Consider the following 136,446-nt stretch of genomic DNA (forward strand, 5'->3'; position numbering starts at 1 on the left):
CTATTTCGAAAAAAGTCCAAGGCCAGTACTGGACTGTACCTAACAGAAAGACCCACAACCAGGAACAGGGACAATATGATTAAATTGCATCTTCACGACAAAGGTTGCCCCCATAATGGTGGAGTTGTCTAATTTGATGGCCATCCATTAAAAATGGAAGTGGATATGGGGGCTGCGGTCTCCATTAGCAGGGAGACCTATAATCACCATTGAGCTGGTATTCAGCTTCTGACCTTAGAAAACACAAAGGCCAGGCTGGCCACCTGCATGGGGGAATCATTGTAGATAAACCCTAGTGGCTTACAGGCAGCAGTCAGCTCGACTTTATTCATCATTGTATAGGGACAAGGACTTAGCCTTTCGGGAGAGATTGACTCCAACACATTATACTGAACTGACTGGAGATCTTCAAGCTAGATGTGGCGGGGGGGGGGGGGACTGTACAAAGTCATCAATAAGTACAAGAATGGCTTGGAAAAATAAGGGGAGCCAAAGTTAAGATCTATGTCGACCCTGATGCTACGCCTAAGTATTTTAGAGCGAGACCAGTTCTGTACTCCCTATTGGAAAAAATAGTCGGAACTGGAATGCCTGGAAATGCTGGGCATAATAAGACCTGCACAGTTTGCAGAGTGGGCCGCTCCTGTTGTTCCTGTCCTTAAGCTGGATAAGTCGGTCCGACTTTGTGAAGACTATACATTTACCGGTCAATGGGGTTTCTAAACTTGACAGATATCTCATGCCCTGGATTGACGACCTGTACACCAGGTTAACTGGGGACCAAACATTTTTGAAGTTGGACATGAGCCATGCGTATCTCCAACTTGAATTGGACGGGCCTTTCCGAAGGTATGGGACAATTAAGATGCATAAAGACCTTTATGAGTACACTCACCTGCCCTTTGGGGTCTCGTCTGCATCTGCCATTTTTCAACGGGTCATGGAGAACATACTCCAAGGGTTACCTCAGGAAGGGGTGTACCTGGACAATGTCTTGGTCACAGGAACTTTGGAATGCGAACACCTAGCGAACCTGGAAGAGATCGCAATTTTCAGAGGTCGATGTATGCTTGAAAAGGGAAAAATGTGTACTGCAAGCAAATGTGGTGACCTGTTTGCACTATTGGATGGATGGAAAGGACCTTCATCCGGGGAGGACAAGATGAGGGCCATTAAGGAAGTGCCACCTCCTAGGAACCCGGTGGAACTGAAATTCTTCCTTGGGTTAGTGAATTATTACCGGAAGTTTATTCCTAATTTAACTTCCTAGCTGGCGCCCTTGCATGCCCTACTACGCAAATATCAAAGGTGGTCTGGAGAGGGAGTGCGCCGCAGCTGAAGGCTTTCAACAGTGCTAAATAACAGCTTTTGTCTCTAATTTATCGACCCATTTTGACCCAAAAAGGACCTTATCTTGACATATGATGCCTCCCCTTATGGGATTGAGGCAGTACTGGCACATTGCTGGAGAGATGAAACAGAGTAGCCTATTACCTATGTATCTAGGATCCTCTCGGATGCTGAATGGAGGTATTCCCAGATCGAGAAAAAGGGGTTGGCAGTTGCCTTCAGCATTAAAAAATTTCATCAATACCTCTATGGTAGATGCTTCATCACAGTAACTGATCATAAACCATTGGTGGGACTTTTTAAAGAAGACAAGACAATACTCCCTATTGCCTCTGCCTGGATACAGCATTGGGCCTCGTTACTGGCAGCTTATGAATACCTCCTAGCGCATCGTTCTGGGACCCGGATATTTAATGCTGATGCACTGAGTTGTCTGCCCTTGTCCATAAGCCCAGCTTTGCTACCAGCTGTGGAAGGAGTCATGATGACTCTCAATTTTGTGGACACCTTGCTTGTTTGCAAGACTAATCAAGGCCTGGATGCAAATGGACCCGGTCCTGTCTAAATTTTAAAAACATAATATTACATGGAGGATTCAGAGGAGAACCCTCAGTTAAAATGAAACACCACTGGATGAAGAAAGATGAGCTCAGTATTAAGGATGGCATAATTTGCTAAGGTTCTCGAATAGTCTCTCGTCAAGAGCGACATCCAATACTTACGGAATTACACGATAACCACCCTGGGATTTCGAAGATAAAAATGCTAGCCAGCAGCTACGTATGCTGATCTGGCCTTGACGAAGACATTATCGACTTGGTCAGACAGTGACAATTGTGCCAAGAGAATCAAGATTCTCTGGGCACAACTCAGCCTCCCTACATCCAGGGGAGTGGTCTGGGAGGCCCTGGGTGCAAGAGCATATAGACTTTGCGAAACCTTTTTTGGGCTCCATGTTCTTAATTATGGTCAACACAGACTCCAAATGGTTGAAGATACATTGCATGGGTTCCACCACCTAGTCATAGAGTCACAGTCATAGAGGTTTACAGCATGGAAACAGGCCCTTCGGCCCAACTTGTCCGTGCTGCCCTTTTTTTTAAAACCACTAAGCTAGTCCCAATTGCCTGCATTTGGCCCATATCCCTCTATACCCATCTTACCCATGTAACTGACTAAATGCTTTTTGAAAGACAAAATTGTACCTGCCTCCACTACTACCTCTGGCAGCTTGTTCCAGACACTTCCAGACACTAAATGCTTTTTGAAAGACAAAATTGTACCCACCTCCACTACTACCTCTGGCAGTTTGTTCCAGACACTCACCACCCTCTGTGTGAAAAAATTGCCCCTCTGGACACTTTTGTATCTCTCCCCTTTCATCTTAAACCTATGCCCTCTATTTTAGATTCCCCTACCTTTGGGAAAGGATATTGACTATCTCGCTGATTTATGCCCCTCATTATTTTATAGACACCTATAAGATCACCCCTTAGCCTTCTACGCTCCAGAGAAAAAAGTCCCAGTCTATCCAGCCTCTCCTTATAATTCAAACCATCAAGTCCCAGTAGCATCCTAGTAAATCTTTTCTGCACTCTTTCTAGTTTAATAATATCCTTTCTATAATAGGGTGATCAGAACTGTACACAGTATTCCAAGTGTGGCCTTACCAATGTCTTGTACAACTTCAACAAGACATTCTAACTCCTGTATTCAGTGTTCTGACCAATGAAATCAAGCACGGTAGCACAGTGGTTAGCACTGCTGCTTCACAGCTCCAGGGACCTGGGTTCGATTCCCGGCTTGGGTCACTGTCTGTGTGGAGTTTGCACATTCTCCTCGTGTCTGCGTGGGTTTCCTCCGGGTGCTCCGGTTTCCTCCCACAGTCCAAAGATGTGCGGGTTAGGTTGATTGGCCATGCTAAAATTGCCCCTTAGTGTCCTGGGATGCGTAGATTAGCGGGTTTAGCGGGTAAAATATGTAGGGATATGGGGGTAGGGCCTGGGTGGGATTGTGTTTGGTGCAGACTCGATGGGCCGAATGGCCTCTTTCTGTACTGTAGGATTTCTATTTCTATGCTCAATGCCTTCTTCTCCACTCTGTCCACCTGTGACTCCACTTTCAAGGAGCTTTGAACCTGTACCCCTAGATCTCTGCTCTGTAACTCTCCCCAATGCCCTACCATTAACTGAGTAAGTCCTGCCCTGGTTCAATCTACCAAAACGCATTTATCTAAATTAAACTCCATCTGCCATTCATCAGCTCACTGGCCCAATTGATCAAGATCCCATTGCAGTCTGAGATATCCTTCTTCACTGTACACTATGGCACCAATCTTGGTGTCAGCTGCAAACTTACTAACCATAAATGACAAATGACAGTGGACCCAGCACTGATCCCTGAGGCACACCACTGGTCAGAGGCATCCAGTTTGAAAAACAACCCTCCACAACCACCCTCTGGCTTCTGTCAAGAAGCCAATTTTGTATCCAACTGGCTACCTCACCCTGGATCCCGTGAGATTTAACCTTATGCAACAACCTACCATGCGGTACCTTGTCAAAGACCTTGCTAAAATCCATGTATACAATATCAACTGCATTGCCCTCATCTTCCTATGCTATAATTGAGAAACTATGACAAAGTTTCTGCATGCACGGGACACCTGAACCCTTGGTCTCTGATAATGGCACTGCCTTTACTAGCATCAAATTTCAGACCATCATGCTTTCCAATGGAATGTAATAAATTTGGACAGCACCCTATTCACAAAGGAGAGGGACATATTGACTAGTAGTGTCTCAGAGAGATGTGTTGACCCGTTAGAAAAAATCTCAATTACAAGGGAGGAAGTGTTAGGTTTTTTAGGAAACATTAAGATGGACAAATCCCCAGGGCCAGATGGCATCTATCCTAGACTCCTCAGGGAGGCAAGAGATGAAATTGCTGGGCCTCTAACAGAAATCTTTGTCTCTTCACTGGACACAGGTGAGGTCCCAGAGGATTGGAGGATAGCAAATGTTATTTAAGAAGGCTAGCAAGGATAACCCGGGTAATTATAGGCCGGTGAGCTTGACGTCCGTGGTAGGGAGATTGTTGGAGAAGATTCTTAGAGATAGGATATATGCGCATTTAGAACTGAATAATCTCATTAGTGATAGACAGCATGGTTTTGTACGAGGGAGGTCAGGCCTCACAAATTTGGTTGAGTTTTTTGAGGAGGTGACAAAAACGATTGACGAGGGAAGGGCCGTGGATGTCGTCTATATGGATTTTAGTAAAGCGTTTGACAAGGTCCCTCATGGCAGGCTGGTGCAAAAGGTTAAATCTCACGGGATAAAAGATGAGCTAGCTAGATGGGTGGAGAACTGGCTTAGCCATAGAAGACAGAGGGTAACGTGGAGGGGTCTTTTTCCGGTTGGAGGTCTGTGATTAGTGGTGTTCCGCAAGGCTCTGTACTGGGACCTCTGCTGTTTGTGATATATATAAATGATTTGGAGGAAGATGTAGCTGGTGCGATCAGTAAGTTTGCAGACGACACAAAGATTACTGGAGTTGCGGATAGTGATGAACATTGTCAGAGAATACAGCAGGATATAGATAGGGTGGAACATTGGGTGGAGAAATGGCAGATGGAATTTAATCCAGATAAATGCGAAGTGATGCATTTCGGTAGATCTAATGTAAGGGAGAGCTATACAATAAATGGCAGAACCATCAGGAGTATAGACACACAGAGGGACCTGGGTGTACAAGTCCACAGATCCTTAAAGGTGGCAGCACAGGTGGAGAGAGTGGTGAAGAAGGCATATGGCATGCTTGCCTTTATTGGACGGGGCATAGAATATAAAAGTTGGCATATGATGTTGCAGCTGTATAGAACGTTGGTTAGGCCACATTTGGAATACTGCGTCCAGTTCTGGTCGCCACACTATCAGAAAGACGTGGAGGCTTTGGAGAGAGTACAGAAAAGGTTTACCAGGATGTTGCCTGGTATGGAGGGTCTTAGCTATGAGGAGAGATTGGGTAAACTGGGGTTGTTCTCCCTGGAAAGACGGAGGATGAGGGGCGACCTAATAGAGGTGTATAAAACTATGAAGGGCATAGATAGGGTGAACAGTGGGAAGCTTTTTCCCATGTCGGAGGTGACGAACACAAGGGGTCACGGGTTCAAGGTGAAGGGGGCAAGGTTCAACACAGATGTCAGGGGGACGTATTTTACACAGAGGGTGGTGGGGGCCTGGAATGCACTGCCAGGCAAGGTGATTGAGGCGGACACGCTGGGATCGTTTAAGACTTGTCTAGATAGCCACATGAACAGACTGGGACTAGAGGGATACAAACGAATGGTCTAGTTGGGCACATGAGCGGCGCAGGCTTAGAGGGCCAAAGGGCCTGTTCGTGTGTTGTATTGTTCTTTGTTCTTTATTCTATCATCAGTCATTAAATGGTTTGGCTGAACGGGCAGTGCAGACTTTTAAGCTCAGCATGAAGAAGCAACCTGCAGCGTCCATAGAGACCAAAATGGTGCGATTTGTTATTCAACTACTAGACTACCCCATACACAACAATAGAAATCGCCTCAGTGGAATGGGATGGAGGCTTCAGACAAGATTAAACTTACTGTTCCCAAACCTGGTGGGGTGAGTGGAGTCCCAACAAGAAAACCAGAAGAAGAACTATGATTCTGCAAGGGCAGAAAGAATGTTCAAAATCGGTGACCCAGTCCATGGCCTCAGTTGAGTCCCCAGGATCGTAACAGAGAAAACAGGGACCATGCCTTATAAGGGCAAAATTGTCAGGAAACACCTGGACCATCTCAGGGGTAGGCAGCCCGTGCCAGTGCAGGCCTCATTACCAGCCATGGGGACAACCACTGCCAGCGTCAAGCCACGACTGGAAGTCAACCCCGCGCTTGCCCCTCCAGGTGATGAAGACACAATTTCAAGATGGAAGAGACTGGCGCTCCCACAGAGGCGAGACCTCAAGAAGAACCAGTGTAGATGGCACTCCCGTTGGAATCAAAGGTTTCCTATCCACTTCACACTGCTGATCCGGTCCAGCCTCATATTGACCCTAGGCTGCTGGCTAAGTGGCAGAAAAGAACCCCCCCATGGTGGGGGTGCAGGATAAGAAACAGACTTGACCAGGGAGAGATGTTATGATGGTCATGGGGGATTGTCAATAAGAACGTAAGAACTAGGAGCAGAAGTAGGCCATCTCGTCCCTTGAGCCTGCTCACCCATTAAATAAAATCATGGCTGATCTTTTCGTGCACTCAGTTCCACTTACCCACCTGCTCACCATAACCCTTAATTCCTTCACGGTTCAAAAATCTATCTATGCCTTAAAAACATTCAACAAGGTAGCTTCACTGGGCAGGGAATTCCACAGATTCACAACCCTTTGGGTGAAGAAGTTCCTCCTCAACTCAGCCCTAAATCTGCTCCCCCTTATTTTGAGGCCATGTCCCCTAGTTCTAGCTTCACCCACCAGTGGAAACAGCCTCCCTGCTTCTATCTTATCTATTCCCTTCTTAATTTTATATGTTTCTATACGATCCCTCCTCATTCTTCAAAATTCCAATGAATATAGTCCCAGTCTATTCAATCTCTCCTCATAAGCCAATCCTCTCAACTCCGGTATCAACCTAGTGAATCTCCTCTGCGCCCCCTCCAGTGCCAGTATATCCTTTAGTAAGGTGACCAAAACTGTACACGATACTCAGGTGTGGCCTCACCAGCATCTTATATAGCTGCAACATAACCTCCCTGTTTTTAAACTCCATCCCTCTAGCAATGAAGGAAAAAATTCCATTTGCCTTCTTAATTACCTGCGGCACCTGCAAACCAAATTTTTGCGATTCATAAGGACAACAAGGTTCCTCTGCATAATAGTCCATTTTGCTGTTAGTCCTGCCAAAATTGATGACCTCTCATTTACCAACATTGTGCGCCATCTGCCAGATCCTTGCCCACTCACGTAAACTATCTATATCCCTCTGCAGACTTTCAGCGTCCTCTGCACACTTTGCTCTACCATTCATCTTAGTGTCATCTGCGAACTTGGACACACCACACTTGGTCGCCAACTCCAAATCATTTATGTAAATTGTAAACAATTGCGGTCCCAACACTGATACCTGAGGCACGCCAATAGTCACTGATCGGCAACCAGTAAAACACCTATTTGTTTTCTGTTAGTTAACCAATCCTCTATCCACGCTAATACATTACCCGAAACGCTGTGCACCTTATCTTATGCAGCAGCCTTTTGTGTGACACCTTGTTGAATGCCTTCTGGAAATCCAGATACATCACATCCACCGTTTCCCGTTGTCCACTGTGTCACAATTCCTCAAAGAATTCCACTAAATTAGTTAAACATGATTTGCCTTTCATGAACCTATGCTGTGTCTGCCCAATGGGACAATTTATATCCAGATATTGTGCTACTTTTTCCTTGATGATAGATTCAAGCATTTTCCCCACAACAGAAGTTAAGCTAACCAGTCTATAGTTACCCACCTTTTGTTGACCTCCTTTGTTACACAGTGGCATCACATTTGTTGTTTTTCAATCTGCCGGAACTGCCCCAGAGTCCAGCAAATTTTGGTAAATCACCACGAGCGCATTTGCTATTTCCCTAGCCATCTCTTTCAGTACTCTGGGATGCATTCCATCAGGGCCAGGAGACTTGTCTATCTTTAGCCCCATTAGCTTGCCCAACACTACCTCTTTAGTGATAATGATCTTTTCTAGGTCCTCACCCGCTATAGCCTCCTTGTCATCAATTTTTGGCATGTCATTTGTGTCTTTCACTGTGAAGACCGACACAAAATACCTGTTCAATGCCTCGGCCATTTCCTCATTTCCCATTATCAAATCCCCCTTCTCATCTTCCAAAGGACCAATGTTTACCTCAGCCACTCTTTTTCGTTTTATAAAATTATGGAAACTTTTGCTATCTGTTTTTATATCCTGAGATAGCTAGATCTCCCCATGGGCCTCCCCTATTCAGCAAGTGGGGGCTTGCCCAATAAGGAAGGAGCGGCGGTGGGGGTTTAAAACCAGCTGACTCCACTCAGGCCGACATTCAAAAAACTCAGGCGGACCTGCACTCTAGTCACTGAATGGCAGTTCGAACACACTGTAAATAAATGGCAATTGGTGACTGAAGACTGGCCTCGGCAAGATTATTACACTCTCACAGCTACACTTTAATATCTAACACATTCTCCCTCCCTTCAGTTCTGATGAAGAGCCAAAAGAACTTGAAATGTTAACTCTTCTTTCTCTCCTTGCAGATGCTGCCAGATCTGCTGAGTTTTTCTCATATCCTCTGATCTTGTTTTGGATTCCAGCACCCATAGTATTTTGCTTATTATCCTGGATTTATCTGTTGCGCCAAAATCCCAAAATCTAATGTACTTGAAGTATTTTTCTGAGAAATATAGAACTGGGAAAACAGGGAAGAACTTAGGTTAAAGCCAGAAATGAAGTTCCTTGAATGAACAATTCACAAGCGTGTTCTTTGACTTTTATGCATGAGGTAGAAACATAAAATGGAAAATAGTGAGAATTAAGTTGTCAATGGGAGTTTCTAACACTGAGCCTACCAACCTAACACTTGATTCACTAACCCCAATCCTAACTAATAATCATTAACCCTAAATGGTGCTGATTAATAGCATGATTCGGGGTTGTGTTGTCGATATTCACTCTCAGGATGGGAGATATCCCAAAGAAAACAAGGTCAGAGATAATTTTCTTCAGGCTTGTCCAAGCTGGGTACCGCCTGCAAAGCCCCTCAATGTGACTCCCGAGGCAGTTTTCAAATTTCCTGTCAAAGAGGAATTTCAATGGAAAAACATGCATGGAGTTGGGGAATTGCTTCTCCAATTACAGGATGTTTCTTTCCCGTGATTGCAGCTGATAGACTGACTAGTGAACCTATTGGCGGCAAATGAGGGCGAAAAACAGTCTCTGATTGAAGGAGCAGTGAACACTGGCATTGATGAGTGTGCTGAGGGCTGCAGGGCCAAGGGACTCAAAGTTATGGTTGGGCTAGAGTACGGGGAGCCAAGCAATGGTGGGTCTGGATCCCGGGGAAGGCGAGTTTATGTTGGTTTCGGGAGGGTGGAGTCATGTCTGTCCATGGAGGATGAGGTCATGTCAGACCCAGGGTGGGCGAGGTCGTGTCAGGCCTGGGATAGACAAGGTTGCGTCTGGCCAAAGTGGGCAAAGTCTTGGCTGGTCCAGGGAGGAAATGGTGCCATTGGGAGTATGTGGAACTTAGAGTGTGTGGTGTGGGGAAGTAAGAAACTGATTGGGAGTGTGTGGAGTGAATGCGATTGACTGAGTTTGTGGAAGAGTGAGTGTGAATGAGTGACTGAGTGAGTTTGAGTGACTGACTGGGTGTGTGTGGAGTGAGTGTGAGTGAATAGATGTGTATGGAGTGAGTGAGTGACTGGTTGTGTGTGTGTGTGTGGAGTGAATCTGAGTGATTGAGTGTTGGAATGAGTGTGACTGACTGTGTGGAGTGAGTGTGACGGAGTGTCTGTGTATGGACTGAGTGTAAATGAGTGACTGACTGAGTGTTTGTGTGTGTGGGTGTTATGACGTTAGTATACCTTTAAGAAAGTTTTTTAAAATCATGATCTCTGTAGCTCTCACAGATTCAGTGTTTCTCAGCTCACTGCCTTAGCTAATGTCATTATGGCTTGTCTGGAGATGTCCTTTTATTGCTGCTTAAATGAGTGGGTTTGTTTATTTTTACTGGGATGTTTGTGACTTTGCATTGTTGGGAGAAAAAACAGGTTGGCAGGTCAGGTGACAGGAGTTCTTTTTCAGTTTGAGCTGCTGTTTAGTTGAGTTTTAGAAGGGACTGAAACGTCTCTGTCTCTCTCTCTCTGGTTTTGGAAATTCTGCTGGTTAGCTGAAAGCAAGGTCTTGCCTTTCTGAAGGGGGGGAATCGGCTAGAGTCCCTGGTGTTTTGGGAAGCTATTCTGACTTCAAACTGTTCTGAGTCTGTCCAGGGAATTGCAAACTTTATCCAAAGGACTCAAGTCCAATATCACGTGAGCATTAGGATTTGCTGTGTTAAACCTGTGAAAAGGATCTTTTGTCTACGGGATTGATTTGATTGGAACACATTAGATATGTTTGTTAAGGGTTATACATTATAGTGGTTGTTTTGTTCCTTGTTTGTAATTGATAAAAGTTCTTGCTAATTTTCTTACTATACATGTTAACTATATTCTTAAATAAACTTTGTTTGATAAAAGCTCCCTAGTGGGTCATTTGAATTATACCTGAAGTGAAACATATCATGCTTATCCCAGCAAATTCAAGATGTAGAACTTATGAACCATAAAACACTTTGGAGTTTCTAACCTGAACCATAACAGTGTGGAGTGAATGTGAGTGACTGACTGAGTGCATGAGTGTGTGTGTGTGGGGAGTGAGTGTGACTGACTGAATGTGTGTGTGGAGTCAGTGTGCCTGAGTGTGTGTGGGAGTGAGTGTGTGAGTGGCAGTGAGTGTGAGTGACTGACTGAGTGGGAGTGACTGAATTGAGGGGAGAACAAGAGAATGAGTATGTGGAGTTGAGTGCAAGAAATTGTGAGTGTGTGTATGTGTGGGTGAGTTTGCCTTATGCCCAGTCTCAGGTTTCTTGCTCACTCTCACCACCGCACACCAACACATACACGTGCATCCACTCAGACCACCCACTTTCATTGATCCTCTCACGTTCTGTTTATTTTTATTACTCACTCTTTAACTTAATGTATTGCTGTACTTTTGCTCAGCAATTGTTTCTTTCCTTAAGACCCCATTTAAAAAAAAATCAGTTTATTGTTGTGTCAAACCTTATCTTTCTGAAATTAGTTCATTGGCTCCTTGAGTGGTAAAAATATGGAAATGTGGCCCCCAAGCAAAAAGATTGGACAATCGTTAAAGTTACAGAGTAAAGCATGCAGATTACAATGGGAACGACTCCTCTTTCCCTCTTGAAGTTTTTCTCCCCACTGGGTGAACCCATTGGGTGAACCCAAAGATAGTGCTGAAGGTTATAGCTCATGATCACCAAAGCAGTTATTTGTGGTGATTTTGCATATCAAGAGTACTGGGAGCCAAACAAGACAGGTGAACCCTGACACAACTATTCTGACTTTGTGCTCTTTCTGTTAGAATTCATCCTTTTCAAGGTCAACAAAATATTCAGGGCAATATGATAGAAAGGTTCAAAAGATTTCTGGATAACAACAGAACTGAGAAGTTATAACCAACAGGAAAAATTGAACGGACTGGAACTTTTTTCTCTAGGAAAGAAAGGCTGAGAGGTGACCTGAAAGGTCTTTAAAATGATGAAGGGAGTTGAGAGAGTAGATATGGAAAATAAATTTATATTTGAAGGGGATTCAAAAATTCGGGGCCATAACTATAAAAGAATTTCTAATAAATTTGTTAAGGAATTCCGGAGAAATACCTGTGGAACATAAATGTCAGCACAGATCTATTTGGTTGAATGACCTATTTCTGTGCTGTAGACTCAATATAAGATGCAACAGGGGAGATAGATACAGCAGTTGAAGGGTCAAGATGAACGCCCATATATACAAAGTTAAATTAAAGAGATTTGGAACAATGATCAAGAGAAACTTATTTAAGCAGAGAGAAATTAAATCTAGAGTTCATTTCTAGACTTGTTGGATGAAGCACAAAGTTCTGTAGTGACAAGGAGAAGATGTTTCAGGTACAGGCTAGATATGTTCCAACAAGGGAGAAAAGTAAAAAGAACCAAAACCAGGTTTCTTCTAGTAATGAGGGCAATTGAGAATATGATGAAACAAAAAAATGATGTAAGTCAGGCGAATTCTTCAAGCGAGAACCAAGCCAAATATAACAAGTTGAGAAGACAAGAAATAGGGAAGTAAGACTGGCAAAGAGCGAATATGAGAATAGAATTGCAGTTAACATAAAATAAACCCAAAAATCTTCCACTGGCATGTAAATAGTTATTGGGGAGTAAGACCTGAGGTTGAAGGATATTGGAGACAAAGAGGGTAATTTTGCTTAGGAGTGCTGGACAAGGTGAGAATACTTAATGTGTACTTTGTATCGTGTTTACTAAGGAAGAGGATGCTGGCAAAATATCAATAGAAGAGATGATAAAGGTAATGAATGAGGTGAAAATTGGTAGGAAGGATGCACTGGTTGATTTGTTGCCACGTCATAATGGTTTGTAACCCAGGTTATTAAAGGAGATGGATAGAGATAGTGGAAGGACTTGTGTTATCCAGCTTGAAACTTAAGCAGCTACTTAGTTTAACAAACCAAAGGACAGGAGTCGACTCAAATTTACTTAAACAAACATTTGTTTATTTAACACTTTAGGTACCAAGCTCAAACTTACAACAGTTGCAACACTTTAACTCTTACACTTCAACTCTTAACTTTCAGCTCTTTAACTGGAACTCTATCTCTTTAACTTAAACTCTAACTCTTTAACTGAAAACAAATACTACCAAGTTCAGAACAAAGTGGCCAAGTCCATTCCCGATGTAGATTCATCTTCGTGGTTCTTCTATCTTTGAAGATGTTCCTTTGATGTTCCTTGCGATGGTGGGTCTCGAGTTATCACTGGAGGCAAAAGCCGAAACACATTTCTTTATCTCCAAATTTCCCAATCTTCCAGAAAGTTCTCTGGCACTCAACCAATGATCTAATCAGAACCAATGGAGTTACTCATAAACATCTCCCAAATGTTTATACCAAGCTGCATGTAAATTGGAATGCCTCACCATATATGGTAGCAATGTCAAGCGTAGTTCAAACAACTATCCTTATTTGGTCAACACGGGAAGTGTCAGGTCACAGCTCACAGGCCAGGTCACAACTGCAGCCTTCTAACCAGCACCTATGTATAATTATAACTTGGTAAGAAGTCTCACAACACCAGGTTAAAGTCCAACAGGTGAGACTTCTTACCAGTCCAACGCCGGCATCTCCACATCATAATTATAACTTGACCAAAGTTCCCAACATGCTTGACTCTCACAATTGTTCTTCCAGCTAATATTGCTATTGATGTTATTGCTGTAATTATTGTTACAGTCGGCCCTCCGGCCACACTTCCCATAATCTTCTAATCTTCCTTGGATTCCGGGTAGGTGCCAGAAGATTGGAGAGTGGCAAATGTGAAACCCTTATTCAAGAAAGTGTGTAAGGACATTTCTAGTAACTGCAGGCCTGACAGTTTAACATCAGTGATGGATAAGCTTTTGGAAACAATAATCAGGGAAAAAAGTCAATAAATACATGGAGAAGCTTGAGTTAATTTGATTTGATTTATTATTGTCACATGTTAGCGTTTATTAACAGGGGGTTTGAGTTTAAGCGCCGTGGGGGTTATGCTGCAACTGTACAGGACCTTGGTGAGACCACATTTGGAATATTGTGTGCAGTTCTGGTCACCTCACTATAAGAAGGATGTGGAAGCATTGGAGAGAGTGCAGAGGAGATTTACCAGGATGCTGCCTGGTTTGGAGGGTAGGTCTTATGAGGAAAGGTTGAGGGAGCTAGAGCTTTTCTCTTTAGAGCGGAGGAGGATGAGAGACGACTTAATAGAGGTTTATAAGATGATGAGGGGGATAGATAGAGTGGACGTTCAGAGACTATTTCCTCGGGTGAATGTAGCTGAAACTAGGGGGCATAACTATAAGGTTCATGGTGGGAGATATAGGAGGGATGTCCGAGGTAGGTTCTTTACTCAGAGAGTGGTTGGGGTGTGGAATGGACTGCCTGCTGTGATAGTGGAGTCAGACACTTTAGGAAATTTCAAGCGGTTATTGGATAGGCACATGGAGCACACCAGAATGATAGGGAGTGGGATAGCTTGATCTTGGTTTCGGACAAAGCTCGGCACAACATCGAGGACCGAAGGGCCTGTACTGTGCTGTCCTGTTCTATGTTTTATGTATTAGTATACTGTGAAAAGTATTGTTTCTTGCATGCTATACAGACAAAGCATACCGTACATAGAGAAGGAAAGGAGAGAGTGGAGAATGTCGTGTTACAGTCATAGCTAGGGTGTAGAGAAAGATCACCTTAATGCGAGATAGGTCCATTCAAAGGTCTGATGGCAGCAGAGAAGAAGCTGTTCTTGAGTTGGTTGCCAATATAATTTGTAAAAGGCAGATTTTGCTCGACTGATCTAATTGAATCTTTTGCTGAAGTAACAGAGAAGCTTGATAAAGGGAAAGCAATGGATGTTCTCCAGATGGATTTTAAGAAAATGTTTGGCAAAGATCCTCATTAAAAGGCTGGTTAACACAACTGAAAGTGATAGAATGGGAGGGTCGATGTCAGCTTGGATAAAATGTTGGCTTTAGGACAAAAATAGCAATTTGTGGTTAATGATTGTTTTTCCAGACTGGAGGATGGTGGGCAGTGCATTCCCAGGATTTACTGCTGTGACCACTGCTTTTTGATGACTTTATAATGGAATGTAGAGTAAGATATAAAAATTTACAAATGATATCAAACTTGGGGTGCTGCAAATAGTAAGTATAATACCAATCAACTGCAACAGGATATAGGTAGGCCAACAGAATGGGTAAACAAGTGGAATTTAATACAGAGAAGTGTGAAGTGATACATTTTAGAAACATAGAAAAACTACAGCACAAAACAGGCCCTTCGGCCCCACAAGTTGTGCCGAACATATCCCTACCTTTTAGGCCTACCTAAAAGGTAGGGATATTGGCTGAAGGATAGTGAGAGGCAATATAGACTAAATGGCACAGTTCTAAAGCATGTAGAGGAATATAAGGGCCTGGGGGTTCATGTGCATATATCTTTAAAAGTGGTGTGGCATATTTGATTTGATTTGATTTATTATTTTCACATGTATTAATATACAGTAAAAAGTATTGTTCCTTGCATGCTATACAGACAAAGCATACCGTTCATAGAGAAGGAGAGGAGAGAGTGTAGAATGTAGTGTTACAGTCATAGCTAGGGTGTAGAGAAAGGTCAACTTAGCGCGAGGTAGGTCCATTCAAAATTCTGATGGCAGCAGGGAAGAAGCCGTTTTTGAGTCGGTTGGCATGTGACCTCAGACTTTTGTATCTTTTTGGAAGAAGGTGGAAGAGAGTATGTCTGGGGTGCGTGGGGTCCTTAATTATGCTGGCTGCTTTTCTGAGGCAGGGTAAGTGCAGACGGAATTAATGGATGGGAGGTTGGTTTGCGTGATGGATTGGGCTACACTCACAACCTTTTGTAGTTTCTTGTGGTCTTGGGCAGAGCAGGAGCCACACCAAGCTGTGATACAACCAGAAAGAATGCTTTCTATGGTGCATCTGTAAAAGTTAGCAAGAGTTATAGCTGACATACCAAATTTCCTTAGTCTTATAGACCATAGATCACAGAATCCTACAGTGCAGAAGGAGGCCATTCGACCCATTGAGTCTGCACCGAACACAATTCCGCCCCAGGCCCTACCCCACAATCCTACACATTTACCCTGTTAATCCCTCTAACCTACACATCCCAGGACACGAAGGGGCAATTTAGCATGGCCAATCAACCTAACCCGCACATCTTTGGATTGTGGGAGGAAACCGGAGCACCCAGAGAAAACCCACACAGACACAGGGAGAATGTGCAAACTCCACATAGACAGTGACCCAAGCTGGGAATCGAACACAGGTCCCTGGGGCTGTGAGGCAGCAGTGCTAACCACTGTGCCACCATGCCGCCCAAAGTCTTCTGAGAAAGTAGAGGCATTGGTGGGCTTTCTTAACTATAGTGTCGGCATGGGGGTGGGGGGGGGGGGGGCAGGACAGGTTGTTGGTGATCTGAACACCAAAAACTTGAAGCTGTTGACCATTTCTACTTCGTCCCCATTGATGTAGACAGGTGCATGTTCTCCACTACGCTTCCTGAAGTCGATGACAATCACCTTCGTTTTGTTGCCATTGAGGGAGAGATTATTGTCGCACTAGTTCACCAGATGCTCTATCTCATTCCTGTACTCTGTCTCGTCATTGTTTGAGATCTGACCCACTATGATGGCGTCATCAGCAAACTTGAAAATCGAGTTGGAGGGGAATTTGGCCACACAGTCATAGATGTATAAGGAGTGTAGTAGGGGGCTGAGGACACAGCCTTATGGGGCATCGGTGTTGAGGATGATCATGGAGGAGGTGTTATTGCATATCCTTACTGATTGGGGTCTGTGAATTCGGAAGTTCAGGATCTACTCGCAGAGGGAGGAGCCGAGGCCCAGGCCACGGTGTTTGGAAATTTGTTGCGTAGGAATAATGGTGTTGAAGGCTGAGCTGTCATCAATAAATAGGAGTCTGACAGAGGTGCCTTTGTTATCTAGGTGTTCCAGGGTTGAGTGCAGGGCCAGGGAGATGGCGTCTGCTGTGGACCTGTTGCGGCAGTAGGCAAACTGGGAGGCTGGTATTGATTTGTGCATTTCATAATGATGGATGTCAGAGCCACTGGATGATCGTTATTAAGAACAAAGAACAAAGAAAATTACAGCACAGGAACAGGCCCTTCGGCCCTCCAGGCCTGCACCGACCATGCTGCCCGACTTAACTAAAACCCCCTACCCTTTTGGGGACCATATCCCTCTATTCCCATCCTATTCATGTATTTGTCCAGATGCCCCTTAAAAGTCACTACCGTATCCGCTTCCACTACCTCCCCCAGCAACGAGTTCCAGGCACCCACTACTCTGTGTAAAAAATCTGCCTCGTACATCTCCTTTAAACCTTAAATCTGTGCCCCCTAGTAATTGACTCTTCCACCCTGGGAAAAAGCTTCTGACTATCCACTCTGTCCATGCCTCTCATAATCTTGTAGATTTCTATCAGGTCACCCCTCAACCTCCGTCGTTCCAGTGAGAACAAACCAAGTTTCTCCAACCTCTCCTCATAGCTAATGCCCTCCATACCAGGCAACATCCTGGTAAATCTTTTCTGTACCCTCTCCAAAGCCTCCACACCCTTTTGGTAGTGTGGCGACCAGAATTGAACACTATATTCCAAGTGCGGCCTAACTAAGGTTCTATAAAGCTGCAACATGACTTGTCAATTTTTAAACTCAGTGCCCCGGTCAATGAAGGCAAGCATGCCGTATGCCTTCTTGACTACCTTCTCCACCTGCATTGCCATTTTCAGAGACCTGTGTACCTGTACATCCAATTCCCTTTGCCTATCAATACTCAAGAGTTCTGCCATTTACTGTATTAAGGCATGCTGCTTGACTTTTCTTTGGTACCGGGATGATGGTCATCTTCTTAAAACAGTTAGGGACCTCAGCTTGTTGTAAAGAGAGGTTGAAGATATCTGCGAATACCCCCGACAGCTGATCTGCGCAGGATCTAAGTCCTCATCCGGGTACCCCATCTGGGTCAGTTGCTTTCCGTGTGTTGACCTTTGAGAAGGCTGCTCTGACATCTGCAATGGTGACCTCAGATACAGGTTCATCCAAGGCACCCGGCATGGTCTCACTGACCTCTTGCTCAAAACGGGCATAGAATGCATTGAACTCATCAGGGAGGGGTACATTGGAGGGGTGCATTGGAGGGTCATGTTATGACATATTGGAGAGTAGTTAGCAAACCATATGGGATATTGGGCTTCATTAGTAGAAACATTGAACAAAAACAGGGAAGTCATGCTGAAACTTCATAAAGCTCTGGTTCAGGCACAGCTGGAGTATTGCATCCAATTCTGGTCGCCACATTTTAGGAAGGATCTGAGGGTTCTTGGGAGGGTGCAGAGGAGATTTGCCAGAATGGTTTCTGGGATGAGGGATTTTAGCTACAAAATTAGATTGGAGAAGCTGGGGTAGTTTTCCTTGGATCAAAGAATATTGAGGGGAGATTTGAGAGAGGTGTATAAGATTATATCAGGTTTAGATAAGGTATACAAAGAAAAGCTGTTCCCATTAGCTGATAGTACAAGAACGAGGGAACATAGATTGAAGGCTTTCAGCAAGAGATGTAGGGAGATAGAACATAGAACATAGAAAAACTACAGCACAAACACGCCCTTCGGCCCACAAGTTGTGCCGAACACATCCCTACCTTCTAGACCTACCTATAACCCTCCATCCTATTAAGCTCCATGTACTCATCCAGGAGTCTCTTAAAAGACCCTATTGAGTTCGCCTCCACCACCACTGACGGCAGCCGATTCCACTCGCCCACCACCCTCTGTGTGAAAAACTTACCCCTAACATCTCCCCTGCACGTACCCCCCAGCACCTTAAACCTGTGTCCTCTCGTAGCAGCCATTTCCACCCTGGGAAAAAGCCTCTGAGAGTCCACCCGATCTATGCCTCTCAACATCTTATACACCTCTATTAGGTCTCCTCTCATCCTTCGTCTCTCTAAGGAGAAAAGACCGAGCTCCCTCAGCCTATCCTCATAAGGCATGCCACTCAATCCAGGCAACATCCTTGTAAATATCCTCTGCACCCTTTCAATCTTTTCCACATCCTTCCTACAGTGAGGCGACCAGAACTGAGCACAGTACTCCAAGTGGGGTCTGACGAGGGTCTTATATAGCTGCATCATTATCCCCGGACTCCTAAATTCAATCCCTCGATTGATAAAGGCCAGTACACCATACGCCTTCTTAATCACCTCCTCCACCTGCGGGGCTGATTTTAGAGTCCTATGGACCTGGACCCCAAGGTCCTTCTGATCCTCTACAGTACTAAGAGTCTTTCCCTTTATATTGTACTCCTTCATCCCATTTGACCTACCAAAATGGACCACGAGGCATTTATCTGGGTTGAAGTCCATCTGCCACTTGTCCGCCCAGTCTTGCATCCTATCTATGTCCCTCTGTAACTTCTGACATCCCTCCAGACTATCCACAACCCCACCAACCTTCGTGTCGTCGGCAAACTTACCAACCCATCCCTCCGCTTCCTCATCCAGGTCATTTATGAAAATGACAAACAGCAAGGGTCCCAGAACAGATCCCTGGGGCACACCAGATGTGAAGAATAACTTTTTATATGGTAATGACCTGGAACACATTGCCTACATGGTTGGTGGAAGCAAAAGTGATTAACGATTTGGATGTGTACTTGAGGGAAATTAACTTGCAGAACCTACACAGATAGAATGGAGGAATAGAACTGATTGGATTGCTCCACTGAGGACTGGCATGGCCTCAATGGGCCAAATGGCCTCCGGTGCCATAATGACCAAATTACTCTTCATCTTCAGGTATGGAAGTATCAACGGTGGTGAACAGTACCCTCATAAGGTGTGATGGCACTTACTCAGTTAATGGTAGGGCATTGGAGAGAGTTACAGAACAAAGAGATCTTGGGGTACATGTTCATAGCTCCTTGAAAGTGGAGTCACAGGTGGACAGAGTGGTGAAGAAGGCATTCGGCATGCTTGGTTTCATCGGTCAGAACATTGAATACAGGAGTTGGAATGTCTTGTTGAACTTGTACAAGACATTGGTAAGGCCACACTTGGAATACTGTGTGCAATTCTGGTCACCCTATTATAGAAAGGATATTATTAAACTAGAAAGAGTGCAGAAAAGATTTACTAGGATGCTACCAGGACTTGATGGATTGAGTTATAAGGAGAGGCTGAATAGACTGGGACTTTTTTCTCTGGAGGCTGAGAGGTGATCTTATAGAGGTCTATGAAATAATGAGGGGCACAGATCAGCGAGATAGTCAATATATTTTCCCAAAAGTAGAGGAGTCTAAAACTAGAGGGCATAGGTTTAAGGTGAGAGGGGAGAGATGCACAAGTGTCCAGAGGGGCAATTTTTTCACACAGAGGGTGGTGAGTGTCTGGAACAAGCTGCCAGAGGTAGTAGTAGAGGCGGGTATAATTTTGTCTTTTAAAAAGCATTTAGATAGTTACATGGGTACGATGGGTATAGAGGGATATGGGCCAAATGTGGGCAATTGGGACTAGCTTAGGGGTTTTAATAAAAAAAAGGGCGGCATGGACAAGTTAGGCCGAAGGACCTGTTTCCATGCTGTAAACCTCTATGATTCTATGACTCTATGAGCAAATATTTTAAAAGCAGTTTGTCGCTAGAAAGATTGTAGATGACTATGACTCTATGACTCTATGCTACTTTTTCATTCTGCTTCTTGGGGCCTGCAGAGGCAGAAGTTTTGTCGGTTGGACATTTACACCTCAGAAAGACACAAGAACAGATGATAAGAGTTAGCCTAAGAGAGTAGAAACCACGGCAGTGCTGAGGCTACCCAATGTTACACAGTGCACAACATGCTATTGGACAGTGTGAAGGGTACTGCACCCCCTTAATGACCACCTTTTCCTTTGCAGTCATCAATTCTACCAGAACTCCCCCTTTGCCAGGCCCGACTGTCTCCTTTTCCCTTATCTTGGCTCTCTTCATTGTTGTCTATTCCGTGGGCACAATCAGTAGAAGGCCACCCCTCCTCCTCCTCTCAGCTGTTTCCCTCGCATTGTGCACACATTTCTTCTACAGAAAAGAGTACAAATAAAGCGATGCCGTCCTCTGTGACCAGTGTCATCTGCCCCTATGCATTAAGAGCTGCATATCTCACTGGTGACAATTTCTCAATAGGTCTTTGACTGTAAGTCATTCTGAGGGATTACTACATGCCCAGGGTGCACATATCTCCATGTTCAGGAGCAGCTTGTTCCCTGAGGTCTCTCCTGTGGTGTGTTGGCTGGAGGGTGGCACGGTGGCACAATGGTTAGCACTGCTGCCTCAGGGCCCCAGGTTCAATTCTGGCTTTGGGTCACTGTCCGTGTGGAGTTTGCGCTTTCTCCCCATGTCTGTGTGGGTTTCCTCCAGGTGCTCCAGTTTCCTCCCACAGTCCAAAGATGTGCGGGTTAGGCGGATTGGCCATGCTAAATTGACCCTAGTTTCAGGGGGATTAGCAGGCAAATGTTTGGGGTTACAGGAATAGAGCCTGGGTGGGATTGTGGTCGGTACAGACTCAATGGGCCAATGGCCTCCTTCTATATTGTAGGGATTCTATGGGTGCAAGCCCTGAGCCCTATCGAAAGTTTTGAGAGTTGCACTCGCCCTGCCAGAACATATGTGGTTGTTGAACCTTTTTAGGGCACTCGACTCAGGCTCTTCCCATCTCATTTTTTTCTGCTGGTGATGGCACCAATCTGGGCCCATACCTCTTTTAAATGGTGACCTCCTCCTGCCATACTCCTGGTATATCAGCTCCCTCCTCTCCTTCACGGTTTCTGACATTAGATTTAAGTTCTTGCAAATCAACTGAAGAACTGTTTTGCCCAGGTGCCAGTTGACTCCTGTCCCTCTGATACTGTGGAAGGCTTTAGCACAAGCTGCAGATCTCTTCAGCAGGATAGCTAGCAGCCTCAAGCATGGATGCCGTGGGAGTCTATATCAGTCCAACACTTCATCCAAGTCAGCATCTTCAAGAGAGATGAGAGCCAAACCCCAGTGAGAGTCAGCATCGTTAGGACAGATGGGTCTTGAACCATAGTGAAAGCATCTTCAAGGAGAAGTGAGATTTTGAATCCCAGTGAGAAGCAGTACCTTCAGTGGAGATGGGGATCTGAATATGAGAGAGTGAGTTCCTTCAGGAAAGAAGGGCATCTGAACCCCAGAGAGAGTCAGTGCCTTCACCAATGATGCACAAAGCCTATATGATGCTTGGTAGGGAATGGCTCAGTTGAGCACCCAGTTGAAATTGGGCCTCAATTTACTTGGATGCTTTCCTGAACTCTGCCTTTATAGCTCTGGATAACTAAATTGGGTTTTCCTACTTTGTCAATTAAGGGGCGGAGCTTCTGCCCATCCGTTACAAGGCCAGTTATATGGAAGAAGTTGGACCAGAGAGGACCACCTCCACTGGGAGGCGATGTTTTTCTGGCCCCTATGGAATCTGGCGTATATATGGAGTATGTCTTGTGTGATGAGGTTTATGGATTTATGATATTGTGAGCCACAGGGAGGTAACCCAACCCCAGATAATGAGAATTATGTTTCAGAAAAAGTTTAGTGTCAGCCCCATCCCTTATGTATGGAAGCTACAAATTGTGTCTTGGGGTTGGGGGTACTTGGTGGCAGCGGGGAAAATGAGCAGCGTCAGCCCTGGAGGATGCAATAGGCAGGTTACCAACACAACCGCTGGAATCGTCACATGTATTTTTGGACTCAGCTCTACACTTCCCTTAATATAGCTTCCAGGAACACTGAAGCCAGGTACATTAAGTTTATTTATTAATGTCATAAGTAGGCTTACATTAATACTGCAATGAAGTTACCCTTAAAATCCCCTAGTTGCCGCACTCCAGCGCTTCTTCGGATACACTGAAGGAAAACGTTAGCATGGCCAATGCACCTAACCAGCACATCTTTCAAACTGTGGGAGGAAACCCACACAAACATGGGGAGAACATGCAGACACCACACAATAACCCAAGCCAGGAATTGAACCTAGGTCCCTGGCGTTGTGAGGCAGCAATGCTAACCACTATGCCACCATGTCACCTATATACAAAATAAAGAAAACTCCAGATCAAATGATGATATTTGGTAAGAAAATTAATTAATTGTGAGGAAGACAGGAATATTTTGATTGTGAATTTCTCCATCTAAGCTCTGACATTTAAAGGAAACATGCCACTTGCATTTTTGAGAGAAATAAATCAGGGAACACACAGCAGGTATTTGGAAGCAGAGAGACATCTCAATCTGAAATGTCTCAGATTTCATGTTTAAAGTTGTAAAAACCTCAACTGGTTTATTATTGTCCTTTAGGAAAAGAACTCTGACTATATCTCACACCATGTTAGCTTTGTGAAGTGGCATAGTAGGCTACTAAGTTGTATCAAACTACTGCAGTAGTTCAAGAAGACAACTCGCTTTCTCAGGGCAACTAAAGGACCAATAAAAATTCCCCTTGCAGGTGATGCCAACATCCCAAAAAATTAATAATAAAAGAACATGAGTTTTTGAAAATATATGTCACTAGTGTAAATGTTGATCTGAGCAGTTTTGTCTCAGTATTTAAATGTATCTTTCTTTGCCAAGTGAAATTTGGGTGCTGAGGTTTTACAGGGTTTGTACTTGAATACATATCAAGAGGGCACATTCTGCAAGGGTAGTACAGAAGGGTTCTCACGCTCAGACTGCTGTGTAAATTCTTTGAAAGATTTTGGAAGGTGAGTTTGACACATGTGTAGTTTTTTGTAGGGTCGTTAGTGTAATAACTTCCAGATCAACACAGCTCCCTCAAACAGCCCGCATCTCAGCAGCTGTTTCCCTCCTACCAGAAACTGGCCTGCAGGCTTGATCTGGGCTACCGAGCAAGCATGTTCCACTTCAAAGGGGCACTCAGCAGGTTTCCCTGCTCCTCAGATGTGTTGTGCTGCTGCAGCAGAAATAATACAAAAAAGGTGAGTTCTTCTTGTCTCCCCATGGTACGAGTACCATGAAATGCTAGTGTGTTTTTCGAAGAAACTTTTACAATTACTATGAAGGGATGAGATGGGATCTGTGATAATTTACACAACTGGTGCGTGAATTACTATTTAATCCCATACATAGGATGATTTACACACTGGTGATAAAAATGACCAAACTGCTAGTCATGAATTCTAACTTCTCTCAATTTTCAAGCCAGTGATAATATCAACATAGAATTACTCTTCCCTGCAGTTCTTGTGCCAATCATCAGGCTCAGCATATTTGATCAAAGTGTTCTGAGACCTGGCCACGGTTTTAACACTAATGAGGAATAATAGACCACTGAAAGGTGTGTGAGATATGCAGAGCACATGTGACACCTCAGATGCATTCGGCCCATATCCCAGTATTGTGTGTGACATCAGTGGACTGTGTGTGTGGTCACTATTGTGTTGCAGGATCACTGGAAGGTATTCAAGATCAGAATGATGTGTGTGAGAGACTCATTTTAGCCCATTAATTATAGAGTCATAGAAGTTCACAGCATGGAAACAGGCCCTTGTGCCACAATTATTTGAAACTAGTTTCTAATCAATTTGATGTAACTTTTCTCTTACTGCGAGGAATGTTTAGAAAGTTCTCAAACATGGTTCATCATCAGTCTCTACTGTGGAGGGACATGAGTATATTCCTGACAATACTTCCCTTCACTTATGACCATGGTTTTAGATAGGTTGCAAGCAAAGTGTTGGGATGGGCTAGTAGGTGGGGAGTTAAGTCCTTGTGTTGTAGCCTGGATATTACATACCAGCTAGTCTTTTATGGAAAGATAGCAAGATGCATGGCACAGAAGGTGACTATTCGGCTAAACATGTCTATGCCAATCGAAAAAAGCTCTCCAGTTTCATCCTATCTTCCAGTTCTTGGTCTGTGGCCCTGTAGATTACAGCACTTCAAGTGCATGCTCAGTCTTTTATAAATGCAACAATGGTTTCAGCCACTACCACCCTTTCAAGCGATGAGTTCCTCAACACCCTGTGGGTGAAATAATTACTTCTCAGTTCCCCTCTAATCCTTCCTCCAATTGTTTTAAATCTATGCCCTTGTCTATTGAGCCCAGAAATAGCTTCTTCGTATCCACTCTGTCTTGGCCCTTCTTGTAATCCTGTAACCAGAACTGTTTACAGTATTCCAGCTGTCGTCTATAGAGTTTTATACAGTTCTAACATAACTTCCTTGCTCTTATACTCTTGGCCTCAGCCAATAAAGGAAAGTATCCCACATGCCTTCTTGATCATGTATCTGGAACATCTTCAAATCCTTCTGATGAACGTCTCTTTCAAATGTTTGTAATTGTCCTTTCTTCATCTACAATCTTTCTAACGACAAACGACTTTTTAAAAATTTGCTCATAGAGTCATAGAGGTTTACAGCATGGAAACAGGTCCTTCGGCCTAACTTGTCCATGCTGCCCTTTTTTTTTTAAAACCTCTAAGCTAATCCCAATTGCCCACATTTGGCCCATATCCCTCTATACCCATCATACCCATATAACTATCTAAATGCTTTTTAAAAGACAAAATTGTACCCACCTCTACTACTACCTCTGGCAGCTTGTTCCAGACACTCACCACCCTCTGTGTGAAAAAATTGCCCCTCTGGACACTTTTGTATCTCTCCCCTCTCACCTTAAACCTATGCCCTCTAGTTTTAGACTCCCCTACCTTTGGGAAAAGATATTGACTATCTAGCTGATCTATGCCCCTCATTATTTTATAGACCTCTATAAGATCACCCCTCAGCCTCCTCCGCCCCAGAGAAAAAAGTCCCAGTCTATCCAGCCTCTCCTTACAACTCAATCCATCATGGGATGAGTGTCACTGTCAAGGTCAACATATATTGCCCATGCTAAATTTCTTAGAGAAAATGATGATGGACTAACTACCTTCTGCAGTCCATGTGGGTTAGGTACACCTGCAGACTTTGGAGCTTAAACGTCTTTCATTCTTTGTACTCAGGCACGATGTGACATTATGGAACTTGTGTCAAAATAAACCACTCTATCATTAACTCCAAAGACAAATAGCAAACATGGCTGTCCTCCACCTCAAAGAAATAAATGATTACAAATAATTTCTCAACTATACATTGTCTGTGTTAAGATTAAGTTGCAGGTGACTCATCATTCTGATTGGATTCTAATCCAAAATATGAAAGGATGATGCTTAAGCTGATTCTATCAGAGAGCAATCCCTGACAGCCTTTGTCCAGCACAGAAATACAAGACCATCAATTCCATGTGAAATAGATTTAGAAGGAAATAAATGTGAAAAACCATTGGTGACACATTTCAAAGTGCAACAGTGATGGCAGATCATTGAGAAGCTCTAAGAATTGGAAAACTATAGAGTTAGAAATCGTTGACTGACACACAGGGGAAAGTATTTGTTGGAACAGTGTAGGGGGGTTTTACACTGTATCTAACCTATGCTGTACCTTTAATGGAAATCTTTAATGGGCGGTGAAAGGGAACTTTACTCTGCATCTACTCGATGCTATACCAAGAGGTGTTTAAATTCTGCCCAAAATGAGGCAATTAAAGTTCTCGCTCTGTGCTTTCAATAAGGAATCAATGTGACATGATCTTAACCCAGCTGCACAAGATCAAAGTACAATAGGTTCATCAGACATTGGAAATGTCTAATCAGGAATCTCAAGAGGCGAGCTCCTTAACTCTTTTGGGGTCATAATCGATTTCTTCCATGTAGTCTGTTCAAAACCTAACCCCCTAGGATTCACCTGAGGTTTGCTGCCAGTAAGACAGGTAGCCTGAAATTGAAGTTTTCCATTTGGTGAACTGGTTGTGAAGGTGTGATCAGTGTCTACAGCTTAACCCATGTTTGCAGATGGGGGCAGAGGATCAGTTACCAAATATCCTCAGGAATGTGCTGTCTTTGCAGTGATCTCACACATAGTCCCAGATATGTGACAGGAAATTGAGGTCATTTTAAGTAATTTATGTTTGTTGTTGTGGGTGTTAGAAATAAGGTACAGCTTTAAGTAAGCTTAATTTTAGCTTTCTGTATGTATTGAGGATTAATAACTTCAGTAACCTGCATTTTTAATGTTTTAAGGCATTAAAGCAAACAGGGTTTAAAGAAAACAAGGCTGTTACTTAGCAAGCGAGGTCACAGTAAGAGCATTTGAGTCAGCTGTAAGCTAGTGTCAGGAGGAGCTGGACACAGGACAGGAAACTTCAGAGAGCAGATTTCCCAAAAGAATAAACCAAGTCCCAAAGACCAGAGAATGGGACAAAAGAATATCCCAAGAAAACAGTTAAGTCAAGGAACAAGAACGGGAATCTGAACAAGGTCCTGTTCAGGAAAATTAAAATAAAAAGCAGAGAAAGTGCTCTGAATTAAAGAGAAAGTTGTAGGAACTAAAGTCAGCTTACAAGAAACCAGACATCCAAGCTAATCATAGGCTTATTGCAGGCCTACGAAACAGTGGTGTTCTGTAGGCATGGCTGGGTACCTGTGAGAAGGTGAAGTTTGAATGCGTATAGTGATCCAGGGCAGAGGAATATCGAAATGAGGTTGAAACTTGAGAGGTAGATCCTTGGTGAAGACATCCAAGAGAAAGCATCGTTTGGGAGAAGATTCCAAGGCATGTTCTTGAAAACTCTTGTTTGGAAAAAGAGAGTTCCAGTGAGATTGGTTGGCTCACAGCGTCACAAGCATCTGGGGGGAATTAATGAGAAAGCCATGGAAGTTGTATTGGGTGGCATCTGTCACTTGGTTTCAGAATGTGGGGTGTCTGACCACATTTCACCTATTAGTTTATGTGGACTGCATACTTACTGTGAACATTAGAGTACAAGCTAGTTTTTATAACTTGAGGTATCCTTACAAATCTATATATATATATATATATATATATCTGTAAAGGTAAGGCTGAGGTGTAGAAATAGTGTATTATAGTTAACCTTTTCTTGTTTAATGAATATTTTCTTTTGTTAACAGTTCAGTGGCAGTCCTGTGACTCTCTTCATCCATGTACATAAGAAAAAATTAAGAGTTAGGATGTATCAAGCTGGGTTTCATCCCGGGATCTAACATGTGCAGTAGTAACATCAGTTGGGATTGTAATGTAAGTTCTACCCAAAAAAAATTATATCAGAGGTATTAAGGGACTTTTTATTTTCTCTTGGGATGTAGGTGTTGCTGTTTGAGCCTGCATTTATTGCCCATTCCTAATTACCCTTGTGAGTCACCTTCTTGAACTTCTGCAGTCATTGTGGTCTATCAACCACATTGCTGTGAGGAAGGGAGTTCCAGATTTTGACCCAGTGGGTTGTTCAGCAAGGACAGGCAGGCAGTAACAAGGTGGAAGCAGATGCCGTTTGAGATGGAAAGGCAGTGGGGTCAGTATTTCAACTCAGGGTTAATTGGACACTGCAAACTGTTTGGTTCAGACTATCAAAGTGGCTAAGGTGGGATACAGAACTTGTGGGGTTTAGTATGAGGATTTCTGTCTTCTCAGAGCTTAGGGCTCAGAACCCACGGGCTCTGGGACAAGCAATGATAGTACATTTCATGTAGGGATTTCTCCCAGAATATGCCGTATCTGCAGTGAATCTATTCCTGGAACTCTCACTCTGAGTTAAAGAAAAATGGGCGTGAAGGTGACATGACCAATATAAAATACCCTTTATTAAAAACACTTTAATGTAATGCAAGAAATGTTAGTACATAATAAATTCTTTAATCATTTCCATGTTAGTTAATAAATATTTGAAAATGTCGTAACATTTTGAATTGAAGCCACTTTTCCTACTGTTTGATCCCATTGGGAGGGAGTACTCTTTGTACAAGTCAATTGAATGAGAAAAGACCTGTCAGACAGCCCAAGGAACACTGCCATCCAGGTGCCTTCTTGCATTCTGGTCTGATCATTACTTCATTCTTTTCCTACCTTAATACTCAGTCAAGTAATGGTTCAGTTCTCCTTTGAATCCAGCAGTGCATTTACTGTGACAGGCTATTTTGTAACATATTGATGCTAAAACTTGATCCTTTAAATGTTGTTGAACTTGTGGTATTTTTCTGTCCTATTTGTAGCTTCTCCCTCACGGACCTTCAGCTCCACTAACCCGCTACAATTCATATCTCCTACTTTTTTTAGCCTGGATTTACAGATTTCTCCACTGCCAAAGTCTTGCCATTATATGTGAACATTTACCCAATGATCTGCTAGTCTTTTGAGTTCTTTACCCTAAACTGCATGCTGTAATGATTTAGAGAAAATCACCTTCACTTTTTATATTCATGCCTGGGCAGGAAGTTTAAGAACATCAATACAGCAATAAGAACATAGTAGTTTCAGTATTATCTCATTTATCCCTGCATTTTGAAAGAGGGATATCAAATTTAGCATTCAATACAATATTTTGGGCGGAGTTTTCGCAAAAAATTACTCGGGGGGATTTTCCCAAAAAGGTTCGAAATAAAAATAACAGCATGAAAACTGGAGTCCTCCACACTGGTCTTTTGGGCGAGCTTGGTATTGCAATCTTCCGGCACTCGTCAATTTATTTGACAGCTGGGAATTTGCACCAGTAAACGGGGGTGGGGAGCCTAAGTTCACTGGTGAAGCCAGCTTCAGAGCGCTCAGGGCCATTGCGCAGGGCCTATCATCAGCCATCAGACCACTCCCCACCCCCGCCTTTCATCGGCGATGTTGCTACACCCAACACGAACATGGTCGCCGACATCGGGGCATCAGGACCCTCCCAATAGTCCCCCAGCGCTGTCACAACTACCTCCACAATCCACCCCTGCTTGCCCCCCCCCAGTGCACGAACACCCCACTTGCTGAGACCCCCCCCCCCCTTACAGGATCAACCCCTTGCAGAGCCCCTCTCCTTTCACAATTATCTCCCTTGCAGAGCTCTCCTCCTTAAAGGCGGCACAGTGGCTAACACTGCTGCCTCACAGCGTCAGGGACCCAGGTTCGATTCCCAGTTTGGGTTACTGTCTGTGTGGAGTTTGCACATTCTCCCAGTGTCTGCTTGGATTTCCTCCAGGTGCTCCGATTTCCTCCCACAGTCCAAAGACCTGCGGGTTAGGTTGAATGGCCATGCCAAATTTACTCTAGTTTTGTGGGATTAGCAGAGTAAATATGTGGGGTTATGGGGATAGGGTGGGATTGTTGTCAGATGGGCCAAATGCTCTCCTTCTGTACTGTAGGGATTCTATGATTCTAGCACAACCACTCGCCTTAGAGAACTCCCCCCTTGCACAGCTCCACCCCCACTTAGGCCCCACCCCATTGGCATTGACTGGCACTCTTATGCCTGGCACCCTGGCAGTGCCCACTGGACACAACTATGCTGGGACAGTGCCAAAGAGGTGGGGCGTGGGTACAGAATCGGAATGGGGCTGAGCTATGACGGGTGGAGGGGGGGGGGGGGTGCAGGGAGTCCTCAGGAGTGGGAGTGAGAGAACTCTGCACTCTGCTGAGGTAGTGATCGGGGAGGGAACCCTGCCAGAGTGGTAATCGGAGAGAGAGAATTCTACAGAGGTGGTGATCGGCGGGCAAGGGTGGGGACTCCGTAGATGGGGGCGATGTCGATGGAGCGGCGGTGGCAGGGCGGGGGAAGCAGGAGATTGGGGCGCCTGCACAATAGTGCCCCTAGAACTCAGCAGCTGCCTTCTCCGGCAAGCTCAGACTCTGCCCCCCACACCTGGCGAGGATCTCATCCTGTCCCTTGGAGACTCGCAGCTCGCCCAAAAAAATCAGCACGATTCTCTCCTATTTTCTTGCTCACTCAGCCCTTAGAATTTTTTTCGTAAGATCGTGCCCATAATCTTAAGGAGGATGATCATTTCTGACTGAAATGAGGAAAAACTTCTTCATTAGAATTGTGAACGTTTGTAAATCTTTACTGCAGAAGGCTGTGGAGGCTCTGCCAACAAGCTTATTCAAAGCTGAAATTGATAGATTTGAACTCTTAAGAGAATAAAGGGATTATAGAGATCAGCCATGATTTTAGTGAATGACAGAGATTCTAAATACTGTTGGTCTACTCCAATTAATGCATGCATGAACAGGGTGGGCATAGTACAGATTAGGAAGTTAAAGTTTTTTCTATGCTTTTCCAATCCATAGCACAGTACAATAATTTTGCATTTTTCCCAAAGATTATTTTGTGGCCTCTCTGATTGAGATTCCCAGTTTAATCACAATGTATGGAGAACATGAGGCACAATGGTGCTATGAAGCTAAGCTGAGAGTGCTCACACTCATGTTACATTGAATCCTTACACAAGTCAAGAAGACTTCCATTCCTTCGTTCTGCAAGGCCCATTTTAAATCTATGTTATTATGATATCATAGAATAATACAACGTAAGTGATCGTATGATCCATCATGCCTGTGCCAGTTCTTTGAAATAAGTTTCTAATAGGCCCACTCCCTTGCTATTTTTCCACAGCTTTCCAAATTTTTCCTTTTCAAATATATACCCAAATCCCTTTTGAAAGTTCATTGAACCGGTAGCCACCACTATTTCAGGTGCTGCACTCCAGATCCTAATTTCTGCATAGATTTATTTTTCCATATGTTGCAAATCTTAGGCAATTAACTTACATCAGTGTTCTCTGGTTACCAGCCTGTGTGACACTGAAACAGTTGCATTTCATTTACTCTTATCAAAACCATTTGTAATTTTGAACACCTCTACAAGCTTCTCCCCGCCCTTTTCTGCCAAAAGGCAACCCCAGCATCTCCAGTCTGACCATATACCTGAAATCTTTCATCTCTTATACATAAAATGTAATGTAGTTTTTATATAGAGTGAGCACTTCCTGTCCACAAACCATATTTCCTGTTGATGATCTTTGGTCACACTTTCCGGTCACTATTTCCCATTGTAAATGTCTATGACAAGCTTTTGCTATGTCAACTGTCATGGTAGAGTTGCAAGTTCTAGGGGACTCTTTAAAACAAGTTTCTAAAGTCTCTCCAACTCCATTTTGTACATAAAAATCTTCGAATCATCAGCTTAATTGTGGGCAATGCAACAGATTTATTTACTTATAATATAGCAAAAACTTTGACATAGCATGCATATTTCCTATGTGTGTCACACTTACTTCCTGCAGCAATTTTCCCTATTACACTTAATTGATTTGAAAGAACTGAATTCCTGTTCAGTAACTGTACACCTATGTCCCTGAGGTTAATAATTGTACCGTACCTTGCAACTTCTCATGTTGTAAAACAAATTTGCTGAAATTTCAGATTCAGAAGGGATAATTAGTGTGATACAGAATCACAGAAATGCTCATTGGTGTACATTTCTGTTTATTTTTCAGTCCCCCCACCTCTCTGTCCACCTCTAGGTAATTGAAAATAACTATCTACACAGGAGGGAGGAGGAATATATAAAACAGTATTCATCATATAACCCCACCACACAGAAGGAGATGCAAATAGTCACAGATATCTCACTCAGACGCATGCACACCAACACTCCCACAATTACAGACACATTCCCAGTCACAGACAGACACACATGTACGCCCACATGTACAGTCATGGACAGACATGCACCCCCAAGCAAAAACAGACATACAAACAAACATTCACACAGATGCAGATAGACATACCATAATAACACATGCAACCAGAAATGTGCAGACACACACACGCACACCAGCATATCAGAGGGCCTGTTCTTTGCTGGCTTCCCATAGCTGTCCCTTCCCTGAACACAGCTACTGTCTGTATTCCTTCTGAACACTTGTCCTCATTTCTTTTCCTGGTTTGCTCAATCTGTGTTTTTCTGCAGTTCTTTTTTAGGCCTGCTGCCTTTACATCCTCCTCTCAGATTGCTGCCTTTTGCCTCTATTTTATCCATGTTCCCCAGTTGTTGTTCTTATCTTCTCTCATTGCCAGGTGATGTGAGGAGAATTTAATGCTTTAAGACTTCCATTTTCCTTCACTCCAGTCACAGGTTGATCAGAAGTAACCTCTTTGCATAGGAGCACCACCAAGCTGCAAACACAAAGAGAGGCAGATAGATGACAGAACTGCATGAAAATTGTTTTCTTCCTGAAAAATTCTCAGTTTATAAAACACACAAATGCTGAGGAGAGAAACTATTCAAGGAGGGAAGAAAATACATTTATATTGCACCTTTTATGACCACAAGACATCGCAAAGTATTTTATAGCCACTGAAATATTTTTGAAGCGTAACCACTGTTCTAATGTAGGCAATGCAGCAACCAAGTTGTATGCAACAATCTCCCAAAAGCAACAATGTGATAATTACCAGTTAATTTGTTTTTGTTGTGTTGACTGAGGGATGAATCCAGGAGAGCAGAGTTAACTTCCCTGCTTTTCTTTAAAATAGTGCCATAGAATCTTTTACATCCACCTGAGTGGGTAGACAATCTATCAGAACTGAATTGGGAATGTGAGCCTGGGTTGTGTTCAAGTCTCTGAAGCAAGACTTGAATCCACAATTTTCTGTTTTACAGATATGCTGCACTGCGTCAGCTTTGATTTTTGTACTCAAGTCCTGGACCAACATTAAGAACACTGACTACAAAAGCAGATCAGAGGTCGGAAATTCTGCAGTAACACACCTCTTAACTCTCCAAACCTTGTCCACCATCTACGAGTTGGAATTTCAGGTGTGTGGTAGAATACTTTCTACATGTCTGGATGAATGCTGCCCACTTGATCAGCACCCCACCTTAAACATTCACTCTCTTCATCACTGGCACACAGTGGCAGCAGCCTGTGCCATCTACAAGATACACTGCAGCAACTCACCAATTCTCCTTTGACCGCTTCGAATTTGCAAGCTCTATCACCTACCGAGGGCAGCAGACACAAGGGAGCACCAACACACATGCAAGTTCCCCTCCAAATCACTCATCATCCTGACCAAAATGCTGTTCTTTCACCGTCTCTGGATCCAACTCTTAGAACTCCCTCTCTAATAGCACTGTGGGTGCACCTGCACCACATGGACTGCAACGGTTCAAGAAGGTGGTTCACCACCACCTTTCAAGGACAATATATCCCAGGAATGAACTTAAAAAGTTGTACTTTTAGCAAAATGCTTTCACAGACAATCACAGATTAACAGAGACACATACTTACTCTGATGGAAAATAAGACATGGATAAAAACATATACAGAGAGAGTCTACTGACCCAAATAGAGACTCAGAGACTAATATGTACATACAAAGATTGGTGGAGTTGCTGATTGTAAGAAGATACAACAGGATATAGATAGATTGGAGACGTGGGCACGGAAATGGCAGATGGAGTTTAATCTGGACAAATACAAGGTGATTAAGAAGGCATATGGCATCCTTGGCATTATCGGCCGGGGCATTGAGTACAAGAGATGGGAAATCATGTTGCAGCAATATAAAACCTTCTGGTTGCCATACTACCAGAAGGATTTGGAAGCTTTGGAGAGAGTGCAAAGCAGGTTCACCAGGATGTTGCCCAGTCTTGAGGGTGTTGACTATGAGGAGAGGTTTTTTTTTTAATAAACTAGGATTGTTTTCACTGGGAAGACAGAGGCTGAGGGAAGACATGAATGAGATCTACAAAATTATGAAAGGCATCGACAGGGTGGATAGTCAAGAGGTGTTTTCCAAGGGTGTAAGTGTCAATTACACAGGTTCAATGTGAGAGGGGGAAAGTTTAAGGGAGATGTGCGGGGAAAGTTTCTCACACAGAGCGTGGTGGGTGCCTGGAACATGCTGCCAGAGGAGGTGGTGGAAGCAGGCACATTAGCAACATTTAAGAAGCATCTGGATGGGTATATGAATTTGGAGGAAATAGAGGGATATGGACCAAGTTAGGGCAGAAAGTTTTTTTCGTAGTTTAATTAGGGCATCATTGTCGGCACGGGCTTGGAGGGCTGAAGGGCCTGTTTCTGTGCTGTACTTTTCTTTGTTCTAAAGGAACAAATAGATATACTGGCTCTGGCAAGTATTGACACAATGCAAACACGGACAGAAAGGCAAACACGGATAGAGACTGACACAGATACATTGTCAAGGAGCCTCTCTCCCTTGCTGTCTTCAGGCATCATGATCTAAGGTGTCTGCAACCTCCATGTTAAACTTGCTCTGAAGGCATGGAACATCTTTGCTGATGATATTCAGCCAGATTGTGAGGCTCTTTTAGAAAAATTGTTCTTTGTCTTACTCAATCTCTTTTACCATTGATCATTCACAACAGCATCTGAATTTCTAATTTATGATTTCTTATTATGTGCCCAAGAAATTCCAACTGTCTCTTCCTGATCTTGGTCAGCATAGTTTTTAGTCTGGTATTTTACCAGCATCTTTTCATTGGTAATGACTTGTCGAAGACATCTTCATTATTTGCCTCAGAAACAACAATTCTGTGACCTCAAGTTTTCTCTGCATTGCTTCACCAATCATCCGACATTTACTTCCATATGTCAAAATTGATGTAATGTAGTATTCCAGAATTCTCAGCTTTGTTTTCACGGCTAATTTTGAATTGATCATAATTTTCATTTTTTTGAAATACATCTTTGGCCATTCCAACCCTTTGTCTTATTTCTTGGTTGCAGAGTCCTTGAATATTTGTAAGGCAAAGGTAGATAGATTATTGAGAAGCAAGGGGATGAAAGGTTATTGGGACTAGGTGGGAATATGGAGTTGAGCTGACAATCAAATCAGCCACGATCTTATTGAATGGCAGTGCAGGCTCAATGGGCTGAGTGGCCTAATCCTGTTCCTAATTCATATTTATGTTTGGACATACTTCCTAGGTGACAAAAGTTGTCTACATGTGTGACCTCTACACTCTACAGTGTGATCTTACATTCAGGTATAACTTTTTTCTTGGATACCACTAGACATGTTGTTTTCCTACAATGTATGCTCAGCCCTTTCTTCGCACTTTAACTCACTACCCTATCCAAAATCTTTTGCAGTTTCATTTTCATTTCAAAGTTGGCAATAAGAATGGCATCATCGACATATAATCTGTTAAATAATCCAGGAAGATCTTCAATCTCCAAGAACACTTTCACTGGTCAAATTGAATTTATCTGGGGAGAAAACACACTCCTGTCTGACCCCTCTTTTAATCATCACAAAATAGCTTAGATTGTTCTCAATTTTTATGGCTGCAGTTTGTTCCCAGTAAAGATTTCTGATCACTCTAAGATCCTTACCATCAAGATCAAGAGACTCTAACATACTTATCAATTCTTCATGTTTCACCTTATTAAATGCCTTACTATAATTGCTAAAACATATAAATCTTTGAATCTTGTCAGAGTTTTACAGCACAAAAAATTGCGTTCGGCCCATCATGTCTACACCAGCCATTAAGGACCCATCTATTCATTTCCCATTTTCCAGCACTTTGTCTTTAGCCTTGTCATCATCCAAGTCTATACACCAACAGTGAAGATGAGGGTATTGGGCACTTCTGTGAAGACTTGGTTAAGGCCAAACAAATGAGGTGATTTTAGTGTAAAAGTAAGTTCTGGATGGTGCATAATTGAACCTCATGGCTTGGTTGATCCCAATGAAAGAGGGGAAATGTGAATCAACTGATGGGCAGCAAATGATTAGGTTATAGAAAAGTCCTGGTGACATGCCCAGAAATCAAATTGACAATAAACAGCAGACCAGACTAGAAATAAAATTGACTAAGTGACAATAAACAACAGATTCCGCAATGCAGTTCAACAAACAAAGGCCTACCGAGATGCTGACTGCTGAAGCAATCATGTGCTTGTAATTTACACCATCAAAATAAAGCTAAGGGAATTGAAAAAAAGTCAATACTCAATAGGAGAGCTCAATTAAATAGAAATTTAGAGTGGAAGTTCACAATCTCTTCGAACAGCTTGAAGACCAAGGAAACCATTCAACATGGGAAATGTTCAAAGAATCAGTGTTAAAATCATCATAAAGCACCATTCCAATTCATGAGAAGGAAAAGAAAACAATGAAAAACAGACAAAATATTGGACATGATGAAGCACAGAACATAGAACAGTACAGCACAGAATAGGCCCTTCGGCCCACGATGTTGTGCCGAGCTTTATCTGAAACCAAGATCAAGCTATCCCACTCCCTATCATCCTGATTTGTTCCATATGCCTATCCAATAACCGCTTAAATGTTCCTAAAGTGTCTGACTCCACTATCACTGCAGGCAGTCCATTCCACACCCCAACCACTCTCTGCGTAAAGAACCTACCTCTGATATCCTTCCTATATCTCCCACCACGAACCCTATAGTTATGCCCCCTTGTAATAGCTCCATCCACCTGAGGAAATAGTCTTTGAACGTTCACTCTATCTATCCCCTTCATCATTTTATAAACCTCTATTAAGTCTCCCCTCAGCCTCCTCCGCTCCAGAGAGAATAGCCCTAGCTTCCTCAACCTTTCCTCATAAGACCTACCCTCCAAACCAGGCAGCATCCTGGTAAATCTCCTCTGCACTCTTTCCAGCGCTTCCACATCCTTCTTATAGTGAGGTGACCAGAACTGCACATAATATTCCAAATGAAATTGAATGATCTGTATACAAAAAACGGGTGGAACTTGAATCACAGGGGGACCAATATCCTGGCCGGTAGGTTGGCTAAGGCTACTGGGGAGAATTTAAACTAGATAGGTTGGGGGGAGGGGAGCTAGAAGAGTTGACTAGGATCAAGGAACTAATTGATGGGGGGGAGGATGCAGGGGTAAGGGGAATTACAAAATTAATGGTAGAGGAGAGGGTGCAAGTGATTGAAGGCGGTAATTTAGATAAGGGAGTAGAGGGAGAGGGTGTTCGCGACTCATCAAAGCGGGTCCAGATAAAAGCTGGAATAAGGACACTTTGCCTGAATGCACGAAGCATTCGGAACAAGGTAAATGAGTTGATGGTGCAAATCAGCACAAGTGGGTACGATCTAGTGGCCATTACAGAAACGTGGCTGAAAGGTGACCAGGACTGGGAGATGAATATCCAGGGGTATCAGGCGTTTAGGAAGAATAGACAGGAAGGAAAAGGTGGTGGGGTCGCGCTATTAATAAGAGATAATATCAGGGTAGTACTGAGGGATGACATAGGCTCTGAGGAACAAAACGTGGAATCATTATGGGTAGAGATGAGGAATAGTAGAGGGAGAAAGACACTAGTAGGTGTGGTATATAGGCCCCCAAATAATAATGTTGAGGTAGGGAGGGCTATAAACAAGCAGATAAGGGATGCGTGTAAAAACGGAACGGCAATAATCATGGGGGACTTCAACATGCACATTGACTGGCAGACTCAAGTCGGTAAGGGTGGAATGGAGGAAGAGTTCTTAGAATGCTGTCGGGATAGTTTCCTTGAACAGCATGTTACGGAACCGACGAGGGAACGAGCTATTTTGGATCTGGTATTGTGTAACGAGGTAGGAAGAATTAAGGATCTTATTGTGAAGGACCCTCTTGGGTCGAGTGACCACAATATGGTCGAATTTCTGATTCAGATGGAAGAGGAGAAAGTTTGGTCCCAAACCAGTGTCCTCTGTTTGAACAGAGGGAAATATGATAGGATGAGGGATGAATTGGCTAAGGTAGACTGGGAGAGCAGGCTGGCAGGTAGGATAGCTGAGGAACAGTGGAGGATTTTTAAGGAGATCCTTTTCAGTTCTCAGCAAAAATATATTCCAGCAAAAAACAAGGATTGTAAGAAAAGGGAGAACCAGCCGTGGATAACGAAGGAAATAAAGGAGAGTATTAAAATAAAAACAGCTGCGTACAGAGTGGCCAAAAATAGTGGAGAAACAAGTGACTGGGAAAAATTTAAGAAACAACAAAGAGAGACTAAGAAAGCAATAAAGAAAGGAAGGATAGACTATGAAGGTAGGCTAGCAATTAATATAAAAAATGATAGTAAAAGTTTTTATAAATATATAAAAAGGAATAGAGTGGCTAGAGTGAATGTTGGACCCTTGGAGGACGAGAGGGGGGAGTTAATAGTGGGAAATGAGGATATGGCTGAGTCTTTAAATAAGTTTTTTGTGTCGGTCTTCACGGTGGAGGACACAAATAGTTTGCCAAATATTAACGATAGAGGGTTGGCAGCAGGAGAAATACTTAATACAATTAATGTTACCAGAGAGCCAGTGCTGGGTAGACTAATGGGACTGAAGGTGGACAAGTCCCCGGGTCCGGATGGAATGCATCCCAGGGTATTGAAAGAAATGTCAGAGGTAATAGTGGATGCGTTAATGATTATTTATCAAAACTCGTTGCATTCTGGGGTAGTGCTGGTTGATTGGAAAACGGCTAATGTTACGCCGCTGTTTAAAAAAGGAAGGAGACAAAAGGCGGGTAACTATAGGCCGGTCAGCTTAACGTCTGTAGTAGGGAAAATGCTGGAATCCATTATTAAAGAGGAGATAGCAGGGCATCTGGATAGAAATGGTTCGATCAATCAGACGCAGCATGGATTCATGAGGGGAAAGTCGTGCTTGACGAACATGTTGGATTTTTATGAAGATGTGACTAGGGCGGTTGATGGAGGAGAACCGGTGGATGCGGTGTTTTTGGATTTCCAAAAGGCGTTTGATAAGGTGCCCCATAAAAGGCTGCTGAAGAAGATTAGGGCACACGGAGTTGGGGGTAGTGTGTTAAAGTGGATTGGGGACTAGCTATCCGACAGGAAGCAAAGAGTCGGAATAAATGGGTGTTTTTCCGGTTGGAGGAAGGTAACTAGTGGCGTGCCGCAGGGATCGGTACTCGGGCCGCAACTATTTACCATTTATATAGATGATCTGGAGGAGGGGACGGAGTGTAGGGTAACGAAGTTTGCAGACGACACAAAGATAAGTGGAAAAGTGAATCGTGTGGAGGACGGAGAAGATCTGCAGAGAGATTTGGACAGGCTGAGTGAGTGGGCGAGGATATGGCAAATGGAGTATAACGTTGATAAATGCGAGGTTATACACTTTGGAGGAAATAATAACAAATGGGATTACTATCTCAATGGAAACAAATTAAAACATGCTACCGTGCAAAGGGACCTGGGGGTCCTTGTGCATGAGACGCAAAAGCCCAGTCTGCAGGTACAACAGGTGATCAAGAAGGCAAATGGGATGTTGGCCTATATCGCGAGGGGGATAGAATATAAAAGCAGGGATGTCTTGATGCACCTGTACAGGGCATTGGTGAGGCCGCAGCTGGAATACTGTGTGCAGTATTGGTCCCCTTATATGAGGAAGGATATATTGGCATTGGAGGGAGTGCAGAGAAGGTTCACCGGGTTGATACCGGAGATGAGGGGTTTGGATTATGAGGAGAGGCTGAGGAGATTGGGTTTGTACTCGTTGGAGTTTAGAAGGATGAGGGGGGATCTTATGGAGACATAAGATAATGCGGGGGCTGGATAGGGTGGAGGCGGAGAGATTCTTTCCACTTAGTAAGGAAGTTAAAACTAGAGGACACAGCCTCAAAATAAAGGGGGGTCGGTTTAAGACAGAGTTGAGGAGGAACTTCTTCTCCCAGAGGGTGGTGAATCTCTGGAATTCTCTGCCCACTGAGGTGGTGGAGTCTACCTCGCTGAATATGTTTAAAGCGCGGATGGATGGATTCCTGATCGGTAAGGGAATTAAGGGTTATGGGGATCAGGCGGGTAAGTGGTACTGATCCACATCAGATCAGCCATGATCTTATTGAATGGCGGGGCAGGCTCGAGGGGCTAGATGGCCTACTCCTGCTCCTATTTCTTATGTTCTTATGAAAGGGTCAAACAAAAATGTATTAAAAGTGAAGGAAAAATGGTTGAACAAAAAATGTGAAGGAACAGAAAATGCAAAAACAGATACCCAAGAAAAACATAGATGGTCCAAAGATCATGAAAGACAAAGACTTAGGCATGTGCACAGGCCTTTGCTGAGTTCTACCATCAGAACCTCCTTGCAACATTGCAGTGAGGGATACAAGCCACTAGAGGGAGGCATACACCATTTGTAAGATTCTAGTGCAAATCAGAATGTTAAGTGCTTCACAGCCTCTAACTGATCAGACCTCCAAAATTTATTTAAATGTGTTACTTTATTTAAGTTTGTGATTTCCCCACCTTCTGCCCCAACCCTACCTCCAGACAGGGGTCAGATTAGCTCAGTTGGCTGGACAGCTGGTTAGTGATGCAGAGGAATGCCAACAGCATGGGTTCAATCCCTGTACTGGCTGAGGTTATTCATGAAGGCCCATCATCTCAATCTTGCCCCTCACCTGAGGTGTGATGACCCTCATGTTAAATCATCCCCAATCAGCCTATGGTTATCTGGGACTACGATGACTTCATTTATTTTTACTTCCGGACAACTGGAGCCAATTAGACTTCAGCCTCCTGCCAAATTCAGCATACAGGTCGGGTTGGTAGAGATGGAGAGTGACATGGTTTGCAAACGCTGTTCCTGCAGAGAAGCTACAACATGTAGTTCGGGATGGGAACAGAACACAGATGCTGATATTGAGGATGAGGCGAGGAGGTTGTGACAGGGTCTGCAATAGGGACGAGCGCATCAAAGATTTGTGTTTTTATAATGGAACTTATTGGGATAGTTTTCTGAGACTTGCTGTTATGAAGTTGCATTAACAGCAGGTGCAAGTCAGAAAACCAAGCTCTGATCACCATCTGTAATCGGAGATCTCCAAAATGAAATCCTTAGTGACCAATTCACATTTTGGAGATTTCCAGATACCCCACTGAAAGACAAGTGTTGGGATTGAAATGCAACCCTTCAGACCTGCTCTGTCATTGAATATAATCATACCTAATCTTCTGCCTTAATTTCACTTTCCCTTCCCTCCCACCCAACATTTCAGATTTCCTGAGAGACTGAAAAATCTGTCTATCTTAGTCTTAACTATACTCAACAATGGAGTGCTGTTGCCCTGCAATAGGACGGAGTGTATGCTCACAATTAGCAGCCTTGCCCCTCAGTTGGCGAATTAGGCGTCAGCAATGATATTACTCGGGTCCAACAACAAGTACAAAGAGCTCACAGACTTCTTTGTCGCTAGGTTTGGGATAATTTTATTAAGGTTCGTTTTCAGAAACCCTTACGTACTTGATGCAAGAGCAAGACACTGATCTATAAAGAAAACTCAGTCCTTTATTTTTAAGCCAGTACAAGCTTTTTTGGAGAATCGCTTTCCTAACTCAGCACAGTGTTCTGAGTCTAGCCGAGCAATACTACCTCGAACAGGGGGGATGTCTCTCCCTTTACACTCTTTTTACTGGTATTAGTCACATACACAGTATTACTTCACCCAAATCACGTGCTTAGCCACAGTAAAATACAAAGACAGTTTGAGAAAAAACATAAATATGTCGAAACCCCCGCCCCCGGTTGCCATAGAAACTACACGTCCACCATTGTTCCAGTGTGAGATAATAAACGTTTCCCATATATCTTGAAATGCTACTTTGCACATAAAGCGAATGTTATCTCCCAGAAACAAGGACACATTAGCAGAGTCCAGCCTAGACTGGTCTATTCGAGCAGGAGTTTATCGACAAGGTCAGGAGCAAGTCAGAATAGACAATATATGCTGATTTTGAACAAATTGTGAACAACAACAAAATGTAGTTCAGTTTTTCAAATGGCCAAGATCATAGCAAATTCATGGGATGTTAACCCCTTAACATCTCAATTTGATCAGCTGCCTCTGCCACATTCCCTCCCTCCCACAAACCCACCTGGCTTAACTTCCATTCCTGCTCCCCCTTGCCGTAGACTTGAACACAAGTTTCTCTCCAGATTCCCTTATTCCCTCTCTAAACTCATCTTGTCTACGAGACCCACTTTTGTTCCCCTGATCCTATTCCTACCAAACCGCTGATCACCTAACTTCCTCTCCTGGTCCCATGTCAGCTGAGATTGTCAACAGTTCTCTCTCTTCTAACATTGTCCTCTCTCCTTCAAAATTGCCATCCTCACCACTCTTCACAAAGTCAACCCTTCACTCCACCATTCTTTCAAATGATCAGCCCATTTCCAATCTTCCTTTCTTCTCCAACGTCCTTGAATAATCTTTTCCCATCTTTCCCAGAGCTCCATGTTTGAATCCCTTCAATCAGATTTCCGCCCTTGCCACAATACACAAACCGTTCTTAAAGTCACAAATGGCATCCAGTGTGACAAGAACAAAAGCCAACCTTCCCTCCTCCTCTCTGTACCCTGTGGTGTGGTTGACCATACCATCCTCTTCCAATGCCTCGCTACTGTTGTCCAGCTGGGTGGGGCTGCTCTCACATAGTTCTATTCTTATCCATTTAATAAAGCCAGAGAATCACTTCATTCATTCAAGGGATGTGAGCTTTGATGGCTAGGCCAGCAATCATTATCCAGCCCTAATTAACCTTATGAAGGTGGAATTGAGCTGCCTTCTTGAATCACTGCAGTCCCATGTGATGTAGGTACACCCACAGTGCTGTCAGGGAGGGAGCTCCAGGATTTTGACCCAGCAACAGTGAAGGAACAGGAACATATTTCCAAGTCAGGGTGGTGGGTGACTTGGAGGTGAACTTCTAGGTGGTAGTGTTCCCATGCATCTGCTGCCCTTGTCCTTCTAGATGGTAATGGTTCTATGAAGGAGTCTTGGTGAGTTCCTGCAGTGCATCTTGTAGATGGTACATACTGCTGCTACTATGCATTGGTAATGAAGGGAGTGAATGTAGGTGGAAAGGGTGCCAACCATTCGAGCTTTGTCCTGGATGGTATCAAGCTCCTTGAGTGATGTTGGAACTGCACTCATCAAGGCAAGGAGAGAGTATTCCATCAGGCTCCTGACTTGCACCTTGTAGATTGTGGACGGGCTTTGGTGAGTCAGATGGTGAGTTAATTACCTCAGGATTCCTAGCCTCTGACCTGTTTTTGTAGCCACAGCATTTATTTGGCTAGTCCAGTGTGTTTCTGGTCAATGGTAACCTCCTGGGTGTTGATAATGGAAGATTCAGTGATTGTAATACCACGGAATGCCCAACGGCAATGCCAAGATTCTCTTGTTAGAGATGGTTGTTCCCTGGCACTTGTGTGGCAGAAATGTTACTAACCATTTGTCAACCCAGGCCAGAGTATTGTCCAGGTCTTGTGGAGATCATTGATGAAGCAGCTGAAGATGGTTGAGCTGAGTATATTCCCTTGAGGAACTCTTGCACTGAAGCCATTTTTTTAAACCATGTTCCAGAACCCAAGCAAATGATTCCATGGGTGGTATTTAATGGAGACAAGGGGGGTCTGGCCCACCAGCTGGAGAACCAGGGAGAGCCCTTTGTCATCTCTTTTTGGAAAAGCTCACTGCATTAAGTGTTACTTAGGCACTTATCAGCAATGGGCCTTCCCCAGGATCGTGGACACCAGTTGCAGAGATCTCATCCGCTTACAGTTGCTGGCCAATTAGCTCAGTAGCGCCAGGGGGATGGTGGCTTCTGTCTGCAAAGCACCCACCAGAGGCCCAGACCACAGGTGAGTGAAGATGGAAGGGAGATTAGGGGTAGGGACCAAAGGGGAGGAGGATCAACAGCAAGGAAAAGAGGGTGACTCTCAGCAGAACCCCCCTTTCCTATTACCGTGTCCTTCAATCAGGCACTGAGTGCCTTTGAACAAGTGAGAACCCCCTGCCCCCTCACACCTGCAAGAAATCCTGAAAGGATTTGCTTTTCAAGTTTCCCACATGGTGCATCCACCCCTGCCTACCTGCTGCTGTGTGAATAGCAGCAAAATGGGATGAGGCTCTTAAATGTGCATTAATTTTCCACTTAAGGGCAGGTTGGGAAGGCCCCACCCCCTTGGCACTGTCCCAGGACACTTAAGGTGTCCAACTATGCACTGCCAGGGTGGCACTGCCCGCCCATGCCCCTACCACCCAGGGGCTTCAATGGTCTCTGATCCCCCCCCCCTCTGTGTTGCCATGGTGCCTGGTCTCCGCTACTGCGGAACAGTAGTGATTCTTGCCGGTGTGACATCATGCCGGTGAGAGCACCAGATTCTGAAATTCTCACTAAAGATTCCCCATGCCAAACTGGAGGAACAGCACCTCATCTTCTGATTGACTACTTCATGAACTTTCTTTTCCCCCTCCACACCAACTCAAAGAACAAAGAACAAAGAACAGTACAGCACAGGAAACAGGCCCTTCGGCCCTCCAAGCCTGTGCCGCTCCTTGGTCCAACTAGACCAATCGTTTGTATCCCTCCATTCCCAGGCTGCTCATGTGACTATCCAGGTAAGTCTTAAACGATGTCAGTGTGCCTGCCTCCACCACCCTACTTGACAGCGCATTCCAGGCCCCCACCACCCTCTGTGTAAAAAACGTCCCTCTGATGTCTGAGTTATACTTCGCCCCTCTCAGCTTGAGCCCGTGACCCCTCGTGATCGTCACCTCCGACCTGGGAAAAAGCTTCCCACTGTTCACCCTATCTATACCCTATCTATACCCTTCATAATCTTGTATACCTCCATTTATTTTTTTTTCATCCATTTTTATTACTTTGTTTTTTTATTTTTCCACTTCTAAAATCAGCTTTCCATCTTGTTTTCCCACCCCACTAGGGCCAGTTGCCGCATTCCTATACTTTGCACCGTTGTTCTGCCATTTACACATTTCGATCTCCTAATGGATGCTCTCAGCACCATTCTCAGCCTTTATCATCAGTTGCATTCCCTTTGTCCATGCCATTCCTTTCAATTACAACCCCCCCCCCCCCCACCCCCCACCACAGTATAAATCTTGTCCAATTTTCGAAGCGTCACCCTGACTCAAAATGTTGGTTCTATTCTATCTTCACAGATGTTGTCAGACCTGCTGAGATTTTCCAGCATTTTCTGTTTTGTTTTCAGATTCTAGCATCCGCAATATTTTGCTTTTATCCCCTTGCCTCTCCCTCTTTTTCAGTCACCCCTCCTCATCTCCCCTTCTATGGTCAGGCATCATGTCTGATAAGTGCCTTGAGATATTTGATGCTGTCTAAATACAAGTTGGTGCTGATTGTCCTCCACCTCTGAGGGGGAAGGACTACACCAAAGCATTATGAGCAGGTTTCTCTAGTCCCACCCGCCCCGAGATCAGATTCCTACCCGAGGTAAATGGACCTATCAATGGTTCGTCAAATTTTCCATATTGCCCACTATGATTCTTGTGGTGGGCGGGGCTGGAAAATTTACCCCATATCTTTACACCCCGTTTCCCCAATATTCTTCTCAAGACTGGAGAAAGACTCATTCCCCCTAACTCCATATTCACTCAGTTCACATGACAAGAATATCTGCTCATCACAAGATTCACTCACCAGTATATAGTCAAAACAGTGGCTCCCAGAAATGCCAGACTGCACACAACAATAATTATCACGAGATGAGTGGAATGGAATATCTGGCCACCCTTCCGAGCTGTAAGAGACAGGTAGGAAACTTGGAATGCTGAAAATCTGGCAACAAACAAAATGCAAATTTACAACTGTTCACATTCCATCTGTTCTGGGACTCGCCTGGGATTCGCTTTAAAAATTATTTCTGTGTCTACCTGTCAAGATATTGGAGTAAAAGGAAGATTCACAAATTTGAGTAAAATAAAGACTAAAAATAAAATTTGGATAAAATTAAATAAAGAATGGAGTTGATAAGAGTGCATCTATTTGAAAGGGTTCTTTGCAAATTAGCAGGAAAAGAAGTGGTTACCTAAGTGACTCGGGGATGAACAATGATGTATAGAAATAACTTTGAATTGTAGAAGAGGTGTTCAAAGTGGAGAGAGAAGAATACAATTTACACCTATATGCTAAAAGCGTGGTCCAAGGGCTTATCTAGGTAGGGTAACATCAAAGGAGGAAACAGTATATCCATAACAGGGCAATTGAGCACAGCAGGAGAGAAGGAAGAGAGGTACAGCCAGTAAGAAGCTCAGTCATAGCTACAACCAGCCGAAAGAGAGCCTGTCTCCCAAAAACATGTTGGTGCCGAAAGCTGCTGTTGTTTTTAAAGCAAGAAGTCTCACAACACCAGGTTAAAGTCCAACAGGTTTATTTGGTAGCAAATACCATAAGTTTTCGGAGCAGAGCTCCTTCGTCAGATGGAGTGGATATCTGTTCTCAAACAAGGCACAGACACAGAAATCAAATTACAGAATACTGATTAGAATGCAAATCTCTACAGCCAGCCAGGTCTTAAATGTACAGACAATGTGTGCGGAGGGAGCATTCAACACAGGTTAAAGAGATGTGTATTGTCTCCAGACAGAACAGCTTGTGAAATTCTGCAAGTCCAGGAGGCAAGCTGTGGGGGTTACTGATAATGTTTTTAAATACAGTAAGAGTTTTAACACCACCAGGTTAATGTCCAACAGGTTTATTTGGTAGCAAATGCCATTAGCTTTCGGAGCGCTGCTCCTTTGTCAATTTTTAAATCTCAGAATATAAGAACGAGGAGCAGGAGTAGGCCATCTGGCCCCTCGAGCTTGCTCCACCAATCAATAAGATCATGGCTGATCTTTTCGTGGACTCAGCTCCACTTACCCACCCACTCATTATAACCCTTAATTCCTTTACTGTTCAAAAATGTAGCTATCCTTTCCTTAAAAAAAAACATTCAATGAGGTAGCCTCAACTGCTTTACTGGGCAGGGAATTCCACAGATTCACAACCCTTTGTGTGAAGAAGTTCCTCCTCAACTCAGTCCTATATCTGCTTCCCCTTATTTTGAGGCTATGCCTCCTAGTTCTAGTTTCATCCGCCAGTGGAAACAACTTCCCTGCTTCTATCTTATCTATTCCCTTCATAATCTTATATGTTTCTATAAGATCTCCCCTCATTCTTCTGAATTCCAATGAGTATAGCCCTAGTCTACTCAGTCTCTCCTCATAAGCCAACCCTCTCAACTCCAGAATCAACCTAGTGAATCTCCTCTGCACCCCCTCCAGTGCCAGTATATTCTTTCTCAAGTAAGGAGACCAAAACTGTGCACAGTACTCCGGTGTGGCCTCACCAGCACCTTATACAGCTGCAACATAACCGCGCTGTTTTTAAACTCCACCCTTCTAGCAATAAAAGACAAAATTCCATTTGCCTTCTTAATTACCTTCTGCATCTGCAAACCAACTCCTTGAGATTCCTGCACAAGGACACCCAGGTCCCTCTGCACAGCAGCATGCTGCAATTTTTTACCATTTAAATAATAGTCAATTTTGCTGTTATTCCTACCAAAATGGATGACCTCACATTTACCAACATTGTACTCCATCTGCCAGACCCTCGCCCACTCACTTAGACTATCTATATTCCCTTTGCAGACTTTCAACGTCCTCTGCACGCTTTGCTCTGCCACCCATCTCAGTGTCATCTGCGAATTTTGACACACTACACTTGGTCCCCAACTCCAAATCATCTATGATAATCGTAAACAATTGCGGTGCCAACACTGATCCCTGAGGCACACCACTAGTCACTGAAGTAACGCTATGCTGAACAGGGGAAAGGTTTTCCTAAACTGGAAGATAACTTGTGGATGGTAACTATAGGCTGGATTTAGCTTAGAGTTATATAGTATTGGATGTTGTTTAGAAAAGGGACATTTCTCAGAGTTTAGGAATATAAATAGCTAGGAACAGAACTTGCACTGGCATTCAGAATCTTTACTCTCTGAAGGTGCTGACTGTCACTGGGAGGATCAGGCCTCTGGTACTTGAGGCTCTTTATTTTCCAGGACAGTGACTGGTTCTGGTTGCTCAGATCTGCCACCAAATTTTCATACTTGGAAATACTTTCCACCAGTGGACAATGATCAAATGCAGGAACCATGATGATTTTTCCTCTTTAAATATGGGGCATTTTGGAGAATACTTGTTCACTGACAGTGATGCCTCTTTATAGAAGCTATAGTCCTGATTATTTTACTCTAATTCCGATGTTACCTGTTCGACCTTCAGCTGTTTTCTCTGCCACCTTTACTCGTTTTGTGGCTTTGGTGTTGATCTCCAGTAGCCTTCCTTCAATTCCATCAGTGCAATCAGTTGATGACACTGCGCCCTCCCCATTCGTTCTGAGACCTACTGGACAGGCCTGGCACTGAGTCCTGCCAAATGTATGCTGATAAAAATTGACTGGACATGGAATACAAATGGAAGTCCAGTTTGGGCTGTAAGAACCGGGTCCACAGGTCACTGTGTGGAAAGGTTAAATAGTCAATTGATGCATTCAATATTGGATTGCAATTCTATTAACGGATAGTTGCTAGGCTTTCACCTCTGGTAATTGGGTTCAGATGGGAGGAAAATCTCCTATATGAAATGAGTGTGCCCCATCTCCACTCTATTCCTGTGGGAATGGGCACTAGGAACAAAGGAGCAGGCCATTCAAACCCTCAAACCTGTTCCACCATTCAACTAGATCATGACTGATCAACACCATGACTCAATTTTCCTGGCTTTGCTTCAGAAAAATGTTGATGTCAGATGTTTCTGGGTTGTAGTACTCTCGCAGCTGAGTCAGAGGGTTTTGGGTTCAAGTTCCACTCCAATGATTACAGCACATAATTCTGGCTGACACTCCAGCACAGAACTGAGTACTACTCTGTCAGAAGAGATGTCCAAACAGAGGCCCTTGTCTGTCCTTGAACTGGCCAATATTACATTGCTATTTGACGGATCTTGCTGTACTCAAGTTGGCAATCAGGTTTCTTACTTTACAACAGTGACTACACTTCAAAAGTACTGATCTGACTTTGTGAAAGATGCAATATAAATGCAAGGCTTTCTTCATCCCATAACATGGTCACAATTTAGCAACACCCAGACTCTGCACTCAAACTTTAGGCTATCTGGTCAGAATGGGGAGGATGTACTCCCCATCCTGGGAACTACCAGCCCCTAGGCAACAGTGAGGCATGTGCAGTGAAGTGGGGATCACCATTCCGCTTACTCATAAAAAGCAAGTATTTACCACAGCAATCCATGCAAGGGCTGTTCCTCCCAGACAGCTTTCCCATTCCTGCCAGGCAATGGTCCACTTTCATGGCTTTAAAGGTTCCCTCCAAATAATAAAGAGGAGGCACATTGTTAGACTCCAGGAGGGATTGAGACTGGGTTACAAATGCATGAATATGCTCGTAGGCCTGCAAAGAAAGCAGATAGAAAATGAGTTTATCCACCCCCCTCCCCAACTACCTAGCCAGCTACAGTTCCGTAACCTTCAATAAAGGTATGTTAGACTTTCAACACCATCTATTTTAATGGCCTTATGCATAGCGCGTATTTTCTGCCCACATTAATACATTGCTGTCACAATTTTTATGCCAGCATCTATGAAGCCCATCAAGCTGTAGTTGGTGACCTCTCACCTGGGTTGGTGGTCGTGGTGGTTCCACAAACTCTGTCGCCATTTTGTTTTTGTTAAGACCCAGGCCAGACACGCCAAGGTGTTTTATGAAGATAGCCTAGACCCTAAGTTTCACATTTGATTTTGTCATGGATGAACATAAGGGGTTTCACTCCAGGTATGATTCAAGTGACCCACTAGGAAGCTTTTATCAAACAAAGTTTATTTAAGAACAGTTAAAATATAATAAAATGAATTAGCATAACTTTTAATTACAAGATTCAAATATGATACAGTATAAACCTTAACAGCCAGCTATCTATGTTGTTCCAAGTCAAACACCATCCCATAGACATACACCCTTCTCTAGACTTGGCACAGAAACAAGTATGTTCACGTGTTGTTGGGTTTTCAGCTTTTTAACACCTGCTGTGAATTGGTCCTTTGAATGTTGGATCAACTCTCTGAGGCCTGGAACTTTCAGCAAGCCTCTGAAGAGAGAGAGAGAGAGAGACAGAGACACTGCCTTCTTCCACCAGCTTCTAACAGCAACTGAGAAAATGAAACTAAAACTGGACTTTTCTCTGAAGCGCAGCTATCCCTAACCACATGACATAAACTGTCAATCAATCTCAAATCCAGCTTCACACAGAAATTTCCAAAGGACCATTAAACCACAGAATACTGCATTAGTCCAGATTAAAATCCATGTCCATTATATTGCTTCAGTAGCAATTAGAGGACACCAGTTACAGACATCACTGTGCCAATAAAATGGTAGGAGCTGCTTGAAAAACCCGCAAAGAAACATGATTAAAGTACATTTCTTAAAGGCACAGTGCTGTCATATTTTCAACGTGCTGCACTATTTTCATTTCCAAGTTGTCGCTAAATATTTATCATTAAAATTAGCTGTTATTGCACTGCCTTCAGGACTCCATACTTGACAACAATTTCTGTTCATTTTATAAAAAATTTATGAATTCCTTTTTGCTGAAATTATTTTTTAAATTAATTGCCAGGTTACCTACAGGAAACAGGGCTACCTGCATGTTTATTGCCTAGCAACAGCCCCAAAGAGTTCTCTAATTATTGAAGTCCTAGCTTCCAAAATAATTTATTTGATTCTTCCTGCTTTTACTTCTGTAACACACATCTCTGTCCTGCCTCAGTTATCTGCTGCCAAATTCCTCTTTCATAACTTTTTTAAATCTCAGACTCAAGCATTGATCTCCAGATCTATCAACCACCTTGCATCATCTGTAAACTCTCTTATTATTTCTTTCACAGAACGTGGGCTTTACTGGACAAGTCATCATTTATTGCCCATCCTAATTGCCCCTGGGAAGATGGTGGTGAGCCATCTTCTTGAACTGCTGTTGTCCAAGTGGGTGTAAGGAGTCCCAGGATTTTAAACCAGCAATAGTGAAGGAACACAATATAGTTTCAAGTTAGAATGATGAGTGGTCTGGAGGCAAACATGCAGGTGGTAGGGTTAAACATCTGTGAATATGTAGATGATAGAGGTTGCAGGTTAGAAGATGTTGAAGAATGAGCCTAAGGGAGTTTTTGCAGTGCATCTTGTAGATGGTAAACCCTGCTGCCACAGTGCGTTGATGGTGGAGGAAGTGAATGTTGAATGTAATGGATGGGGTGTCAATCAAGTGGGCTGCTTTATTCTGAATGGTGTTAAGCTTCTTGAGAGTTGTTGGAGCTGCACTCATCCAGGCAAGTGGAGAGAATTCTATCACACTCCTGACTGGTACCTTTCAGATGGTAGACTGGATTCAGGAGGCAAAAGATAAGGAATCCAGTCTCATCTGTACTTGCAGACACATTATTCATATGGCTGGTCCAGTTAATTTTCTGGTCAATAAGATAGCAATGCCATTGAATGTCAAAGGCAGATGATTAGATTGTCTCTTGTTGGAGATGGTCATCATCTGGCACTTAAGTGACAAATAACATTTGCACCACACATCAGTCCCAGTCTGAATATTGTCTGAGTCTTGCTGCAGCAAATCGACACGGACAACTTCAGTATCTGTCACAAATGGGGCTGAACATTGTGAAATCAGCAGTGAACATCATCCCCAGTTTTGACCTTATAATGGAAGATCATTGATGAAACAACTGAAGACAGTTGGGCTCAGGAAACTACCTTGAAAAACTCCTGCAGCAATGTCACATGACAAGGTTGACTGACCTCCAACAACCACACCAATATTCATTTGTGCTAGGTATGGCTACAATTATTGGATGCATTTGATGCTATGCTCAGTTACATGCTGTCTTGCTATCAAGAACAGTCACTCTTACGTCGCCTCTTGAGTTTAGTTCTTTTATCTATGTTTGGACCCAAGGCTGTAATGAGGTCAGGAGCTAAATGGCCCTTGTGGAACCCAAACTAAGCATCAATGAGCAGGCTGTTGCTGAGTAAGCGCCACTTGATAACACTGTCGACAACACCTTCCATCACTAATAATGTCCAATGGCATCATCACTATGCAATCAGCTTTTTCTTCAGTTCATCCAAAGATCTGCAGCTTGTATCCTAACTCTCAAAAAGCCCATTCACTTCTCACCCTTGTACTCGCTGACCAAGTCAATTTTAAAATTCTTAGTTTCCAAATCTCTCCAGATTAGAGTTCATTCAATTGTGTCGTATCAAACACTCCCAGAAAGACACAACGAGATAGATAGAGAGTAAATCTGTAAATCCCTGTATCACATGAAACATTTCTGACAAGTACCACATAGGTTAGAAGAATTAATTCTACGATGTGCCATTAAACATTTCCCAGTGCATGGAGAACACCAGTTAGATACAGAGTAAAGCAGTTTTTACACTCTGATCAACACTTACAGCACAGGTTGGGTGAATGCTATGCAGAACATCTCTGTTCAGCCCACAAGAGTTCTCCCAAACTCTCATACTGACCTCCCTGCTCTTAACCTCCTTCATTGTTTTACAGAAGTTCAAGGAACAACACTTTGATTAGGCACTTCGTAGCCTTCCAGACTGATCACTGAAGTCTAACAATTTCAGATCATAACCACTGCCATTTGCACCTCCTCCGAACACATTTTATTTTCTTGTCCCATTACCACATTCTTTTGCCTTGCTCTATCATCCCTTTCGTCATTTAATCTCTCCAGTCTTCCAACCTATCCTATACCATCCCTTTTTACCCTCTGTCCTTTCCCAGTCTCTGTGCTTGCATTAAAAAAAACTTAACTCTTTCCAGTCTGAAGAAAGATCATCAACTGGAAAACTTAATATACTTTTCTCTCCTCAGGTCCAGCCTGACCTATTGAATATTTCCAGCATTTTCTGTTTGTATCTGATTTCTGCAGTATTTTATTGTAGTAAAGGTTATTTGGTGAGGGGGATGAAGTTTTCCTGAATCTACTCCCTGCATGGTCCTTACCTTCCTCAATGTCTGTTCATTGTGGCAATCCTGACCCGTTTTACATGGGATGATTCCACCATCACCTTGTGACTGCACTGTGTGGAGAAAGAAAATCACCACACTCATGAAATATAACTATGTAATTATATTTGGAACTTTCCTGATCTATGGTCTGAGTCCCACCCCAGAGGAGCGCATTCATCATGCTGGGATGTGTTTAATATGTTGTGCAGTGATCCTATGCCACATACCTGAGATATTGAGCTGGATGTGATGCTCCATTGTACCCCACTGTTTGCAGTCAAATTCGAAGTTTGTTACCTGACAGGACAGCTGTTCGCACATCAAGTCCAGTACTGACTTCATAGATGCAACAGAGTTTTTCACGTAGCGTTGCTCACAGGTTGTGGTTTTGAACTGCACACCAACTTGTAGGCTTCGAAATGGCAAGTGGTAGGCTGCAGCAGAGGAAGAGCCAGATTACTTCACATATGGTCCAGATATAATCACTTTACTTAACCTGATGGCTGCAATTCACCCTTTTTGAAACCAAGTGCCAACGCCAGTGGGAAAACCAGAGTGTTTCCACTGGCATTAGCAGTGGCTGTGAGGTGGAATTCTTCCACCTGACAATGCAAATGTATGCATCATGGAAAATACCCATGCAAGCCTGGCTGTTCAGAAATCGGGGCACCCTTTTTAAAGAACACCCCGATCTCCATGCTAACAGACAGGCATCCCCCCCCCACCTTTAAAAGGAAATGGTGACATTCTCTACTCCCGCTCCCCCCCCCCCCCCCCCCGCCCCGCGCCGCCGACCAGGGAAACACGACCAATCCCTCATCACAGAGGGGTATCCTCCCCCCACCACGGAAAGAACTGGTCCCTCTCCCCCCAACATCACACAGACATGAGGGTGACCCTCCCCTCCCCCAACTTGCACCAACCAGATGCCGCAATGGCTCCACCCCCACAAGAGAGACTCCCAAACAGATGCCCCTTATAACTCCTCAGGACTTCCAATGCCAACCTTGCACCGGCCTCTGATAGTGATGCCCTGACCTTGCACTTTGTGCGCCAAGGAAGTGCAGTGCCCATATGCCCCTTTGCCACTGCCATGATGCAGAAGGAGGGTCCCCCCAGGGTTCTGGGTGGGCTCAGGTTGGGGGTAAGGGGTTAACTTCGGCGCTCTCCCCTGGGATTGGGGTCTTGTGGCAAGACTCTCCCTTCTAGCCCTGGGAAACCTGAACATCAGTCTTGGTGGCATCTCTTTGATCAAAGTCTTTTGAAAACCTTTGCAAAGCAGCGAATTGGTCTCACCTCCTCTTTTGTATAAACATTGCAAATGGGTAATTCAGATGCATTCGACCGTGAAGGAAAAGATAAACACTGCATGCTGTGCATAAACCATTAGGCTTTCAATGAAAAGCTTGTTAGACTGCACTATGAAATTGAATGAAAGTAAAGGACTTCAGAGGACATCCAAGGATTTGTACTTTCTTGGAAGGCTCAGAGACTAGGAATAAATGCAGTGTTAAAATAATGGGGCTAAGTGAGCAGCTGTGGAAAAAGAAATTCCCCCCCCACCCAAAGGAAAGTGTTTTCTCCTGTCAGTCAGTGAACTTGAAAGGGGTTTTCTCACACCTACAGCTTCTGAGAGAGAGAAAGTGATTTGGAAGCCTGCCAAGTGTCCAGAGGGCATGGAGATTAAAGTGACCAGACCACTTCAAATTTTTCACAGTACACAGACCAGAATGAAGACTTGATCAGCGAGCTGTCTGAAATCACCATGCCAAGAGTGATGTTCAGGTTTCCCAGAGCTAGAAGGGGCAGTCTAGCCACAAGACCCCCATGCTGGGGGAAAGAGTGCCGTAGAATTTGTAAGAGTTAATATGTGGAACTATGTAAACAGCACCTCCTACCATGATGATGTAAAAGAACATGTAACTAGAACAGAATTGAAGAATGGTCATGGCTTCAGCAGTGTAATACCTAGTCATGGATAACTGTACATAGTTCAGTTGCATAAAATAAATGACTTGTTGTTTGAATATACCAATGGCCCAGTAATCATTCCTAAGTTGGAGTAACCAACATGTAACATGGTAGCAATGGTGATAGACCCCAGAACACTGGTAATTCAACTTCAGACTTGTAAAAATGGCCCCAAAACTGCAGAATTCTGTAAGCCACAGGTGAAGAACTTCAAAGCTGCTCCATGGACGAAGTGAGGATAGGAAGAGTCAGAAAATCAACTTTCAAAGACATTCAGGGCTGCATCACACCAAAAGATGGTCTGTGAAGAAACTCCCAATCTAACGATCATAGGCTTTGAATTGGAGAATCAAGCAAAAATCATGGAACTGTGAGCAAGTGCTAAAATGAGTAAAAATTGAGTTTAACAGCACACAGTGAGAGGTAGCACTGGGAAAAAACATAATCCCTAGCATGGGCGGGTTACAGAAAACCTTGCAGTCTGGGTTAAGAATTGACACCATTACATATGGCAAACATGAGCCAGCACCGAAGGAAAGGAAAATGGCTGCAAATACTTGATACTCCAGGGGAAGTGAGCAAAGAGATTATAAGCAATAAAGTTTTTAACAACTTAGCAGTATTGAAGAAAGAAATACCAACTCCAGCTGAGAGATCCCCCAGGGAAAGACAATTTGATTTTGATTTGATTTATTATTGTCACATGTATTAACAGTAATAGTGAAAAGTATTGTTTCTTGCGCGCTATACAGACAAAACATACCATTCATGGGGAAGGAAAGGAGAGAGTGCAGAATGTAGTGTTACAGTCATAGCTAGGGTATAGAGAAAGATCAACTCAATGCAAGAAAAGTCCATTCAAAAGTCTGACAGCAGCAGGGAAGAAGCTGTTTTTGAGTCGATTGGATGTGACCTCAGACTTTTGTATCTTTTTCCCGAAGGAAGAAGGTGGAAGGGAGAATGTCCGGGGTGTGTGGGGTCCTTAATTATGCTGGCTGCTTTGCCGAGGCAGCGGAAAGTGTAGACAGAGTCAATGGATGGGAGGCTGGTTTGCATGATGGATTGGGCGACATTCACGACCGTTTGTAGTTCCTTGCGGTCTTGGGCAGAGCAGGAGCCATACCAAGCTGTGATACAACCAGAAAGAATGCTTTCTACGGTGCATCTGTAAAAGTTGGTGAGAGTCGTAGCTGACATGCCAAATTTCCTTAGTCTTCTGAGAAGGTAGAGACATTGGGGGTTTTCTTAACTATAGTGTCGACATAGGGGGACCAGGACAGGTTGTTGGTGATCTGGATACCTAAAAACTTGAAGCTCTCGACTTTTTCTACTTCGTCCCCATTGATGTAGACAGAGGCATGTTCTCCTTTACGCTTCCTGAAATCGATGACAATCTCCTTCGTTTTGTTGACATTGAGGGAGAGATTATTGTTGCCGCACCAGTTCACCAGATTCTCTATTTCATTCCTGTACTCCGTCTCGTCATTGTTTGAGATCCGACCCACTACGGTGGTGTCATCAGCAAACTTGAAAATCGAATTGGAGGAGAATTTGGCCGCATAGTGATAGGTGTATAAGGAGTATAGTAGGGGGCTGAGAACACAGCCTTGTGGACACCGGTGTTGAGGATGATCATGGAGGAGGTGTTGCCTCTCCTTACTGATTGTAGTCTGTGAGTTAGGAAGTTCAGGATCCAGTCGCAGAGGGAGGTGCCGAGGCCCAGGCCATGGCGTTTGGGGATGAGTTTTGTGGGAGTAATAGCGTTGTAGGCTGAGCTGTAGTCAATAAATAGGAGTCTTTGTTATCTAGGTGTTCCAGGGTTGAGTGCAGGGCCAGGGAAATGGGACCTGCTGTGGACCTGTTGCGGCAGTAGGCAAATTGTAGTGGATCCAGGTAGTCCGGGAGGCTGGAATTGATTCGTGCCATGACTAACCTTTCAAAGCACTTCATAATGATGGATGTCAGAGCCACCAGCCGATAGTCATTAAGACACGCAGCTTGGCTTTTAGTTTAGGTACTGGGATGATGGTCGTCTTCTTGAAGCAGATAGAGACCTCAGATTGTTGTAAAGAGAGGTTGAAGGTGTCTGTGAATACCCCGGCCAGCTGAGTGCAGTAGGTCTTGGTGAGAGGTTGATCAGCGTGGTTAATACAGGCAGGAAGTTTTAAAACTATTGGGCAAACCAGCTTAAAAAAACAATGGATCAGAATGTTAAGCTAGCTCAGAGTTTAGTCACATGGAAGGAGCAAATCATACTCTAAACTGGGCACTTTAGAGAAAAAGATCCTTGAGCTTCCAAATTGCTTCAGGGTTGGACAGTAAATCTGAAGCTGAACAGGTCAATTAATTACTTTATTCCATAGAGCAATAGCAGCTGATGTTATTACACGACAGGGCATCAATGAGACCTCTGATAAAATTGAAAAATCTTCAATAAATGGAAAGGGCCAAATTCAACTAAAGCGTCCAGAAACCAAGTGAACTCAGAGGTACTTTTATTAATGACCTTTATAGGCAGGTTGAAAGGTGTGAGTGTGGAGATCTAAAAACAGAATTAATACGAGACCACATTGTAGTCAATATTATTGATGAATCACTGTAAGACTTAAAGTTTAAAATTTTAAAGTTTATTATTATTATTTCACAAGTAGGCTTCATTAACATTGCAATGAAGTCACTGTGAAAATCCCCTAGTCTCCACATACTGGCGCCTGTTCGGGTACACTGAGGGAGAATTTAGAATGGCACCTAACCAGCACGTCTTTCAGACTGTGGGAGGAAACCAGAGCACCCAGAGGAAACCCACGCAGACACGGAGGGAATGTGCAAACTCCGCACAGACAGTGACCCAAGCCGGGAATCAAACCCGGGTCCCTGGTGCTGTGAGGCAGCAGTGCCAACTACTGTGTCACTGTGCCGCCCCTATCTAAAGGAAGACCTCATGGTAGGGAAAGCAATACAGAGGGGAGACAAACAAACAGAGGTCTGTAAGCAGAACAGGGCAATACCGAGAGGCGAAGAAATCCTTAGCTCAGGAAACTTCCAGTGACCATACAATTCCTTAAGCCCAGGAATGTAAAAAGCATCAGACAAGAAAGTACAATCTGAAGAGAAAGTATAAGACGCCTTAAAACCCTTCTAATGCTGTGGTGCCAAAAAGATCCAATCCACAGGTCCAGAGTCCTTCAACTATTGCAAAATGCTTTCTCTGCAGAAGATGTGCCGAAGTAAAACCTCTAACTTCACAGTTTTAAATCAAAAGTCTTCATTAATAAAGCTATTCATGAAGTTGGAATTTCCACCAGAAGAGGAACAAAAATATTTCTTGGGTGAGATCAATGACCCCTATTATGCATTCTGGAATATCGGTTTCTGTTGCCAGACATATCACCAACTTTAAATTAGATACTGGAGCTGGTGTAACAGTTTTATCAGATAATGAACCATGGTTATCAACACATTGCTTGTAGCCAATGGAGATCCAGCTATACGGTCCAGGAGGGATTGAACTAAAAATCAATGGCAAGTTGTAGGAAACACTCCAATACAAGAGAAAGCAGATATTAGAATCAGTGCATGTCCTACAGAATCAAGAATTCTCTATTAAGTAAGAGAGCTTATATAGTGTTCAGTCTTAAAGAAAATGGAAGAAATTTTTCAGACAGAATCCATGAAACTATCCAACTGCAATGAATATCTGGATTGTGACTTCAGCGCTGACCTTTTGACATTTTTCACAGAGATTGATGGTCCAGCCATTTTGCAGAAGGGTTTCTAGTGGGTGGGATGAGGCGGAGGGAAGAGGAGTGAGTCCACACACGAGTGCACGGTGAAAAAAGTTAGACCAGAAAAAACAAAAATGAGAAGTACTCGTCATTTGCTTTGAAATTGAAGATGAAAATCTGGCAAAGGAATACTCTGTTCAAATACTACCCTCATCCAAAGTACTTCTAAAAATTATATCTGTACCTATCCGTCCACCAAAAATAAGATGCTAACAGTCAAAGATCGCAAAATCTAAACATGGAAACAAGCCATGTAATGTCTGCTTTTCCAATACGAGAAGAGAGTGATCTTACTGATAAACTAAGTGTGCTAGATTTTGAGGGAAATCAAGACATTGATTAGGTAGATTCCTTACAGCTTCCCATTCTAGCCAAAGAATTATTTCCAAGGCTAAAAGTCTAGGACTATCCAGGAGTTCAAGAACAAGAAACTGCACGGGGTCGCTCCAGAAGTAGTGAAGGACAGAACAAAACCAACAAAGGAATGAAGGCAAACTCAAGAAGCAGGAATGGGGAGTGTGGGAAACAGAGAGGGATAACCATGCAAAATCAAATTAAGAGGGAAATGTGATCAGGTGAGGTATAACAGTAAAGAGAGGAAGAAAAAGCATGTCCAGATCCAGAGGTCAGACCAAGTGAAAGAAGGAGTAATAGTTGAGAGAGATGGCAATCAACAAAGGTCTTATTTAGTACATATTTCAGAAGTTACAATACATAGAAACTGTAGAAATCTTATTTTCATTCAACAAAGATGACAATCATCATACATTTGGAAGAGCCTGACGTTGAATCAAGAATTAATAAAGAACCAGATACTACAATTCTCAATGAAGACCATCCATGTTTGGGACTGTGTAAATAGCCCTATGATGATGATGTAAGGGAACATCATGACTTAGGAGGGGAAGATGTTGATGGCTTCAGCAGTGTGACGTCTTGTCATGGATAGCTGTACATAGTTCAGATGTGTAAAACAAACCAGTTGTTGTTTGAACATACCAGCATTTCAGTAATGATTCCATAGCTAGACTAACCAACATACATCATCTTGTTCTTACATTTGGTTAAGATTGCATTCAGATTGACCTTACCAGATTACACTCTGACTGAATCTGGTTCTTTACACTTTTAATACCAATAAATGACAGCACTGGGATTTCACTCACCCACAAGACAGAAGCGGAGTGTTAGGCTATGTTCCTCCTGGTGTCTGATATGTGTCATGGTGCAGAAATAGAAACCGGTGGCTTGCGAAGTTTCCCAGTTTAACAGCATCAAGCTCCCATCGAGCCTCACTCTATATTGATCACCCTCTCCTGGCAAACAAGTAGATACAAGCCTCATAAAAATAATCATAGAGTTCAGGAATGTCACTTTGGCCCAGTCTGCTTGTGCTAGTTCTTTGAAACAGCTTTCCAGTTACTTGCACCCTCCTCTTTCACCATAGCATACATGCTTAACCACTATATAGACTTATAGCAATGATTAATTTTTCACCCCTTTTCTCTAATGTTTGGCTTCTAATATGTGCTGGGTTTGCTGATCTCAGCCAGGTATCAGTCAGGCAGTACAACTGAGTTCATACACTTGCTAACAAGTGGGTAAACAGATGTGGGGGGGGATTGAAAAATGGAAGTGTCCCAATTTTGGGAATCCCTCCTTCATTCCATCATTGTCTGGGCTTTTTGAGCTCCAGAATATGAGTGCAGAGAACGAGCCAGCATGCAGAAATGCTACAGTTGTCCACTCCATTAGGGGGGAGGGGGGGGGGGGGGGGCGCGGTGGTGGACATTTTATACTGTCACCTCCTCAGCAGCCCACTATTTCCATGGAGTTAGACCAGATTTGGTAGGAGATGTGGTTCAAGGCATCTCAAAGGAGTTGAGAGTTCTAGAGTAAGCCTCTTCTGGAGTCGAGAGTTTGACAGACAAGTGCAAAAGGTGCTGACAATTTTGCATGTTATAATGTATCGGTGTATAATAGGGATTTGTTTTTAAAAGTGATTATTAAATTGACCAGCATTTTGAAATTTTTCAGATCCATTAGGGTACAGTGGGTAAAGTGCTCTCCTGCATTCAACAGTACTGAGATTAAGATTTTACTGTGTCAATTTCCCTGTCAATCTTTCCTTTCATTGACAGCATAGACATCAGCCTTTTGAAGCAGCGATCTGCTCCACTACTTCAAAAGGCTTTAATATATTTAGTCCAGACATCTGTTCATCCTTTTGAAGCAATTTTGAATAGTGTGGGAGGGTAGTGCACAGCAGAAGGCTGGATCGTGACTTCAGGAAATAAGCTTGACATGGGATTCCTGCCGCAAAATTGAAAATCCGGGCTTGAATGTCAGTGCTCCTGATCATGATCCCTTGCTGGAATGTGTATGCGCTGATTGGATGTCAGATGGGAAAAGGATCAGGTTTGGCTTTAATGATCTCTCCACACAACCTGCTCATACTATTTGGGCTTACACATGAAGAATCGGCTCCTAAGTAAGGCACTGGAGGCTGGTAATCCCATGGAACTGAACCCCTGCAACTCCAACTTCCAGTACAGATGATCTGGAGGAAAACCAGAGCTCCAAGAGGAAGTTAAGTGGCTCTAATTCCACTCAGCTCAAAGAAGTGCCTTGCTTTACTTTGTAGGTGACTTGTACAGTTTTCCCATCATGAAACACTGATTTTACAGACACGAGCTTTGTAATATTCCTTCAGACCGGCCAGCAAGAAACAACTCTTACTCCACCATTGTGCTTTTTCCCCTCAGTAATAAATGATTGGACAGTCTGAACCCCACCCCCAGTATTAATAGGTTGGACAGTATTGACCTCCAGTGTTGAGTAGCTGGACCTTTTGTACTGAATGAACTCATGTATTGCAAGAGATTAAATAGAAAGAACTAAAATTATAGTGAACACAGGCCCTGATGACTTCATTCTGGAAAGATCCCATCAGATTGGAAAATAACGAATTCAAGAAATTGAATTGAATTCAAGAAAGGAGGGAGACAGGAAGTAGGAAAGTACGATCCAGGTAGCTTAGCATCTGTCATTGGGAAAATGATGGACTCTATTATTAAGGATGTTATAGCAAGACACTTAGAAAATCTCAATGCAATCAGGCTGAGTCACCATCATTCTGTGAAAGGGAAGTCATGTTTGACTAATTTATTGGAATTTTTTGGAGGAAGTAACAAGCAACGTGGATAAGTGGGAATCTGTGGATGTGCTCTACTTAGATTTCCAGAAGGCATTTGACAAGGTGCTACATCAAAGGTTACTACACAAAATAAGAACTTAATGTATGGGTAATATGTTAGCATTGACAGAGGATTGGTTTGCTAACAGGAAACAAAGTACACATAAATGGCTCATTTTCGAGATGGCAAGATGTGATAAGTGGAGTGCCACAGAGATCAGTGCTGGTGCTTCAACAATTTATCTCCATGATTTGGATGAAGGGGCCTAATATATGGTGGTTAAATTGTCTGATGACTCAAAAATAAGTAGGAAAGTAAGTTGTGAAGAGGACATAAGAAGCCAGCAAAAGAACATAGATAGGTTAAATAAGTGGGCAAATATTTGGTAGATATAATCCCCAGGGCCTGATGGAATCTATCCAAGGCTGCTCAGGGAGACGAGAGGTGAAATCGTTGGGCCTCTGACGCAAATCTTTGTCTCGTCACTGGACACAGGTGAGGTCCCAGAGGATTGGAGGATAGCCAATGTGGTCCCGTTATTTAAGAAGGGTAGGAAGGATAACCCGGGTAATTATAGGCCGGTGAGCTTGACGTCCGTGGTGGGGAAGTTGTTGGAGAGGATTCTTAGAGATAGGATGTATGCGCATTTAGAAAGGAATAAACTCATTAACGATAGTCAGCATGGTTTTGTGAGAGGGAGGTCATGCCTCACTAACCTGGTGGTGTTTTTTGAAGAAGTGACCAAAATGGTTGACGAAGGAAGGGCCGTGGATGTTGTCTATATGGACTTTAGTAAAGCGTTTGACAAAGTCCCTCATGGTAGGCTAGTGAAAAAGGTTGGATCCCATGGGATAAAGGGGGAGGTGGCTAGATGGGTGGAGAACTGGCTTGGTCATAGAAGACAGAGGGTGGTAGTGGAAGGGTCTTTTTCCGGCTGGAGGCCTGTGACTAGTGGTGTACCGCAGGGCTCTGTATTGGGACCTCTGCTGTTTGTGATTTATATAAATGATCTGGAAGAAGGAGTAACTGGGGTGATCAGTAAGTTTGCGGACGACACAAAACTGGCAGGACTTGCAGATAGTGAGGAACATTGTCAGAGGCTACAGAAGGATATAGAGAGGCTGGAAATTTGGGCAAGGAAATGGCAGATGGAGTTCAATCCTGATAAATGCGAAGTGATGCATTTTGGTGGGAATAATGTAGGGAGGAGCTACACGATAAATGGAAGAACCATAAAGGGTGTAGAGACGCAGAGGGACCTGGGTGTGCAAGTCCACAGATCTTTGAAGGTGACGTCACAGGTGGAGAAGGTGGTGAAGAAGGCATATGGCATGCTTGCCTTTATAGGACGGGGCATAGAGTATAAGAGTTGGGGTCTGATGTTGCAGATGTATAGAACGTTGGTTCGGCCGCATTTGGAATACTGCGTCCAGTTCTGGTCGCCACACTACCAGAAGGACGTGGAGGCTTTGGAGAGAGTACAGAGGAGGTTTACCAGGATGTTGCCTGGTATGGAGGGGCTTGGTTATGAGGAGAGATTGGGGAAACTGGGGTTGTTCTCCTTGGAAAGACGGAGGATGAGGGGAGACTTAATAGAGGTGTATAAAATTATGAAAGGCATAGATAGGGTGAACGGTGGGAAGCTTTTCCCCGGGTCGGTGGTGACGTTCACGAGGGGTCATAGGTTCAAGGTGAAGGGGGGGAGGTTTAACACAGATATCAGAAGGACATATTTTACACAGAGGGTCGTGGGGGCCTGGAATGTGTTGCCAGGCAAGGTGGTGGAGGCGGACACACTGGGAACGTTTAAGACTTATCTAGACAGCTATATGAACGGAGTGGGAATGGAGGGATACAAAAGAGTGGTCTAGTTTGGACCAGGGAGCGGCGCGGGCTAATTGTTCCTTGTTTCTCGTTTCAAGGCTTCATTCTATGATCATCTTGCTGGTGCCAGTACAGAGCGAGACTGCGGATAGTTGGGAACCTGTCTCGGGGGCAGGGAATTCATATGGTGTTCGTGGAAGTGGAAATGACTAGGGTTGGGAAGCATTTTCCGATCAGGGCCAGTGTGATCTCCTGGACTCGTTTCGATTGCCTCAGGGGGTCGGAGAGGAATTTCCCAGATTTTTTTTCCCCCATATTGGCCCTGGGGTTTTCAGTCTGGGTTTTCGCCTCTCCCTGGAGATCACATGGTCTGGAATGGGGGGGTGGGGGTGAGTTAATAGGTTGTGATGAAGAAAGCATCGTAGCTGTGAGGGACAGCTCGGTGGATAGGATATTGGTTTGTAGATAGGCTGGAAAATTGGGCGGGGATCCTGGATTCAGGATTCAATCCTGGACCGGGGAGCGGCGCGGGCTTGGAGGGCCGAAGGGCCTGTTCCTGTGCTGTATTGTTCTTTGTTCTTTGTTGTTCTTTATATATGTGGTGTTGTGAAGCTGGTGTTTATAAAATGATCTGTTAAAAAGGTGTTTTTTTGTACTTAGTTTTTTAAAAAATGCATGTACACAGAGAGCCCAAAGTGAAACATTGTATCAAAGGCCAAACAGTAATGTTGCCAAGACAACAGGCTGTTTTGAATTTTAGCCAATCAATTTAAATTAGGCACTTGGACACCAGCAATCTATCAGATTTGAAATTGATGTTTTGGTAATCTGAGAACCAATCCTATTGTGGGAAATATTCATATGTCATCAGGGGTATAAGAGACAGTGGGACAAACGGGAGAGCACCTGCCATCTGACAGCTTAGTTCAGCTCAGAGAGAGAGAGACCGGCTGGCTCTCATAGCTGCATTTATGTCTTAAAAGAAAGCCTCATTTCGATAGTGAAGATAGCAAAAGAAGACAGAGTTCCAGACAGAAGAAAGAAGATTCCGGAAGATGACAAACCTGGTTGTAATTTAGAGAGTGACTAAAGATTCTATTTTTTTGTTAATAAGTGGGAATTGTATTTATCTAAATAGCATTCCATTAGAATAGTGTTTTATTTGGTTTGTTAATAGTTTAACCTGTTCACTGTTAGTTAGATAAATAAATCGTTATTTGTTGATTTTACAGAGAGTCTCAGGTAGTTATTTTGATTTAACCACTAAATTTTGCTGAACAGCAGTTCGTACTACTCCTCACACACTCTTAACAGATTATGAGGCAAGGTACTCCTCTTTAAGTGATTAGGTGTTAGTTCTCAGAGAGGGCATCAACCTCTGCTTTATAACAGTGGGAAAACATTAACTTGTCTACTTCGGCAGCGATTGACACTTCAGCAGACTTGGCAATCTTACTGAGGCCAGTCTTCCATCTCTAATCACCCTTTTTACTTACAGCAATACCTGAATGCCTTTCAACTGCTACAGAGTGCAGATTGGTCCCAAATCTATCGACTGCCAGCCGAGTGGAGCCAGCTGGTTTTAAACTCTCTGCTGCTCCTTCCTGAATGGGACAGCCTCCACTCATCTAATAGGAGAGCTCATATTCAGCAAGACCAACAGGGAGATCGATTGAAGATCCCTCCTGGCCATCATAACAGGCAGAATAGAAAAGCAATATATTATCTAAATGGAAAGAGCAGAACTTGGAGGTACAGAGGGATCTGGGTAACATGGTACATGAATCAGAAAGTTTGCATGAAGGTACAGCAAGTGATTAGGAATGCAAATAGAATGTTATGTCTTGCAAGGAGAATGAAATATTAAAGTTAGAATATTTTGCTACAAGTTTTATAGAGTGTTGGTGAGAACACATCTAACATCGTGTACAATTTTGACCTCCTTATTTAAGTAATGATATAGATGTATATTGCTGAAAAAAAACATATTTTGTCAAGGCTTTTCATCCTGCACTCATCAGGACAATTTGAAGCTGTGTTGCAATAGCAACAGTAAGAAGTCTCACAACACCAGGTTAAAGTCCAACAAGTTTATTTGGTAGCAAGTAATGGTAGCTACCAAATAAACCTGTTGGACTTTAACCTGGTGTTGTGAGACTTCTTACTGTGTTTACCCCAGTCCAATGCCGGCACCTCCACATCATTGCAGTAGCAACACAGGTGATACTCGCCAGGAACAGGATGCTATTGTCAAACTGAAAGGATATTTCCCATCACACAAATGAGCAATGTGGCATTTGAATTTCAGTGCCAGAGCAGTGCTCGGCATGTAGGGTGTACGTCCCAAAGACTGGCAGATCATATCAAACAGCGTGTCCCTTCTGCTGTTTGCAACAGGCAACTCGAAACAGTGTCCAATATTAGATTTGATTCCACAATTGGACAACATTTGCTAAATAATCCTTAGTGTGCTAATAATTATGCTGACAACCAATTTCAGATTGCCAGTTGATTTGCAGTGTGACACATGTGCCTGTACTGGAGGCTACACATTAACACATAGGGCCTTGCGCCTGTTTCAGATAAATAAATTAAGTAATAGCCATTTGTTCAGTCATTCTTCAAGGTATTGTCCTGACCAATTAGAGTTAAGCTGTCTGGTTTAAATTTCCAAACAATGCTTGGCAGTAAACTGTCAGTCAGAATCAACTGGTACATTCTCCATGGCAATGCCACTGCCAATCTGAGTCCATTTGTCAACAAATCAGCTTTCTCTTCTCATATAGCATACATTCTTGCGAATTGACCTGATGAGTGCAAGGCAAAAATTTCTGTACGACCAAACTACTATATGGATCTAAATGCATTAGAAGCTTGTCAGAGAAGGTTCACTCAATGGATTCCTGAAATGGCTGGGGGGGGGGGTTATCTAATGAGGTTGAATACAATGGATGGGCCTGTATCCATTGGAGTTTAGAATGAGAGACTATTTTAGTGAAACAGATAAGATCCCGAGGGGGTTTGACAAGATTGTGAGTGAGACTAGAACTAGGGGCATATTTTAAAAATAAGATGGTGGTTAAATTTGTTTCCTCTCAGAGGTTCGTGAGTCTTTGGAAATTATTTCTCTAGAGAGCAGTGGAGGCAGTGTAGACAGGAAAGTGGAGTTGAGGTCATAATCAGATCAACCATTGTCTTAGTGAATGGTGGAGCAGGTTCAAGCGACTGAATGACCAACACTTGCTACTAAATTATATGTATGTGTCAAATTTTTACAACATCGAAACATCTACACAAACACTTACAGCTATATGAACACACCAACATTTGTTTTGCAGTAATTTTACAGCCCTGCACTAGGGTGATCCATTGGTGGAGTAAATGGCCTTGACCTTACCATTCCTTTTGTTTAATGTGTCCCTCCCATATGATATATTTGCCTCTTTTCCTGAGGGAACTGGGGCACTGAATTGGTCAGAGACCAGAGAAAGATGGCTGCAAAACCTACCTGAGAAAGAACTGTTTCCCTCAGTCATCCCTACCCCATACTATCCCCCCAGCTATGAATCACAGGGACTGGAGTAACAGCAGAGAAAGCTGAACAATATATTCACAAATTCTTGATTTTTTTCTAAATGAGAGTAAGATTGGAAAAGGGGCTAAAATTGGTCATGCAGCTGACTGCTGCCCAGACTAGCTCCAGGTAATTCCCAATCACTCACGAACCTCATGCCTGAACCCAACATCAGTTTCAATTTCACTTTTCACTTACATACCTATCATATGTGCCCAGGACTCCCCCTCCCTCCACCAGTAAGTCGAGGGATTGCTGATGGTGTTCTGACTTAGCTCTGGAGTCAGACAGTAAATGGCGACAGGTGACCTTCTCAACGGAATCAAAACTTCAACTGAAAAACAAGATGAGACACTAGCATATTTATGTGACAAATTTCAATGATTTTCACTATTTTCCAATCTTTCCCTACTCTCATAATGACTATTTGAAGTAGGGCTCCACAGAAACCCTGATGTATATTGCCCAGGTAGCCATGCTTAAGATGAACATCTGAACAGTCAGTATTGGCAGATTAATTTGAAAAAAAAAGATGACGTATATTTTTATAGCACCTTTCACGACGTCAGGATGTTCCAAAGACAGTGAAGTGCTATAAAAATGTAGTCACTGCAGTAATGAACGAAATGTAGTAGCCAGTTAGACAAACAGCAAGGACACACAGAGATAAGATCATAGCCAGTCTGTTTTGATAATGTTGGTTGAGAGAGAAATATTGGCAAGGAAACTAGATAAAATTCCCCTGCTCTTTAAATAATACTATGGGATTTTTTTTTGTTCATCTAAAAGTGCAAATGTGGCCTCAGTTTAACATCTCATCTGAAAGACAGCCTCGTTGACAGTACAGAATTTCCCTAGTGCAGTATTAGGAGAATCAGCATAGATTATGGACTCAAGTCTTTGAGCGGGACATGAACTCATGACTCTGAGGCAAGTGAACTAACACTGAGCGGAGCTATAGTTATACAGGGCACGACGAGCCGATAAGATCGCGCAAGAGGCAAAAATCGAGCTTTTTCGCCTCAATCTTACCGGCTGTATTTTACCAGTTTAATCAATCTCACGCCCAGGAAAGGTGTGAGGCTAATATTAATTTTCTATTTTACATTATATTCGTGAGCCCAAGACACAATTGTCTGGGCTCACCCCCTCATCTCTGGAATCAACTGGTGAACCTTCTCTGTACCCCCTCCAAAGCTAATATATCCTTTCTTAAATAAGGGGACCAAAATTGTACACAGTACTCTAGGTGCGGCCTCACCAGTACCCTGTACAGTTGCAGCATGACCTCCCTGCTTTTATACTCCATCCCCCTCGCGATAAAGGCCAACATTCCATTTGCCTTCTTGATTACCTGCCGCGCCTGCAAACTGAGTTTTTGTGATTCATGCACAAGGACCCCCAGGTCCCTCTGCACAGTAGCATGTTGTAATTTTTCACAGTTTAAATAATAGTCCATTTTACTATTATTCCTTCCAAAGTGGATAACCTCACACTTACCAACGTTATACTCCATCTGCCAGATCCTTGCCCACTCACTTAGCCTACCCAAATCTCTCTGCAGACTCTGTGTCCTCCACGCAATTTGCTTTCCCACTCATCTTTGTGTCATCCGCAAACTTTGTTACTCTACACTCGGTCCCCTCCTCCAGATCGTCTATGTATATGGTAAATAGTTGAGGCCCCAGCACCGATCCCTGCGGCACGCCACTAGTCATTGATTGCCAACCGGAAAAGCACCCATTTATTCCGATTCTCTGCTTTCTGTTAGATAGCCAATCCTCAATCGTCACTAACACTTTACCCCCAACTCCGTGTACCTTTATCTTATGCAGCAACCTTTTGTGAGGCTCCTTATCGAATGCCTTCTGCAAATCTAAATACACCACATCCACCAGTTCCCCTCTGTCAACCACATTCGTTATATCCTCAAAAAATTCCAGTAAATTAGTCAAACATGACTTTCCCTTCATGAATCCATGCTGCGTCTGCTTGATTGAACCATTATTTTCCAGGTGTCCTGCTATTTCTTCCTCAATGATAGATTCCAGCATTTTCCCAACTACAAATGTTGAGCTAACCGGCCTGTAGTTACCTGCCTTTTGTCTACCTCCTTTTTTAAACAGTGGCGTTACATTAGCTGTTTTCCAATCAGCTGGCACCTCCCCAGAGTCCAGTGAATTTTGATAAATTACAATTAATGCATTTGCTATTTCTTCTGCCGTTTCTTTTAGTAATCTGGGATGCATTCCATCCGGACCAGGAGACTTGTCCACCTTTAGTCCCATTAGCCTACCCAGCATTACCCCTTTAGTAATAGTGATCGTTTTAAGGTCCTCACCCCCTACAGTCCCATGACCGTCAATTATTGGTAAGCTATTTGTGTCCTCCACTGTGAAGACCGACACAAAAAACTTGTTTAAGGCCTCGGCCAGTTCCTCGTTTCCTATTATTAAATCCCCCTTCTCATCTTCTAAGGGACCAACATTTACTTTAGCCACTCTTTTCCTTTTTATATATTTGTAAAAACTTTTACTATCAGTTTTTATATTTTGTGCTAGTTTACTTTCATAATCTATCTTTCCTTTCTTTATTGCTTTCTTAGTAGTTCTTTGTTGTTTTTTAAAGCTTTCCCAATCTTCTAGTTCCCCACTAATTTTGGCCACTCTGTATGCATTGGTTTTTAATTTGATACTCTGCTTTATTTCCTTAGTTATCCATGGCTGGTTATCCCTTTTCTTACATTCCTTCTTTTTCACTGGAATATATTTTTGCTGAGTACTGAGAAAAATCTCCTTAGGGTGGGTGCTGAAATGTTTCCCCTCCAGGGAGAGACCAGAACTAGAGGGCACAGTTTAAAAATAAGGGATCTTCTATTTAAGATGGAGGTGAGAAAAAAATTATCTCTCTGAGTGTTGTGAATCTTTGAAACCCTCTTCCCCAAGGAGCAATAGAAGCACAGTTAATTAATATTTTTAAGGCAAAGATAGATAGATTCTTGGTCAACAAGGGATTCCACGGTTATCAGGGAGGTGGGAGAGGGGGGTGGGCAGTATGTGGATGGATGAGGAGTTGAGGCCACAATCAGATGAGCCATGATCTAATTGATCATGGCTTGAAGGGCCAAATGGCCTACCATTCTCCTAATTCATATGTTTGTATGACATTATAGAAGTCCAGACTGCTGTTCCACATTAGACAAGTTATTTGTGTGGGCCCCTGCATCAAAACCGGCCTGGACAGACGAGATGAAACTAGTTAAGAAAACAATTTTGCTAACATCAACATATTTCTACCCTTTTCACTGGCTTTTTAGGATGACAGCAATCAAAATCAAATTAATCTATCTAAAGCATCCCCTTTTTATTGGGCACAAACAATAAACACACTGCCCACAAGTTGCACAAGGTATCAAACATACCTGTGGACATCATATGCTTCCTCTCCACGAAGACTCAGACATAAACATTCACAGAAGACAAGCAAGCAGTCAGTCAAACAACCCAATTGACTCTGCCTGGACTGGTTATTCGTCTGTTTGGTTAGGCCCAGGAGCAGTCCCAGAAGAAGGTTGCCCAACTCACCCATTCCCTTGCTCTCTGGGTGATCGATATCATTAGACATTTTGTCCTGAGTTTTGGAAACACGGATTGTTTGGGTATGGTCACTATTCTGATTTACACTCTGAACCAATTTAAAATGATCTGTCAGACTCACAACATGTATCACTTACTCTTGCTAGAAACTACTTTTATTCATTTGCAGGGACGTGTCCTCTGCAGGGAAAAGGAACATGTCCAGGCTTTGCACCTTTTTTTGAATTTGTGGAAGACAGCAGCTGCAACACTATGATCAATCAGGGTCAACTTGCCAAGAATCAGGTTCAAACAGGCTGTGTACTTAATGAGAACAATTAGAGTGCAAGATAAATTCTGTAACTTGTGCTATGCATGTAAATCTGTAAGGGTATATTTGGGATGAAGGAGCAGAGCATTATAGTTAATATTTTCTTGTTTAATAAATTGTTTATTTTTTGTTAAAAGTTCATTGACAGTCCTGTGACTGTTCATCCACGTGTCTTAACAAAAATATATAAATTAGGATCTACCAAGCCAGATTCCATCCTGGGATCTGACTTGTCGAGGAGCAACATCAGCTGGATCCTAAAAACATCAATGTCCCATGCTGTTGTACCCTCCTTGCTAAAGCTCAGCCACTTGCAGCCAGAACTGACCTCCTGCTTGCTCACCACCTTGTTATATTTAGCAGGGCTCTGACGCCTCGTGGTTTAGATGCAGGCCTTGAAAAATCCAAAACCCCTTGTAAAATTTAAGTTAATTGTCTTTTCAACAGGCTCAATTCCCTGTACCACATCCTCCCATAATGCCAACCACCCTTTGAAATATCCAAGATAACTTTCATCCCAACCTATTCACACTTAATATTCCAACCACTCCCCTTTTCCAGCTTGCCTCCAATAGTCAGGGATATTTCAACCCAGTATTTTTGATCAAACGTTCCACCCCTTCCTAAATATCCTGTGGACAGGAATGTTAACTACCCATTCCTGTTGAGTAGGATTTCTGTTATTGCCAATTTATCACAATTCCATGTGGCTATTTGTGTCTGCAACTTGCTTACCGTGAGCACACATACACTTCAAACCCATTTTAGTTTGCCTTGCATTTCTCTGTTATCTGATCTCTCCTATTTCTGAATTATTACTATTGTCTTTCCCAATCTTCCATGTATTTTTATCTCCTCTAATGCTTCATCCTTGTAGTCTTCTCTATGCCAAGTTAGGTTACCCTCTCCCCGTCAACACTGGTTAACCTCCCCACAAGGACACAAATCCCAGCCCTGTAAAGGTGCAATTCATCCATCTTGTACAGGTCCCGCCTGCCCCAGCACTGGTCCCCATGCCCCAGGACTTGGTCAGGACTAAATGGTTAAAGTTAGCGACTAGGGTGAGCTGTTAAGTTATCGTTGAAAACCACTATTGACCCAATGTTATCCTCAAAGATGTCCAATTTCTTTTAAACCTGGTGATGTCTTTCTGTGGGAACAATGGCCATTCACCTGAATTTATCAAAATAACAGTAGACCAGCCAGCGATTATGTGTTTTACCTGTCTGTCCCTCTCTTCCCAAGACTCGGTGGATAGGATCTGTGATCTGTGAAGTCCTTCGCAATGACTTCGTGAAACGTAAGAACTGTTCAGTCAAGGCCTTCACAGACCTCTGATCATCAACTTGATCACTGTTCTTGTTGAATTGATCTCCTGAGTGTATATGAGACCGAGAAGGAAAGAGACAGGAATATAAGAAGAAAAGCAACATTCAGGAAATATGTGTGAAACAAATAATGAACAGCAAAAGTATGGGGAAGAAAATAACATGCGATAAGTTGTGAGTTACCCAGCCCTTGCCAAATGCAGACAGAAAATATCTTTCAAAATTGGTGAACGTTCAAGAACCATAGTTTAAACAAATAATTACAGATCGAGTTGCTTTTTCATAACTCACCTTTTGCTTTTTGGGAAAGCAAAAGACATACGATAATAACAACCAAATAAGCACACATCTCCAAGTTCCCTCAATTACACCAAGGGGTGGATATCAGTCACAGATTCTCCCGTGTTCAGTGACCGACAGCGACAGAAAGAACCTCTGACTCGGGGTCCCCCGACCCCATTGTTGTGTCGGCAAAGATCACAAAGAAATTTACCGCTTAGGATTCTGTTCGCTCGTAAAAAGCGCCTTTTGCCGAAAATAAAAGTCGGCGAATAGATAATGATCAATGTTAGTCAAACTCCTCGGAAACGGGAAGATAAAAACAAAATATATTTTAAAATACTTTCACCGAACCACATTTCCCGTAGCCTTGCTAAATATAAATATGTATCCATGTACATCGATTCGTAAACAAACTTGGGAGTCACAGCCGTGGCTCCGGCGTTGTCATTCGACGCAGTACTTTTTATACTGTTAAAGTCAGAGTTATACTAATGCATGAATAACCATTTATTTATGTATTGATATTTACTTACATCGTTATTTTAACTATTGTTTATCGATGATTATACCTTCCATATTACGATATATCGATTGGTTATGGTAATATAGTTGTAATATAATGGTCTGTACACTAATAATCTGGCAAACGTGAGTTTAAATCCCACAATGGCAGTTGAGGAATTTGTTAATTAAATAAATCGAAAATAAAAATCTAGCATCACCACTGGTGATATGAAAGCAAAACACTGCAGATGCTGGAAATCTGAAAGAAAAACGCTGGGCAGACAGCATAAACCTGTTGGACTTTAACCTGGTGTTGTTAAAACTCTTACTGTGTTTACCCCAGTCCAACGCCGGCATCTCCACATCAGACAGCACCCGTGCAGATAAATAAAGGGACGGAACTTGATTCCGTCAACCGACTTAATGTGGCGAGGCCAAAAATCCGTTTCCCAACTTCGGGATAAACTGTCAGAATCCTGTTTTCTAAAAGGCGGGTCAAGCTTCCTGACAATGTTGGGAGGTATTCTTGCAGGCATTAGCATGCTCATTAAAAGGCCACCTCACCAGAATTCGGTTCCCCCGCCAAAATAAGTTCCCCACCAGTGGGAAATTAAAACATTTATTTTTTATAACTATAAAAAAGTCGAGTGCACCTGGAGAACGTCACTTCGTCAAGAACTTGAGGTCACCAGATAATGCTTTCTCCTTCTTCGGAACACTTAAAACTTCACTCCCATCTGGTGCCGGTAGCACACACTACGTGAAGACAGGGTGGAGCAGAGGCTTGACTTGGTGGCGAAGAGGAGGGAGGCTGTCTTGGTTTCCCTTTAAATAGAAGGCCTTTGAGCCCATGAGGTAACGGTGGGGACGGTGAGTTCCTGCCTGCCCCAGTTATGAGATTCATCGTGAGACTGATCTATAAGTAATCAGCTGAACAGTACAAGACCAGGCATGTTCACCTACCTCGGACATCCTTCCTATATCTCCCACCATGGAAAACATCACAAAAACCCAACATATAATTTTAGGTTGCAAATTACATAACCAGGCTTCACCTGGTTTATTAAACTTTCATTCTGTTACTGAGGAGCTACAAATCTCCATGTTGTCTCAATATGTACCTTTCTGCAAGTTTAGAGAACCACACTAGCTGAAGGGGAGGGCCTACATACTTTCTGCAGGTCCAAGTACATGTAGTGGGCTGAAGTTAGTGCTTATACATTTGGTGTGGCCACAATTTTGATGCAGAAGCAGCTAAACAGCACATTAGGTATTTGTAATCCATGAACCCTATAGTTATGCCCCCTTGTAATAGCTCCATCCACCCGAGGAAATAGTCTTTGAACATTCACTCGTCTATCCCCTTCATCATTTTATAAACCTCTATTAAGTCTCCCCTCAACCTCCTCCGCTCCAGAGAGAACAGCCCGAGCTCCCTCAACCTTTCCTCATAAGACCTACCCTCCAAACCACACAGCATCCTGGTAAATCTCCTTTGCACTCTTTCCAGTGCTTCCACATCCTTCTTATAGTGAGGTGATCAGAACTGCACACAATATTCCAAATGTGGTCTCACCAAGGTCCTGTACAGTTGCAGCATAACTCCACGGCTCTTAAACTCCAACCCCCTGTCAATAAAAGCTAACACACTATAGGCCTTCACAGCTCTATCCACTTGAGTGGCAACTTTCAGAGATCTGTGGATATGGACCCCAAGATCTCTCTGTTCCTCCACAGTCTTCAGAACCCTACCTTTGACCCTGTAATCCACATTTAAATTTGTCCTACCAAAATGAATCACCTCAGACTCCATCTGCCATTTTTCAGCCCAGCTTTGCATCCTATCTATGTCTCTTTGCAGCCTACAACAGCCCTCCACCTCATCCACTACTCCACCAATCTTGGTGTCATCAGCAAATTTACTGATCCACCCTTCAGCCCCCTCTTCTAAGTCATTAATAAAAATCACAAATAGCAGAGGACCAAGCACTGATGCCTGTGGCACTCCGCTAGCAACCTGCCTCCAGTCCGAAAATTTTCCATCCACCACCACCTTCTGTCTTCGATCAGATAGCCAGTTACCTATCCAATCGGCCAACTTTCCCTCTATCCCACGCCTCCTTACTTTCATCATAAGCTGACCATGGGGGACCTTATCAAACGCCTTACTAAAATCCATGTATATGACATCAACTGCCCTACCTTCATCAACACACTTAGTTACCTCCTCAAAAAATTCTATCAAATTTGTGAGGCAGACTTGCCCTTCACGAATCTGTGCTGACTATCCCCGATTAATCCGCATCTTTCTAAATGGTCGTAAATCCCAACCCTAAGGACCCTTTCCATCAACTTACCAACCACCGAAGTAAGACTAACCGGTCTATAATTACCAGGGTCATTTCTATTCCCTTTCTTAAACAGAGGAACAACATTCGCCACTCTCCAGTCCTCTGGCACCATCCCCGTGGACAGTGAGGACCCAAAGATCGAAGCCAAAGGCTCTGCAATCTCATCCCTTGCCTCCCAAAGAATCCTAGGATATATTTCATCAGGCCCGGGGGACTTATCGACCTTCAGTTTATTCAAAACTGCTAGTACATCCTCCCTCCGAACATCTACTTCCTCCAGCCTATTAGCCTGTAACACCTTCTCTTCCTCAAAAACATGGCGCCTCTCCTTGGTGAACACTGAAGAAAAATATTCATTCATCACCTCTCCTATCTCTACTGACTCCATACACAAGTTCCCACTACTGTCCTTGACGGGCCCTAACCTCACCCTGGTCATTCTTTTATTCCTCACATAAGAGTAAAAAGCCTTGGGGTTTTCCTTGATCTGACCCGCCAAGGACTTCTCATGCCCCCTCCTAGCTCTCCTAAGCCCCTTTTTCAGCTCATTCTTTGCTAACTTGTAACCCTCAATCGAGCCATCTGAACCTTGTTTCCTCATCCCTACATAAACTTCCCTCTTCCTTTTTACAAGACATTCCACCTCTTTTGTGAACCATGGTTCCCTCACTCGGCCATTTCCTCCCTGCCTGACAGGGACATACCTATCAAGGACACACAGTATTTGTTCCTTGAAAAAGTTCCACTTTTCATTAGTGACTTTTCCTGACAGTTTCTGTTCCCATCTTAAGCCCCCTAATTCTTGCCTAATCGCATCATAATTACCTCTCCCCCAATTATAAACCTTGCCCTGCCGTGCGGCCCTATCTCTCTCCATTGCAATAACAAAAGACACCGAATTGTGGTCACTATCTCCAAAGTGCTCTCCCACAACCAAATCTAACACTTGGCCCGGTTCATTTCCCAGTACCAAATCCAATGTGGCCCACCTCTTGTCGGCCTATCCACATATTGTGTCAGGAAACTCTCCTGCACACACTGCACAAAAACTGCCCCATCCGAACTATTTGACCTACAAAGGTTCCAATCAATATTTGGAAAGTTAAAGTCCCCCATGACAACTACCCTGTGACCCCCACACCTATCCGTAATATGCTTAGCAATTTCTTCCTCCACATCTCTATTATTATCTGGGGGCCTATAGTAAACTCCTAACAACGTGACCGCTCCTTTCCTATTTCTAACTTCAGCCCATATTATCTCAGTATGCAGATCCCCCTCGAAGTGCCTTTCCGCAGCCATTAAACTATCCTTGATTAACAATGCTACTCCTCCACCTCTTTTACCAGCTTCCCTACACTTACTGAAACATCTATACCCCGGAACGTCCAACAACCATTCCTGTCCTTGTTCTACCCATGTCTCCGTAATGGCCACAACATCGTAGTCCCAAGTACCAATCCACGCCCCAAGTTCATCTACCTTGATCCGGATGCTCCTTGCATTGAAGTAGACACACTTCAACCCACCTTCCTGTCTACTGGTACCCACCCTTGACCTTTATACCTTCCCCAATACCTCACTACCCTCAACACTGACTTCCGGACTACAACTCCTTTTCCCACCCCCCTGACAAATTAGTTTGAACCCCCCCCTGACAAATTAGTTTAAACCCCCCTGAAGAGCCGTATCAAATTTCCCTCCCAGGATATTGGTGCCCCTCTGGTTCAGGTGCACCCCGTCCTGTTTGTACAGGTCCCACCTTCCCCAGAATGTGTTCCAATTATCCACATAGCTGAAACCCTCCCTCCTACACCATCCCTGCAACCACATATTTAACTGCACTCTCTCCCTGTTCCTCAACTCGTTATCATGTGGCACCGGCAACGTACCAGAGATGACCACATGTTTTGTCTTGGCTCTCAGCTTCCAGCCCAGCTCCCTAAATTCCTGTTTTAAATCCCGTCCCTTCTCTTACCTATGTTGTTGGTACCAATGTGTACCACGACTTGTGACTGTTCCCCCTCCCCCTTAAGAATCTGGAAAACACGGTCCGAGATGTCACGGACCCTGGCATCCGGGGGTAGGCAACATACCATCCGTGAGTCTCTTTTGCTGCCACAGAACCTCCTATCTATCCCTCTAACTAACGAGTCCCCAATAACTATTGCCCTCCCGCTCTCCTCCTTACCCTCCCGAGCCACAGGGACGGACTCAGTGCTGGAGATCTGCTCACTGCGGCTCACCACTGGTATGTCGTCCCCCTCAACTGCATCCAAAACGGAATACTTGTTGCTAAGGGGAACGACCACAGGGGATCCCTGCACCGACTGCTTCCTCCCAGCCCCTCTCACTGTCACCCATCTATTTTCCTTTCCTGGAGTAACTATATCCATGAAGTTTCTGTCTATGACCACCTCTGCCTCCCTAATGATCCTAAGTTCATCCAACTCCAGCTCCAATTCTCTAACATGGTTTTGGAGGAGCTGCAGATGGGTGCACTTCCCACAGGTGTAATCAGCAGGGACACTGACGGCGTCCCTCACCTCAAACATACTGCAAGAGGAACATTGCACTGCCTTCACACCCATCCCCTCTAGATACCTTGCCAATACAACTGGCAGATAGAGTTGCTCCAATGGAACAATGAGCTATTTTCCCCCCCTTTTCCTCAGAATCCACACGGACTGAATTTAAGATTTGTAATTGAAGAGACAACAAAGCGAATTAAACTTACCCCGCCTCACCCTTTCTGCCTAAGCCCTTAGAGCCAAAGCCCTTACAGCTCTCACTCTGCTCCCTGCTTACTCCGCTGCCCGCTCAAAAGTGCGGCCTGCGTTTAAATCCACCAAAAACCTTCCCAGGCCTCTCCTGGGCCTACTTCCGGTTTCGGGAAAAACTCCGATTTTAAACACAAAAATCACTGAAAAATAAATAAATAAATCAAGTGTAGAGACAACTCTCTTACCCTCAGCCTGCTCCTGTGGAACAATGAGGCTGAAACCTCCAAGGTAAGACCTTTTTAAACCCACAAAATACCTTCCCTGGTCTCTCCTGGGCCTACTTCTGGTTTCGGAAAAAACCTCCGATTTTAAACACAAAAATCACTGAAATCATCCTTCTAAACTCCAATGAGTACAGACCCAGAGTCCTCAACCGTTCCACATATGACAAGCTCTTCATTCCAGGGACCATTCTTGTGAACCTCCTCTGGAGCCTTTCCAAGGCCAGCACATCCTTCCTTAGATATGGGGCCCAAAACTGCTCACAATACTCCAAATGAGGTCTGACCAGAGCCTTATACAGCCTCAGAAGTACATCCCTGCTCTTGTATTCTAGTCCTCTCGACATGAATGCTAACATTGCATTTGCCTTCCTAACTGCCAACGGAACCTGCACGTTAACCTTAAGAGAATCTTGAACAATGACTCCCAAGTCCTTTTGTGTTTCTGATTTCCTAAGCATTTTCCCATTTAAAAAATAGTCCTGTGGGGGAGCACTTCAGCAGTCACGAGCATTCAGTCTCTGATCTTCAGGTAAGCTTTCTCCAAGGCGGCCTTCACGACACACGACAACGCAGAGTCGCTGAGCAGAAACTGATAGCCAAGTTCCGCACACATGAGGACGGCCTAAACCGGGATCTTGGGTTCATGTCACACTATCGGTAACCCCCACAGCTTGCCTCCTGGACTGGCAGAATCTCACTGGCTGACCTGTCTGGAGACAATACACATTTCTTTAACCTGTGCCTAATGCTCCCTCCACTCACATTGTCTGTATCTTTAAGACTTGATTAGCTGTAAAGATTCGCATTCTAATCAGTATTCTGTAAATTGATTTTGTGTCTGTGTGCGCCTTGTTTGGGAGCAGATTTCCACTCCATCTGACGAAGGAGCAGGGCTCCGAAAGCTAATGGCATTTGCTACCAAATAAACCTGTTGGACTTTAACCTGGTGTTGTTAAAACTCTTAATGAGCAGCAAATACAGAATGCTAAAATGAAAGCAGGACAAATAAATTGTGGTTTCACTTGAAAGAGTGTTTGGGACCTTGAATGGGTTGAGGTAAAATGGCAGGTGTTGTATTTACTGTGCTTATAGGGAAAGGGAGAGGTTTTGGGGGCTGACTTGAAGCGAAGACCAGGGTGTTAGAGGGAATGGTCCCTTAAGAAAGCTGAAAGGGAAAGTCGGGGAAGATGTGTTTGGTGGTGGCATCACGCTGGAGGTGGTAGGCATGTCAGAGGATGATCTGTTGAAAATGGAGGCTAGAGGGTTGAAGGTGAGGACAAGGGAAATCCTATAATGAATCTGTGAAGGAAGGGTCAAAGCAGAAGTGCATGAAATAATCGAACAGAGTGGAAGCTTTTGTCAGTAACGGCAAGCTTAAAATTATTGCATTGTTGTAAAAACTCAACTGATTCACTTGTGCTCTTTAGGGGAAGGAAAATTTTACCTTTACCCAGTAGGTAACTCCAGATGCACAGCAATGTGACAGACTCCTAAGTTTCCTCTGAAATGAAAACTATTCAGCTACATTAACACTGTTATGATGGACTGCAGTGGTTCATGAAAATAACATCATCATCTTCTTAAGAGTAAATAGGGATAGGCATTAAATGTTGGCCTTGTCAGTGATGCTCACATCTCACAAATTAATAAAAAGCTCTTATTTATATAGTTATGATACACAGGTACTATTTTCATACAGCATTAATTTTAGTGTAGTTATTTATTTTGATATTGCTATGTTAGCTATTTACAAGTTGAAGTATAAACTACTGAACATTAGAACAGGATTGGACTATTTAGGTTCTTGAGCTTTGTCACGATGGAGAAAGCCCCTGAAATTGTACGAGGAAATATTGGACTTTAAAAAAGACCCGAGTTGTATATTTTTAAAAATGGACACAAACAGGTGGCTGAGAATGGACTACTGCCAGGATTGGCTGCAGGGAACAATGGAACCTCTCTATATGCTTCCAGACAAGTTACTGGTAAAACCATCCAAGGACTGATAACCATCTCCAGTAAGGACAGAGGGACATAATGGCTCTCTCATCTCCAAGATCCTGTGTATAATGGCCCAGACAGGCTAGTACATTCCAGTTTTACTGACCAGTCAATGGACTGGCCAGTATTTAAAAACTCCGTGACCAGCCTGAACGAGTACGCCACTACAGTAACTGACTTCATTATTAAGTGTGTAGAAGACTGTGTGCCAAAGAAGCAAATCCATGTGTTCCCCAACCGGAAACTGCTTGCTGAAGTCCATATCTGAGGCATTCAAGTCAGGCGACACTGACCTATATAAGAAATGATGTGGAGATGCCAGCGTTGGACTGGGGTAAACACAGTAAGGAGTCTAACAACACGAGTGGCGTTTGCTACCAAATAAACCTGTTGGACTTTAACCTGGTGTTGTTAGACTCCTTACTATATAAGAAAGTCAGATATGATCTAAGAAGATCCATCAAAGATGCCAAAATTCGGTATCAGACCAAGCTAGCCACACCGACTGCCGCCGACTATGGCAAGGTCTGCAAGACATAACAGTCTACAAGATGAAGGCATATAGAATCGCCAATGCACCCCTCCCTGATGAGCTCAATGCATTCTACGTCCGTTTTGAGCAAGAGGTCAACAAAAACATGCCCTCCACCCTGGAAGCCCAACATGAACCTGCATCTGGGGTCACCATTGCAGATGTCAGAGCAGCCTTCTTGAAGGTCAACCCAGGAAAGCGATTGGCCCAGATGGGGTACCCGGAAGAGCACAGCCAACTCTGCAATGCAGCATTCCACCCAGACCCTATCCCCGTAACCCTACGTATTTACCCTGCTAATCCCCTCTAACCTACACATCTTGGGACACTAAGGACCAATTTAGCATGGTCAATCAAACTAACCTGCACATCTTTGGACTGGGAGAAAACAGGAGCACCTGGAGGAAAGCCACGCAGACACAGGGAGAACGTGCAACCTCCACACAGTCACCCAAGGCCAAGTCCCTGGTGCTTTGAGGCACCAGAGCAGGGGCCTTCGGATTACTCACCCAGTGACATTACCACTACGCCCCCATCTCCTTCCCTCTAACCTCTGTTCCCAATAATGGCTGGAATTCTTCAGCTGTTCATGCCCCGCCACCATTGCCAGAGAGGATGGAGAATTTGGTTCTCAGCCAAATCTCTGTTCACTGCAGTGAGGCGGGACAATTCTACTGGCATGATCAGTTGGAGAATCCCACCCAATAGCTTGAAGACTTAGTTCAAATCATGCTTTAATCTACTAAATTCTAGGAAATATAACCCTAATTTATTTAATCTCTCCAAGACCAATATATCCTTCCTAAGGTGTCCAGAACTACTCACAGTACTCCAGGTGTGCTTCAACCAGGGCTACCTGTCGCTGAACTTTGGCTTCTGGTATTCTAGTCCTCTAGATCATTAGCCAACTGCCAGACTTTATTTTTCACCAAATACAGAATATCTGGTAGTATATTTTAGGTCCAAAGTGATATCCTCATCGTTGCCTACATTGAAATCCATTTCGAGTTTTGCCTATTATTTAATTTGTTAGTATTTCTTAGTAACTTTATGCTTCCATCTACGCTAACAATATTACCCATCTTTGTGCCATGGGCAAATTTGGATATCCCATCATCTAAGACATTATTAAATACGGTGAGTTGTTGAAACCCCACACAGTTTCTGGCAGGGCACCCACTAGCTATATTCTGACAACCTGGCCATTATTCCAATTCTGTCTCTTGCCGCGCACGAAGCTAATTTCCTCCACGGGAACCAGATCTTAATCTCGATGTTAGTGGAAGTTTTGCTATTTGTGAGTTGCTGGCTCAATCGGTCCTCCTACCAGCAGAGGTAGCCAAACAGAAACAACTCCGGGAGTGGTGTCGATTGGCCAGTCCTACAACCATATCTGCCAGGGCCTGGAGTTGGAAACAGATTTTGTATGTTCCCTTTGCAGGCGGACAGCAGGAAGGAAGGTGGCGAGAGACGCAGAAACGGGTAACGCATGGGGGCTGGAGGCGGGGCTGACATGTGAGCGGGACAGGAAGCAGTACTGCTAAGGAATATCGCATCGGCGGAGAAAGATGGATAATATATGTGGAGTGCAGCAAGAAAAAGCGGGGTTTCGGATGGACTAACGACGGGTGGGGGAGCCACGCGTGGATGGGAGAGGGGTGGATGGGCAACGCAAGAGGTGAGAGAAGGTTGGACGATGTGAGGGTGGGTGCAGATGAGGAATGGGGTGAGAATGGGTACAGAAGAGTTGCGGGGTGAGGATGGGTGGGGGGGAGTTGCGAGCTGAGGATGGATGCAAGGGAGTCGCAGGGTTAGGATGGTGCGGGGGAGTCGCGGGGTGCGGGGGAGTCGCGGGGGAGTCGCAGGGTGAGGATGGGTGCAAGGGAGTCGCTGGGGGAGTCGTGGGGTGCGGGGGAGTCGCAGGGTGAGGATGGGTGCAGGGGAGTCGCAGGGTGAGGATGGGTGCAAGGGAGTCGCGGGGTGAGGATGGTGCGGGGGAGTCGCGGGGTGAAGATGGTGTGGGGGAGTCGCGGGGTGAGGATGGTGCGGGGGAGTCGCGGGGTGAGGATGGTGCGGGGGAGTCGCAGGGTGAGGATGGGTGCGGAGGAGTCGCGGGGTGAGGATGGGTGCGGAGGGGTCGTGGGGTGAGGATGGGTGCAAGGGAGTCGCGGGGTGAGGATGGGTGCAAGGGAGTCGCGGGGTGAGGATGGTGCGGGGGAGTCGCAGGGTGAGGATGGGTGCGGAGGGGTCGCGGGGTGAGAATGATGCGGGGGAATTGCGGGGTGAGGATGGGTGCAAGGGAGTTGCGGGGTGAGGATGGGTGCAAGGGAGTCGCGGGGTGAGGATGGTGCGGGGGAGTCGCAGGGTGAGGATGGGTGCGGAGGGGTCGCGGGGTGAGGATGATGCGGGGGAATTGCGGGGTGAGGATGGTGCGGGGGAGTCGCAGGGTGAGGATGGGTGCGGAGGAGTCGCGGGGTGAGGATGGGTGCGGAGGAGTCGCGGGGTGAGGATGGGTGCGGAGGGGTCGTGGGGTGAGGATGGGTGCGGAGGAGTCGCGGGGTGAGGATGGGTGCGGAGGGGTCGCGGGGTGAGGATGGGTGCGGAGGGGTCGCGGGGTGAGGATGGGTGCGGAGGGGTCGCGGGGTGAGGATGGGTGCGGAGGGGTCGCGGGGTGAGGATGGGTGTGGAGGGGTCGCGGGGTGAGGATGGGTGCGGAGGGGTCGCGGGGTGGAGGATGGTGCGGTGCGGGGTGAGGATGGGTGCGGGGGAATCGCGGGGTGAGGATGGTGCGGGGGAATCGCGGGGTGAGGATGGTGCGGAGGGGTCGCGGGGTGAGGATGGGTGCGGAGGGGTCGCGGGGTGGAGGATGGTGCGGCGCGGGGTGAGGATGGGTGCGGGGGAATCGCGGGGTGAGGATGGTGCGGAGGGGTCGCGGGGTGAGGATGGGTGCGGAGGGCTCGCGGGGTGGAGGATGGTGCGGCGCGGGGTGAGGATGGGTGCGGGGGAATCGTGGGGTGAGGATGGTGCGGAGGGGTCGCGGGGTGAGGCTGGGTGCGGAGGGGTCGCGGGCCGAGGCTGGGTGCGGAGGCGGCGCGGGCCGAGGCTGGGTGCGGGAGGCGGCGCGGGCCGAGGCTGGGTGCGGGAGGCGGCGCGGGCCGAGGCTGGGTGAGGGAGGCAGGACGGGCCGAGGCTGGGTGAGGGAGGCAGGACGGGCCGAGGCTGGGTGAGGGAGGCAGGACGGGCCGAGGCTGGGTGAGGGAGGCAGGACGGGCCGAGGCTGGGTGAGGGAGGCAGGACGGGCCGAGGCTGGGTGCGGGAGGCAGGACGGGCCGAGGCTGGGTGCGGGAGGCAGGACGGGCCGAGGCTGGGTGAGGGAGGCAGGACGGGCCGAGGCTGGGTGCGGGAGGCAGGACGGGCCGAGGCTGGGTGAGGGAGGCAGGACGGGCCGAGGCTGGGTGCGGGAGGCAGGACGGGCCGAGGCTGGGTGCGGGAGGCGGCGCGGGCTGAGGCTGGGTGCGGGAGGCGGCGCGGGCTGAGGCTGGGTGCGGGAAGCGGCGCGGGCCGAGGTTGGGTGCGGGAGGCAGGGTGGGCCGAGGCTGGGTGCGGGAGGCAGGGCGGGCCGAGGCTGGGTGCGGGAGGCGGCGCGGGGTGAGGTTGGGTGCGGGAGGTGGCGCGGGGTGAGGTTGGGTGCGGGAGGTGGCGCGGGGTGAGGTTGGGTGCGGGAGGCGGCGCGGGGTGAGGTTGGGTGCGGGAGGCGGCGCGGGGTGAGGTTGGGTGCAGGAGGCGCGCGGGCGGAGGCAGGATGTGGGAGTGCAGGGACATGCGAGCTGAGGATGAATGTGGGCATTACATGGGCTGAGGTTGAGAGCAGCTTGAGGCTTTGGGGGTGGGCATCATGCAGGTGGCGAGTAATTTTCCCCTTGAGTAGATGAGGAGAGGGCAGATGATGTGTGATTTGTGGGGCTTGGCAGCACAAGGGGTGAGGATGGGGACAGCGGTGTGGTGATGGGAGAGTGTAGTTGGGTCTCAGGAGGGGGTGCTACATAGCTTGAAGAGGCAGTGGGAGGGAGGTGCACAATATGGACGTGGGGAGAGGCTGCAGGATGCATGGAGTTGTGCATGGAAGGGGATTGGGATTCATGGGGGTTTGATTGGAACGGGTGCGGGATGCTTGGCGTGAGGAGTGTGTGGGGGGCACATGCGGTGGGAGGGACATTTGGAGGAGGGTGTGGCTGTGGCGGGCATCTGCATGGGAATTAAGGGGTTGGAACCCAGCAGGGTTGGGAGGTGGTGGGTTTTGCATTGGGTAGGGAAGGAGGGGATAGTGTTATGAGGTATAGGGAGGGAAGTGGGAAATTGGGAGCCACGCATGCGAGGGAGTGAGGAAGTTGGGATTGAGTGGGGTGAGGAATGCGGGGGTTAAGTGTTGGCAAATGGGAGAGCACATATTAACATGGTGTGATCAAGAGAGATTGAGCATTGCGGGCATGGGCTGAGAGCAGTTAATGCACGGGTGTGATGAGAGGGTGTAATGCATGAAAGACTAACATGGTCAGGTCAGAATGGGGAAACTTGAGTGGATTTTATGGGGCTATCGAAGAAGGAAAGTTACAGGGCTGTGGGAATATGGGAGGTAGTGGTGTGATTAGGCTCTTGTTTCAGTTGTACATGGGGTTCTGGGGTATTGGCAATTTGGAGAAAAGGAAGTAATTAGAATTTGTTGCAGTGCAGGTGTTGAAGGGAGTAATTCGGGTCACTGGAGATTTTGGGGTATTACAGACGGTTATTATGCTGCCGGGCATAATAAGGAATTGCAGAAATTCAGAATTGTTGTGGTGCAGTAGGAGGCCATTTGGCCCATCATGACTGCACATCCTCCAAATGCATGATTCATTTCGAGCCTTTCTCCTGCCTTCTTCCTTTTCAGATAGCGGCCTAATTCTCTCTTGAATGCTCCAATTGAACCTGCCTCTACAGCACACTCAGGCAGTGCATTCTAGACCTTAACCACCTGTGCCCTCTCATGAGGATGGGGTGTCAGAGGTGGGGCCAGCAGGGGAGAGCAAGGTCCGGTTGAGGGTGTGGGGCATACTGTGGGATGTAGTCAAGGGGTGACCCTGCAGGGGGAGGGTGCAGTCTGTGCCTTTACAATAGTTACCCAGAAGTTAGAAGAGGTTCTCCTTCTTGGAACATTTTCTGGGTAACTATTTATGTAAAACAGCCAGAACCACCTTAAATTTGCAAATTAAATCTAATTTTTGGATGTTTACCAGTGCAGAGGATGTTTGCACTTCTGGGCAATTGCTATGCAAACACTTACCTATGAAGTTCTGAGCGGGGTTCCCCAGCCAATCTCCAGAGTACCGCCCATATTCGACAGCATGGAGCTCAGAACCCATTGCCTCTGGCAAATAAAATCAAGGAAGCCCCAAAAATGTTCTGTTAATATATAAGAGCAAGAGGATAGCAAAGAAAAGGATAGGACAAGTCAGAAGAGGGCACAAGTTCATTGCCTGAGTGTGCTTTGGAGGCAGGTTCAATTGGAGCATTCAAGAGGGAATTATGTCGCTATCTGAAAAGGAAGAAGGCAGGAGAATGGCTCTAAATGAATCATGCATTCGCAGGGTGTGCAGTCACGATGGGCCAGGTTTACTTGTGTGTGGAGATGGAAGATGCAGGTGCAATTTTTAATGAAGACACAAGAAATAGGAGCAGGAGTATACCATGTGCCCAACAAGCCCACTCCGCCATTCATTGCAATCACGGCTGACCCTAGGCTTCAACTCCATTTTCCTACTTGTTCCACATATCCTTTGATTCCCTGAGAAACCAAAAATCTGTCTGTCCCAGCCTTAAATGTATTTGGTGATGATGCATCAGCAATCCTCGGGAATAGTGAATTCCAAAGGTTCACAATTCTTTGAGTGAAGTAATCTCCTTGTCTCAATCCTAACTGATTGGCTGCTTATCCGGAGACTGTGCTCCCGTGTTTTAGATTCCCTAACCAGCGAAAACAATTTAGTGTCTACCATATTGACCATGGCAAGGTGGCACAGTGGGTAGCACTGCTGCTTCACAGAACCAGGAACCCGGGTTCAATTCCAGCCTTGGCTGAGTGTGTGGAGTTTGCACATTCTCCCCATGTCTACATGAGATTCCTCAGAGTGCTCCAGTTTCCTTCCACAGTCCAAAGATGTGCGGGCTAGACTGATTGGCCATGCTAAATTTACCCTTAGTGTCAGGGGACCAGCAGGATAAATACATGGGGTTACAGTGATAGGGCCTGTGTGGAATTGTTGTCAGTGCAGGCTCGATGAGCCAAATGGTGGCTGCCTGCATTGTAGGGATTCTATGATATCAAACCCCTTCAGAATCTTGTACATTTCAATGAGATCACCTCTCTTTCTTCTAAACTCCAGAGAACATAGACTCTGTATACTCAGCCTCTTATCATGGGACAACCTACTCATCCCGAGGACCAATTTAGTGAACTTTCATTGTATAGCCTCCAATGCAAGTATATCCTTAAATGTGAAGACCATAACTATACACCATATTCTAGATATGGCCTCACCAATGCCCTGTACATTTGTAGCTAGTCTCCTTTACTCCTAGTAAGAAGTCTCACAACACCAGGTTAAAGTCCAACAGATTTATTTGGAATCACGAGCTTTCAAAGCGCTTCCTTTATTCCTGTAACCAAACCCCTTGCAATAAAGGCTAACATGCCGTTTGCCTGTACCTGCATGCTAACTTTCTGAGTTCCATGTATGAGCATGCCCAAATCTCTCTGAAAGATGCCAAACTTGTATATGTCGATGTTCAAAGAATATTTCACGTTTCTATTTTTATGACCAAAGTGAATAACTTCATATTTTCCCTCATTATACTCCATCTGACATCTTACTGACCACTCACTTAACTTGTCTCTACCTCTTTGCAGCCTCTGTGTCCTCCCCAAACTTTGTACCTGTCTTCATGAAAGAGGGGAATGAGGCAGATGTTGTAGAATGAGGAAAAGTGAGAAAAATTGGGTGGCATAAGCATAATGAGTGGGAAAATATTTAAGGGCTTTCGCATTTTGAAAGTTAATAATTCACCAGGTCTGGATAAAATCTATCCCATAGTACGAAGGGAGGAAATGGCAGACACTTCGGCCATTTTCCTGTCTTCTGTGTTGTCAGAGGATTGTTAACATTGCCTTAAATCAAGTAATTACGGACCACTCAGTTCAATAAAATTCTGAGGAACGGTATAAATTGTCAATTAACAAGTTATGTATTAATCAAGGGCACGCAACACAAATTAGTTAAAAAAAAGGTCATGTCTGACCAACTTGATTGATACATCTTCAAAATATTCAAGGAGAGTGGATGAGAGTAACATGCTCGATGTAATCTCCACGGATTTTAGCAAAGGTTTCTGGCAAGTATCCTGAATATCAGACAGGTATGAAAGTAAGCCAGTAGGATCCAAGGCAAAGTGACAAGTGGGATCCAAAATTGGCTCTTGGTTTTTAGTGAAGTAAGAGCCTATGCGATCCAAAATTGGCCAAGTGGCAGGAATCAAAGGGTAATAACGTTCAATTCTCAATTTTTTTACTGAAAGACTGTTTCCAGTGTGATTCGGCAGGGGTCAGTACTAGATCCCTTTTTTGGTGTATATCAAGGATTTAGACTTAAATGTAGTGGGCATGATAAAGAAATTTGCAAATGATACAAAATTGACTGGGAGATTGATAAGAAGTAAGACTTCAGGAAGATCTGAATAGACTGGTCAAGTGGGCAAAGAATTTCCAAAACGTTCAATCCATGGAAGTGGGAGTAAGGCATTTGGGGTGGACAAACAAGGCAAGAGGATACACAATAAAAATGGTAGAATACTGAGAATTACCGTCACAGTGCCAGGGACCTGGGTTCAACTCCAGCCTTGGGTAACTGCCTGTGTGGATTTTGCACGTTCTCCCATGTCTGTGTGGGTTTCCTCTGGGTGCTCCAGTTTCCTCCCACAATCCAAACATGTGCAGGTTGGGATGATTGGCCATGCTAAATTGCCCCTTAATGTCAGGGGAATTAGCAGGATAAATATGTGGGGTTATAGATTATGAGTGGGATTGTTATCGGTGCAGGCTCAATGGGCCTAATGGCCTCCTGCACTGTAAGGATTCTAATCAATTGTCAGAAGAAAATGAAAGACCCCATATCCACAAATCTCTGAAGGTTAGAAGATATATGTGGTACGTTCCTTGATTTGCTGAGACAACAAATATAAGAACAGTCAGGGTTGTCCCGGAACTGTATAAAACAATAGTTAGACCACAGCTGTGGGTACTATTTACATTTCTGGTCACCTCATGACAGGAAACATGGGATCATATTAGAGAGTGGGGTTGGGGAGTGTGAAGAGAAGATCTATGAGGCTGTTGCCAGATATGGAGCTACGAGAATAAATTGGGTAGGGTGGGGTTGTTTTCTTTCCAACAGAGGAGGCTGAGGAAAGATTTAATTGAGGTGTACAAAATGATAGCAGCCATGGGAAGAACCTATTTTCCTTGGCAGAGAGACCATCTAACCAGGGATCATCAATTTAAAGCATTTGCATCAGGATTAGAGGGGAGTTGAGAAATAATTGCACAAAGAGGTTGATGGAGTCTTGAACTCTTTGATATGCACGTGAAGTTCTGTAACCACTGCAAGGTTATGAACCAACTACTGACAGTCCTGTAGAAAAGTCATATGGACTTGAAACGTTAACTCTGTTTCTCTCTCTACAGATGCTGCCAGACCTGAGTTTATCTAGCATTTTCAGTTTTAATTTTATATACTTTCAATTTTATATACTATAATTTTAAAGAGGCCGGACCACTCTTCCTCAGCTGCCATGGGTATGATAGACACAAGAGGCTCCTGCTGTGTTGTAAATTTTCCAGTTACCATATGAGCCAGTGGTTAAAAATGAGAAGAGAAGCCTGATATCAGGCAGTTTTGGGAACTGTGCACAGGAACTACTACTTTTCTGATCCTCGAAATGCCCATGGAATCATTTTGTAATGTTTACTATTCAGATCCATTGATTACTTGGGGGGGGGGGGATTGGACAGGCTAAATTGTAGTTGTGGAAGTGACTGACTTTAATTTTATTTATCCCCTTAAACAGCTGGATTGTGTGGGACTAACGCAAGATGAGGGTCAGTAATCCAGGAACAGCAGTATGTCTTAAGCAGACTGTTCCCACGGCAGCTCGACGCCGCAGGTGGAAACGCAAGGCCATGTTGGTGCTAACCGATGTGTCAGGGGCCAAGCAGCTGAGTGTACTTACACGCCGCTGCTGCCTGGTTGCATCCTGTCGCCGGGGAGTGAAGAGGCCACGCCACAAACAGAATACAAAGAATGCTGCAACTTGGGAATGTGCAGAGGAAGTGTGCAACGAAGATGAGATTATGCAGTCGAGTGCCGCTGAACAAGATGAAGAGCAAGACGAGGAGGAAGAAAATAAAGCTGAGTCTCCTCGTAATACAGGGAGAAAGGTTAACGGTTCACTTAGAAAAAGCAGGACTCAAAAAAATCAGGTCTGCATAGCCGCAGAGACTGATGGAGAAGCAGTGTACCAGCATTTGTGTGCAGACTCATATGCCTTTAATGGGGTTCTCAACGATGAATCGGTTCAAGATTTCATTGATGATGATGCAGTTTCCTCTGGAGCCAGTACAAAGCTGTGTCTCACTGCAGTAAACATTGGGAACGATCAGAGTGTTGTGCTCATGTCCCCATCGCAGGTAGGAGAAATTTCTTAATCTTTTTGTTTCCTCTTCTGAAGGTGTTGACAGTCACTGGGGTTCAGGCCACTCACGCTTTCCTGAGTGTGATGGCTTTCACTGGGGTTTGGTGTCCTTCATTGCCTTTCTCCATCACTTGTATGGGTTCGTACTATGACTTTTGGAAGACAATACAATGATGAATGCCTCATTTAGAATTCAAGGTGTCCTTTTGTCCTGGTTTTCACAGCGTTCCATGTCGTTGCTTTTTCTGCAGAAATTGACGTTTCAAGGAAGATGTCGCATGACTTGTCTGTACGGGAGTGTCCAAGTGTTAGGATTTACAATTGGACAGGGACAGCCTGCATACTGCCTGTACTCCTTACCAACACAGGCTGCCCTGAGCATCGAGGCACTGCCTCACTGTAAACCAGGCCGGACTAAGCGAGAGATGAAAATGGAGGTGAAAGCAGTTTTCCGACAGCATGTACCAACAGGTGAGGGTCTGGCAGAGAGTGAGAAGTAAAGCCTCCTGGCTGTTAGACAGAAATACTTCATTGGTACACTATCCATTCAGTGTCGCAGGAAGGTGGTAACCAATGTGATGGCTGCTGCAATTATCTGTGGTCACTAAACAGTTCACATTTGGACAGACTTGGGTGCCCTTCTCATTCTGTTATAGCTGCCTGACTTTAATAAATACATTTAAATGGAAGCATAAAATTACAAAAAAAAATTAATAAATGAAGTAAGTGGGTAAAACTGTGGTAAATAGATTTTAGTGTAGGTAAATGTGACATCATCCACTTTGGGTCTAAAAAGGAGAGAATGGGGTACTTTCCAATTTTCCATATGGCATTAAATTAAACAGCAGAAGTCCAAAGAGAGGGAATGAGTTCATGTTTCAGGTCGATGACCTTTCATCAGATGTTCTGGATACAAGGGCATTATAATCATACTTCAGCTATTCAAAACAATGATTAGACACCTGGAATTCTGTAAGCAATTACAGCACCAGTCCTCAAGAAGAATATAAATGCAAAATATTGCGGATGCTGGAATCTGAAACAGAAACTGAAAAATACTCGAAAACCTTAGCAGGTTGGACCGCACCTGGAGAGAGAGTAGAGCCAAAGTTTCGAGTCTAGATGACCCTTCATCAGAGCTGAGAGGAAAGAGAGTCAGCAGAGATTTATACTATGAGGTAGGGAGGGATGATGGAATTGGACAAAGGGAATGTAAATGAGCACGCAGAAGGCTGAGAAGATGTTGAAAGTTCCATTAAGTGATCAGAATGCATGAATGGCAAAACAAAGGCACAGCTTGGTAAAGGACTGCCTGAGGAATGTGGCAGTTGGCCTGAAGAAGTGTGGGGTGGGGGGATGAGGGAGTGAGAGTAGAAAGAAGGAGGGCGATAAAATGGAGAATGAGATGAAATGAAATCAGTGGAAATGGGGTGGAGGGGGAGGGTTCATGCTCTGAAGTGGTTGAACTCAAAAGTTCAGTCCGGAAGGCTGTAAAGTGCCTAATCGGAAGATGAGGTGCTGTTCCTCCAGTTTGCGTTGGGATTCGCTAGAACATTGCAAAAGGCCAAGGATGCACATGTGGGCAGGAGAGCAAGGTGGTGTGTTGAAGTGGCAAGCGACAGGAAGGCCTGGGTCCTGCCTGCAGACAGACCGAAGGTGTTCAGCAAAACAGTCACCCAATCTGCGTTTAGTCCCTCCGATGTAGAATAGACTGCATTGGGAGCAGCGAATGCAATAGACCAGATTGAAGGATGTGTCAGTGAAGCACTGCTTCATCTGAAACGAGTGTTTAGGACCTTGGACAGTGAGCAGGGAGGAGGTAAAGAGGCAGGTGTTGCACCTTCTACGATTGCATGGGAAGGTGCTGTGGGCAGGGGGTGAGGTGTTGGGTGTGAATTCCTGCATCACCTTCGGTCTGTCTGCAAGCAGGACCCAGACCTTCCTATCACTTGCCACTTCAACACACCACCTTGCTCTCCTGCCCACATGTCTGTCCTTGGCCTTTTGCAATGTTCTAGCGAACCCCAACGCAAACTGGAGGAACAGCACTTTATCTCCCGATTGGGCACTTTACAGCCTTCTGGACTGAACATTGAGTTCAGCCACTTCAGAGCATGAACTCTCCCTTCCACCCCATTTCCATTTACTTTGTTTCGTTTCATTTCATTTCATCTCATTCTCCATTTTAATCGCTCTCCTTTCCACCCTGACCCTCCCACCCCCCTTCCCCCCTTTCTTCAGACCAACTGCCACGTTCCTCAGGCAGTCCTTTACCAAGCTGTGCCTTTGTTTTACTATTCATGCATTCTGATCACTTAATGGACATTTTCAACATCTTCTCAGCCTTCTGCATGCTCATTTACATTCCCTTTGTCCAATTCCGCCGCCCCTCCCTACCCTCAGAGTATAAATCTCTGCTGACTCTCCCCTCAGTTCTGACGAAGGGTCATCTAGACTTGAAACGTTGGCTCTACTCTCTCTCCACAGATGCTGTCGGACCTGCTGAGATTTTCCCGCACCTTTCTGTTTTTTGCTCAAGAAGACTTGGGTTGATTAGACATGATAAATTGCCCCTTAGTGTCCCGGGATGCATAGGTTAGAGGGATTTGTGGGCTTGCGGGGATAGGGCCCGGGTGGGATTGTTGTTGTTGCAGACTTGATGGGCCGAATGGCCTCCTTCTGCACTATAGGGATTCTGTGATTCTAAGAATATATTGGCTTTGGAGGTAATGCAGTATGGATTTATTGGAACGATTGTACTCCCAAAGCTAAATTACGAGGAGAGATTACATAAACTAGGACTGTATTCCCTGGAATATAGAAGGTAAAGGGGTGATTTGATCAAAGTTTTCAAGACTTGATGGGCTGACTTGTCTCTTGCTGCACTCTTGATTCTGTGAATAAGGGGAACAAATGGGGTAGATAGAGAAAAATGATTCATAGTGGTTAGGGATTCTAGGTCTTAGGGACATGGTCTAAAAATTAGAGCTGTGTCTTGCAGAAGTTTGGAAATACTTATCCATTGTGAAAATTTTTGAACACTTTTCTGCAAACGGCAATTGATGTAAGGTCAGCTGTTAATTTTAACTCTGAAGATAATTTTTTGTTAACCAAAGGTATCGAACGATATGGGGCAGATGAACCATGACCTAATTGAATGGTGGAACAAGCTCAGAACTAAATGGCCTAATACTGTACCTATGTCCTTTATGTACAACTTAATAAATTGTGCATGGATTTTGAGTTGGTCACAAGTAGTTATCAGAACAGGAGATAACTGAATACTGCCCTGGCTCATATCCACACTGGTGGGCTTAAGGTCTCCCACTCCTGAGTATGTGGGTCACAGACCTGATGAGCTTGAGGCAGTCTAGTTGGGTGTTTATAAATCTATAGCATAAAACTACTCCTATCTCAGAAGTTACATTGAGTCCACAGCACAGAAGCAGACCATTCGGGCCAACCAGTATTTATGCTCCACATGATTTTTTAAAAATCATTTACAGGTTGTGGGCATTGCTGGCTGGCCAGCATTTATTGTCCATCTCTAATTACCTTCCATTTTCAGAGGTACACTAAAAGCTACCAGTGTGCTCAAGAAGGCTACAGAATGGTTTGTGCAGGAAATAGAACTTCTGGAGAATCTGTGCTGGGAAGTTAGAAAGGAGTTATTGGTGACATGAGGAAAAGCTTTTTTAATCAACATTTGGTTGGGATCTGGAATGCACTGCCCGAATATGTGGTGGAGGCAAATTCGACTATGGTTTTCAAAAGGATATTGGAAATTACCTGAAGGGAAAAATTTAGGGTTATGGGGGAAAAGCAGGAGAGTGCGATGAGCTGCATTGCACTGGCAAACCAAGTGGTCTGAATAACCTTCTGTGCTGTACCACTGTGTGGAGGGAGCTTTACTCTGTAACTAACGTGCTGTTCCTGCACAGGGAATGTTTTTAGCCGCAGTGTAGAATTGTAGAATGGACACTGCATAGAACAAGTACATTTTGGCTCTCTGAAGGACAATCCAGCTAGCCTCACTCTCACCCTTTTCCTGCAATTTTTTTCCTTTCGGGTACTTATCTAATTCCCTTTTGAAAGCCGCTATCAAATCTGCCTCCACCATTCTTTCAGGCGGTGCATTCCAACTCATGACCACTTGCTGCACAATCATGTTATCTTTGGTTCTTTTTACAATCACTTTTAATTTGTCTCCTTTGGTTGTAGACCTTTCTGCCACTGGAAACAGTTTCTGTAGGTCTGGACCAGTGACTTTCAAAACTTTTTTGTCTGAAGGACCCCTTTTCAAATGGATTAATAACTCCACTCCCAATCTAAATTATAGTACTATATAATATTCATAATTTGAAAGTTTGCACATGAAACCTGTTTAATAATGCTTCGAAGAAAACTGATAATACTTAGGGTAGTAAGTTGAGGACAACGTCACTGATGTAGACGGTGATGAGACAGACCAGGCAAACCAAACATAAAAGGTAATGTTACCAACATTCTATTGCATTCCAAGTGAATTGCTTTTTATGTGGTTAAAGATTTGCCTGTTAATGACATGTGAACCCAATCATTTCACAGAATCACATTCAATACAAGCAGCTAGTGATCAGAACAGTACCAACAGGAGTCATACCATATTTAATTGCTTAGTAGGCTAAAAAATAGGTTACTAATCCCCCATTCAAAAAAATCTGCCATAAAGTGTGGCATGGTGGCACAGTTGGTAGCACTGCTGCCCCTCAGTGCCAGGAATCTGGGATCAATTCTGGCCTTGTCTGTGTGGTGTTGGCACGTTCTCCTTGTGTGGGTTTGGGTTTCCTCTGAGCGCTCCGGTTTCCTCCCACAGACCAAAGGCGTGCTGGTAAGGTGGATTAATCATGCTAAATTGCCCCTTGGTGTCCCAAGATGTATAGGTTAGGGATATTAGTGGGATTACAGGGCTAGGGTCTGGGTGTGATGGTCTGTTGGAAAGTTGGTGCAGACTTGATGGGCAGCACTGCTGCCTCACAGCGCTAGGGATCCGGGTTCAATTCCCGGCTTGGGTCACTGTCTGTGTGGAGTTTGCACGTTCTCCTCGTGTCTGCGTGGGTTTCCTCCGGGTGCTCCAGTTTCCTCCCACAGTCTGAAAGACATGCTGGTTAGGTGCATTGACCCGAACAGGTGCCGAATTTTTTTTGTAACTTTATTGCAGTGTTAATGTAAGTCTTATTTGTGACTAATAAATAAAACTTAACTTAACAGAATGACCTCCTTCTGCACTGTAGAGATTCTGTGATAACCAGATGAGTTTTCTTCCCTCCATTCTGTCATGTTCAAGTAATCTTGAATCAAGTACTCTGCAGTAATCTTGGGAATACGTATCTGTCCAAATCCACCGCAGTTTCTTGGTGTTATTTAAGTTTACAGGGAACTTATATTATTAAAACATGGTGAAAGATGCAAGTCATACTGCAAGTTTTTCACAATTGCAGAATCAAACCAGCAAGCGATGAATACAAGTAGAAAATGCTAGAATTACTCGGCAGGCTAGGGACCAGTATAAGGACATTTCTCATTGCATGAGTCCAAATTGAATGCACCCATCACCACAAAGACAGCCACATATTGGGAGCTTCAGGGTGGATGTCTTGTTAGCTATTTGTGCAGGGTCATCATAAGCTATTGTTGATTGATACAAAGAAGTCAGCTTTCCATTTATTTTCTTTCTTCCACCCTGTACTTTGTTCTCTCTCTGTCTCTCAAGTGTGTGTGTGCGAAAGAGAGAATTTCATGGACCCTTGGAAAGTCTCCGTGGACCCTCCCAGGCATCTGTGGATGCCAGTTTGAGAACCAATAAGATCCCTCATGATTTTGAATATTTCTATCAATCTTCTCTCAACTTTATTTGCTCTGAGGAGAACAACCCCACTTCTCCAATCTGAGGATTTGAGTACAGGAGCAAGGATGTTTTGATGCAATTATACAGTGCCTTGGTGAGGCTGCACCTAGAATATTGTGTGCAGCTTTGGTCTCCTTATCTGAGGAAGGATGTTCTTGCTCTAGAGGGAGTGCAGAGAAGGTTTACCAAACTGATACCTGGGATGGCGGGTCTGACATATGAGGAGAGATTGAGTCAGTTAGGATTGTATTCACTGGAGTTCAGAAGAATGGGGGAGGGGGGGGATCTCATAGAAACCTATAAAACTCGAACAGGACTAGACAGATGTAAGAAGGATGTTTCTGATCGTGGGGGTGTCTAGAACCAGTGATCACAGTCTGAGGATATAGGGCAGAGATGAAGAGAAATTTCTTCACCCAGAGGGTGGTCAGCCTATAGAATTCGCTACCACAGAAAGTAGTTGAGGTCAAAACATTGAATATTTTCAAGAACCAGTTAGGTAAAGAACAAGAAGTGAAGGGGATCAAAGGATATGGGAGGAAGGCGGGATCAGGCGATTGAGTTGGGTAATCAGCTGTGATCGTAGGCTAAAAGGGCAGAATGGCCTCCTCCTGCTCTTATTTTCAATGCAAGTCCCTCATCCCTGGAACCATTCTATTAAATATTTTCAGCACGCTCTTTAAAGCCTTCACATCTTTCTAAAGGCCCCAGAATTGGAATCAACAATCCAGTTGTGGACAAATCAGTGTTTTATAAAGGTTCAACATAACTTCATTGCTTTTGTATTTTATGCCTCTATTTATGAAGCCCAGAATTCCATGTACTGTTTGAACGAATTTCTCAACCTGCTCTGCCATCTTCAATGATTTGTGTACCTGCAACCATTTAGAATTGTAGTTGTTAGTTTATATTGCCTCGTCTCTTGTGACCAAAATTAATAATTTCGCAATTGAGTTAAATTTCATCTGCTGCATGCCTGTTCATTCCACCAGCCTGTCTATGTCCTATTGAAGTCTACCACCATCCTTCTCCCTTTTCATTATGCCTTGAAGTTTTGTGTCATTGCAAATTTTGAATTGTGCTCTCTACACCCAACTCCAAATATATATCAATGCTTTGTATATAATCTGCCCTTACCTGCCCTGGAAGTTTTTGATGGAACTGTGTAGAGGCAGCTTTCTGTGTTGACGTGACACTCCTAATTTCTGTACCTCTTCATTACAGCTTCAAGACACAGTTTGATGAAGGAGGTGACCTCTTCATGTTCAGTTCTCCTCTTCGAGCATCTTGACACCCCAGGCACTGTTTTTCTTTCTAGCTTCCCAGACTACAGGGAAGTCTTTGCTTCACATTCTGTGAGTTATTCAGGAGACTTAGAGGCCATGTTGAACATGCTTTCTGGATTTTGTGGTGTTTACAGGCATGTGCATGTTTGTGTTCATGACATGAGCTTTGTTGAGCCTGTTGTTTCAGTGGGTAAATACATTATTGTCTTTGGTGCTGCAGCATTTTCAGTCTCTGGTCTGCACTGAGTACACTTCGTTAGTCCTGCTGGGCTAGTTGTGGGTAGAAACCAGCCAGTGCTTCTGATCATTAATTAAGGTTTGTAATTAAACTAAAGCTCCTAGGCATTGCAAGTAGGATGTACACTGGATCATGGGCAATAATGCTTATGAGATGTGTAATATCTAATTGCGGGAGGTATTGAGCAGGGTCCTACAGCAAGTAGGTACCAAAGCTACTTGAAAATTTATCCAATTTGCTAGTGAAATAAAAATTCTCCATAATGTATTGATTTGTCTGACCAGAATAAGATCAAAAGAGACACGATACAGTAAAAGATTTACAGTGTTTTAGATTAGATATACAATTAGATGAGAAATGGTAAATGAAGTCTAACACTGAACAAACAAATAACTTGTATTTATATAGAATCATAGAACTGTATAGCTCAGAAGGGGGTTATTCAGGATGACTGAAGGTGCTTTCCAGTTAATGAAATACTTCTAAACTTTCATTGCTGCTGTAAAATGGGATGTGTAAACTATTGCACATTAGCCATAAAAATGTACATTAGTAGCATAGAAAGAATAAAATTCAATTAGTCACAATGAATCTCAAATGGACCTGGATGAGCAGACTCATTACTTTCAGTGCTGCAAATGATGGTAAAGCATTTTTTAAATAACCAACCTTCCGCCAGAACACTTGTTACAAGTGGATAGACATTGTGCTAGAATTTGATGTTTCTCAAAGATCATACTGTGGGCGGCATGGTAGCACAGTGGTTAGCACTGCTGCTTCACAGCTCCAGGGACCTGGGTTCGAATCCCGGCTCGGGTCACTGTCTGTGTGGAGTTTGCACATTCTCCCTGTGTCTGCGTGGGTTTCCTCCGGGTGCTCCGGTTTCCTCCCACGGTCCAAAGATGTGCAGGCTAGGTTGATTGGCCATGCTAAATTGCCCCTTAGTGTCCCGGGATGCATAGGTTAGAGGGGTTGGTGGGTAAATATGTTGGGATATGTGGATAGGGCCTGGGTGGGATTGTGGTTGGTGCAGACGCGATGGGCCGAATGACCTCTTTCTGCACTGTAGGATTCTATGATTCTATTTAGGTACTTTGTGCAATTTAGGTATTGCGCTACAAAATCTGCCAAAAGTGCAGTTAGCCACCTGTTTATTTAGTTAATTAGTGACTAATATTTTACCTGTGACAGGCAGAGTGGCTGGGGTGCTGTCAGGGTGGAGGGCAGGCTCTGTGGAACAAAGAGGAGAACTTAGGCAGGGAAGGCTACCCCTGCAACCCCAACAATTTCCTGAAAGGGGTTTTCCCTTTTACACTGGAACCTATGTTTTTTTTTACTTAACCCGCAGCAGGCTGAAGGCTCCAGTTTGCCTCAGCAGCAGCCACTTCACCCGGTGGCAATGCTGAGACTTCAGAGCTGCCAGCCCTCTGACTGGACCAGCAACATGGAAAGCCAGTTCATTACTCTTGATTAGATGACAGGCCTCATGGTGGCCAATTAAGAAGACACCCTCTGGAATCATTGCTGCTGCAGTCCTTCTGCCCACCCATGTGAGACAGGCATCTGGTCCCAATTGAACATTCCCTGCTCCCACCCCATCCTACCAAATAAAATTCAGTTCAGTGTCTCAGTTGCAGTCTGTCTTCTAATGATCTGCCTTGTAGTAGTTGCCTATAGTGAAATCGCAGTCCCTGTTATAGCCCGAACTCTGTGCACATTTTGACATTCCTGATACAAATTGTACAGTGAAGTTAATTTTTGGTTTTGATTCTCACCTTTCAGAAAAAGATGAATTCTGGAAAACTTCCATTTCTTGAATGCTCAGCTTTGACCTCTATTGGGGTGGTTCCTCTCCCTGATGATCAGGGGATAACTATATCGGAAAGCTGGATGGCCACTGTGCAGGAACTCTTAAAGGCGTGTCTAGGTGAGCTATTAGAGAGATATGATGCAGAGGAAGGAAGGATTTTGGTACTCTTGGACTCTGGTTACTCTTGTCCATGTCCTTGCCCATATGAATAGCTTGTCTCTATTTTACCCAATCATTTACTATGGCATTTAATTATTTAAGCCCAGAAGAACATTAGTGATTATTTTTCACAGTTCAACGAGACAAACTTTACAAGTTGTAAGCCCATGCCATTATATTGTACTGACCTTGTGTTGAAATTGTACAACACCCAGTGAATCAGAATGAGGAGAGGAGGGGGTGTGGATCGATTGCCCGTGATGGGGATGTGCCTATCTGCAGATTATCTGCTGCTATGGATGTACTGGAGTGGGGAGCGTTAAATATGATAATACTATAATTTTCTAACTTTGTTGAGAAGTCATGCGTTTCTGTTGACCTTTTGGTTTGATTGCAGAAGACGACGATGGATGTCCCATCATTCTGATATGTGGAGGGAAGAATATTGGGAAGTCAACCTTCCATAGATATCTCCTGAATTCACTTTTAAACCAGTAAGTTTTCAAAGTCTTGTGGCCCTGGCATTAATCCTACAATACTGGTGAACAGTTTCAGTGTCCAGAATTTAGAATTTTTCGGGTGCATCACATCACCAACAGTAATAGAAATCCAGATGTATTGATCTCCAAAGGTTGATGACCTGTCTCATGTTGAATTGGTGCTGATGATGATAAAGTCCTGAATGTTCAGGAACAGGATGAGGCTAAGTAAGCAACTACAGTGCAAATGTGAAGCTGAGTGTAGCAGATCCCAGGTTCAGTCCCTGATCTGTATGAAGTTATCTAGGGCCGCAGGTCATGAGCTATGGTTGATATTGGGGTTCTTGAGCCAACAACGTGACAAAAAGAGTTGGAATTCCTGTCCTTGATCATCATTCATTGATTCTTGCCAGAAAATGCACCTGATGAGGTTGGGCTCTATGTTTAACTGACTTGCTGGAGTTTTTTAATGAGGTAACAGAAGATCATGAAGGAGTATTATTGCTGGACTTCTGGAAGACACTTGATAAATTGCTGCACAACAGACTTGTGGGCAAAGTTATACCTCGTGGAATGAAAGAGACGTAGCAACATGGATACAAAATTGGCTGAGTGACAAGAAAGAGTAGTAGTTGATCAATGTTTTTTGGACTGGAGGAAGGTTTGTAGGGGAGTTCCCCAGGGTGTGGTGTTGGGACCCTTGTTTCTCCTCATTATATATTAATGACCAAGACCTTGGTGTACAGGGCACAATTTCAAAATTTATGGATGATTCCAATCTTGGAAGCATTACGAACCATGAGGAAGATAGATCAGAACTTCAAAATGACATAAATATGTTGGTTGGACAGAGAAGTGTCAAATGAAGTTTAATGCAGAGGAGTACAAACTGATTCATTTTAGTAGGAAGAACAAGAAGAGACAATATAAAATTAAGCGAACAATTCTCAAGGGTGTGCAGGAGCAAAAGGGTCTGATCCTATATGTGCATAAATCATTGAAGGTGGCAGGACAAGTTGAGAGTGTTGCTAATGAAGCATACAGCATCCTAGACTTTATTAATAAAGGCACTGAGTATAAAAGCAAGAAAGTTATGTTAAACTTGTATAGTACATTGGTTCAGTTCAACTGAAGTATTGTTTCCAGTTCTGGGCACCACACTTTAGAAAATATGTGAAAATATTAGAGAGAGTGCAGAAAAGATTTGCAAGACCCAGGTTGAGGAACTTCAGTTAAGTAGATAGATTGGAGAAAATGGGACTGGTTTCCTTGGAAAAGAGAAGGTTGAGGGGAGATTCAATAGAGTTATTCAAAATCATGAGGATTCTGGACAGACTTGATGGGGAAAATAATGTTTCCATTGGTGGATGGATCAAGAACAAGAAGGGATTTAAGGTAATTGGAAGGAAGCAATGGCGACATGAAAACTTGTTCACACAGTGAACAGGTAGGATCCACACAGCCTATGGTGGAAGCAGGTTCAATTGAGGCATTCAAGAGAATCAGATTGTTATCTGGAATTGGGAAAAGGCAATGGAATGGCACTAGGTAAATTGCTCTGACGGAGAGCCAGCACAGATGTGAAAGGCTGAAAAGCCATCTCTTGAGCTTTAGCAGCGCCTGTGGCGTCATAGCAATTTTGTGTTCCTATAGTGCAGAGCCCAAAACTGCATATAGTCTCTAACTGGCCTAACCAATGTTTTGTATAAATATATCATTAACTATTTATTAAACTATTAGTTTATGCCCACCTTTTAGAACTCAGAAAGCTGTTGTCCTTTTTATGATTTTATCAGCAAGCAGATTTGAGTCATATCTGTGAAGTATTATCACAGGCTAACAAGAAGTGAATGCTCTCTTTTCCCACAGTATTCCATGCGTGGAGTTTCTGGAGCTTGACTTGGGTCAGACGGAGTTCAGTCCCCCTGGCTGCATGGCCCTACACTTGGTGACTGAGCCAGTTCTCAGTAAGTAAACTATGGAGCAGTGTTGAGACAGACAAGCAGGCCATGTATTCTAGAGTGCACTGGTGTGCTCAGTCGCAAATAGAACAAAACAAGGTTACACATTAAGGGAGAAGATAACTCTTTAACCAAGTACATCAGGAGTCTAGCATTATTTTGAGGAAACCCACGCAGACACGGGGAGAACATGCAAACTCCACACAGATAATCACCTGAGGCCGGAACTGAACCTGGGTGCCGAGACTGGAACGGACTGACTCACTTCTTCAAATTTTATTTCTCCCTCTTTCTGAGAGAAGCTGTTCAAGCATCATGATCATATATGGTGTATTGTGATAGGGGAGAGATGGGTTAAAGGCAGCAAACTCCTTGGCCCTCCATTCTAGTGTGGCTCTGTTTTGCTCTAATGAAATCATAGAATCCCTACAGTGCAGAAGGAAGCCATTTGGCCCATCGAGCCTGCACCGACTTCAATCCCACCCAGGCCCTATCCCTGTAACCCCGCGTATTTACCGTGCTAATTCCCCTGACACTAAGGGGCAATTTAGTATGGCCAATCAATCTAACCCACACATCTTTGGACTGTGGGAGGAAACCGGAGCACCCGGAGGAAACCCACACAGACATGGGGAGAACATGCAAACTCCACACAGACAGTCACCTGAGGCCGGAATTGAACCCGGGTGCCTGTCACTGTGAGGCAGCAGTGCTAACCACTGTGCCACCCTAAGTGAAATGTTGCTCTCTGCTAGCCCAAAGGCCTTTTATATTTTAAAAGCTTTCTTTTTGTTGGCAAATACTTTTTAAAAATTGGCAACAAATATATACTTCACATCCAACCTCTAAGCTGCATTTGCTCAATCTTATAACGCCAATTGCTTCTCTCGTCCTTCTTCCTCCCTGGAATCCAAACTGGTTATCTCCGATGTAGTTATGCAGCTTTCCAACCACACACACTGTTACAATCATGAAGTTGTTATTTGCTACATGGGCAATCAGAGTAATTATACAAAAATCAGAAGATCAGCATGGCTTTGTAGAATTTGAGAAATCATTTAATCAGGTTGACTGGATTAAGCTCTTGACAGTGCTGAAAAATATTGGAATAGACTGGAGGGAAGACGACTCATTAAAAATTCGTACGTGGGACACATGAAGAGAGCAACTAGCAGGGGATTGGAATCGTGTGTAATTGAAAGAGGAGTTTGGCATGGGTGTTGTTTCTCACCAGCCCTCTTCAATATCTATGCAGAAGCAATGATTAAAGAAGCATTAGTAGACACAGTATCTGGCATTAAAAAGATTTGGGATCAAATGATAACATTAGTTAGATTTGCAGATAATAAAACACTTGTAGCAAGCACAGAAGAAGAATTGCAAGAACTAGTAGATAAACTAGTGACAGTAGACATGAACTTTGGAATGAAAGTGAACCTTGGCAACACTAAAGTGATATGTATCTCAAAACCATCAAGAAATATTCATAGAAGGAAAATAATCATTGAAGCATAGAAAATAGGAGCAGGAGTAGGTCATTTAGCCCTTCAAGCCTATTCTGCCATTCAGTATAGTCATGGCTGATCCTCTATCTCAACGCCACACTCCCGCACTCTCCCCATACCCGTTGAGGTCTTTAGAGTTTACAAATGTATCTATTTGATTCTTAAATATATTCACTGACTTGACTCCACAGCCTTTTGTGGTAAAGAATCCCACAGGTGCACCACCCTCTGAGTGAAGAATTTTCTCTTAATCTCAGTCCTAAAAGACCGACCCAATAACTTGAGACTGTGACCCCTTGTTCTACGCCCCTCCCCCCAGCACGAGGAAGCATCATCTCTGCATTCAGTCTATCCAGCTTTGTCAGACTTTTATATGTTTCATTAAGATCCCCTCTCATTCTTCTAAACTCCAGTGAATAGAGACCTAGTGGACCCAATTCTCCTGATATGACAATCTTGCCAACCTGCCAAGTCCAGTGAACTTTTGCTGCACTCCCTCTTTGGCAGGTACATCCTTTGTTGTGTAGGGATATCAAAACTGCAAAAACACAATACTCCAGATGTGGTCTCACCAAGGCCTTGCACAGCCAAAGTAAGACATGCTTGCTTTTGTACTCGAGTCCCCTTGCACTGAAGGCCAACAGACCATTTGCCATCTTAGCTGCTTGTTATACCTGCATGCTTGCCTTTAGTGATTAGTATACAAGGACCCCCCCCCCCACCTCCCAGATCCTTCATACTGCATCTGTCATGTATTTGTCCGCTCACTAACTTCTCTGTCACTTTGAAGCCTCTTTAAATCCTCCTCACCACTCACTTTCCCACCATGTTTTATGTCATCAGCAATATTGCATTTAGTTATTTATAAGCCAGTACGGTGGCACAGTGGTTAGCACTACTGCCTCACTACGCTAGAGATCCGGGTTCAATTCATGGCTTGGGTCACTGTGCGGAGTCTGCACATTCTCCCCGTATCTGCGTGGATTTCCTCCAGGTGCTCCGGTTTCCTCCCACAGTTCGAAAGACATGCTGGTTAGGTGCATTGGTCCTAAGTTCTCTCTGTGTACCCGAACAGGTGCTGGAGTGTGGCCACTCGGGGATTTTCACAGTAGCGTCATTACAATGTTAATGTAAGCCTACTTGTGACACTCATAAATAAACTAAACCATCGAAATCATTGATGTATATTGTGAATAGCTGGGGCCCAAGCACTGATACTTACGGGACCCCGCTAATCACTGCCTGCCATTCCGAAATGATCCATTTATTCGGACTCTGTTTTCTGTCTGCTAACCACTTCTCAATCCATGCCAATTTATTATCCCCAAACCAGAGCAAGTGCAAGAATTTAAGTATTTGGGAAGCATAATATTTGCAAATGGAATGTGCAACAAAGAAATAAGAACAAGGGTAGCAATGGGAAAGGCTGTATTTAGTAAAAAGCAATAGCTGACTAGAAAGCTGAATAAACTGAATACGTGACTTATAAAGAGCTAGATTTGTTTTATATGGGTGTGAGACTTGGAACTTAAGGAAAGATGCGATCAACTTGCAAAATAGCTTTGAAATGCGCATTTGGAGGACAATGGAAAGGAAAAGCTGGACAGAAAAAATAACAATGAAATGCCGAGGAGAGTGAACGAACAAAGAAATTTGCTGAACGTAAGTAGGCAAAGTCAGAGATGCTAGACAGAGCATATCTTAAGAGTAAACAGACTAGTAAAAGATGTTATAGAAGGAAGATTGCAAGGGAAAAGAGGAAGGAAGAGAATATCAATGCTGAATGGCTTGAAAATTGAAGAAAGTTATTAGAAAATGAGAAGACTGCACAGAGACATAGAGAAGACTGAGCCAAGGACCTACCTTCGGGCCGAGCACACGTGATGTTTTGTCAAGCCCTGTGTTCAATTCTGTCAAGTGCTAAGTGGGCTTGCAGGAGTTCATTGACGTGAGGGGTCTCTGTGGTGCATGCCTGCTCTCTATCAATAGTGTCTGTAGGACTCTGGGCCACACATAGAAATTTTCTACTGCAGTATCATATAGCAAATAACTCTGGATACTGAGGAGCAGAAACGGAATGAAAAGAGTGCCCCAACATTTTCATAGCTGCAAAAGCAAGCCACAGAGTTCAACCCTAATCCTTCACCACCACCCACTTCAAATTTTTGATTTGGTGTAAGATGATAATCCTTAACACCAACATGACCTAATCTTTAACACTGTAGCACCTTCTGATAGATGTATGTGTTTTGCACTTGTTCTCTAATTTGCACTCTGATTTGTTCTGTTTCTTTAACAGGCCCTCCTTACATGCACCAGCGTGAACCCTATAAGATGGTGTATTATGGTGATGTTTCCTGTGAGCGGGACCTGGATCGATACATTGAAACTGCAAAGTATCTATACGCAGGATACAAGAAGGAAACACCATTGGTCATAAACACTATGGGCTGGGTCAAAGGTCAGATTAAAACTCTCAAATTAAACCTATCTAGTAATAGATTTTCATTTTTGCCTTTTGATTTATTTTTTGTTTCCTGTTAATTATCACCCAACCTCCCTGAGGATGCTGTATCATGCTGGGGTTCAGGTTCATTTTAATCGTTCCACTATTGGTGACCATGCCTTCAGCGCTGTGTGGAGCTTTACCTTAGTGGCTTCCCTCTGCTTGTCCAGCTGGAACCATGCTTCTCATGGGTGTATTAACTTATAGGGTTACCTGAGGCCAGTTGGAGGAAGTCCAGCCCCAAGTGATAGGTCGTTCCTTCCAGATTCCATTGATGAACCAGAGTCCCTTAGTATTAACAATTTCCTAGAGTAATGCAGATGTGGCAGGGTATCAGTTCATTGAGTCTCTGTATAGGGTTCTGAAGGGTAATCTTGGACCCAACTTGATAGCATATGGAAAATAAGGTGGGAGGGTGTGGTTGGGGAGGGAAGGGAGTGCACAATGCAATGACGGAAGCAGTTATTTATTTGCCTGTGGATGAAATAGACACGAGACCACACTGAGTATGCAGGCTAGGTGGTGTGGAAATGGTCAGAGACTAACAGGCGGGGAAAGGATGCATGGAGTTTTGCATTCTGCACTGAAGGCTCCTGCTCCAGACACCTGGAAACAAGTTTGGGTTTGCTTGGTAAGCATGTTTGCAGGTTTAATTCTCAGTTATTCCTTTACATCTTGCAATTGCCACCTTGCTACAGCAAAGTGCTCCTATGTATAGGAAGCACCAAGTTTTTTTCTGGAAACTGCAGATGTTCTGTTACTGGACTAACAGATTAAAGATCCATGAGTTGAATGTCACTATGGCAAATTGCAAAATTGAATTCACTATATGTGGTACAGACCAAACCACTTAAGTGTCTCTGTTTATCCCGGTTAGCTGCTTATAGGTGTGAATTCTAAACAGTATTGAGTGAGTCAGCTAGGCAGGCAGTTCAAACAGTTCCTTGCACTTTGTGATTGATTACCTGCCATTAAGCCCTTAACCTCTTATGACTTCCAGAACTCTTGCCACTGCTGCAAATGCTTCTTGCTGCGCTGGAGACCTTTGCATCAATTTTAAAATTAAATATGAAGTACTCTGAGGACATTGAAAAATAATTTGAATGCTGGAATATCTTTTGATAATGTCACTGGTGCTTTTATTTACTTTAAAAGGTGCTGTTAAATTAGATTTTGATACAACTTTTGACAAATAGATTTAAAGGACATTTTAGCCCTTTATCGAGTCCTTATGGTCAATCCAGATGGTACCTGTGATGTGGAGCTGAATTATATTAATGGACAAGGAGTCCCAGCTTCACTTCAACCGTTATACTGGCCATCACGTATGTTGTGAAGTTGAGTTTATAAGAATGTAAATTACTAGAGGGGAAACAACGGTGCGTGGTCCCTTTAAAAACTAGTTTATGTCAGTCCCTTTAAAAGCGGGTTTTGTTCAATGCTGAGATGTTTAAAATGCAGAGTACACACAGACTCGAAGTTGCAACATTTATTTTGAGGACCAGACAACAAGGTTGCCTTGATAACAAGCTCTGCAGGTTTTGCATTTCGTTAGCCCATGAGTTTAAAGAAAAGAGTCAGCTAAAGGGAACCTTTCAGATTTGAATTTGCTGTTGTCAGCATCAAACCGATCCTGATGTGGAGAATGCATTGGTCATCAGGAATATAAAAGAGGAACTCAACTGCCTTCAGTTCAGTTCCACCAGGGATTGAGCCAGCTGTTCAACCAGAAGCAGGGCCCGATCACCTGAAGCAGTTAAGGGCAGTTAGATCAACTGGAGCAGTTCGTTCTTAACTCTGCCAAATTCAGACAGGTCTTAAGATAAATCACCCACTAACCAGCGAAAACTACCAAATCAGACAGTGCTTACAGACAGTGGACAACTACCGAAGAACTCAAAAACTTCCGAACGCTATTAGACCTGGTTGTATATTTTCTTTGAGAGTGATTAAAATTCTGTTATTACTGTTTTGGTAATGAATGTTCCTTGTGTTTATTTGAACAGCATTTCAGTCGAACTTTAATTAAAATGTTCCTGGTTTAGTTAAAGTTCCTGTTTGGTTAAAAATGAAATAACTTGTTAATTATTCTCTTAAAGTGAGTGTCAGGTCTTTATGTTAATGAACCTCTAAATGTTAAGGTAGAAGAGATAACACCTTCCCAAATGCTTTTACCAGATTACGAAGCGAGGTAAAGGGAATTCAACTCTGCGTCGTAAGACATATCACAAACAAATTGGATCTGCATGTGACTGCAGTCCCACCACTCTTGATGCAATCTGATGTGGCTTAGAAAATTTACTTTTAAAACTTCTCTCTGTTGAAACTAGGCCCCGAGCTGAAATAGCCCCACCCTAGCAGCTTTGTCTCTTTGAGGGGTGAGGTGTGCCTGCTGTTTGTGACCTCAGCCCTTCTCAAATATATCTGACTTTCTTTGCACCCTTCCCCCTTCCTTTCTACTGATAGGATTCGGTTTGTCGATTTTGGTTGACCTGATTCGGCTCTTGGCCCCAACACATGTGGTCCAGCTTGGCAGTGCCGCGAGGAGCCAGGACCTTGTGGCTCTCACACCTGAGTTTGTGCAGACAGCGGCTGGGTGGCAAACCAAGGGAAAATACCATATTCAGCAAAAGCCTGAGCCCTTGAGCTCATTATCAGAGGAGGAGGAGCAGGATGAATATCTGAATCTGCATGCAGGATTCCAGGGGCATAGGCTGATGCATGTTCAGTCTGAGTTTCCTGGAGTGAGAGATGGAAGTTGTGTGTAAGTATAGGACGTATTCATTATCCTATTGTGGTAATATGCTGACAATGACATAACCATCGCCAGTTAATTCATGTACAATAAGTGAAAGCATTTAGTTTAAACATCCACTCTCTTCACTACTGTAACTACAATGTGTATCTCCAGGATGTATAGCAGTAACTTGTCAAGGCTTCTTTGGCAGGAGGTCTCAAAACTGTGACCTTCACCAGCTAAAAGACAAGGACAGCAGGTGCATAGGAACATCATCTCCAATTTATTCCGCTCCAAGTCCCTCACATCATCCTGTCTTGGACATATAGTTGTATTGCTTTTTTGAAGCAGGAGGCCCTGACCCTTTCATGTCTGTGATCAATGGAGAAGGCTGAGAGCTTTGTCTGTGCCTGCACATTTGCTTGTGTGCGAATGTGGGGACTCAGTGCTGGGAATAGGAGAGGGACTCTGTTGTATGTGAGGATATTGGGAGTGTGGGGGCTGGGAATAGGATCCCCCCTCCTCCCACCACCAGCCCTGACCATCCCACTCCATCCACACCCCCCACCCCCCCCGCAAACCTCGATGGCCAGCCCCGATTGCTGGCCTTCCTTCCTCTGTCACTGAGTGCAAAGTGGCAGCAGGACACGCCCACCCCACCAATCTCCCCACCCCCTTGGCACTGCCTGATGCCCAGTGGGCAGTGCCAAAATGCCCCCTGGGCATTGCCATTTTGCCCCTTGGGCAGTGTCGGGGGTCAGGCTGGCACTGCCCGGGGGCACCCACCCCTTACCTCTGACCCTCTGGGGGCCTCCATGGCCCCCTTCACTCCAGCGGCGTTGAGCCACCAGCTCCCCATTAATGGGGAGCTGTTGTAAACCCCGCTGGAGTGAAATACTCATTGGTGGGTGGGGGGAGACTCTGGCGGGCCTCTCAATTTCAGTCCCGGACGCGCTAGTGATATTCAAATGCCCATTAGAATAAATTATACAGCTCCACACCGATTTCTGGCGCAGAGCTGACGGTGCCGGAAATCCAGCGGCCAGAGACTGTGGCGCCCAACGGGGAGCCCCCTAAACGGCCTTCGTCTAGCAGCACAGCGAACTGGTAGAATCGTCCCCACTGTGTTAACTCAGTCAAAACATTTCATAAACTTAAACTCAACTTTCTCTTTTCAAGAGGAAAGATACCAGTCAGTTATCCTTTCCTGATGGGAACTTCACAGTTCTTGTATTGATATCAGCTACAGGCAGAACTCAGTGTGATGCATGTTTACATATGAAAACGACATCTGAAGCTTGTTCTAACATCCTCTTGCTGTTGGTTTGTGTTTTTCAGGAAATATCGCAGTAATGTGCTGAGAGATTTAGCTCTTTTGGGTTGTTTCAGCCAGCTGCAGCCATCTGACACAGGGTGCCCTTTGCCCTTGCACAGCACGCTACCCTATCAGGTAACCGCCACTCCTTTACCAATTTATCTCGAGTTATTTCCATTAGCTGCATTTAGTGTTTGATTCACAGTCGGGTGTTCCCCAAACTCCTTTTTGTGGCACAGTTAACTACAGGGTGCACTTTCCTTGAGAATTTAGGTCAAATCTGCTACCATGTACCTTTTAGTCTGACTGTTCACCATTGAGTCTCAGACAAGTTAAATAGTAAGCATTCCTGTGTGAACAACATGGCATAGAAATTGGCTTGTTCTGAACTTGGGGTGAGATCCAAGCACACACTGCGCGTGCCGGATGAAGCTGGCGATAGAACAGCAGCAGATTGGTCTGCCAGCCTCATTACGGGCTAGCTACCATTCTTAGAATTAGTTGAGGATTCCTGGTGAATTTTTAGTGGCGGGTGTGGGAGGAGGTATGAGCAGTGGCTAGCAACAACTCATAGTTTAATGTGGTTTCAAGAGGAGCACTCCTACCTGCTTTTCTGTTAAGGTAAGTGACCGGAAAAATGTTTTGTGTGACCTTCATAAAATCTTAGAATCCCTACAGTGCAGAAAGAGGCCATTCAACTTAGCGAGCCTGCACCAAACAGGCCCTATCCCCGTAACCCCACAAATGGGTGGCACGGTGGCACAGTGGTTCACACTGTTGCCTCACATCGCCAGGGCCCCAGGTTCAATTCCCAGCTTGGGTCACTGTGTGGAGTTTGCAGTTCTCCCCGTGTCTGTGTGGGTTTCCTCTGGGTGCTCCGGTTTTCTCCCACAGTCTGAAAGACGTGCTGGCTAAGTGCACCCAAACAGGTGCACCCTAACAGGTGCCGGAGTGTGGCGACTAGGGGAATTTCACAGTAACTTCATTGCAGTGTTAATGTAAGCCTTACTTGTGACTGATAAATAAGCTGTACTTTATTTACCCTGCTAATCCCCCTGACATTAAAGGTTAATTTAGCACGGCCAATCAATCTAACCTGCGCATCTTTGGACTGAGAGGGGAAACCGGAGCACCTGGAGGAAACTGCACACAGACAGTCACCTGAGGCCAGAATTGAATCTGGGTTCCTGGGGCTGTGAGGCAGCAGTGTATCGTGTCGCCCTCTTCCAGTGGTCCCTTTGAGACCCTCTGAGTTGGTTTCTCAAATGAACAGTGTTGGAGTAAACTCAAAATTAAAGGATACAAGATGGCACAAAATGGACTCTGGGAAAAGACCTTAAGATGTGCTGACTTGGGCACAGCGAGTTAAAACCTGTTAGTGTCTAAATTACTGCAGGAAACAGACCTTGAGGCACCTTAGCTTGAGATAAAGCAGAACCAAAACAATGAGTTTTGATAACGAGATCAGTCATTGATGGGGGAACATAAATGTATCTACTCTACGTATAACGATGTGCTAACGGCTAATGTCCGTACTTGTCTATTATTTGAAAATGTATAAAAGATGCTCAACTGCCATTGTAAAGTTGAGAAGGTGACTGCGTGCACTGCGCTTCTCCCAAAGCTTTGTCCGATAAACTGCATGTTGAATCTTTAGATCCGACTCCGAGTGGTGATTTTCCCACAACAATAGCAATCAAATTAGAGGCATAAGATAGTTGGTCTTTCTCTACTTGTATTTTTTAAAACTATTAAATCTCTTCCAACTCCCACATGTCCTAGTTATATCTCCTTCTAACTAGTTTGCCATCCATCAGGATAGTGAGAGATAAAAAGATAAAGGACTTGGAGATGTGGTAAGCAGGGCTTGTACATGGGTCCCGAACAGGACTTATTATTGAACCAATAATAAGTTGACATAGTCTAATCTTTCCATGATTGGACCCTAGATCTGATGCTTTAAGTGCCGTGCAGCTTGTTAGGATTGAGGGAATTACATACCTAATTCTTAGAGAGTCAGGGAACAGGCTTATAGCATTCTAGACTGGAGCTTGATGTTTGATGACTGCATCAGTAAATAAAATTAAACTATAGTGGAGTTGATGAATTGGGTTGTTTTTCATGAAGCAGAAGGTAATGTTTGTGTCTTGCCATGTGGGCAGTTCTGGAATTAATTTTGGGTTCTGTGTAGAATGGATAGTATTGAGTTCCAGGTGCCAGTAGTATTAGATGTTGGGCTTTTGTTGTGGATGCTGGCAAGTGTTTTGTGGTTGTTGGACACCAAGGGACCATTTTCTGAAAATAATTAGCTTTTGTCTTTTAGGTGCCATTTAGTGCAGTCGCTCTGCATGTGTTACACTGTGATGTGGCTCCTACCCACATTTTGTATGCAGCCAACGCCAGCTTAGTTGGACTGTGCAGAATGCCAAATAATGTGAGCTCCCAGGCAGATGGGCCTGTTTTACTCCGACAGGCTCCGATATGTGACTGTTTTGGTGTTGGTAAGTACAGATACTTCTACCAGATCACGTTCCATGAGTCAGGAACTGCGCTGTTCACTGCCCAATCTCCTTGCATCACCATTACATGGGGTGGAAGGTGAGCGGGCTCACAGAGCTGAAGTACAGAATAAGTATCAGCACATAATGATAATGAATGCTTTCTGATTCATGGAATAAGCATTTGTGACACACAGTCTCAGACACCATCGATGTGTCACTTGCTTACACCGGCCATGGAGATGTCCTGATCACCGAATTAGTTTTAAAGTCTCATCATCGATTTTACATAGTCAAATGCAGCAGCAAATTATGCACAACAAGATCTCATAAACTAAATATGATGCTGATTCAGGAAGTAATCTTGATCAGAAGTGTGTGAGGATTGCATCCATGTGAATGAACTGAAGTGGCTTTGGTTTAACATCTTTTGTGAGGACAGCACTTCTTACAGTGCAGCACTGTCTCAGGACTGCACTGCAGTGCTGGAATGCACAATGTGCTCAAGTCTATGGAATGGGGCTTCAGGCAAGGATGATATCTATGAACCAAGCTGTTGTACAAAATTGTTACAATATATGATGTTAGAATGATACTGCTTTCTTAATCCTGCTCCGATCAATGCGATGAATGTTTCCTCTTCCTCTGCCTGCAGGAATCCTGCGTGAAATGAGTTTGCAGTTTGAGCCCACTTCCTGGTGGATGCTGCCTAACAGCACAAAAGTACCCCTGATGTGGCTCTAAATTTTACTCCCAAAGTCTGACTGAAGGCTGGAATTTTGTCTCCAGGACAGTCCAACTATGTGAGGGTGTCATTCTTGCCCTTGACGTGTTTGTGCTGGTGGTCCCTATGCAGTAAAGTTGGCAATAGTGAGCAGGTTTGTGTTTATTCTAGGCAGGATATCTGGATGTTCAGTATTTGGGATTAATTTTAGCCCTTTTTCCATAGGAATTATTCGTGGCATTAATCTGGAGAAGAGATTGTATTACATACTGACCCCAATTCCTGTGGCCAAGCTGAAACAGGTTAACTGCTTACTAATGGGAGCAGTCACCATTCCTCATTCACTGTTCAGGAACCAGGTAAGATAGCCTTTGGGGAAGTGAGCTGCTAATGTTCACTGGGCTGAGAATTGGTAATATTAAGGTGCTGCACTAGTTATGTGGCTGTTCAGGAAACCTGAGAAGCCAATACAGGAATATTATTGAGGCCATTGATATGAAGAAACAGCATTAATTTTTAGTTTTTTGAAATTATGAATCATGCATTGGATAACATGCTGGATGGGGTACATTCTGGCAGCTCTATTGGTGATTGTTGCGGGGCTGTAATGGGTTGGATGCATTGGGCAGGGAATGTTCTTGGGATATTAGTGCATTAAATGGGTAATGACACATCTGCAGGGTTAGTGGAGATGCTGTTGTATTTGACTGGGATAATTGACTGGGTGAGTCACATTTTTTGGGTGAATAAAAATATATTTTAAAAATTATTTCACAGGACGTGGGCATTGTTGGCTAATCAAGCATTTATTGCCCATCCTAATTGCTCACAAGAAGGTGTTGCTGAGCTGCCTTGTTGAACCTCTGCAGTCCATATGGTGTAGGTACACCCACAGTGTTGTTAAGGAGGGAGTTCCAGGATTTTGACCCAGTGACAATGAAGAAATGCCGGTATAGTTTCAAGTCAGGATGGTGTGTGGCTTGGATGGGAGCTTTCAGCTGGTGGTATTCCCATGCATTTGTTGCTTTTGTCCCTCTAGGTGGTAGAGGTCGCGAGTTTGGAAAGGGCTGTCAAAGGAGCTTTAGTAAATTGCTGCAGTGCACCATGGAGATGGTAGTCACTGCTGCCACTGTGTGCCAGTGGTAAAGGGAGTGCATGTTGAAGGTGGTGGATGAGGTGCCAAACAAGTTGGCTGCTTTGTCCTGGATGGTGTCACCTCCTTGAGAGCTGGTAGAGTTGCTGCCAGGCAAGTGGAAAGTATTCCATTGCACTTCTGATTGTACCATGTAAATGGTGGACAGGCTTTGGGGAGTCAGGAGGTGGGATTATTATTAGATGGAACTGGTTCCTTATAACCCTTCACACTGGGTTTGCAGTAAGGTTTCTGTTTGCTAGATCTGCACATGCTTCAAATTATTCTAACTCATTGCTTTCCCCTGCTGTTTGTATTGCGGAGGTGTATGGTCCTTCGCAGAAACACTCTGATCCTGACGCGTACCATGGGCATGAGGAGGAGCGGAAAGCAGGGGAAGGAGAGAGGCACGCAAAGGGAAAAGAAGCAGATGCTTTTCTGCCCAGCATGGGTTTCAATGTTGCAGGGTCACAAGAAAATGAAGCATTCTACAGCTGTGGCATTTGTTCTGCCTTTGATTACCAGACTATCATGCTAGGTACTGTTAAGTGCAGAGAACAGAGTGATCAGTCCAGTTCTGTCACCGATATAAACAGAACTGCCTGGTACTTTTACTTGTTTGAACTTGTTTCCTTCTCTTAAAATCTAAAATAACATTACAGATTAACATTTCCATTCCTTTTAACTATATTGTATACCTCAACAATACTCTCGTTGGTATATAGAATCCCTACAGAGCAGAAGGAGGCCATTCAGCCTATCGAACCTGCACCGACAGCAATCCTACCCAGCCCTATCCCTGTAACCCCATGCATTTACCCTGCTAATCCCCCTGACACTAAAGGTCAATTTAGCATGGCCGATCAACCTAACCCATTGTGGTTCCATTGCAGCAGGTAATTAAGAAGGCAAATGAAATTTTGTCCTTCATTGCTAGACAGATGGAGTTTAAAAATAGCGAGGTTATGTTGCATCTGTATAAGGTGCTGGTGAGGCCACAACTAGAGTACTGTGTACAGATTTGGGCTCCTTGAGAAAGGATATACTGGCACTGGAAGGGGTGCAGAGGAGATTCACTAGGTTGATTCAGGAGTTGAGAGGGTTGGCTTATGAGCAGAGACTAGGCAGACTGGTGCTGTACTCATTGGAATTCAAAAGAATGAGGGGAGATCTTATAGAAACATAAGATTATGAAGGGAATAGATAAGACAGAAGCAGGGAAGTTGTTTCCATTGGCAGGTGAAACTAGAACTAGGGGGCATGGCCTCAAAATATGGGGGAGCAGATTTAGGACTGAGTTGAGGAGGAACGTCTTCACCCAAAGGGTTGTGAATCTGTGGAATTCCCTGCCCAGTGAAGCAGTTGAGGCTACCTCATTGTTTTTAAGGCAAAGGTAGATTTTTGAACAGGAAAGGAATTAAGGGCTATGGTGAACGGGGTGGGGGCGGGGGAGTGGAGCTGAGTCCACAAAAAGATCAGCCATGATCTTATTGAATGGCGGAGTAGGATTGAGGGGCCAGATGGCCTACTCCTAGTTCTTATGTTCTTATGATTTCAGACATGTCTGATATACCATCTAAAAGGCAATTCTACATGTGTCAGCCTCAGTGGGACGTGCTGCAGAGCTTTGATCTTAGAAAGAGGTGAAGGGTGTGGTCATTGTTTCTGATGAGGACAACTCGTTTCTGCTTTGGGCTACCCCAGGTCTTTGGTTCAATAAAAGGCCAGGTGATTGAAGAGAAACCAAGGTAAAGTGGAAAGTCGGGGTTCTATTGACACTGGGCCATCATTCTGTCTCCTGTACTGTGGAGCACAGACCTAGAACCATCTGAAACATGGAAGCAATGGCCTGCAAAATTCCACACTGTTGTTGACTATTTTTATTTCTCTTTCAGCCTGGAGTGATAGGAGAGGTGCCGTATATAACGTCTGACTATTCCTTCGATATTTCTGGAGCTGGAAAAATTAAAGTTGGTAAACAGCCGAGGAGGCGGGATCATAAAGTTGTGTCATAATGGGAGAGAATATCTGCTAATGCTTAAATAATGGGTTGGATATATGGGCAGCGTTTTTAATGTGGGCTAATTGGCATTGTGCCTTATTGCAGTATGTAGGATTTGAAAATGGGGATTTTGAGGGGTAAAATGTTAAGGGTCTGCAAACACTTGTACTGTTTGTTTTGACTCCCTTTCCCCCGCTCTTCCCTCCTACATCTCCATGCCCCATTGGGGAAATCTTTGTTTTATTAAAGTATGGCACTGAGCATTTGTTGTAAATAAAGGATCACTCGGTATCCCAACTTCTGCTCTGGTTTGATTTTCTCTAATGCATAGAGCTTGGGCAGAAAGTTAGATTTGTTAATGAATGCCCTCATGTGGCTATAAAGAATCACTGCATTACTTGAAGAAGAGCAGAGAAGTTCTCCCCAGTGATATATTTATCCCTGAACCAACACCAAAAAATAGATTACCTGAATATTATTACATTGCTGTTTATGGGAGCTTGTTGTATGTAAATTGACTGATGCTTTTCCTACATTATAATATTGATTACACTTCAAAAGTACTTCATTGGCTGTAAAGTACTTTGGGACATTCTGAGGTTTTGCAAGGTGCTCCATTAATCTAAAGTCAAAATACTGCATATGCTGGAATCGGAAACAGAAAATGCTGGAGGAACTCAGCAGGTCTGACAGCATCTGTGGAGAGAGAATAGAGCCAACGTTTCGAGTCAGGATGCCCCTTCATCAGAGTCAGACCTGCTGAGTTTCTCCAGAATTTTCTGTTTTTGCTCCATTAATGTAAGTTGTTTTTCCTTCAAAACTTTTTCTGTTTAATAATCAGAAATACAATTTGCCATATCTGCATTTCCTCTGAACTAGATGTAATTAACATATTGAACAAGACTGGCTTAGATCAACTTCAGCCGGGGCCTTTGCTGCAATCAGAGAGACAAACTCAAGGGGGTACTATCGTACCATATCTCAGTTCAACATATGCTGTCTGAATTAAGGGGCGGGATTTTACGGTCTCGTTCGAGCAAGACTGTAAATTCCCATCCGAGGTCAACAGACATTTCCATTGTCTGCCCCTCACCTACTCTGATTTGATGGCGAACGAGGCAGTAGAATTCCGGCGAGGGTCCCTTATTGAAATGTTCCTGACACAGGAAACTGTGTGCCAAGAAACTAGAGATTGTATTAGAATAAAAGGTCTGCAGACTGGGTCTTATTCATGTCATTAAATATGACGTATTTAGGAGAAGGTTTGGTACTGATCTAAATCAGGTTTGGGTGTTAAATTTGCAAGAGCAAGCGAGTGAGAAATTAGTCACAGTTTCCGCCTTAGTCTTTATTCCTTAAGTTCTGGTGAAAAGTGCCCTTCTGTGATTGCCATGCGAGAACATGATCGAGTGTTGCTAGTAATATTCTTTAACACTCTGCCATTCCATTGTGTGGAATCCAACATAACAAATAGCCTCCTCAGTTATACTGGAGAGTGGGTGATGCTAATAGAACCTAAATCCCAATGAGAGTACACAATTTGGGGATGAAGGCAGCCAAAAGGAAAGTAACATTTTTACATGGTGTTGTGTGTATGTCTGACTGTTCGGGACCAATTTAAACCTGCTGAAATCACCCTCAAAGTGGAATTGGTTAACCACATGCCCTGGAAATGTTGATGTTGTGGCCCCCATCATTTTTTAAGGTACCACCTGATGAGCAAATGGAGGATTGAGTGCATCAAGCAGTCTCAATATCATGTCCTATGAGGTAGTTAGAAACCAGTTGCAATTTACAGGAACACATGACAGGACATTGTGGGAGGCTTGGGAGGAAATTGCGAGTCCCCAAGCAGAGATATTTGAATCGTCGATAGTCACTGGTGAGGTGCCTGAAGATTGGAGGGTGGCAAATGTTGTGCCTTTGTTTAAAAAGGGCTGCAGGGAAAAGCCTGGGAATTATAGGCCAGTGAGCCTCACATCTGTGGTGGTTAAGTTGTTGGAAGGTATTTTGAGAGACAGGATCTACAGGCATTTAGAGATGCAAGGACTGATTAGGGACAGTCAACATGGCTTTGTGAGTGGAAAATCATGTCTCACAAATTTGACTGAGTTTTTTTGTAGGGGTTATCAAGAAGGTAGATGAGGGCAATGCAGTTGATGTTGTCTACATGGACTTGACCAAGGACTTTGACAAGGTACTGCATGGTAGGTTGTTACATACAGTTAAATCTCACGGGATCCAGGGTGAGGTTTCTAAATGGATACAAAATTGGCTTGATGACAGAATGTGGAGATGCCGGCGTTGGACTGGGATAAACACAGTGAGAAGTCTCACAACACCAGGTTAAAGTCCAACAGGTTTATTTGGGAGCAAAAGCCACACAAGCTTTCGGAACGCTCGCTGCTCCTTTGTCAGGTGAGTGGGAGTTCTGTTCACAAACAGGGCATACATATAAAGACACAACTTTGTAGGGGAGTCTAAAACTAAAGGGCATAGGTTTAAGGTGAGAGGGGAGAGATACCAAAGTGTCCAGAGGAGCATTTTTTCACACACAGGGTGGTGAGTGTCTGGAACAAGCTGCCAGCGGGAGTAGTAGAGGTGGGTACAATTTGTCTGAAAAAGCATTTAGACAGTTACATGGCTAAGATGGGTATAGAGGGATATGGGCCAAATGTGGGCAATTGGGACGAGCTTGGGGGTTTTTAAAAAAAAAGGTGGCATGGACAAGTTGGGCCGAAGGGCCTGTTTCCATGCTGTAAACCTCTATGACTATGACAGGACATGCACATGACTGTCCTGCAAAACAGTGTCAGTCACTGCTGTCGAGGATTGCTCTTGAGTTTGTTCTCTCCCACTCCGCCTCTCCTACACATCCCCAAATCTCCATCCTTGGAGTATGCTGCAGTTGTGCACAGCTTCCAATTCAGAAACATGCAAACAACTGTTTCTTCGCCTTCACCCCCTCGCTCGCCCCCGCCCCGTCACTCGTCCCACCCCCTTGTTCTTTTTCTCCTTATCCTGACCACCTTCTCCAATCCGCCAGTTCTCTTCACCCTATCTCCCCTTGACCCCCAATTGCCACATCTCCTCCTTTCCCATCTCTTTTATATTTCTTTGTTTCCCCCTTCTCTCACCAACTCCCCTCTCTCTCGCCGCCCCTCCCCCTCTCTCGCCGCCCCTCCCCCTCTCTCGCCGCCCCTCTCCCTCTCCCGCCGCCCCTCCCCCTCTCTCGCCACCCCTCTCCCGCCGCCCCTCTCCCTCTCCCACCGCCCCTCCCCCTCTCCCGCCGCACCTCCCCCTCTCCCGCCGCCCCTCCCCCTCTCCCGCCGCCCCTCCCCCTCTCCCGCCGCCCCTCCCACTCTCCCGCCGCCCCTCTCCCGCCACCCCTCCCCTCTCCCGCCACCCCTCCCCTCTCCCGCCACCCCTCCCCCTCTCCCGCCACCCCTCCCCCTCTCCCGCCGCCCCTCCCCCTCTCCCGCCGCCCCTCCCACTCTCGCCGCCCCCTCTCCCCCACCCCTCCCCCTCTCCCGCCCACCCCTCCCCCTCTCCCGCCACCCCTCCCACTCTCCCGCCACCCCCTCTCCCGCCACCCCTCTCCCCTCCCGCCCCTCCCCCTCTCCCGCCGCCCCTCCCCCTCTCCCCCGCCGCCCCTCCCCCCTCCCCGCCGTCCCTCCCCCTCTCCCGCCGCCCCTCCCCCTCTCCCGCCGCCCCTCCCTCCTCTCCCGCCGCCCCTCCCCCCTCTCCCGCCGCCCCTCCCCCTCTCCCACCGCCCCTCCCCCCTCTCCCGCCGCCTATCCCGCCGCCCCCCCCTCTCCCGCCGCCCCCTCCCCCTCTCCCGCCGCCCCTCCCCCGCCGCCCCTCCCCCTCTCCGCCGCCCCTCTCCCGCCGCCCCTCTCCCACCGCCCCTCCCCCCTCCTCCCGCCGCCCCTCCCCCCTCTCCCGCCGCCCCTCCCCCCTCTCCCGCCGCCCCTCCCCCTCTCCCGCCGCCCCTCCCCCCTCTCCCGCCGCCCCTCCCCCTCTCCCGCCGCCCCTCCCCCCTCTCCCGCCGCCCCTCCCCCTCTCCCGCCGCCCCTCCCCCTCTCCCGCCGCCCCTCCCCCCTCTCCCGCCGCCCCTCCCCCTCTCCCGCCGCCCCTCCCCCTCTCCCGCCGCCCCTCCCCCCTCTCCCGCCGCCCATCCCCCCTCTCCCGCCGCCCCTCCCCCCTCTCCCGCCGCCCCTCCCCCTCTCCCGCCGCCCCTCCCCCCTCTCCCGCCGCCCCTCCCCCTCTCCCGCCGCCTCTCCCCCCTCTCCCGCCGCCCCTCCCCCCTCTCCCGCCGCCCCTCCCCCCTCTCTCGCCGCCCCTCCCCCCTCTCCCGCCGCCCCTCCCCCCTCTCCCGCCGCCCCTCCCCCCTCTCCCGCCGCCCCTCCCCCCTCTCCCCGCCGCCCCTCCCCCCTCTCCCGCCGCCCCTCCCCCCTCTCCCGCCGCCCCTCCCCCCTCTCCCGCCGCCCCTCCCCCTCTCCCGCCGCCCCTCCCCCCCTCCCGCCGCCCCTCCCCCTCTCCCGCCGCCCCTCCCCCTCTCCCGCCGCCCCTCCCCCCTCTCCCGCCGCCCCTCCCCCCTCTCCCGCCGCCCCTCCCCCCTCTCCCGCCGCCCCTCCCCCCTCTCCCGCCGCCCCTCCCCCCTCTCCCGCCGCCCCTCCCCCCTCTCCCGCCGCCCCTCCCCCCTCTCCCGCCGCCCCTCCCCCCTCTCCCGCCGCCCCTCCCCCCTCTCCCGCCGCCCCTCCCCCCTCTCCCGCCGCCCCTCCCCCCTCTCCCGCCGCCCCTCCCCCCTCTCCCGCCGCCCCTCCCCCCTCTCCCGCCGCCCCTCCCCCCTCTCCCGCCGCCCCTCCCCCCTCTCCCGCCGCCCCTCCCCCCTCTCCCGCCGCCCCTCCCCCCTCTCCCGCCGCCCCTCCCCCCTCTCCCGCCGCCCCTCCCCCCTCTCCCGCCGCCCCTCCCCCCTCTCCCGCCGCCCCTCCCCCCTCTCCCGCCGCCCCTCCCCCCTCTCCCGCCGCCCCTCCCCCCTCTCCCGCCGCCCCTCCCCCCTCTCCCGCCGCCCCTCCCCCCTCTCCCGCCGCCCCTCCCCCCTCTCCCGCCGCCCCTCCCCCTCTGTCGCCGCCCCTCCCCCCTCTGTCGCCGCCCCTCCCCCCTCTGTCGCCGCCCCTCCCCCCTCTGTCGCCGCCCCTCCCCCCTCTGTCGCCGCCCCTCCCCCCTCTGTCGCCGCCCCTCCCCCCTCTGTCGCCGCCCCTCCCCCCTCTGTCGCCGCCCCTCCCCCTCTGTCGCCGCCCCTCCCCCTCTGTCGCCGCCCCTCCCCCCTCTGTCGCCGCCCCTCCCCCCTCTGTCGCCGCCCCTCCCCCCTCTGTCGCCGCCCCTCCCCCCTCTGTCGCCGCCCCTCCCCCCTCTCCTTCTCCCCTCTCCCGCCGCCCTTCCCCCGTCTCCCGCCGCCCCTCCCCCGTCTCCCGCCGCCCGTCTCCCGCCGCCCCTCCCCCCTCTCCCGCCGCCCCTCCCCCCTCTCCCGCCGCCCCTCCCCCCTCTCCCGCCGCCCCTCCCCCCTCTCCCGCCGCCCCTCCCCCCTCTCCCGCCGCCCCTCCCCCGTCTCCCGCCGCCCCTCTCCCGTCTCCCGCCGCCCCTCTCCCGCCGCCCCTCCCCCCTCTCCCGCCGCCCCTCCCCCCTCTCCCGCCGCCCCTCCCCCCTCTCCCGCCGCCCCTCCCCCGTCTCCCGCCGCCCCTCCCCCGTCTCCCGCCGCCCGTCTCCCGCCGCCCCTCCCCCGCCGCCCCTCCCCCCTCTGTCGCCGCCCCTCCCCCCTCTCCTTCTCCCCTCTCCCGCCGCCCTTCCCCCCCTCTCCCGTCGGCCCTCGCCCGCCGACCCTCGCCCCTCCTTCTCTGGCCAAACCGCCTTCTCTTCTTCCTCGTCCCTCTTTCTGCATATGCTTGAGCCTTGTATCGTTTGTTGTTTCCAGGTATTTCGATGGTCTGTTCTTCACAGATTTTTGCTGCCATTTTCACACCATTGCTAATCTCTGATTTGTGGGGAAGCATGGCTGTACAGAAATACAGTGCTATTGATGGAGCTCAAGCCATTCGGGAGAGTTTTAACTTTCTACCAGTCAATAGAAAGTTTCAATTCTTCAAACCCTTCTGGAAAGTGGCCAAGAAATACTCAAGTTATTTGTACAAATGCAGCAGCGACATAGGAAATATTAGAATTGCAGTAACTCCACTGACTACTTCTATTGTATTGTGAAAAATTACAGCTTGCTCTCTCCCAGCATCCCTTGAAGGGCGTTGACTCGGTATTGACTTTCATTGGAGTGCATCTGTCTCTCATGGATATGTGTTCTAAAGATAGCTACTCACTGAGGTACGGGTTCCATGGCTCTAATCCTCACTAGGGTATCAACCCATGTGCACTAATTCTTGGCTGTGTGCGCGTTTCACAGGGATTAGCTCTCCTACAGATGTGGGTTCCAATGGCACCAGCTGTTACTGGATAACGGATTCTATTGATACTGACTATTATTGGATTATGGATTCCACTGAGACAGGTACCCCAGACACACTTTCTTTTCTTGCTGAGATACAGGTTTACATATTTGAGGCTAGAAAATATTGGCAAATTATTTAACCACGTGGTACTTCACAACTGGGCCCAAACATACCCTCAATCATACATCACATTCATGTCTCGTTGAGCAAACATGATGTTTCGTGCTATCAATTTGTTGAGTTCACAGTTGGTAACCAATCCAAAGACGAAATTTTCCCGCAATGGGATTTAAAATCCAGATCTACTCCTGGGAGTCATACTGGTGGAGACAGGGTATTATAATCATTAAATGCCCGGGTGGTTGATGGGGATGGAGCAGGGAACGTTGGTCTAACTGGCTGTGAGTTAGAGCCTTGTCTCATTCAGGAACAGAGAGTTAAACTTTGGAGCTGGTTGATGGAGAGTTGTAAATTTTATGTGTTAACCATTGTTAGTGGCAGCAATTTTGTCAATATTTCATGTTGAGGAAGAAGTCGGCATGCTAGATATTTTATGGAAATAAATCAGGAACTGAAGGTTTACGGTGGCGCAATGGTTAGCACTGCTGCCTCAAAGTGCCAGGGACCCAAGTTTGATTCCCGCCTTGGGTGCCTGTCTGTGTGGAATTTGCACTGGCAGTTCCCTGCTTCATTTTCTGTTTCTAAGATTTAAATCTGGGTCAACGAATTAGCAAGGGCATTGTCATGTTTTGGGATGTGGAATGTTTAGGTGACCTGGGAAGATTCAAATCTGTCCTTATGGGAGGTCTATTTGGGGCTAGATTTCTGAATTTCCTCTGGGTAATCAGGTATAAGCAAAGCTATTTGTTTTGGAACTCTGCCTGTTCAACTCCTGGTTGATTGTCCTCTAAAGGGTCTGGGAGTTTTACAGGGTGATTATCACTTGGGAGTGAGTGATTGTCAAGCTGCTCTGGGCTATCTTTAGGGAAACGCTGAGCATCTCACTCTGGGAATGCCAGGTCTTTTGATCATAGGAGTAAGCAGCTCTTGTCCAGCTTAGCTCCTCCCTGTCCAGCTTGATAACCTGTGAGTTCAGCTGTTCAAATCCAGAGGAAGTGGTTTGGCTGAGGGTCAGGAAATTGGGGTGGTTCAATGGGATTTGGCCTCTAGGGATTCTGGTTCAGTGTCTGGCTCAGATGCCAGCACAGCTTGGGTGTTCCAGCTTCTGTTGCTAGGTGCTTTAAGTTGGCATGGTAACACGTAGGCAGTCTGCTTCTGAACTTGGCCTTTCTGGTCCAGGATGATAGGAAAATTGCCTTCTGGGAGGGGGCCTTACACGCCTTTATACCATGTAAGGTTACAGTGTTGCAGGCGGGGGGTTGTTATAGATCATTATAAATGAAGTGGACAAACCCGTCAGGTAGCCTCATGAGTCTGTATTAAGCTGGGTGGGAATGGGATCCAATTTGGTTGGAATACCTCTACCAGTTAATTGAGTAGTAGGCTCCATGTGTTTTGGAACACCATTGCCCTCTAGTGGATGGTCAGTTCTCACTACCTCCCGGTGCCTTTTCCACACCATGAGGCATCACCTTCACTCTGGGCCAATTTGGGAACTTTCCTGGTCCCTGTTCAAATTCACCATAAAGCTATCAGCTAAACCAATCATTGCTTCCTAGCTGGGGCCCAGTGGTTGAGAGGGGGTGCCCTTGTAACTTGTTTTATGTCCCCGGAACATCACTGCCCTCCATACTCCCTTGTGGCTTTTTGGTTGGGGGGGAGGGCTGGGGGGGGCATCTCACTCCTTATCTGTTTGTATATTTGGGAACTCCCAAATTTGTCTCTATTTAACATCAGAAAGAAGAATATGCCAGCCATACTTTCCTGGTTTAAGACTCTTTGAATACATGGAGCATCTCCCTCACTATCCCTGCTCTAGGATTTCTCTGGTCCCTGTTTAATTCTGGGTTGTTCTGTGAGACTGTTTCCTCTTTTAATTTTACTGGCAGAGCTTCGGCCTTGCTAGATTTGAGCAGCCAAAAACCTGGTCGTCATGGGTGAACATGTATCCCAGTGACCACCTGCCTCCTGGCTGTGCTCGCAGCCTATCTGTCATCTTCTCCACTGGAAGAGGAGGAGCTCAGTACTGTCCCTTCAATTCCATGAAATCTATAGCCAACTGGTCTACTATAAAGTCCTGGTTTTCCTCCCTCGCATTTCCTAAATAATGAAATGATGTCCGGCAATTTTCGAATCTAATATCTGTGTCCTGAATCGACAGAATTTTGAAGATTATAGTCCTTTTGCAATGTTCTCATGTTCTTCCTTCAAAACTTGCGATAGAAATCATCTGGTCTTTGCAAACATATTTACTTTAATGCGAATATTTTCATTATTAATTGAAAACCAATGTTACTGTAGGAAAAACCGCTTTTTTCTGTTTTGCATACATTGTCCAGTTTAATGTTTGGTGACTGATTTCAGAATTGATGGGAATTCCTGTCTCAGTGGTTTGACTGCGTTGAGAGAGAGTGTCAGATCAGCCCAGGATTACCACTCATAATCTCGAGTGATTCCTGCTGGAAAATGCATCGGCAGGATTTTGCTCTGCACTTTAACAAAATACGGCAGGATCTGGCCAAGGTAGACTGGAACAGGTTACTTGTGGGAAACTCTACAGAAGAGCAGTGGGGGGGGGGGGGCATTCAGAGATGAAATGGGGAGGGTACAGACCCAACATGTTCCCTCTAGGGTAATAGGAAGGTGTAGCAAACCCAGAGAACTATGGATGACCAGAGACATTCAGGATACAATGAGAAGAAAAAGAGAGGCTTTTAACAAGTATAAGGGGAGTGAGTCTGCGGAGGCATTAGTGGAGTACAGAAAGTGCAGGATGGAGATTAAGAAATCAATTAGGAGAGCAAAGAGGGGATAGGAGAATGCTCTGGCTGGTAAAAATAAGGAAAATCCTAAGATATTCAATAACTATATCAATGGGAAGAGGATAACCAGGGAAAGAGTAGGCCCATTAAGGGGGAAATCTGTGGGTGGAGGCAGAGGACATTGGTAGGGTATTAAATGAATATTTCACATCTGTCCACCCATGAGAATGAGGAGGTAGTTATGTAACTCTGGGAGAGAGACTGTGAGGCTCTAGAGAAAATTATCATAGAGAGTGACAAAGTATTGGCGGGCTTAAAAGTGGACAAATCTCCAGGTCCGGATGAATTGTGTCCCAGGCGGTTGTGGGAGGCAAGGGAGGAAATTGCAGGCACAATTTTTAATTCCTCCCTGGTCACCGGGGTGGGGGCCAGAGGACTGGAGAACAGCTAATATGGCCCCACTATTTAAGAAAGGTTGTAGAGAACTCCAGACCAGTGAGTCTCATGTCTGTGGTTGGGAAACTACTGGAGAAGATTCTGAAGGAGAAAATCTAATTCCATTTGGCGAGGCAAGGTTTGAGCAGGGAGTCAGCATGGTTTTGTTAGAGGGAGGTCATGCCTAACAAATTTAATTGAATTTTTTGAGCATGTAACCAAGTGTGTGGATGAGGGTAGTGCGGTTGATGTAGCTTACATGGATTTCACCAAATACTTTGACAAAGTCCCACATGGGAGGCTTATTAAGAAGGCAAATGCACATGGGACACTGGGTGATCTGATAAGGTGGATTCATAATTGGCTTAGCGGTAGGACACAGTAAGAAGTTTAACAACACCAGGTTAAAGTCCAACAGGTTTATTTGGTAGCAAAAGCCACACAAGCTTTCGGGCTACCAAATAAACCTGTTGGACTTTAACCTGGTGTTGTTAAACTTCTTACTGTGTTTACCCCAGTCCAACGCCGGCATCTCCACATCATGACTACCTTAGCGGTAGGAGACAGAGGGTGATGACAGACAGACATGGCTGCTTTAGTAACTGGAGGCCAGTGTCCAATGGCATACCACAGGGATCCGTGCTGGGCTCCTATTGTTCGTCATTTATATAAATGACATAGATGACTATGTGGGAGGGTGGGTAGGATCAGTAAGTTTGCCGATGACGCAAAGATTGGCCGGGTGGTTAACAGTGAGGTTGAGTGTCTTGGGTTACAGGAAGTTATGGACGAGATGGTCAAATGAGCAGATAAGTGGCAGATGGAATTTAACCCTAAAAAGTGTGATGTGATACACTTTGGAAGAAGTAATTTGACAAGGAAGAGATCTGACACTAGGAAGTTCCGAAGAACAAAGGGACCTTGGCGTGTTTGTCCATTGATCTCTGAAGACGGAAAGGCAGGTTAATAGGGTGATGAAAAAGGCAAATGGCACACTCGCTTTTATCAATCGGGGTGTAGGTTACAAAAGCAGAGAGGTCATGATGGAGTTGTATCGGACTCTGGTGAGGCCACAGCTGGAGTACTGTGTGCAGTTCTGGTTGCCATATTATAGGAAGGACATGACGCACTGGAAGGGGTGCAGAGGAGATTTACCAGCATGCTGCCTGGGATGGAACATTTAAGTTATAAAGAGAAGTTGGATAGGCTTGGGTTGTTTTCTCTGCAGCAGAGAAGACTGAGGGGTGACCTGATTGAAGTGTTCAAGATTGAGGGGCATGGACAGGGTGGATAGAACAAAGAACAATACAGCACAGGAACAGGCCCTTCGGCCCTCCAAGCCCGTGCCGCTCCCTGGTCCAAACTAGACCATTCTTTTGTATCCCTCCATTCCCACTCCGTTCATATGGCTATCTAGATAAGTCTTAAACGTTCCCAGTGTGTCCGCCTCCACCACCTTGCCTGGCAGCGCATTCCAGGCCCCCACCATAGCTGTTCCCCTTAGTTGAAGGGTCAGTTACAGGGGACACAAGTTAAAACTGAGGGGTGGGAGGCTTAGAGGGATTTAAGGAAAAACTTTTTTACCCAGAGGGTGGTGATGGTCTGGAATGCACTGCCTGGGAAGGTGGTGGAGGTGGGATGCCTCACATCCTTTAAAAAGTACCTGAATGAGTACTTGGCAAGCATAACATTCAAGGCTATGAGCCAAGTGCTGGGATTAGGTAGGCAGGTCAGGGCCTTTCATGCGTCGGTGCAGACTTGATGGACCGAAGGACCTCTTCTGCACTGTAGTATTCTGTGATCATGTTTCCTGGTCAAATTTCCACTGGCTGCTCAGTGTCTGGGATCACACATGATGAATACCACAGGAGTGAGATTATATACTCCAGTGAGAGTCACCAAAGGAGGGGGCCCTGAAACCAAGTGCCAGGAGGTCACTGAATCCTCATGAGTGCACCTCATGACAACAAGGAACCTTAATTCCAGTGAGAATCAGCAGTTTCAGGAGAGGAGGGGGCCAAACCCCAGTGAGAATAAGTGCCTTGAGGAGAGTGGGGTAAACACTTGATTTATGATGTAAATTCTTGTGTTTTCTCAGTAGAACCCAGTGCTGAGCTCTACCTGTTCATGCTGGGGATTTGAGGTTCTCGATGAATTTGAGCTGCTTCTCTGAGCTGGATCATTGCATACAATAAGCCAAAGAAAAACGATATATCCCAACCATGATCCCCTTCAGTCCCGGCTCAAATATCAGAGCAGCTCAATGATTTAGCTGCCTTTGCTGTTTTACAGATGTAATGAGCTTCAATCCACAGGAAGCTCTTTGTTAAAAGCACACTTTTCAAAAACAAAACTCTCGGAAGTATCTTTCCAAGTTCCAAAATCTTTGAAATACTTTATAACAAAATGATTCAGGAGTGAACTGGTAAGATTGCTTTGGATTTTATTTAATCAAAAAACTTTGGAGAAAATCACTGAACTTGACGGCTCAGAACGCAGGATAATCTCCTGGAAACCTTTGTGCTACCTTTTTAAGAGACTGAGAGCTTCAGCCGATTTAATCATCTCCATATGCTGATCCTGGCTGCTGCAGAAGGACTTGGCACAGGAATCGGATTGCACAGTGGCAGAAAATAAATATGGGCACCGCATGTTTGTGGCTGGGGAGAAAATTCCATCTGTAAAATATTTGGGCTGCTTCAGACAGACCCCATAAAGGTAAACAGATATTAGAGAGGAAATTAATCTGCAGTCTGGTCAGAGGAGAAGGACACGGCGGTTGTATAGCAGACAGAGACAGATTTCAGGGTCTGTACAGAAAGACGGAGCTCAAGCTGCAGAATGGTACTGCTGGGCTGTGAAAACTCTTGCTGCCATGGTGATGGGCATCATGCGGGTGATGTTGAACAGATTGAACTTTCTGAATTGTGATCAGATATCGGAAGGTTTGGCTTCAGCAAAACGGTCTGAGTGAGACAAGAAAAAACAACAACAAAAAGAGGGAGTGTGACAGAGAAAAAGGAATGACAGAACAAGGAGAACCGACACAGAGAGAGAAAAGGCACTGCGAGAAAAGGAGAGATGTAGAGAAAGGGAAAAAAAAGGAGAGACAGTGAAGGAAAATGAGATCAGAGGGAAAAAGGTGGATTAAGGAAAAAAAGAGCCGAGCAATAAAGTAAAAACAATAAAGACAGAAAAAGCGAAGCAAGAAAAGTAGAAATATAAAGGGTGAGCAAGAATGACATGCAGGTAGGTTAGAAAGGAACAAAATGAGACCAACAAAATGAAAAAGACAAAAAGTGAGACAGGAACCAAATGAGAAAGACACAGCAATACAGAAAAAACAGTGATTGAGTGAAATGATAGGAGGAGAAACAGACTGACCCAGAGAAGCTCAATGAGAACAATTTGGTCCTTCGTGTTGAAGCAAGTCGTGGGTATTTTTGGGTTGATGTGTGGCGAGGAAGTTTCTGTCTGTCCAGCTGGCATTTGGACCTCAGTATTTGGCTTCAGGTGGCATTGCCTGCAGAATTGACCATGAACTCTGTCCTCTCTAAATATGGATCCCCACCTCGAAACTGGCTTAACCTGCGCCTTCGAATGCAGCCAAGTAAGTACTACAATTAATCTCCGGTAATGTGGCAGTTTAAGTGTTTAACAGAATGGGGGTGGGGGAATGGAAAATTAATTTATGCAGCAAGTTCTTCAGATGTAGGATGGTGGAAGCAAATTCAATATAAACTTTCAAAATGAATTGAATATGTATTTGAAAAAGAGAAATTCATTGGGCTATGGGGAAGGAGTGGGACTAACTAGATAGCTCTTTCACAGAACCAGACAAATGCTTCAACCAGTGCTGTAAGATTATTTGATTCTAAACATGCAACAAATGTATCCCTTTACCTGCGCCTAGGTGATGCTGCGATTGTAATTGGACAGTATATTTTGTTTGTATATTACTGTTGGATTAGGAAACCTAAATCTGTTATTAAACTTTATTCCTTTTGTGAAACTTTATTCCTACTGATGAGGTTCCAGATGATTTCTAAGATGAACAGCGCACTTTGTTGTGTTCCTTAAGGAAACACGTCAGTTGAAATCAAGAAATATGCAGGTTGGAATCATACGTAATTATATGACAGTCATTGTACATCTTCTAAGATTTATGTTCAATGTTAAATTTCAGGTACCAGCTGGTTTTAAAATTTTCTCCCCACCAATCCTGAAGGTGCTGATACTCACTGGGGTTCAGGTCTATTCCTCTCCTGAAAGAGATTATACTAACTGGAGACCCCATCTCCCCACCACATGAGCATATGCAATAGGAACAGTAATATGCCATTTGGCCCCTTGAGCCTGCTCTGCCATTTAATAAGATCATGGCTGATCTGTTTATGTTGCAAATTCCACATTCCCATCTACACCTGATAACCTTTGATTCTTTTGCCTAACAAGAATCTTATCTCCATCCATCTTAAAAATATTTGATGGCCGCACCCCCACTGCCTGCTGAGGCAGAGTTCCAGAGTCATACAATCGTCTGAGAAAAAACTTCCTCATCTCTTTCCTAAGAGGGCTACCCCTAATTTTAAACAGTGCCCTCTAGTTCTGAACTCCCCCACAGGAGAAAGCATCCTTTCCGTGTCCACCTTATCAAGACTATTCAGGATCTTATATACTTCAATTAAATCACCCCTCATTCTTCTAAGCTCCCACCGGCGTAAACCACATTTTGGGATTTCCACAGGTTTTCCCACTGTCAATCCCATCCCCATCCCCTGGAAATGGGAGCCCAAAATCCCCCCTTTGTTTTTTTTTCTTCCTGCCAAAGTGAGCAATGCCACATTTTCCCACATTATTCTCCATCTGCCAGATTTTTGCTCACTCGCTCAACCTATCTCTATCTATCTATGTCTGCAACCTCCTTATGTCCTCTTCACAACATATTTTCCTACCTAGCTGTGTCATCTGCAAATTTAGTTACCATGCCTTCATTCTCATCTAAATGATCGATGTAAATTGTAAAACATTGAGGTCCCAGCACAGACTCCGTTTGTCACATCCTTCTAATGAGAAAAAGATCCATTTATGCATGCTCTTTTATGCCAATCTTCTATCCATGCTAATGTTACCCCCTACATTATGAGCTCTCATTTTCCTCAGTAACCTTTGAAGTGCACCTTATCAATTGCCTGCTGAAAATCCAAGTACAGTATTACTACACGCACCCTGCCAAAAATCCATAGTGCATGTTACTCCTTCAAAGAATGCCAATAAATTTCCTTTCCACAAAAGTGCCCAGTTATAATCTCCTTAGTGATTGATTCTAACACCTTCCCCAAGCTAAATAGCCTATAAATGCTAGTTTTCTGCCTCCTTTCCTCCGCCCTCGAATAGTGGGGTTATATTTGCTACTTTCCAGTCTGCTGGAATCTTTCCACAATCTGGAAAATTTTGGAAAATCAACACCAATACATCTACTACCTCATTAACCACAACTTTTAAGATGAGAGGATGAAGTCCATCATGACCTGGAAACTTGTCAGCCCTCAGCTCCATCAGTTTGCACAGTACCACTTCCTTCATGATTGTAATTTCACCAAGTTCCTCTCTCCTTTCCACCTCCTGCTTTACAGCTATGACTGGAATGCTTTTGCATCTTCTATTGTGAAGACAGAAGCAAAATATTTGTTTATTCCATCCGCCGATTCCTTATTATCTATTATTAACTCCCCAATGTCACTCAGTCTAGAGGGCCAACATTCACTTTACTTTCTCCTTTTTAAATACGTGTAGAAATTCTTGCTATCCATTTTTACATTTCTAGCTAGCTTCCTCTCATACTTTCATTTCTTTTTCTGATTAACCTTTTAGTCATTCTCTGCCATTCTTACATTCTAACCAATCATCTGACCTACCACTCATTTTGTGCAGTTATGTGATTTTTCCTTAACTTTGATACTTTAACTTTTTTAGTTAACCATGGATGGCGTGTCCTTCCCTTAGAACTTTTCTTTGTAATAGGAATATACATGTTCTGAAATATTCACTTAAATGTCTGCCACTGCTTCTCTATTGATCTATCCTCTAGCCTAGTGTCCCAGTTCACTTCAGCTAGGTCAGCATGTAGGCCCACATTGTTGCTCTTTTATAAGTTTGAAACATTAGTCTTCTTTCTTTCAAAATAGATGTAAAATTAAACCATATTGTGGTCACTGCTATCTAGGAGAGTCTTTACTTTGAGGTCATTAATTAATCCTGTCACATTTTTATTACACAATATCAAGTCTAATATAACCTCCTCTCTGGTTGGTTCCAGAACGTGGCGCTCTAAGAAACTATCTCAAAAGCATTCTATGAACTCCTCATCCAGGCTACTACTGCCAATCTGATTTTTTTCCAATTTATATATAGATTAAAATCACCCATGATTATCACCACCCCTTTATCACACACACTCAACATTTCTTCATGTATATGTTGTCCTACATTGTGGTTGCTGTTAGGGGCCTACAAACCACTCTCACTAGTGATTTCTTTCCCCTACTATTATGGGTGGCACAGTGGGTAGCACTGCTGCCTCACAGTGCCAGGGACCTGGGTCACCATCTGCGTGAAGTTTGAACATTCCCCCCCTGTCTGCATGGGTTTCCTCCGGGTTCTCCAGTTTCCTCCCAAACTCCAAGGATGCGCAGGTTAAGTTGGCCATACTAAATTGCCCCTTAGTGTCAGGGGGACTAGCAGGATAAATACGTGGGGTTGTGGGGATAGGGCCTGGGTGGGACTGTTGTTGGTGTGGGATCGATGGGCTGAATGGCCTCCTTCTGCACTGTAGGGATTCTATGATTCATCTCCACCCAAACGGATTCTACATTCTGGTCTCCTGAAGCAAGATCATCTCCAACTATTGCACCAATGGAATCCTAGATTAACAGTGCTATCCCTCCACCTTTGCCTAGTTTCCTATTATTCTTCAATGTCAAATACCCCTTATTATTCTGGACCCAATCCTTGTCATCCTGCAGCATCATCTCCATAATGACTATCAGATCATGTTTATCATTATCAATTAATTTACTCTGTTATGATTGCCATGCGCATTCAGATACAGAACCTTTGGTTCTTTTTGTTCTCTTTATAATATCTAATCTTGACTGTTGGTGTATTCTTAGGTTTTTTTTCTGCATTCTTTCCTGTCATCCTCTGATCTTCATTTCCCATCGAACTATTTTGCTGTGCTGCCTTGACTTTACCCCTTGATTTGCTGCATCTACTCAAGCATGATCCCTCACCTCAGCAGAAACAGTTAATGTTAACAGTTATCCACCTGAAATGTTAAACTCTGCTTCACTCTCCACAGAAGCTGCCTGACATGCTGAATATTTCCAACATTTTCATTTTTATATCAAAGTACACAATAGTTCAGGATTGTCTAATACAAATCTCTAACAAACCATAGCCACATGTACTAATTTCAGTTGGACATGCCTCTCTTGCAACACGACTAAATCTATTTCACATATGGATAGTTACTTTCACACCTGCCACCAGTCAATAACCAAGAAAGTAAAGCACTCACAATGATCAAAAACCAGTCGCACACTGCTTTTTCTCTTGCTATTTTACCAATAAATTCACAAAAAGGTTCACACACCTTGCAAATATGAACATCAAGATCACATGCTCAACAAAGGGACCTATTACTCATTTTATTTACCAATCAGAAATGTAATTAGCCACATCTGGATTCTGAATTAGTCAGATGTGGTAACACGTTGGACAACACTGCTCTATTTCCAGCCAAGACACCTTCCTGTTTTCAGAAAAGGGGAGAAGCCATTTGGAATGGAGAGTTTCCGAGTGGTCTACACAGTGCATGCTGTTGGCTGCTATGGAACCTTAGTCACCTTAACATCCCGCCTGTGACTTTCCCTGCGCTGAAACAGGACACCCAGCTGAATGAATAACATTTGCCAATGTGCAACAAAGATTTTATTTGAATGGCCTATTAGCAATAAGGTTCGTTTCCACCCAACCTACTCTGGACCGTACATTTATTTATAGAACTGCATCCAATTTTGGGTACCACACCTAAGGAAGAATGTATTGGCTTTGGAGTTGGTACAGTGCAGATTCCCCAGAATGATACTAGAGCTAAGAGAGTTAAATTATGAGCCCAGGTTGCATAAACTTTGTATTCACTTGAGTTTAAAAACTTAAGTAAGGAAGTAGTTCTCCATACAAAGGTCAGTAGAAATCTGGAACTCTCTCCAAAAGACTATATGCTGGAGTCAGTTGGGCGTTTTCAAGATTGAGATCAATGAAATTTTGTTAAGTAAGGGTATCCAGGGCTATGGCACAAAGTTGGGTAAATGGAGTTGAGGTGCAGGTCAGCCATGATCTAGTTTAATTATTGGAATACGCTTGAGGACTGAATGCCCTGGTTGTGTTCCTATGTAACAGACTTGAGGAACTGAATTGTCCCCTCCACCAAGTTCGATGGGTTAAATAGCTTCTTGTTCCTCCGTAACTTGGCTCAAGAAGCTGAGTGGCCTCCTCGTGTTCCTACACAACAGGTTCAAGGGGCTGAATGGCCTGACCTGGGCAATAAGGCTCCGGGGCCAAATGGCCGCCTCTTTTTCCTGTGTAATGACTCATGGCACCCTTCTGTTCCTATGTTCACACTACGTCCTGTGTAATGGTAGAGCCTGCACCCC

General features: G+C 44.8%; 3 protein-coding genes across 4 annotated transcripts; 1 reads left to right on the top strand and 2 right to left on the bottom strand.

Moving 5' to 3' along the window:
* Positions 1-31,876: 31,876 nt before the first annotated feature.
* On the bottom strand, positions 31,877-50,032 carry LOC144509748 (uncharacterized). The gene is made up of 4 exons (XM_078238533.1): positions 49,820-50,032; positions 48,793-49,041; positions 46,178-46,277; positions 31,877-32,869 (listed from the first exon to the last, which is right to left on the bottom strand). Exons 1-4 carry the CDS (start codon positions 49,890-49,892, stop codon positions 32,761-32,763), a joined length of 531 nt encoding a protein of 176 aa, XP_078094659.1. The 5' UTR covers positions 49,893-50,032; the 3' UTR covers positions 31,877-32,760.
* Positions 50,033-53,505: 3,473 nt separating this feature from the next.
* Positions 53,506-87,292, bottom strand: LOC144510252 (zona pellucida-binding protein 2-like). Its single transcript, XM_078239745.1, has 6 exons — positions 87,214-87,292; positions 73,111-73,263; positions 68,185-68,316; positions 60,554-60,703; positions 53,859-54,065; positions 53,506-53,702 (listed from the first exon to the last, which is right to left on the bottom strand). The coding sequence occupies exons 1-6, from the start codon at positions 87,290-87,292 to the stop codon at positions 53,506-53,508; spliced, it is 918 nt and encodes a 305-aa protein (XP_078095871.1).
* On the top strand, positions 83,240-118,468 carry nol9 (nucleolar protein 9). Of its 2 annotated transcripts, none has more exons than XM_078238833.1 (13): positions 83,240-83,375; positions 91,050-91,668; positions 91,925-92,144; positions 98,785-98,915; positions 100,867-101,011; positions 101,451-101,547; positions 103,402-103,499; positions 107,298-107,459; positions 109,971-110,268; positions 111,580-111,691; positions 113,880-114,057; positions 115,004-115,137; positions 117,806-118,468. In XM_078238833.1, the coding sequence occupies exons 2-13, from the start codon at positions 91,075-91,077 to the stop codon at positions 117,923-117,925; spliced, it is 2,289 nt and encodes a 762-aa protein (XP_078094959.1). In that variant the 5' UTR covers positions 83,240-83,375; positions 91,050-91,074; the 3' UTR covers positions 117,926-118,468. The 2 variants fall into 2 exon arrangements, with proteins under 2 accessions (XP_078094959.1, XP_078094960.1); XM_078238834.1 differs by having other exon boundaries at positions 83,253-83,571.
* Positions 118,469-136,446: the final 17,978 nt, after the last annotated feature.

The sequence above is a fragment of the Mustelus asterias genome, chromosome 22 (genome assembly GCF_964213995.1).
Source record: "Mustelus asterias chromosome 22, sMusAst1.hap1.1, whole genome shotgun sequence".
NCBI classification, from domain to species: Eukaryota; Metazoa; Chordata; class Chondrichthyes; order Carcharhiniformes; family Triakidae; genus Mustelus; species Mustelus asterias.

Coding starts and splice junctions, on each gene's coding strand:
- LOC144509748 (XM_078238533.1), bottom strand. CDS start 49,892: ATGAAAGTGGACCATTGCCTGGCAGGAATGGGAAAGCTGTCTGGGAGG. Junction 49,042..49,819: donor CCCTTGCATGGATTGCTGTG/GTAAATACTTGC, acceptor CTTTCCACACAG/TGACCTGTGGACCCGGTTCT. Junction 32,870..46,177: donor ACTGTTTTGACTATATACTG/GTGAGTGAATCT, acceptor TTGTGTTTGCAG/CTTGGTGGTGCTCCTATGCA.
- LOC144510252 (XM_078239745.1), bottom strand. CDS start 87,292: ATGGGTTCTGAGCTCCATGCTGTCGAATATGGGCGGTACTCTGGAGAT. Junction 60,704..68,184: donor GTCCTGGGCACATATGATAG/GTATGTAAGTGA, acceptor CTTGTTTGCCAG/GAGAGGGTGATCAATATAGA. Junction 53,703..53,858: donor CATCCAGCTCAATATCTCAG/GTATGTGGCATA, acceptor TTCTCCACACAG/TGCAGTCACAAGGTGATGGT.
- nol9 (XM_078238833.1), top strand. CDS start 91,075: ATGAGGGTCAGTAATCCAGGAACAGCAGTATGTCTTAAGCAGACTGTT. Junction 103,500..107,297: donor GGTGACTGAGCCAGTTCTCA/GTAAGTAAACTA, acceptor TTTCTTTAACAG/GCCCTCCTTACATGCACCAG. Junction 114,058..115,003: donor ATGTGACTGTTTTGGTGTTG/GTAAGTACAGAT, acceptor CTTTTTCCATAG/GAATTATTCGTGGCATTAAT.